This window comes from Cucurbita moschata, unplaced genomic scaffold (assembly GCF_002738365.1).
Source record: "Cucurbita moschata cultivar Rifu unplaced genomic scaffold, Cmos_1.0 Cmo_Scf00053, whole genome shotgun sequence".
NCBI lineage: Eukaryota > Viridiplantae > Streptophyta > Magnoliopsida > Cucurbitales > Cucurbitaceae > Cucurbita > Cucurbita moschata.
The window spans coordinates 985,488-1,097,780 of record NW_019268569.1 but is presented as its reverse complement, the minus strand read 5'-3'; the positions used below and the strand labels follow the sequence as shown (position 1 = coordinate 1,097,780).

Below are 112,293 nucleotides of genomic sequence, written 5' to 3'. Positions count from 1 at the left end.
TTTGAACTAAAAAAAAAAAAAAAAAAAAAAACTAGAGTAAGTTACATTTGATAAAGGTACTTATATATTAAATAATCATCGATCAGATTGATAAAATACTAGCAATATTCTTTGACTTTTGCATTCATCGGACCACTTGAGTTAGAATGCTTGTCCAAAACGCTCTTTAGTCTTGCAGCCTTATTTAATAAAAGCCCCATGATTATCTTGCATAAAAAACGAGATCTATAGACATGTAAAGTAATTAACTCCAACGTTTAGAGAATTACCTTTTACTAGTCTCTTCATTGTATTCAATTTGACATTAATCAAATGAACTACCAAAGACCAAAGACAAGCATCATATTTTTGGAGAAAACAATTTGTCTTTTTATTCTTAATTCTCTAATCATGAATATCTCAATGTTTCGTAGTATAGTAACTGTTAGCATTTTAACACATACTAATTGTACTTAATGAGCGGAACTTATTTTCAAACCATTTTAAAAATATAAACTTCAATATTTTAAAAGTAATTCATACTCTACGAACTGAACTATGAGAAATTGAATTTCTCTCAGGTTATTAAAACACCATATTTAGCATTTAATAACAATTTTTACTTAAAGACATCTCAATGTCTCCCACTACACTAACTGAAATTGATTTTCTAGTGCCAACATGTATAATATTCTAGTCACGCAATATCTATCCCTCAACAGTGTGAGTAGATCTAAAAATATTATTACTCAACGAAACAATAGAACGTTAGAATGAGAAAATAGAATTGGGATGGAAAGTTCAATCCTCATTAATATTCACAACCTTTGAATAGGATACAAGATACTCAATAATACCTACAAACAGAAAAATATAAACTAACTAAATCTCGAGAATAAAATATACTACTATTCAAATTTAACTGATTACTAATATTTAATATATATTCCTTAACTAATATATTCTTCAAATATTAAATGATTACGAATATCATATATTCCATAACTAATTCAAACTAGAAATAAGTTGCATTAAATTCTGACATCTACGTCAAGTATTTTCCAAGAATTACATATAAAGTGTAATGAAAAACAAATCTGATAGTAGATCTTATATCAACCATCGGTGTCACATAGTCTCCACCAAAAATCAAGTAAATAGATTTTTTTTCTATAGAGTAATTTGGAAACTTTCTCTCACTATAACGGGCTAGGAACTATTTCCTATCAATAGCTTTGGTCATAAAATTTTTTTCGAATTTTATAATACTTAATTTAGAGATCATTTAAATAATTATCTAAATTTAGCTTCTATGGACTTAAACATCTCATATGTTTTTGTCATTTTCTTTATCTTTTAGTCATGACATCCAACATGTCAACTAGAAGATATGAATAAAGCTTTCTCATCACCTTTGATTCACCAATCATGTACTCTTGGAATAATTCGATTCACATTGACAATAGATCTTGAGAACATTTCAAAATAGAGACAAAATCGTACACTACCATCATAGTGCTAATATTATGTTTCCAAGTATTAAAATTTTCTCAATATGACTTACCTGTAGTAATAATTAAACAATTGAGAGATCTTGAACATTATATTTGAAATATATAAAATATTATTTAATTAAAAACAATCAACTCCCCATTCAATTATATTTGAAATAAATAAAATATTATTTAATTAAAAACATTCAACTACCCATTCAATTTTAGCATGAGAACAAACCATTTTCAAATATAATAAAATATTATTTAATTAAAAACATTCAACTACCCATTCAATTTTAGCATGAGAACAAACAATTTTATAAAATAAACCCTATAAACCATTTTTAATGCTATGGTACTTCAGTGATTTAGAACAAGTGGGGCCGTAGGGTAGGTAAAATGTTCCTAAACTGAGACAATCTCAACCAAACATTATATCAGAATAACTCTTATTCCTATAATATTTAGTTACCATTAGTTCCGTCAAGAACATCATTAACAACGTTAATGATCTATTCGTAAATGTAACCCATTATTTTAGATCTTATAATTTTATTCCAACAAGTGCCGCCGTAGGGTAGGTCAAGTACTGGAAATATAATTACTATCTTATCCTTCTCAAGAGTACATCCTGATATTGACCCATGCAAACACCTTCCGTAGGGGGACGGTCCAAAAGCCGCCACGAGGCCCCACATGAATCTCACGTTATGAATCAATGATGGAGACCATAGGATATGTTGACACATTTCCTTCTCCCATTTACTATAAATGCTTTCTCAAGATTCACCTTGATATTCACTCATGCAAACACCTTCCGTAGGGGACAGTCCAAAAGCCGCCATGAGACCACACATGAATCTCACAGTATGAATCAATAATAGAGAACGTAGGATATCCTGACATGTGTCCTTAATATCTTTATATTGACAGATGTTCTCTCCCTAAGTATATTGAAATAGGGTTTTCTATTACTCAATAAATTAGGCTAATCTCATTTATCTAAGTTTCCAATCTACCTTTTTGTGAATGTTTGCTAATCCACCACACCTAAATGGTGTGAAAGTTATCTTATTTATAATCAAATAAATTACAAGGATATGGAAATAGTAATAAATGGAAATAACAATAAATGGAAAGATACCTATAGTAATAAGGCAAATGTTAGATATTTGCCTTATAATAAAATATCAAATATAATATATATGGTAAACTATAATTTATTACTAAATATCCTTAACACTTTTCATAACCCCTACGTTGGTTGGATTGCTTTTAATGTGAATTGACAAGTTTTTAAACTATTAAAAAAAAAATTACATTATGAGCTTGTTTAATGAAATTAAATAAAATTTGACTAATTCAACTTCCAGGTCCTTCCCAGGTAAAGATGTTCCATTTATGTCAGCTTAAATACCTCAGCTAGCCAGAACCTTCCTTGGACAGAGTTCCCTTATAGTTTAATTTTTATGTAATTAACTATTAATTACTAGATTAATGAATGAATTAAATGGTCTTTAATCCTATTAAAAACTAATTCACTTCTTGAATAATCTTAAAATTCTAGCATTTTAAACCCTTTAAAATCAAATTTGATAGATTACTCAAAATTCTAATCATATTAGAACAAACCATAATCGTCTTAGTTAAATGTCATGCATTCAATTTAAAAAATAAATATCCTAATTTAATTTTCCAAGCATAACAATTACACTCAAATGCATATGAAAAATACCTCCTAATTAGGAAATCATCTCATTTCTACGAGGAAACAACTTAATTAAAATTTTCTAAATATAATATTTATATTCAAAAAAACAATTAAAATACATGATTATGCTAAACTTAGGATGGGATTTTAAACTAAATGACATACAATATGCCTTCAATCAATTTAAAACATACATCATATGCATAATTAAATTCAAAACAAATCAAAATTGACCGGCATATCTAATGTATCCAAAAATTGAAAATGAATTAAATTACAATAATTTAAATTGGAGACATATCTTGATTTTCAATATCTTTTCTGTTTGAAACAATTCCAAATTTAATAAAACTGAGATCTTTCCTTTTAGAACCAATTCCAAATCTAATAAAATTAGGGTTTGAGATTTTTCCAGTTCCATATGTAATAAAATTAGGGTTAATAAAATTAGGATTATTTCCCCGTTGGAACCATTCCAAATCAAGAACTTTTCTATTGGAACAATTCCAAATGGAGAACTTTTTCGGTTGGAACAATTCCAAATGCAGTAAAATTAGACTTTCAAAACTCTAAATTGTACTATGAATGGATGAAAACTCTAAATTGTACTATGAATGGATGAACGTCGTCATCGCCGCCGCGGTTTCTTTTCAATTTATAATGAACCTAACCGTATATATTTGTCTAACAAATAAGTAAATCTAATGCCACACCGATATGCTAAAAACAATCAATTTTACAAAATAATATTACATATATCACATATATGAGAAATCAAATACCCACCATACTACTTTTAATTCAAAATAAAAATCAATAGACTCTATACCAATTGAAGGGAATGAACTCTTCAATGTATCCCCAATCTTGTTCCCTCGTTACATGAACTAGGCATATGTAAATATACATTTTGATTCTTTCTCCGAGTTTATCACATTGCTTGTAAAGTTTTAAACTCGTGCAAATTTTTTGTAACTAGTTTTTCTGATACTTGCTCTTTCATTTTCATGCATTGCATAGTATATTTGAGTCACTCCGGATCTTTCGATGCCTCAAAATTTGGGGTGTAACAAAATAGGTCTCTTAAATATGTATTTCATGATACAATTTTACGTACAATGTATATCCTGGTCGTTTTTCTTTTTTCCTTTCATAAAGTTAACATGGAATCAAAAACTTAAGATATAGTGTTCGAGTATTTGTTTGGTTGTTGTTTTCGACTTTGATACGTCTTTTTTTCGAGTGGCTCTTGTAGCTCAGTTAATTAGAGCACTTGTTTCATAAGCGAGAGGTCTTGAGTTTAACTCTCAACAAGAGCATAGATTCATTTATTTAAAAAGTTTGAATGGATAAGGTAAATCCTAAGTGTCGGTTCGTCTGGTGATTTTGTGATTGATATGTTATTATGTTATCACAACCCTAAGACATCGGTTGTTTTGGGTGTTTGTTCGTTTGGTGATTTTGTGATTGATATGTTTTTTTTTTATTTTAAAGTAGCTCTTGTTGCTTAGTTGGTTAGAGCACCCGTTTAGTAAGTGGGAGGTTCTTGAGTTCAACTATCAATAAAGAGCACTGTTTTCTTTCTAAAGCGAGGTGCGAAGCAGTTTAAGGCAAAGGAGATGAATGAAAGATTCTGGCTTTCGTGCTTGACTCAAGTCTCAAGTTTTGTTGAGCATGTAAAGGAGCAGCCTTCCTTGACGTTGTTCTCGACATTGTTTTATTTCAATTAAAAAAATAAAATTTCTTGGCCTTATGTGAGGACCGGTTGAGAAAGCAACAAATTCAGTGTGGAATGACTAAAAAATTCTGCTAGATTTCTTATTAACTTGATTTCTCTTGACTTGATATCTTATTGCTTTTGGGGTTCTTGGATAATTAAGATTTAAATATCTTGTTTTTCAACAATGTTGTTAGATTGAATTCTAAAAGTTTCTTAACATTTGGTATCAGACCTTTAAGTTCTAGGTAGGATACATATTTCAAATGATGATATTATTACTAAAGCCGTGGAAACCAGCAAACGCAGTAACAAAGTACATGTTGATCCATGGCCATTAGAGACAAAAAAGTGTAGAAAATGAAAAAGAAAAAGAAATATTTGACGCCGGTACAGAGACTAAAAAGAAATATGGTTCTAATACTAGAGTTTTTGAGGAGAACAATGTTTTGTATACAAAAGGTACAAATACAAAAACTTAGAAGTAAAAGAACTTTCCTTCTAAGGGGAGCACTCAAACTAAGTGTATCTACCTTTTCAGTTGAATTCTTCTAGAAAATTAAAATGCTTATTGAAAAGCAAGTTTCAATAATTAATTTCAACATGTGCCAATACCTAAATCATGGAAAAAAATAAGACCAATGGGCTGCACAAGAAGCGGCACTCCCATTTCACTTTTACATCCATGCATGACCTAAAGATAAAAGTGAAGACCTCGACGACAAGATTAAAACCACGACATGAAAATAACTTTAAGTTTGAATTATAATGAAATCAATTGGATTCGAGGACGAATCCTCTTGAAGAAGGGGAGAATGAACGAAATAAGGTGTCTTAATTATGCCACAGAAACTTTTGGGTGGATAATAAGATTCTAGGGTACATGTTTGAATTTAGAGATGTTTTATAGTATTTTTTTAATTTTAGAATATTATATTAAAATTTTAAGTGAAAATTAATTAAGGGTGGTTATGGTATTGATGGGCAAGACCGTTACAACCTTTTAATTACTGTATGTTATTTAAAAGGTTTATTTTTCATGATTATAAATAGTCATTCATGTTATTAGTCGGACACAAAAAGTTTAGATATTATAATAGTATGCTTCTTAAGCCATGAACTTGTTTTTTTTGCAAGTCTTGTGTTTAGATTTGCATGCTAGAGTTATGCAAGTAGCCTTGACTAAGTTATTCTATGAAGTGATTTGAATCATGAGTGTATAAACGAGTTTTTTTTTTTTTTTTTTACTCTTTATCTTAATCATTGAGGTAATCTATTCCAAAACTTTTCCTTGGGTTAATTCCTTATTGTTTTTTAGTTTCTTGGATAATTTAGATCTAAATATCTTGTTGTTCAATATAAATATTATATAGATTTTTAAGTGTTTCATAACATATCTATTTCATAATAAATTTTATTTGATTTGGGGCTTATTTTTCTCATTTCTGTACATATGTCTCTTTAGTTTGTATTTTCTATGTACAGTGTAATGGAGTACTCTTTTCCATTCTCTTCTCCAGTTGCTTGGGTGTTTATTTGTTTCACAATTCAAAAATTAGTATGTTTATAGTTTCAAGTAGCTCTTGTAGCTTAGTTGGTTAGAGCACTCGTTTAGTAAGCGGGAGGTCTTGAGCATTATTGCCCTCTAGCATGTACGAGTGATTGGTGATTGGATATATAGTGATTGGTGGCTACATGTGTAAATCTGTCTTTGGACGATTTATTGGTTCCTACATGGAAGGACTTGGAGATTAAAGTAGATCGAAAAGTAGATCTGATAATGGGAATTCAAAGAGTTCAATGGTGGAGTGGTTGGAATTCAAAGAAAACGTATTCTTTTTTATCATCCTTTTCTTGACTTTCTAGTATGGTGGAGTGGTTGGAATTCAAAGAAAACGTATTCTTTTTTATCATCCTTTTCTTGACTTTCTAGTCGTACCTACTTTAATAAGACTCTACGTTCAGTTCGGTAGAAGGCGCCCCCGATGTCGTAGATTCAAATCCTACCGTGATTCCCTGTTAGGTCTAATTACAATGCGAACTTCACTAACTTGAAGAGCAACCTGAATTTGCCCTCCCTTATCCCGCGGTAAGGAACTCTGGATACCATGAATCTCACAGAAAGATTAATTTGGATTAACTAAGAATGAATCAAAATGCATCTTTTTTGCTTAGACCTTGGAATTCAAAGAGTTCAATGGTGGAGTTGTTGGAATTCAAAGAAAACGTATTCTTTTTTATCATCCTTTTCTTGACTTTCTAGTCGTACCTACTTTAATAAGACTCTACGTTCAGTTCGGTAGAAGGCGCCCCCGATGTCGTAGATTCAAATCCTACCGTGATTCCCTGTTAGGTCTAATTACAATGCGAACTTCACTAACTTGAAGAGCAACCTGAATTTGCCCTCCCTTATCCCGCGGTAAGGAACTCTGGATACCATGAATCTCACAGAAAGATTAATTTGGATTAACTAAGAATGAATCAAAATGCATCTTTTTTGCTTAGACCTTGGAATTCAAAGAGTTCAATGGTGGAGTTGTTGGAATTCAAAGAAAACGTATTCTTTTTTATCATCCTTTTCTTGACTTTCTAGTCGTACCTACTTTAATAAGACTCTACGTTCAGTTCGGTAGAAGGCGCCCCCGATGTCGTAGGTTCAAATCCTACCGTGATTCCCTGTTAGGTCTAATTACAATGCGAACTTCACTAACTTGAAGAGCAACCTGAATTTGCCCTCCCTTATCCCGCGGTAAGGAACTCTGGAATACCATGAATCTCACATAAAGATTAATTTGGATTAACTAAGAATGAATCAAAATGCATCTTTCTTGCTTAGACCTTGGAATTCAAAGAGTTCAATGGTTGAGTTGTTGGAATTCAAAGAAAACGTATTCTTTTTTATCATCCTTTTCTTGACTTTCTAGTCGTACCTACTTTAATAAGATTATACGTTCAGTTCGGTAGAAGGCGCCCCCGATGTCGTAGGTTCAAATCCTACCGTGATTCCCTGTTAGGTCTAATTACAATGCGAACTTCACTAACTTGAAGAGCAACCTGAATTTTCCCTCCCTTATCCCGCGGTAAGGAACTCTGGAATACCATGAATCTCGCATAAAGATTAATTTGGATTAACTAAGAATGAATCAAAATGCATCTTTCTTGCTTAGACCAATCAAAAGAGCTGGGGAATAAAGAGTTTGAAGTCTCCAATAGAAAACTGAAATAACTAGTTGGAGTACAGTAGGCATGAAGGAACTAAATGAGAGAGGTTAATCTTATATATTCAAACTAAGTAAGACGTTTAATAGTTTTGACTAAATTGTGCCCTAAGACAAAATACCAAATAATGAGAAAGGGCACTAACAAAGATAGAGTGAGAGAGAGAAAAAGGAAATAACTAGTTGGAGTATAGTAGGCATGAAGGAACTAAATGAGAGAGGTTAATCTTATATATTCAAACTAAGTAAGACGTTTAATAGTTTTGACTAAATTGTGCCCTAAGACAAAATACCAAATAATGAGAAAGGGCACTAACAAAGATAGAGTGAGAGAGAGAAAAAGGAAATAACTAGTTGGAGTATAGTAGGCATGAAGGAACTAAATGAGAGAGGTTAATCTTATATATTCAAACTAAGTAAGACGTTTAATAGTTTTGACTAAATTGTGCCCTAAGACAAAATACCAAATAATGAGAAAGGGCACTAACAAAGATAGAGTGAGAGAGAGAAAAAGAAACTCGATTAATGCTCAATCAGTTACATCTACTATCCCGTGATTCCGAATCAAGAGACCCCGTAGATATGACAACTCTTTTTTAAAGAAATAGTCAAATCGAATACTTTTTCTATTTTGGAACAAACCAACTAAGACTTTGCCTTGACGAAAGAAATTCTTTAGTGAGTGCTTCATTTCGATATTGATTGTGAAATTGCCTTGCTGCGTCAGAAGAAGGATAGCTAACTGATGCGGTATACTCTACCCTTGGTACAATATTGACGATCAACCCCAAAGAGTCAATTTCAGTTAATTTCTCCATTTCCTAATCTCATCTTTTAACGGAATCGATCCGTCCCATCCCCTTTTGACTGTAAATATGTGGAGCTCGGCAGGAAGCACAGGAGAACGTTCTTTTCTTTTGTTGATATTATCACCAGTATTCGATACTGGGTCATTCATAGCATTACTATACCTTCTCTATTCATTGCGGGTTGGTTTAGCTAATGATGTTTTTGTCAACCCTCGTCCAAATGAGTATTTTACAGAGAGCCGACAAGGAATTCCTTCCATTAATAACTGGCCGTCGTTTTGATTCTTTGTAAGAACTCTATGAATTTAGTAGATCTTTTTAAGAAATGACTATCGATCAAACTTATCCTATTTTGACAGTGGGATGGCTGGCTGTTCACGGACTAGCTGTACCTACCCTTTCTTTTTTAGGGGCAATATCAGCGATGCAGGTCACGAGAAAGCTAATCCGAATTATGGAGCTATGACACAATCAAATCCGAACGAACACAATGTTGAATGGAATCGTACCTGTCTTTACTGGGTGGGGGTTATTCCTAATTTTTGTACTTGCTCTTTGATTTTCCAATTCTTTCTTCAATAAAAGCAAAGACTAAATAATAGTACGAATTATCTTATCCCATTCGTAAGGATATCATCTCATAATATGACTCTTTCTGTCTGTCTGCTGCACGACCACTTGATGAAATGGGGAGGGAAGTGGGACAAATAGCCGATCCTACTCTAAGGATTCATTCCTCTTTGTATAATAGGTACTGTCAAAGGTATTCCTGTGATTGTTTAGTCGGTATTTTCTTTTATGGTTCATATTCTGGATTAGGTTCATCTCTGTAATAATCGTATGAACTGAGTTGTAGATATGAAAGCGTATGAACTCATGAGGATCCCCCTCGATTCATAAAAAGGGGGTAGGTCCCGTTGAGCTCTTACTAATTAGTTATAAGAATTGATTAATATAAATGAGAATGGATCTTTCCGATGTTTCACAAAAGGTCTTTCTTTTCTTTCTGATTCTGAATTGCTTCAATTGATTCAGACCATCTCGCGAGAGTCTCGGTCGAGACTTTCAAAGCTCAAAGAAAAGAAAGAGAGAATCACTCGATGCCCTCTTTCTGGATAACAGAATCCCACGCCCAATAGAACAATAATAGATTTTTATCGATCAGATATCACAAACCCTTTAATATAGTCAAATATACTAATTGAATTTTCTCTAGTTATTTGAATAGAAAATCTATCATTTCTCCATTCATTGAATTTGTTCACGACTTATGTAATAAATCAAAAAAGGGTTCTGATAAATCGGTCAAAATGGAAACCAAGAATAGGGTGACGAACGGGATCAAGAATTAGTAATTATTTTCTTATTTCGACACAAGAACAAGAAAAGGAATTTAGCTGGTATCAAAGACTAGGAAGATGAATCAATCATCCCTTCTAGAATCCTTTGTTCCCTTTTCTTTATTCTCCTTCATTCTATTAGAATCAAAATGGATAGATTCAATGACATTTCAATCTGTCACCAGTGACATAATAATACCGCCCTCCTATTTGCATTGTAAAAAACAAAGAAATAAAGAAGAAGAGTTAGGTCAAATAGTCTTCCTCACAATATCCATACTACGACTAGTAATGCGGTACAAGTCATTCCTGAAATACGGTATAAAGGGTAGAGAATAGAAAGAAAAACAAGGAAAAAGTCTTTGTGATCATACATACCTGGAAATTAGAGAATTGCCAACACTAGACTAATTGGGGTTTTTTTACGAACTTGATGTTGATAAATACGCGGATTTAGACATTTCGGACAATTGAACCTTATAATAGATAAAAGAACAAAAGGCCTTGGACACGTAATGGATCTTGAAGGACTATTTCCACATCGCCCTGACCAAATCCTCCCAGATTAGTTTAGTAGGATTACTCGTTAATGGTTGATTTTGCTGGATGATTCGCCCTCTGAAACAAGAAGTTCTGGTCCTGCAGGGATAATATCAACCACTTCCGGCTCATTCGATGCATACACTATGGTTATTTCATATCTTCCCTTTTCTTTTCTTTTCGTATTATTTTGCTTACTATACCTGTGTAGCATTATAAAGATTATTATGACTACTCTGACTCCCGGGTAAATCTGACCCCTTCCACTGTTCCCGCCTACGTATATGGGATAGTTTCAGAAGTGAACATCTTTCTTAGTCGCAAGGTCCGGGGAAAGAATAGGAAAGGTTATTTCACTATATTTCTGACCAGGAACGGGCCCTATCACAAGAATCTTTTATTTAGTGGGACGATAGCTCGAAAAAGCCGGATTGCTTTTTCTTTAATCTCGGGCGGGAGAAATACGATCGGGGGGACTACTTCAAACCCTTCGGGTAAAATAAGAAGAGCCGACACATTCAAACCTTTTTCCCATTCGGAAGAACTTGTTTCAGTTGCATATCATAAGGAATAAGAACACCTGCTTCAAATACAGTATCAGGAAGTACCCCTTGTGGAACCTGGACACGGGCTTATTAGCTAAATGGCAGTTGGCGCAGACAATACGGGCGGTTGGTTGCTTCTCGTGTATTTTCATAACCCTGCTACTAAATCAAGAAAATGGGATATGCATTTGAAAGAGGTGCCCAAGTTATTATATATATCATGCATGAGTGATAGATATGGAAATAGATCGAGTAATCTCTTCCTTTATCGAAGAAAAGGTATTTCGAGTTTGCATGGTCCAATCATTAATCAAATTAGGTAGGTCCCTAGTATAGTTCCCTATGATTCTGCTATTTACACTGAAATCTGAATCTGACTCGAATATAGGAGGCATCCTTCTGTATGGGTAGAAGGAATAAGTAGAATTTTGAATGTTTTACTTATGGCCAAAGTAACAAAGATTAGATTTTGCAGTCATGAATTGAATGAAGAATAACTACAAGTGAGCCGGAGATAGCCGATTTAAATAACAGAAGATCCAATATTTGCTGTGTCCAGAATGACCGGAAAAGTGGAAAGAAGACGGGATAGAATTTGATCGTTCTTATGAGAAAATCACAAATCTTTGTAGACAGAACCAATCATTAGTTACCAACCATAGGGCGAATGGAATCCTATACCACCTATACATAAATCAGTTAATAAAAGAATAGAATAGAAAAAGCTTTGATTGTCTTCTGTCTCACTTAAATTATATAGGAACTCGTGAACCCAAGAATGAAGAATAACAAGTTGTTCTGAATTACCAAGAATAGATAATAACCACTTAGAATAATGAAAGAGATTCCATTTGTCGAGAAGTGCAAAATCGTATGGATACGCTCCTCATTCATTGTGCATCTTCTTGGATGGATCCTTTCTTTGTAGATTCCCCGATACGAAGCTTTTGTAGATAGATGTCTTTCTGGGTATTCCTTTAACATTTCGTCCAAGGGAAAGAGTTCCTCTAATTCTCTCACTTTTGTTATAATACTCTTTTCTTTCATATCATTCAAGAACATTTCGGATTGACCAGTATTCCACCAACGGAGTAACCCAAGATTCTAGGCTTTTATTAAATAGAGAGAGATACACCGCAAAAAGACTATAGATGCAAGATATAGAAGGGGAATGAATGCTTTCTTGTTTGCCATTCGTCTTTGATTTGTTAATGAACTCACTTCATTCGTTACCTCTCTACATCTACATCTACACTACTAATATTTATATCAAACATAAGTTCTATGTAAAGTTATATGGATACTATTATTCATCCATTCCCTGTTCATTAATTAATCCTTGAATTTCGAAATAATACAGAAAGCAAATATCAAAGAATCCACTTTTCTTACTGTGGAGTTACATACGCATCATCATTTTCGACAAAGAAAGACTGTTTTCCCTCTCTTCCCTATACGGCTGCTTTGGCTCAAATGAATGAGCATTCTTCAGAAATTCCCGTTAAGTTAGACTAGGTAAAAAAGACTATTCTTTCTTTTCCGTTTTATCCCTCTTGCTACGAACTAAGAAAGCAATCATTCTGAACTTCCTCAAGGAAACCTCAATTGGTACACGCAAGAAATAGGCCAGCCAATTCGGCAGCCTTTTGCTCAATTTCGTCTTTCTCTCTCGTGTGGTGGTGGGTCAGATTCTGATCGGTACGAGTCAACCCTTGGCCTCTGATTTCCATATAAAGGACACGACTGTGCATAAATACCCTCTTTCACTTCTATTCTGATGGACTGAATGTCTTTCATAAGGAATCGGAGTCAGATTCTAGGATTTTGTCCAGGAAACCCCCCAAAATAGACACTATTCCTTCTTTTCTATCCAATCCATCATAACCGCTACCTACGTTACCCAAAATGGTGCACCACAAATAGGAAGGAGCTAATAAAGAGACCTGCAATCCCATAGAAAGACATTACGATCCCCTGTGGAAAACAAACAAACTAATTCTTTGCTGAGACACGGAAATCAAGATATCAAATCCCTACCAAGCAAGATAACTGGAAGTTCCAACCAACAAAACCCCTAATGAATGAACCTCAAAAAAGGATAGATAAAGGCCCAGCGTAAATTGCTTTTGAGATCCTCTTTTTTCTTATAAATTCTATCCATATATGTTCTGATCGCTAACTCATACTAGATTTCGTTGCATTTTATTGGAATTGATAGAATAACGGATATTTGCCTTTTTTTGTTTCCAAAGTAGTCACTCTAATCAACTAGCACTATTTTGATGTGAACCTTGACTGACGGAGTAACTCATCGAATTACTTAGATCTCAAATAATAGCATCACCTTTATATGATTCCCTATGGATACCTACATCCATATAGATATATTGATTTGACATCTCAACCATTCGTCACCCGATCAGTTATATATTGGAGATTAGAGCAAATACTTGAGAATGAATTTCCTCAGATATCATGTTTACGCATGTATAATCGCTTATGTTTGGAGTCAGCCACATCTTCGACTGCCGTCTACTAAATAGATAGCTGTGTTATCGTGTCAAAGTCTAAGTTTTGAAAAAAACAAATAGACGTGTAGCATAAATAATCTTCTTTTTTTTAACATGAAGAGATAAAGAAGTCATTCCAATTGCCGGAAATACTAGGCTTACTAAAGGCACAAAAGTAGAGAAAGGGTAAGTTTGTCATAGAATATGGATACCTCGACTTAATATTTCTACCTCTTATTTATTGTTATATTAATTTACCTCTTATTTATTTCTTGTTAAAAAAGGTATCTGATAATTATACTCATTCATATAGAATTACACTAAGTAATATCCACTTCTTACCCAAAAGTTCGTTATAATCCGATCCAACAACAAACAGGGATTCGTAGTCAAACTAGAGAAACTCAACAGATGTAGAAAGATGCAAGACTCTATGCCGCTATTTGCTATAGTTGGATTATATATCCACATGTAATGTAAGAAGGAAGGAAGGGAGCATGAAATTCATTTTCTTCCCCGCCTACCTAATTTAGCAGAAGAAAGAATTAGCTCTTTTATTTAATAGGGGCTTCCTAATTAGAATATTGGTCAAACCCATTTCTACGCATGATTCTTTCTACAATTTCATCTTATGTTACCAAAGAAAAATACATTCTTCGAATTTGGACTTTGATTCCTATAAACTAAATAACTACTTCTTTCTTACAAATACTTACAAGGAATTAATTTTGGAAGAGTTTTAAGTAAGGTTTGACTTGATTGAATTTTGATTCGAGGGAACGCCTGGAGCTGAAATAACTCACTCAAACACCTTTTAAAGGATTACGTGGTTTAGATCGAATAAGCCCTTATCCAACGTCAGCCACTTGGGAACCCTCCGGACTGACTCTCGTATTCAATCTTTCTTCTTCAATCAATTACTCTTTTACCCGCAAATGTGATGTAGGCATTGGGTTCGGCAATAATGATATCCCCCAAGATACCAAAACTAGCTGTCACCCCACCAGTAGTAGGAGATGGAAGGATTGCTACATAGAAGAATCTTTTATTTGATTGATAATCATATAAAGCAGAAGAAGATGTTTTTGCCATTTGCATCAAGCTCACACTTCCTTCCTTCTTCCATGCCTCCTCCTACAGAAGTACACACTCAAATTAGAGGTCAAGTAGCCAGCCGATCAAAGGGGTGATTCTCTCGCCTACTACAGATACCAACCCCATAAACGGAAAATCTATAATCCCAATTGCTATATGGGAATACCGATTCATTTACCTGTGCCTCTTTGAATAGCCTCATCAGCTGTTAATCCTGTCTTTATTTGATAAGACTCAATATGATCTTTATAATGTTCCTCCTCCGAATGAAATTCAATGGGATCCAAAGAAAGAGACCATGTCTTCATCCATAGGGTCCCAAGTACCTGGCTCGATCAATCAAAAGTTCGATTCTATCTGTGAACTACTCATTTGAAAATGGTATCCACATTGTGAACAACTATTCATTTGAGATTTCTAATCCTTCTTATAATTGAATACATAACCAATTTGCGCATTGAACCCACAAATGCCTGTTTCAGTTCCATCTAGATCATTAGAACTTAAGGTAGAACTTGAGGTATCACTTGAGGGGTATCACTTGAGATAGAACTTTCCGTAGAACTTGAGGTATCACTTGAGATATCACTCTCCGTTCTAGTTAAATCACTTCCATCCGTGCTAGTTCTTATACTGGAACTCTCACTTTCACTACTATTTGCACCTGAACCCCAAATCTCACTATAAACGTCACTCTCACTCTAATTGTGTGTGACTACCACTGAAACAGTCAGTATCCATACGGATTTGAGCCCTAAGATAACTGTCAATGCATTAATGTGATTATTCCAACTATATTTAGTATCATCTATGTAACGATCATAGTCTCTCTCATCACTCTTAGATAGATTCTTTTTATAAGTAGAGCTCGGTTCCAAAAACTATAACTTTCTAGTTCACTTACAAAAGAAGGATCATTGTCAATCTCAAGCAGTATTAGATTTGCACTATCCAAATATATGGAATAACTGCCGCAGCTATTACTATCCCTAACTAAAAAAGTGTCATCAGATACGACCGAATGCCGGCCGACTAAATCATCAACGGTACTCTAACTCGAATTCTCACTATGACTAGGAATCTTTTGATGAATATTATTATTGATCCTTCACTTTCAATAGGACCAAGACTATTGATTGATTTAGTTAGCTTATACCTGTATTCTAACTCCCCGTTAGCCAACCTCGAATTTCACCATCTTTTTTCCATAGAGCTTTCTTGCCCCTATTTCCATCAAAATACAATGAATAGTCATTCGATCAAAAAATCAATCATTTGATGAATATCTCATTTCCTATCAGGAATAGGATCTAAATCCAATCACTCGGATTATTACTAACGAGTCGGTCTTAAAAAAGAAGGGTTGGTTGTTCCCCTATTCATATGAAGAACTTTTTTTCGTAAAATCAATCTCCTTTACTACCAAATGGGTATTCCAAGACAGAACAAAAAGAAAGGACAATATACAGGATGGGTAGAAGAAGTTGTGATACTTGGCTCGATCCATGATCTGAAACGACGGACGGGGGATATAAGATATTAAACGCTACACCAATTCTAAGGATCCATAGGCTTACTTAATTGCGGATGATCCGAGACAACAAGAAAAATGTTTACGTTCTCTTAGATTTGGATTTCTTGCATTTTGTATATCTAGTAAAAAGCTATCCAATAGTATCTTTGTATTGTATTTGGCTCAATCCTTTTAGTAAAAGATTGGTTGGGTGGGGGCCGAGTTTTCTTTAATTGAAAGTCAATGAAAAGAACGAAGAGTCATTCATTCCTGCCTTACAAAGTCTCTACTCAAATTAGAATTTGATCGCCTTCCATACTTCACAAGCAGCAGCTAGTTCAAGACTCCAGTTACTAGCCTCACCGATAATTCACCCTCACGAGCAAGATCACGTCCCTCATTACGAGCTTGTACACATCCTTCTAGAGCTACTCGGTTAGCTACGGCACATGGTCCATTCCCCCTAGCCCCAAAGTTCCTCCGCCGAATTGGAGTACAGAATCATCTCCATCTCGGTTAGAGCAGGCATATCCCAAACGTGAATACCACCGGAAGCCACTGATAGAAGACCTGGTAAAGAAAGAGACCCAATCTTCAGTGAAATAAATATCGTTCGATCTTTTTCAAGAGAATCATCACGTAGTATAAATCAACAAAGCCTAAAGAAAGTGATGTCTCTTTCCCCTTGAAGTTTATCTACTACGGTGCCAGCGGGAATATGGTCTCCACCAGACAAACGTCACCCTTTAGCTAGTACACGGAAGGGAAGCGCATACCATGATTCTTCTGTCTATGAATAACGGCATCCATTGCACGGTGAATGTGAAGAAGTAGACCATTATCTCGGCAATAATGAGCCAAGCTAGTATTTGCAGTGAATCCACCTCTTAACAAGAATAACCAACCAGAAGGGAATAAAGGTGAACGTGAAGTAGCTAATGAATTGAAAGAATAAATAAATAGGGTCAGAGAAAGAGTTTACAAGCAAGAGAGGAAATTCAATCCTCAGCAACACTGCTTTACCTAGTGTAAGAATATAAATAGGTTACGGTTCAGTAGTTAGTTAAAGAGTTTCCCTTACTGTTACAGAATAAATAATAATAGGTGAAGGAGCCAAGCAAGCAGTCAGACAAGGCAAGGAACCAACCGGCCCGGGACATGAGAGTTTCTTCTCATCCTACCTATATTTCCCTTGTTAAAGAGTCAAATCAAGCAATATCGGTTCAATCAAGTAATATCGGTTAAGATTGGTCTATAGTGGGAAATCAAGTAATATCGGTTAAATCAAGTAATATCGGTGAAAGAGTGAAATATAGAATATCGGTTCAGGCAATGGAATTGTAGAGGGGCAGGATAATGAAGAGTGAAAGAAGTCAAAGGGTGTCGGGAGAGGAGCACAGCTACTCGACGAGAAGAGGAGAGGAGGAAAACTCTTGTTTGTTTACGAGGTTCAGGCAATGGAATTGGGAAACCGACAGAGGAGGTGAAGGAGAAGATCAAGAAGAAATAGTCTGTCTTGTCTTGTCTTTACTTACCTTGTTACCTTGCCTTGTTACCTCCTTGTTCCATCCAGACTTACCTTGTTACCTTGTTCCATCCCATCCCGTTCATGAGTCAGTGGCTCTCCTGTCAAGTCTGTCTTTACCTTTACTTACCTTGTTTAATCAGGTGAATGACTGGCAAGTGAGTAAGGGGTTCTCCTGGCAAGTCTGTCTTTACTTAACTTGTTGTTCAATCAGGTGAGGTGGGTGAGTGAGTAAGTGGTTCTCCTGTCAAGTCTAATTAATCTGTCTTCCTTCTTTCTCTCCAGTACTCTCTTTCTCTCCCGTACTCTCTTTCTTTCTCTCCCGTATAAAGATAAGAATTAGTAGAATAGATAAGTGTAGGTAGGAAGGTGTAGGTAGGAGGGAAGCTGTGAGACAAAATAAGGGCAAATGAGCGAAGCCTCTCGACGGATAGGGAGAGGGGAGAGGAGCGAAGCTGTGAGACCAAGCTGTAGAGTCGAATGAGTTCAGTAGCTAACTAAGCTAAGGAGAATGCATCGGAGCTAAACTGTTAGACCAATAGTAATGGGTTGGGTTGGCGAATGAAGCCACTTTCCAGTTCACAAGAATGAATTGTTGAATATGCTTTACCTAGTCTTTGAATCAATTAGTAGGGGAAGTAGTTAAGGAGACAGAATCTTTGTTTGGTTAAGTAGTTAAGGAGACAGAATCTTTGTTTCTTCTTTCCTTCCTGCCTGTTCCGTTCCGTCTCATTCATCCAGAGTTGAGTGTTTACGATTCGTTCAAGAATCATCCTCCCTCCTCTTTACCTCGTGTTTAAGGTCAGGGACGAGAGGTTGGTTCAGTCGCTTGACCTGATTCTCATACAGCCTGTTCTTGATGACGAATGTTTAGTTGAGTCTTTCCTGACTGTGAAGGATCATTAAAGGTTCAAGGAGAGTCCATTCAATACGAAGCTGCTTTACCTTAAGGGAAAGGAGTATATAAAGTAAATCAGTTGTAAAGCTCAGGGAAGGTCATATCGTAGAGTACAAGGGTTTGGTTTCGTCTTCTTTTCTTACTTACTGTTCAGTCGCTTTACCCTCATTTTCTTCGTTTACTTGAATAGGTTCAGCCCCAATGGAATTGTTCAACCCATAGGAAAAGATCAGAGACTAATAAAAGGAAGAAGACGGACAGACGCTTTACCTTGTTTACAGTTCAAGAAGAATAACCCTACCTAGTTCAGTTCAAGAAGAATCGTAGAGGCCGGAAGATGCAGCCAATAAATAGCCTGATTCTTTTTTTCTTACTATTTCCTGTAACAGCTATATAAAGCGCGGATTTGACTGTGTTTGAAGGTGAAGGATCAAGAACCAATGAGACTCGAACGAAGATCAGAGGATTTCATTCATTTACTAGACTGGAAAGCAGCTAATTCATGGATTCTTTCACAGTAAAGTCTCATTCAATCAAATAGTAGCTTTACCTCGTTCAATCAGGAAAAGGGGGTGTCGGTTCAGTCTTGACTTCCTTCCCGCCCGCTCAGTCTCTCTCATTAATGGTGACGAGGTTCAGTTAGGAGCTTCTCTTTCTTTCAAACTTGAATTAATCTTTATTATGATTTGATTGAAGATTCTTCTTCTTCTAGAATTTACTCTCCACCAGTTCAGTCTCATTCTCTGTCTTGCTTTCAGCTTTCTCTTTAACTCCTCTCCTTGTAAAATCAGGTTCTTGTTTCGCCTTAGTTTACTGTGCAAAGAAGAAGATAGGTGAAAGAAGGGAATGAGGGAATCTCAGCTGCTTTGCCTTGGGTTTGAAGAAAAGAGAAATGCAAGAAGATGGATGAGAAGGAAGCGAACAATTCTGTGGTAGTTCAGTCATAGGGGGTTAGTTACTCAAATCTGATTCATTTCTTTGCCTTTATTTAGTTAGGGGAGCCCGAGTTTCAGGAGAGAATCACATTAATAGTAAGGAGCCAAGCCGAGTTAGTTGGGAGAGAAGGGCTCACATTTAGTTTTACACGCTGGAATGGAAGGAGTGAGACCGATAGCTGCTTTTAGCTCTTTCATATGCTCAACTGTAAAGGAGAAAGAAAGAATATGCTTTACCTCGCTCAAGAATAAATAGGTGAATGAGCAGAAGGAATAGGATCATGAATCTCAGCTGCTTTACCGAGTGAAAGAAAAGGGTTGAGGTTCAGGATTGACTTGAAACACTTTCTTGGAGCAGTTAAGTTTGATTCTAAACACTAGTCATTCATTTTATAGACGGTAATGTAAAGGATTTTTTGAAAGAAAAGAAAAGACATTAACCCTATTCAGTAAGAAGAAAGGTCAGGGAATAGAAAGGGGTCAGGTAATATCGTCTAAGGTTACGGAGTTCACTCAATGAATAAGGAGTCTTAGTTTACAGTGAAAGAAGAAATAGCGGCCGGAGCTTGACCAGATTCTTTCCTTCCGGCATTCATTGAAAGAATAGGTGTAGGTTCAGTAGTGATTGAATTGACTCTCCCTTGTTCCGGTGAAGGTGAAGTAGTGATTGAGAAGGAATTATGATCCGCTTGGCTCTGATTTACTCGACCTGGAAAGGACTGATTCTTCTTCTTCTTTCATTTTCTTCTTTTTCTCGGTAAAGAGGTAGCTAATGAATTGACTCTTTCTTGAACTGTAAAGAAAGGCTAATTTAATTCATCGAGAGTCTCCCTTCTTTGTTCCGGTTCAGTAGTGCAAGGCAATAGAGGGGAAGGGGAATTAATCTTTCTTTCATTTGGTTTCGTCTTTCAAGTAGAATCAAAGGAAAGAAAAGAGACCGTAAAGGGTAGGTTCAGGTTCAGGAGAAAGAATCAATCAATAGGAAGAAAAGTAGTTCACTCTCATTCTTGTTGAGTAGTCTTGACTGACTGTGAAGGAGAGGAGTAAGTTGACTGTCAAGCAGCTATTGATTCTTTCACTAGAAAGGTTCCGGTTCAGGGTTGTTTCAAAGCAGCTAATTCATTGATTCTTGAACAGTAAAAGGATAGGTGTAGGATTTCATTCATTGACTCGACTAGAAAGGAATATCTTCTGCCGTCAGGTTCTTCAACTTGACCTCGTGAAGGAATAGGTTCAGGTGATTGAGCTTCTTCTCTTTCTTTCTCTTCGTTTACAGTTAATAGGTTCCGCAATAGAGTCAAAGGGGAAGGGTCCGTCCGTGCCGTGCTATCATCCAGCTGCTTTACCTCCTGAAAGAAGAATAGTTAGTCCAGGTTCAAGAAAGAGTCTTTCTTTGTTTACAGTTCAATCTATCTGGGAAGGTCAGGTCATATTGGGCTCATTCATCTTTCTTGCTTTCGTTTCGTCTCGTTCATCTTTCGTGTTTACAGTCGAGTAAATTCATAGGTTCAGTAGTTCAGGGAATAGGGGGTCAGGAGTGAAAGCCAGCCCAGCCTGTTCGTTCCGTAAACTCTCTCTCTCTCTCTCATTCATCGATAGTGTTTACAGTTTCATTCTTCTTTCTTCTCCCTTCTTTCATTCTCTATCGGTTCCAGAGCTCAGCAATGAGACGACCATAAAGAATAGGTTCATGAGCAGTTATCCATCCATGTAATTGAAGAAGCTGTAGAAGAGCACCACCACGGTTCAGGTCCCGACACATGGGGGATTAATTCAGCAGCAAGGATCGTGAATCAAGGGAAGGGAAGAATGTTACCAGAATTTGGAAGTCACCCACGACCGAGACCTAGATGGCAACCTCACCTAGTACCTCATAATTGAGAAAGGGAACACCCCCCTAGGAAAAAAGCTAAATAAGAAAACACAGGCAGAATGTATTAAGAGGCACACTCTTTGCATTCAGCTGAAAATGGTCATAGCCTAGAGTTCTGACTCGGGCTCGGGCTGTTACCATCAGCACCAAAGAAAGAAGCCTTATCCTACAGGGAGACTGCGAAGAGCTCCAGGTGGAAGGGAGTTTTCTTAGCTCCCGATACTAAGAATGCCGAATCCCTAACAGGTGACGATGACCATTTCGGTAGACACGGAAGTCCAGTACAAGATGAATAAGGAATCTTAAGAGCCGAGGGGACATACCTTTCAACCAAATCTAGACATACCTGTATGAGATCGTTAAATAGATCTTCAGGGACAGAGGACGGCCTCTGAACGAGAGAATCGTACCTTTCTTTCTAAGACTAAGAAGAATCCACATTCTCAACGAAAACAAAGAGAGTGAACCAGTTGATCCTTTCGCCCCTCCTACTTATTTATTAGGATGAAAAGAAGGAATACACCTAGGAATGCCAGAGTGGTTAAGTGAGGCCGGAAAAGGTAAAGGGAGGTTCATTGTCCTTTCACTAAGAATACCTCTGAAGGACTACACTGCAAGACTGAATATACAAAGCGGTGCCGAGGTTCAGTCGCACCATCTCTGGTTCTTGGTATGCCATCTGTCCTTTTGCGCCTCATACGCAGGCTCCAAGAAATTCTTTGATAAAGACTCTATGCTGGTAATGCTGGGGCACGCCTTAAAGTAAAGTGCTCCTCCCCAGCCAGGTCCACTCAACTATCGATGACTTGCCTTCAGTGTTCTTACAGCGCTTCATAGTCTTTATATAGTCTTTCTCGTACACCTGTAGAGCTGCTCATCAAAAAAGGTTTCCCAAGTCGTGTTGCAACGACTCCATCTCTCTCTTGTATTGTGTCCTTCATCCTCAGAATCGGTGTCTGATGGTCTGAATCTCCACTGGAATCTGAACTTGGCGTCTTGGCTTCCTCCTTCGATCCGTCTTGCAAGTGCAGGGTAACCCTGTCCCCGGATCTACTTTCTCGACTGTGTGCTTGCCGCCTACCTAATCCTTCCCAACTCTGGCCGCCTGTAGCTAATCTTTTCCGAGTAGCGTCTCGTAAGCATCTTCGTGCTGAGCCGTCAAAGCCAAAAAGTAGATGCTAAACTAAAGGTGCATCATCAATGGATACCTTCTGCCTCAAACACTTCTCCAGCGGCTTTACTGCAGGTCTGCCATTCTCAGTGTCTAGAACTAGAAACATCGGCTTACCAATCGCCTACCATGTCTCCTCTGTTTTTGGATTTCACTTTCCCTTACTTCGACACCGTGTTTTGGCTTGACTTCTTTAAAAGGAAAAGTTTCTTTCTTTTTCAATCTTTTTTGAATCCACCAATCGGACAGATATTGATTTTGATGAAGAGAGAGAAGGAGGGGAGGATATATAGATTTGCGTGTAGAAGAACTCTGCCTGAGAAGTTAGCCCGAGAAGCTTGAGCTTGAAAGGGGTATCGTACACATTTTCTATAAATAAGCACTTGGGGTGGCCATGAGATCGTTCACTCAATCCCGTGGAAAGAACTCCCTGAGCCTTATAGTTGGAAGCTAAACCAAAGCTAAGTAGGCTCGTAGAGAAAGCCATTTTGCAGGTATACCCCCGGATCTATGTTCCTGAACAGTAAAGGAGAAGGCCACCAGCACCCGACTTACCAGAATGTCCCGTGGCAGCACCATGAAAGTCTTGGTTCCTCTTGTAAGCACCTGAAGTATTGAATTTTAACCGTAAGTCAATTCCCAAGCAAGAAACTTGCTTACCTTCATACTTGGCTTTTTAGCCGAGACAACAATTTAAACATCGTTAGCAATCCTACGATTAGAATCATGAGGGGGAATAAAGTCTCCATCAAAAACAGCTCGACACCTTCACTCTAAACCAAAATTCTTCCATGCTATCGCACAGAAGGTCGTACGCCACTGGCAATTAAAACCAAACTGCAGATCCTTACAAGAAGCATTGCAACATAACCCATCCGTGAATGCCAAGGAGTAAAAGGTACTTGCAGCTAAGGCCAAAAGCGCACTTTATATATACTAACGCTTTAGAGTGTGAGGGAGGGGGAAGTAGAGGAAAAACCAACCCTTGCGAGTCTTTAGGTTTCACATTCATGCCCAGAATAGAATCCGCTGCTTGAGTGCTGCTGGGTGAATATCCCTTGCTATTGAATCTGCTCCAGTTATCTCATCTATAGAAGGGTATAGAATAGTAATAGGCTTTTTTTGATCTTCCTTTAGCCTTTCTTTTCGTGATAGCTTAAGTTGATTATAGAACGTTAGGAAGCCGGCACATCTCCAATCTTGCTCGTGGCTGCTCCTTGGCTTTATCACACTTGATAGCAGGGTTACGATCACTTTTAGAACTAGTAAGAAAACTAAACAGAACAGGGGTTTCTTTTCCCATAGCTTTCTATCTATCAATTACGAGGGTAGGTACGTCCAGTCAAGTAATCAAAGACTTGGACAATACCCCGCCAAGACTGAACAAGAAACAACTTTCCTTCCGGGGGGTCTACCCGTCTCACTTGCTTAGTTGACTAAGGTAAGGTAGCATAACCTTGAAGAAGGGGCATTTCCCTCTCGTCCTATTGTGGTAAGGTTGTAGTCAAGTCTTGGAAGCAAGCAAGTCTCTTAGTGAGTATGGTAATTTGGTCTGTATAGGCAGTCTGGTTGTCTGATTGAGTAGCCCCGCAGTCTGTCCAGCCTAGTTTCCTAAGAGTGGTCGATGTCGGCAAAGTTCATTTTCTTTTGTTTCGGGCCAGCTTTCTCTTGTAAGCATAACTCCCCCTCCTTTCTTTCCCCTATACTGAATCCTACCCAGAAGTAGAGGAAGTAGTCTTTCTTTGACTGAGTCCCCTAGTCTTTCATTCGATTCGGTCCTAAGAGCGGTCAAAGTCGTATCAGGTCCAGTTGCTTCTTTTGCTTGAGTTCTTGTCTATTCTTGAAGGAAGTAATTGATTTTGTTGTTGCTCCCCCCAGTGAGCGATTTCTCTTTCCAAGCCAATTCTTCGATTGGTCTATTCCTCTAGTCGGCTTTAGATTAAGGTTCATATTTCCTTGAGAATGAAAAAGTCCTCATCCTCACCCAAAAGGAAGGACTGAGTTTTCTTTCTTTTTGTTCCCTAAGCTTGAAACTGTATAAACAGCAGCCTTGGACAAATTCCTTATTGTGCAAATCTACGAAAGGTACTTGTGTGTGTGATCGAGTCAATGTGCTTTCCTGGTGGATAACCATCTCTGATGCTTTCTTCTGTGTGTGATAGGTATGATTTTTTGTGTATTATAGAACTTCTCTGTCTTTTTTGTGTAATGGAGAAAAGGAGCTTGACGCCCAACCGATCTTGGAAAACTCAAGAAGGAGTTCCTGCTTGGAGATTAGCAGCTATTCTTTAGTCCTATCAACTTTAGCTTTTGCTGGATCAAAAGAGGTCTATACGCTTGGTTGACCGATGATTCTATTTTGCATTCTGTTTTTGCATCTTGATCCGTGATCAGGGCTTTAGTTCTTCTTTGTTAGTTTTTCAAATCTCTGGAAAGATTCTTTCTCTGAGGTCGTCGTGCACCAGCCCGAACTGATCCGGTGAGGGTAAGAAGACTAAATCCATCTGTCTCTGAGATCCAAGAATAACCTATGCCATATATATCTAGAAATGTTAATCGATTTACGGATTCCCCGGGGTTTCCAATGATTTAATCTTCTGGAAAGAGACTCCCCTGGCTATGTTTACGAGTTGACTAGCGGTTTCCGAGTCAAATAGCTGGACTGCCATAAAAGAACCTTGATTGATTCCCATTGTACTCGCCTACTATACTGAAACTCATGGATCCGAAAACGGAGCCAATCATTCTAACGAATCTATAAGAATATGCTCAAGGGTCCCTCTTTTTGTGAAGGTTGTATTCCTTTCGCTTGGTAAGCAAGTTGGGTCTATATATATTCTTTCTTAGCCGAGCATCCCACACAGAGCCAGAACACAGGGGCCGACCTCCAAGCTTTTCATGAGCACCGGCACAAGTGAATAAGAAGAGAGGATCACGTCTCCGAAGGTGGCAGTATCACCGTCTACAGGTCGAGTCACGAAAGAGAAAGTGCAAATACTCGAGTCGTGAATCAAGAAATTTGGGTGATAAAAGGCGTTGGTCCATGCCTTAGGGGCAATCATCCGCGCCAGTGTATAAAAAGACATTTGAAATTCTTACACGAGGAGAGCTTATGGACAAAAAATGAGGATTCCGGCGGCTTTTGCCATGATGATCAGTCTTCACCAAGAGCAAGACGGTTCAATGTCTTACAATGTTCAAGCAGCCAGCATTCTTGTCGGAAGGAGTTTTTAGCCTGGACACCTACCGAACCTGAAGGATGGAACAAGATGATGAAGAAGCCACAAAGAAAGAAGAGTCAAGGTATAGAGTCAAATCTGGGAAGAGAACAAGGAGATCTCTGAAAAGGGAAGGCAAGTAAGTAGTAGTCGAAATGTTGAAGAGGAGACAACCCTTCAGACTATGCGCGTCGCGTGCTCGATCAAGCAATCTTGGACAATTGTTTTGATTCACTCTCACTAAACTTAAAAAGAAAGAAGAGAAAGAACTTGGAGTTGGGGCCTACATAACAGGTTGCTTGCTTACCAAGCCATCCTGGCTTTGCTCCTCCCCTCGTCAACTCGGTAAAGCAATTCCATTGCCTCCAGTTCTATTATTATTCTTGACTTGACTGATTTTTATATATAAAAACGACTCACTATCAAAATGAAAGACGATCGATTATCTACCCAAGAAGATAGAGAGTCCCACATACGAGAAAAGGTCACAAATAGAGTTAAACCAAGTAAGATTGCAAAGGCATAATGATAGTAGGGTCGGGATATCCCCGCCCTCCGAACCGGACGTGAAGGTCTCCCCTCATCCGGCTCTCTGCAGGGGAATCTCTACTCACTGCTTCCCCTAATATCCTCCCTTTATCACATCATGGGGGTTTACAGGAGATCCCAGAGGCTCGCTCGGAAAGGCTGCTATACCATACCTTTTGACTCAACTCGACTCTAGTAGTCACTAGACTCACTATAGTAGCCCGTCCAGCTGCTCTTGCTGAAATCATTACTCTTCATTCTCCCGTGCTCTAGCAATTGCGCTCCCTAGACCACAACCATGTAGTTAGGTAATCCGTAGTGACGGGAATGACGGAATGAATGGGGATCCCTATCAATATCAAAATGAAGAATATTGAGAGTTTTCTCCCTGTCTCTCACTCAATAGATGTATCTGGTTTGATACGGCTTAGTAAAGCAATACGAGAGGAATGCAATGGGATGGATGGTAGAGGGCTGCCTGCGTCTAAAAGCGATGATTCACTTGTCCCCTTGTCCATAGGGACCTCGTGCATACAACCGAAACGACTCCCACTAGATAGCCGCCCCTTTCTCTCTTTTTACAACAGCCTCGTGGACGGACGAAAGAAGGGAAGTTACAGAAAAGGGGGCTGTGAAGGCTCGCGAAGTAGACAGCAAACAAGAGCGTGCCCTAACCTTGTATTGTATATTATTCTAGCGCTAGGCTAGCACGCCCCTTTCTCTAATAATCAGGTCAGCTTTGAGCAGCTCTGCAATACTCTACTAGTTGTAGGACGGCGGGAGCTTTAAGAATTGAATATGAAGTAAAGGGGCGTAAGCACTGAACTTGATAGGGGATGGGATTCATTCACTTGCATTACTGCTAGCACTACAAAAAGCTCCGGTCTTAACGCCCTGACTACTTACTGCTGTGTAGCCTTTCCTCGGTTTCGTAGAGTTAGGTTTCCAGTTTACCCACAACGGAGGAGCCGCCCCCACCAGGCAGGCGGCCACGGGTCATAACGCACTCTTCGCACAACAAATCCACTTTGAAGTTGACTGATTCGCTCGGCCAATCGTCGGAATGTGTACGAGATACCATAGGGGCCCAATATCTCAATAGCACCTTTGTCTAAAGCTTCGAATGAGACTGAATATCCGAAACGCAGGAACGATCTGACTAGAAAGTCATTCAAAACATGATCGAAGAACCAGCGTTTATTGAAGAAGCTATAGAGTCTATTACAAAAAGTACTAGTTTGAAAGGCTCGTTGGAATTGATTCGCTACGAGATTGACATTATACGCAACAGAAGCACCTGAAGTACTAAACAGAATAGGTATTAGTTTGGTAATGGTTGGAGCAGCAAACTCGGATTCGGCAAGAATCTCATTTTTTGGTAGTACGAAGGGGGAATTGGCCCAAAAATTGGAAAGGGGTCAAGACACAGTCGAGCGCGGCTGACTCAAGTGCCCTCCAAACCGCGTGAAATGGTCGCCTATTACACGGCTCACTAACTCTGCCTGGGGTGGGGGTACCTATTATTCGTCGGCGGTCCAGCGCACCCCTACTTAAAGGATGCTGCTTAATTACGAAGGAAATTCTTTCTTCTGAGAGTTACCTTTCGTTAACTGCATCAAGCCAGGAGTGGACATCATCATCATCTGCAGACAAATCCAGATCCTCCCTCTTTCATCATTAGCTTAGCTAAAGTGGAATAAATAGTATGACAGGCTTTCCGCAAAATGAAACGAAACCCGCATCTTCTTGATTGATATGAAAAAGATGCGCTAAAAAAGACCTCCCCGCCAAGTGATCGAGTTTAGTCAGAATTTCCTCTATCAGTTGCTCCCGCTCCGGACTGACTTCCTGGAAAGATAGGATTGGGCAATTCCGCCGGTTCTGGAGCTGACCTGATTATTAGAGAAAGGGGAAAGAAAGGGCTTTTTATAGAGGTTGAGTAAGGGGGGCGGAGCTTGAGGCTTCTCAGCCGCAGGAACAGGGAACGAATCCTACAAAAATGGAATAAGTGAGCAATGACTACCACAATAAGCCCCCTCATCACTGACTGCTATTTTTTCTTGGTGGGAGTGAACAATGGTTTTTCTGGCGTTCCTTTCTATTGATGAAGAGGTGACCTCATGCTCTTCAAGAAATTCAGGCAAAGGCCCCCCCCGAGTTTACCGGGGATCTTAGAGGGGTCCCAATCAAGGCCGCCACCCTCGCCCTTTAGAGATAGGAGCAAAGCAACTCGACTGGAAAGGAGAGGAGCGAAGCAGCGAGATCGAGTTTACAGTGAAAGAGGATTGAATGAATTTCCTAGGTTCAAGAAGGATTTCATATGCGAGTTAAGGAGAGAATGACAAAACACTTTCTCAACCAGAATGCATCAACAAAACAGCCCTTACATATGGATCGTCGTGGCATGAACTTTGTCAAGAAATTACGGGACTTCCTATTGATCTTGATTAGTTCCAGCTTGTTGAGAGTTCTCTTTTCTTTCTAGACCGGACCCTTTTTTAGACCGTCTCCTGAAACACCTTATCCCGCATGTGCTTTCGAAGCCCCACACTCATTCAATGACTTGCTTGTGATTGCAGCCATTCCCCGAAAAGGGAGAGAGGAGGGAATCGCCTGCTCCCGTTTATGTGACGAACCGAACAACCTTAGGTCCCGAATTCATTCTCCATTACGTGGTAGATATATCTATTGATCCGAAGAACTGACTTTCAGTTGTAAGTCATCTATTCTGCTCCTATCTAAAGTGATGCTAGGTTGCTTCACCTTCACCCTGAACAAACAAAGACAGGTGTAGGTGCGCTTCGCTCGGCCACATGATGAACATGTTTTGAGCTAATTGCATGTCGAGCGGCAGAGCTTGTGGTCACTCCTCACTTGTTCCAATCCTAGTAAAGAGCCTCAGATCCGATTCTACACAAAATATGATATTCGATTCCGGCCCTTACTAGCTCTTTGCTTTGTTGTACAAAGAGCATGCCCGAGGGGGCTACTACGCTCACCGCGCACTTGCATCACCACCAGAGCTTGGCTACCGCTTCGCCCAGCTCCTACTCCTACCACGAACGTCGAATCATCACGTGGCTGCTAAAGCAAGCTAAGCTTCACACGGCGGACAAAAGAAAGACTCACGGCCCAAGGATCCGCAACAAGAGAGCTTTTAGACCCTAACTAAAACGCACATTCTCAACGAGTTACGAAGTTATACTCATTCTCACCGCTTCTTAAGCTGAAAGAAAGCTGGGCAAGAATCTCGGTAGTACGAAGGGTAAGCAGAATCGTATCTGGCAGTGGTTCTTCGGATCGATCACAGATTCTCGGCCCCGTCATTTGGCTTCCACTACAGTTTCACTCTCTTGTTCTCCTACCCTTTACACAACCGGGGGGAGGACTCATGTAAACTTCTTCCTCTAGGTCCCCGTTCAGGAAGGCATTTGGAACATCTAATTGGAACAGAGGCCAATCTCGATTCGCTGCAATAGAGAGCAGGAGACGAACAGACTGAATCTTGGCTACCGGGGTCGGGTAAATAAATAAGGGCTTCCTCGTAATCGAGACCATATGTTTGAGTCAAGCCTTTAGCTACTAGCTGTACCGACCTTTTCCTCCTTTCTCCCATAAAGCTTCCCCCAGCCAGTCCCATATCCAATTAGTATAGAGAGAGATGGGGAGACTCAAAAGTCAGACAAATGCGCATTTCCTCTCTGAATCGAGAGGTATCAGATCGAAGTAACATCAGTCATGTATTCTAATTTCAGTGATTTACGGGAGAAGAAAGTGGATTGTTGAGCCAATTCTAGCATGAGAGGACCCATGAGAGAGAGAGAACACTCTTGGATGCATTCCTTCAATAGCAGGGCTTCCCCCCATCTCAATTGATCAGTCTTCGAGCAGTAATCTCGTACTCTCGACCGGCTCGAACCACTACATTATCCATGTTCCGGTGAACGAGTGAAAGAAAGGAGAAAGAGAAGTTAAAGAAAGAATAAATAAATAGGGGAAAGAAGGAATCAGAGAAGGAATAAGTAGTCTTGACTTGAAAGACTTGAAGGTTCAGGAGAAGAGAAAGAGAAAGAAGGAATCGAGAGTTGAGGATTGACTGACAGTTAACTCTCATTCATTCAGAGTCTCCCTTCTCTTTCCCTTCTTTCTATCACTGTAAAGGTAAAGAAAGGATAGGTTGGTTGGGTCTCATTCATAAGAAGTGGTTACAGAAGAGTCTCAGAGTGTTTGAATCATCCTCCATCCAGTTTCCCTTGTTTACTTACTGTTCGTAAACTCTCTTTCGTTGAGTTTTGAGTTTAGTCTTGACTTTCAGGTTCAGGAGAAAGAACCAAACACCTATAAACTCTATTCTATTCTATTTAACGAGGGAAAGAAGGCAGAGTCCATTCATTAGCTGCTTTACTGTACCGTAGAGGAAAAGAGTTCAGGGACAAGTGAAGGAGAGAAGCCACTTTACCGTGAAAGAAGGTTCAGGATCAGAGAAAGAATGAATAGGGGAAGAAGACTGAAGCCAGCCAGCCTATAGAGGGGAAGGGAAGGGGTATTGATCTTTGTTTACAGTTCAAGAAGAAATAGGGGAAGGAGAAAGTAGCGAGAGGTTCATGAGTTTACAGTTCCATCTGCTGAAGTAGGGAAGGAGCTGATCCTCCAGTTTCCCTTGGTTACAGGAGAGTGTAAATGAACAAGAACTGAAAGGTCAGGTAATAAAGTCAAAGGAAGAAGACGAAGACAGAGTTTACAGTGATAGAATAAAGAAGTAGCTCAGCCGGCCGAGGTTCAGGTTTGAGGTTGAAGTGAGAGTTGAGGAGAAGAGAAAGATCAAGAAGGAATCTTTTGTCTTTCCTTACAGTTAAGTCGAATTGATTCTTCGATAGTCTTTCCTTCCAGTTCACTCTCATTCATAAGTCGTGTTTACTCTTTCATTCATCGAGAGGAGAAGAGAAAGAATGTTGAGGATTGACTGAGAGTTCTGTCTCATTCATCGATCGTCTTTCCTTTTGATGAATGACCGAAAGAAGTAAGTACTATCTTTAAGATTCAGAAATGCTTGGTTGATCTCATTACTTATTGATTAGGTATCTATGGTCGTATTATAGTTCTTGTCCCAGTATTGGTTGTACTGTTTGGTACGGGTATGCGCCGTATGGTATTCTCTCGGTGAAATCATTTTTGTATTTCTATTCTGAATTTCTTAATATGGATTATTATGCACCTGGCTTTCATAGGGTTGGATTTATTGAAGAAAGACTCCCATAATCATTCTCAGATTTTTGTTGGTTTAAGTTTGATGGTAGCATTCTTTATATCGGTTGGGTTATATCTATCTATCCCAACTCAGATAGTATGGATTTATTATCGAATGAATAGAATAGCAGATTATAACATCATGATAGGTTTAAAGAAAGAAAAACGAAATAATAGAAGTAGAACTACGTTAGCGGTGAGAGAAAGGCTAAGAGCAGAGTCCGCGGCAAACTAGAAGATGAAGATGGCACTGCAACTAGCCTATAACTTTGACTTTCTTTCAAGTCAGAATACTGCTCGAAGAATGTGTTCCTACCACAATAGTCTTTGAAGAAAGGACTGCTTTGCCAGCAGTTACAGTATTTGCTTGACCCCTATCTAGAATAAATAGTCAGACTAGAGACTGGCTAGAAGCTTCCGGAGAAGAGTCACTCTACACTCTAAGAGTCAGCCGATAGTCGGATAATTAAGAATAGTTCGTTCGTTCGTTCTCCTCGCTTGATATTTGCGGTAAGGCTAGTTATAGGATGGTGTGAGATATCTCAATAAATAGTTAACGGAAAGGAATAGGCGAGAGATATATAGAAGGTAATGCAATTCATAGTGAACTTGCTCAAAGGAGCTGGGCTTTCTAATCTCGAATCGAGTTATCGGCCACGAAAGAGAGAATCTCAGGAGAGGGAGCGAAGAAGAAGAAGCAGGGCTACTCTTTATCTTTAGTCTGTATATTATAGGTCAATTCAATATGAAGGATTTAGCTATCATTGAGGCAAGCCAATCTACCTTTCATCAGTTTTTAATAACAAGCAAGCCATAGTCATTCCAGGTGGTTTACCCCCCAGTCAAACCACACCCTCTTTGTTAGCAGGTTTAGTCAAAGACCTTTCTCACGAGTGTTACCCAGGTAGTTTACCAACGTAGCGAAGGTAATTCAATTCTCACTTTCAATAGGTACTCAAGATAGAAGCAAGAATCAAATCAGTCAAAGCGGGGCCTGGCAATCTTCAACAAACAAGAAGAATTTTCAATCAAATAAATAAGTGAAAAACAATAACCAAATTGAATTAATAAGTTGAAGCTAAATCGACCAACAGAAGCGAAAGCTCAGATTCTGCCCAAGGCTGACGATTGTTGGTTTATAGATAGCACCAGTCAAGAATCGAATTATAGGCACTGAACGAAGTCAAAGCTCTTTCTAGTTTCTAGTCAAGCTCCAGAGAAGTGAGTCACTTGTTCAATTTCTCGCAGGTGAACGAAGCTCAGTCTGGAGTCAAAGGGAAGTCGTGAGGCTCACCCAGTAGGGAAGGAATATGGAAGATTTACGAGGAAGTGTGAAATGAAAGCTCCATCTATCAATTGAGGAATGAAGTTCAAAGACAGGTAGCTCCGGGAAGACAGAGGAATTCGAGAAGAAAGTACGACCCGAGATTGTGTCCGTGAAGACCAAGCCCAACTCCTGGTTCTCACCCTTAAAGCCATCTACAAAGTTTAGACTTTCGAAGAAGGAACTACTAGAAAGTCCTATTCCTTTCCGGTCTACATTCATCAAAGGCACTGCACTGCGTCGGTATGTTTTCCCCCGCTTTGGTGACATTTTCTTCTTGGGATTCTACTGAACGGGGTAGATCCACTTAACTATAAGCCAAATCACGGGCGCATAAACAAACAAAAGGGCGCCTTCAGATACATAGGGGTTACTCTAGTCAATCAAAGTCCTAACTAAGTAAGGAATCTCCAAACAGAAGTAGAAGTACATACTGCACGGCCGAGAAAGCGATTGAGAAAGCCAAACAAAGATTCTATCTGGATCTTTATTCATCTTCCCCTGGGCCTTTTGAAAGAGAGCTTATGAGCAAGCAGGTTCAATTCAAGATCGACCTTCTTCTCTTTCCTTCATATTCACTCTATTCTGACAACCTAAGGCCTATAGGACCTTAATGAATGACTGCATGGGATTCACGAGAGAACCTACCTTGGGCCGGCCGCACCTTCATTCCTCACTTCCTTGAGCTCGATGCTAGGAGTTCGGAAGCTACCTGTTGATGCCTTTGGCTACCTCGATCAATGGACGGGCCCGATTTCCCGTATGAATGGCTACTCATGGACAGATAGACCCCTTTCGTGCGTTTTTCTTTTTATTGGCTCTGAGCTTTCCTCCTTTTTTTCTTGTCTTTCAGGGGACTAATCCTTGAACTAAAGACCGACACGCTATTCCATTCCGAACAAAGGGGAAGGATAAGGATATTCTTCTTCTTCTTCTTCTTTCTCTCCTCGTAGCTCAATAGCTAAGCTAAGAGTTCTTTCTATAGCTGTTGATGAGCCCAGGAGATAGAAGGTAGTTGGCTTTTGAGTTCAACATACCAGATGACTTGCCTTCGAAGTTCTTAGTTTTTTCCTAGTGGACTGACTATAAAGAGTTAGGAATTCTCTTATCTATCCATTATAGATATGAGTTAGCCTCTGTAGCTAGCCAATAAGGCAACTGAGGGAAAGGACACGCAAGCTCGCTCTCTGGTCGTGCATAGTCTGGCCTATCGTTCAGTGTAGGAGGCAAATAGAAGGAAAGTGGTCTTAAGAATGGATCCGTGAGCACTTCGGAAATCTCTCGAGAAGTTGATAGCCTTAGTCTCGTGAGGTTTGCATCTTCGACGCCCTTGTTTGTTTGTCAGGGTGGATGTCTACCCTGGAAGAGATATACATGGCAGCTAGCTGATACCCCGAATGATTCTCCTGCACCTGTAGATTCTTCTTGTTCAACCTAGAGAGATTCGAATATGAATGGGGGAGGAACCAGCTAATAGTCCCGGATGCTTTGCCTATCCTACGTAAGATTAATCAATCTCCCAGTGGGGTGGAAAAGTTCCATTTTTCATGGTCTAGCGGAGTGATAAGTCTCAAAAAAGGCGAGCTGGGCGAAGGCAATGCAATTGTGAGACCTAAGAAGGCAATGCAATTGTGAGACCGTCGAAGGAGCAGCAAAAGCTGTGAGACCGTCGAAGGGAATGGAATTCTGAGACCAAGGAGCCGCTCAAGGGAAGAAGGCTCTCGAGATTAAACCTCTTGTGATGAATTAGTCCTACTACTCAAAGTCGTCATCAACCACTTCCGGCTTGGATCTGAGTCAACGGCATTAGCATTTTTTTATCACTACGCTGTCTGTGAAGAAAGAAGCGTTCCACCACTCTACCACCCAGCCAATTCTGTTTCACTTAATCCCTCTTTCATAGCCACATATCTTTACGGCTAAGGAATGAGAAATCTAACATGAAGCAAATTTGCATTTCATTCCGGCCATCTTTTTCTTAACAATGTCTTTGTCATTTGATTCAATAGCGTTCCGTTAGATAGGAACTTAGATAGGAAGAGAGTTATAAATACATACTGAGAACTCAAGAGTATTACCAGAAAGATCCATTAGATAATGAACTATTGGTTCTAAGCCATTTCTGACGATTAATCAACAATTCACATTTCTTGTCTATGATACCTTTATATATAGATTATAGATGTAGGAGGATCCGTTTGGGAAGTAAGAAGCCCCTTTGACATCTCTTCATCTTCAAAGAATGATCAATGTGAAAACAAAGCAAAGAAAGAGCCAGGGGGCTGATCTTTGAATAGGAAAAAGAGCAGATCCGCAATGTGAAAACAAAGCAAAGAAAGAGCCAGGGGGCTGATCTTTGAATAGGAAAAAGAGCAGATCCGCAGGGGCCAACAATGAATTGCTTCGAAAAAAGCCTTGTTCTTTGGATTGGAAGATCTATCTCGTGTCTGGTACTGCATGGTTCCACGCTTCGAAAAAAGCCTTGTTCTTTGGATTGGAAGATCTATCTCGTGTCTGGTACTGCATGGTTCCACTTTGGAAGAACGAACTCCGAATCATTCTCTTGAAGCTCATCCTCTGAATCATAAATGATCTGCTTGCCCCGAACTGCCCTAATAGGGAAATCCCAATGAATTGGGCCTTTCTATTTGTATTTGATTGTGCTTGCCCCGAACTGCCCTAATAGGGAAATCCCAATGAATTGGGCCTTTCTATTTGTATTTGATTGTATCGAAAGACGAAAGAAAGATGAAAGAAACGAAACGAAAGAAGAATGAGATATAAACCAACCAACCTATTGATGAATTAGACTGAACTACTTATGAGACGAAACTACCTCAGTCCGGCCCTNCTTTCTCCTTCCCTTTCCGATTCATTCTCCTGTAAACACTCCTTATTCATGAGAGAGAACAGGACAATTACTTCTTTCACTCTTTCACATAGGCTGGATGATCCTCAGGTCAAGCTCCTTTTCTTTGACTTTATTACCTGAAGTTATGGTTTGTTATTCAAAGACTCGGTAAATAGAAGGGAGTCGAGTCAATGAATGAATTTCTTTCATCATCTAATTCGATCAAAAAAAGGGGAGAAGGGTAGAAAGGCTTGGTCTGTCTTTTGCCAAGTGAAATTGAAAGCTAAGCCGGGAATTCCGCATCGACAACTCAATTTGCCCGGTAAGACCAAGTCTTTCCTTGAGTAAAGAGTCTCGTCGCAAGTAGGTTTTTTTCACAAAGAAGGAATCCATCCACAACGGAAGCCAAAGATACTCTGCACGGTTAAGCAGGTAAGCGAAGGCTCTCTCTCTCTCTCTCGCCCTATTTCATTCATTTTATTGGGAACTCTATAGCTTGAAGCTGAGAAAACTTCGATTCGTCAAGAAATGCTGTTTTTTGAATTTCAATCAAATAAGGAAGGAGTCCTGAGACCTTAGCCGCCAACGCCTGGTCGACCCTCTTCCTCTTTTTCAATCCTAAATCATTTGTTGAGAGATTTTGAAGGAGTGTGGATCTTCTTAGATTTGGAGATTGGAATTCGTCTTTTCTTTGTTCTGGCGGGCGAGGTAAAGGTAGTCTGATGTAGAAAGAATTCTGGTTCTTTTCTTTCGAGATTGTTCCGTGGTCGCCTAGGTAAAGGTAGTCTGATGTAGAAAGAATTCTGGTTCTTTTCTTTCGAGATTGTTCCGTGGTCGCCTATTGAAACAGCGGTTTACAAGCGACCCGCCCCCGTCAATTCCTTTTACAAGAGTTTCTCCTAAAAAAAAGACGAGGTTCCGTTCAAGAATCTCCATTTTTCAATTTCTTCACGGATAAGTAGAAGTGCGATGTGTTTGTCTCTTTTCTTTCCTTCCTTCTTTCAGTCTCCAGCAATTGAACCTTTCGGATGTAAATAGGTCTTTCTTATCTTTCTCCTTAATTGGACTGATTTCTGTAGGTCTGTTTGCTCATGAACCTTGGTCTCGCAAGCACTAAGTTTAAGTCAGTTCTTTGACAGCGAGTGCAGGTGTGGCCCAAAGGATGATTTGTCAATCCAGCGTAAGGAAAAGCTTTCGCATGTAGTCAGGCAAATTCTTTCTTCTAGGACTGGGGTATAGTTTCAACCAAGGTGCTGCAAAGATTCTCTGGCAAGGCTTGAAATCAAATTCCGTTCAAACGCGGGGACGAAGTGGCTTAGTGAGAAGAAGGTACGGTACGCTGAAATGGTGAGTTGCGCTTACGCCTGAATTACCTACTTTTTCCAATCCTAGCTTACCATACGAGGTGCTTGGGAGACTTTACCCTAAATGGCCAAGACCACCAGTTCCCGAGGCAGCATGAACCCTCTTTACTTTATGAGGGAGACAAGGAGGAGTCCACTGTATTTAACCTTAACCATCAGCTAATGGGCCTTGGCAAATTGGCAACTTTCTATCTAACAGTTATCCATCAACTAGCTGAGATTTCCGAGATGCTAGCACAATTGACCTTGAGGGCAGACATCGAAAAGCTCTTTCTTTAAAGTACTTATCTTACCGAACCCATAAAGACCCCAAGTGCTTGGGTAAGCAAGTAGTACATCTTTCCACCAAGAAGATAGGGAGAAAAGGAAAAGGGCGCAGTCCCCTCTTTTCGCCTTCCTCGTTCCCCTGGACCTTCCCCGCAGAGTGCTTCCTCAGGGCTCGAACCTGCTGCACCAACTCCTCATTGTTGGACCGAATGAGACCTCTATAGAAAGAAGCCATTTTGTGGACTAATATGAACTACTCCTCACTTCGCAGACTTTCACGCTTACAAGGATTGAAATCCTAAACATTGGGTAGACCGACGTTCTGTTCTAGCTAACAACTGAACTCAGAGCCCTTACCTGATTATTACACACGATTGTAAAGACCCGATAAAGTAAGCCACCCTGGATGGGAGGAAGGATAAGATAGCCAGCACGTCAGATAAGATGATGAGGAATCCTTAGACGGACGGGCTGGAATGTGCCGCTTCGCTTAGTCGACTGAAAAAGAATCAAAGCATCCTACTTCACTGTAAATGCCGCTACGAATTCCTTCCAACGAGCTAAAGGTCATACTGAGTTCCTTCTCTTTTCCCGCCTGAGACAGGTACTCCTGCCTTTGCCCCCAGTAACTTCCTCTCTTGTCTTGCATCCGTTGACAAATCAAAATCAAGATAGTCAGTAGCTCCTCCAGCCTTGTCGGCATATCCTGAGAGAGGTCTCTTGAGAGTGTATAAGCAAGAACTCAATCTAGTAATCCCGAGCATCATCAGAAGATTTAGAAAGTCTTTTCCCACCCACGGGGAATACCTGGAGGCTTCTGGGGAATACAACCCCTAGCACAGCAAGCACTCCAAGAGGCTCGGCGGAGAGAGGGCCTGAAAATGAGGAAAGATTGATTCAAGCTAAATCACTGAATCAAATCTGATAATCCTTCTTTCTACACCTGATACTTCTACATTAACGCTGGAAACAGGATAGAAAGATAGCACAAAAGAACCAAGAACAAGAAGGGTTGGTGGGGTAGGGTAGGATATACCTTCTGATCCAGATACCTTAGATATAGCTATGCTTGCTTGCTGACCTGTACTACCTATTCTCTTCTTGACACATTAGGGTAGGAATAATAGTAAGCTGAGCTCTCACTGTGAGCGCTACCTTAGCACTATTTTTTTGGCACTCAGAGAAGAGTGGAAATAGTCCTAGATAGGAGAGGGCTTCTCACTAAGACTTTCGACTCACTGCCAAAAGCTCCTTCAGGCGGAGAAGCTAGAAGCCTTCCCGGTGTATGAGGGGGCTCGAGTTCCAAGCCAACAATCCCTACCTTGATTGTTTGACTTCTTATCTTTCAGGCATATTTTGGTATTCTTTCATGGCCAGGAAGGACAATGAAATTCAATATTTCCTTCGGTGTAGATGTATTCTAAAGTAGCACGAACTAGGAAGAGTCTTGACGTATAGAAGGAAGGTTCTTTTTAGAGAATAGCAGCGCTTTTTCTTCCTTTACAAGACTTTCAACGTGTCATTTCAGAGTCAACCATTGATTGGTCTTTCCGGGTAGCAGCTTCACACGGCACCTAGGAAGCTTAGCTGTTGTCAGAAAGATTAGTTAATGGGTCCACCTGGTAATCGCTAGGATTTCGGATTCTACTTAGAAAGCTATGTCTCGAGAACGCCTTCCTTCTAACTAAGGCAATTGGTCTCTCACGTTGGATATAGATAGGCTGGCCGACGTTGCCAATGCAAGTTAAGCGCGTAAACGACCTTCTTCTTGGTGTTGGCATTAGGAGAAGCAAGCTGATAGTCTAACTAGTGGCATTCCTTTTCGAATAAGAAAGTGACCTCGCCGGCCATTTTCCCCTCATCTTTCTGACTCAAGATTTGTAGCGTCATCGAAGTGTAACGAGACAATGAGTTCTCTTCCTCCAACGTTCTCATCCGAGTTCTCCATCAGACCATAGCACTAAACATCCGTGTCTTCTCATTCCCTTGCTAACCTTCCCATGCGGTCATGCCAAAGCTTTATCAAGCCTTTGTAATCGGTTCAACTAACTCCCCCTTGTCTTGTGCAAAAAAGACCGAGGTTGGATGCAACGGTGATGACGAATCAAAGTTTTCTTCAAGCTGTCGCATAACCGCTTTATGCTAATTGCTAACACTAAACCAATCCTGCCTGCCAGTTCGAATCCTCTAACCATGCCGGTACCCACTTTCTCTCTTGACTTTCCTTCGGGTAGACTAAGTCACCTTCTCTTAGTACGGGATGCTATCCTGTTCAAAGTCTGATCCCGCTAGAGTAAAGAGCATTTCTCAGACAATGAGATCTCTCGCTTTCCCGGAACAGTAAGCTGTCTGGTAAAGAAAACTCCCTTGAAATCAAGGATCTTATGCTTTTCCGGTGAACAAGGCTGCGTAGCCTATATGCTTTGCAAGCCTATCACGATCGACTGTTTTATTTTAAAGCAGATAGTTTATTCATGAGAAGGAGTTCTCACACCCCAGAGAAGTATATATATCCTTTTGATTAGGACAGAATGAATACAACTAACTGGTAGACAGCCTTGACTTGAAAGAAGAGTGAGTCCTGCTGGTAAACACCTTACACTTATTACGCTCGATCCTGTAAAGTACTTTCTGACTTAGAAAGAAAAGTAGCAGCTGGCAAGGCTTGAAAAGAAAGGAACTACTACTACACTGGCAACTACACTTGGAGTGCGTTAAGGTAGGAACTAGATCACAAACGTGTTATTCCTTGGCTTCTTTGCTTGGAAGGACGGACTGTAATGGACTGACTCTGATTCAACCTTCCCTAACTTGAGCCGAATAGCGGAGCAAGATCAACGCCTCTCTAAAAGCACATTCTAGACGAACTTCCTAATGTTAAGCCACACCAGAAGGATTGACTTTTTCTTTTTAGGGATCTACTTCCTCCATACCCATACTTATAACACTTGACTTTACCAATCTCTCACTTTTGATATCACATCAACTACTTGATACCTTGCTATTCCGAGCCGTGCCGTAACAAACCATACCGTGTAGGGTGGAGTCCTCTCTCATTGAAGAAGGAGATGATGGGCTCTTACTCAACTCCTAAAGATGTTCAAACATCAGCTATTAGTGATACAGCTTCTACTCTAATAAGCAGCATGTGATCAGTAAACCGGTAAGAGGTAGTAGAATCGGCTCTATCAAGGAAGAGAGAGTTCTTATCTTTTGTTCGATTGACCTTTCTTTTTGGGGTGGACCAGGACGATGTCGACAAAGGCCAAACTTACTCGGTGCGAGATCAGTAAAGCAAGGCTCATTTATCCATCAAGGCTGATGTCACTGATAGCTCTGGGTTCATTCTGATTGGCTACCAGAAGGATAAGAACTATGCTTTGACAGGAAGGCACCTCCTTCTTCTCCTATTCTCAGACCGCTGAAAGGGAAATCGAGAAGAAAGATATAAAGGTCTCAACTCCACTACAAGAAGATTGTTTGCTCTCTACTTCCTCATTCTCATCCTCTGATCCTTCCTATACTACCATTACTTTCGGTATTGAGGTTGAACTCTTCCAGTGAAAATGAATCGAACTTGAAGATTGATCACAGCTGAGTCTGAGCCCAGCACTTCTTCAATTTACTAAGATATCCAGTCGCAAATTACAAGGTGTAGACCAGGAAATGCTCTCTCAATCAAAAAAGCAGTTTGGGACCAATGCAGTGAATGGTGGTGGGTCTGGTTGTTCCGGGGACAGCTTTCTGGTATGGATATTGGCCTTGACGCTAAGTCACAGTCTTATCCCTTATTCTCTTTCTTCAAAACCAGGCCTGGAGGAAGGAATGAATCAAAAGATCACCGAGAAATAGGTAGCACTTGAGGTCCCTAAAGAAAGAAGGAAAGACAGAATCTTACTAGATAGAAGGAAGAAGCACAAGAAGGAAGCAAGTCGTCCGTCGACAATTCGCTCTTCAAGGCTTACTGAGAGGTTTGCTTCCAGTTGCTGTATCCGATGCTGCTGACAGAGCAGAAAGTATCACGTTGGGTGATGATGGGACTAAGACTGCTTTATCATCTCAACGAANGCCCCCCATCCCTACTTGACTAAGCTAAGGAACTACTGAAAATGGCACGAAATCACAGACGGAAGTAAGAAAGAATCAGGCTACTCATACGGGAATCTGAAAGCTACGCAGCCTGCTTAGGCCTGTTGCTGACGGATGGAAGTCCCGGGGTTTGGATCAAAAGAATATACTACTGAACCTAGTGACTGACTACTTTATGCAACTACTCGCTAGTTAGCCTTAAAGCTAGCTCTCACTAANCTTTATCATCTCAACGAAAGAAGGCTAGAGGGCTAGTCCTTATAAGACATCACCTTCCCCATAGAAAGCTATTCGCGCTCTCCTATATCTTCTATAGCTCCATTTCCATCATCTGCATCTCCTGGTATGGATAAGGCTTAAAGGAATACTGCTAGAAGGAAGACGGCAGAAGGCTCTTCACTCTCCCCCGCCGTAAGTGGAATCGATCTACACAGCAAGACTACTAGTTTTCATATCCAGAGGAAGAGACCCATATTTTTGTCCAATAAGAGAGATTGCGTCACCCAGCGGATGTATGTGACGGAATTCCTTGTGCGGTATCACTTTGTAAGAAGCCGGAGCTCTCTCTGGCACTGATGTAGATGGTGACTTAAACGTAGCTGTATTTTTGAATGAGATGGTTGCTGGCACTGAAACTAGAACTAATGGAGACGGAGCTGGTCTAGTAGCCGAGGCAGGAGGATTTTTGAGCTTTGACGGACGTTAGGTGTGTAGTAAGTCAGACGAGATCCTTCGGTTCACTTTTCTTTGTACCTTTCACATCCTACTTCACTCCACAAGGGGAGGTAGATATTACGTCCAGCCTTACTAGAAAGATAGACCCTGTAACTTCCAAGGCCAAGAAGGAAAACCTGGCCGCTCAAACTCGTTTCAGTATTTGCCCTTTAAAGGCCTGAGTGAGTATCCAAAGTAAGTAGAAGGAGATGCCACCTCTTTTGTTGAGGAGTTTGCCCCTCCATCTGTGGAAACTGGGGATGAGTCCAATCCTAGGGCATTAACCTTTCTGGGAAGCCGGTCCCTTTACCCGCCGTCATAGGCTTTTCGAAGTAGCTGCAATTTCATCGGCTGGTCTAGAATCAGCTACGTCAGAATAGGCCGCTAGGGGTACAGATTTGCTAACAGTGAAATTAACCAGTGTGATGTTTGCAATTGAATGCGTATCTGTGCTGTGATTGAATCAGTAAGCGCAGCAATATCCATCTCGGAATAAGCACTGCTAGTATAGTCTTTTTACGCTGGAACTTTTTCTAACTAGAAATTGTGAATAAGAGAAGAAAGTTATCCTATTGGTATGATCTTGACCATCACCAATCACAGCTTTTTTATTAACTACTCCTACATAAAGAGTTCGTACTCCCTTTCCATTTTTCGGTACTTACCCAAAGAGAACCCTGCTACCAATGTTGNACTCTCCAATAGTGCCCTGCGGGGCCGGACTGTCGAGTAACCTCAGATCGTCTAAGATATCAGAATGGAACTGTCTTTGATTGAGACAGCAGATATCAAGTGTTCCGCTCATTTCATTAAGGAAGGAAAGCTTTTTGATGGTAAGATATCTATACTTAGCAGTGTGCAGTTCTTGTGAGTTATTCTTTCACGAACTGTAAACTAAGACTATCGATGAATGAGACAGATTTCACTACTCTCCCTATCGGTCGGTCTCTTCTCTCTTTTTTCCTTTTCCTTCTTTCGTTCTTTCATTAAGGAAGGAAAGCTTTTTGATGGTGAGATATCTATACTCTGCAGTGTTCAGTTCTTTCATTAAGGAAGTCAAGACGAAAACCTTCCCCTTCTTTCCCTCCGTCACCTATTGATTGATTCTTTCTCCTTCCCTTTCCGATTCATTCTCCTGTAAACACTCCTTATTCATGAGAGAGAACAGGACTATTACTTCTTTCACTCTTTCACATAGGCTGGATGATCCTCAGGTCAAGCTCCTTTTCTTTGACTTTATTACCTGAAGTTATGGTTCGTTATTCAAAGACTCGGTAAATAGAAGGGAGTCGAGTCAATGAATGAATTTCTTTCATCATCTAATTCGATCAAAAAAAGGGGAGAAGGGTAGAAAGGCTTGGTCTGTCTTTTGCCAAGTGAAATTGAAAGCTAAGCCGGGAATTCCGCATCGACAACTCAATTTGCCCGGTAAGACCAAGTCTTTCCTTGAGTAAAGAGTCTCGTCGCAAGTAGGTTTTTTTCACAAAGAAGGAATCCATCCACAACGGAAGCCAAAGATACTCTTACGGTTAAGCAGGTAAGCGAAGGCTCTCTCTCTCTCTCTCGCCCTATTTCATTCATTTTATTGGGAACTCTACAGCTTGAAGTTGAGAAAACTTCGATTCGTCAAGAAATGCTGTTTTTTGAATTTCAATCAAATAAGGAAGGAGTCCTGAGACCTTAGCCGCCAACGCCTGGTCGACCCTATTCCTCTTTTTCAATCCTAAATCATTTGTTGAGAGATTTTGAAGGAGTGTGGATCTTCTTAGATTTGGAGATTGGAATTCGTCTTTTCTTTGTTCTGGCGGGCGAGGGTAAAGGTAGTCTGATGTAGAAAGAATTCTGGTTCTTTTCTTTCGAGATTGTTCCGTGGTCGCCTATTGAAACAGCGGTTTACAAGCGACCCGCCCCCGTCAATTCCTTTTACAAGAGTTTCTCCTCAAAAAAAGACGAGTTTCCGTTCAAGAATCTCCATTTTTCAATTTCTTCACGGATAAGTAGAAGTGCGATGTGTCTGTCTCTTTTCTTTCCTTCCTTCTTTCAGTCTCCAGCAATTGAACCTTTCGGATGTAAATAGGTCTTTCTTATCAATCTCCTTAATTGGACTGATTTCTGTAGGTCTGTTTGCTCATGAACCTCGGTCTCGCAAGCACTAAGTTTAAGTCAGTTCTTTGACAGCGAGTGCGGGTGTGGCCCAAAGGCTGATTTGTCAATCCAGCGTAAGGAAAAGCTTTCGCATGTAGTCAGGCAAATTCTTTCTTCTAGGACTGGGGTATAGTTTCAACCAAGGTGCTGCAAAGATTCTCGGGCAAGGCTTGAAATCAAATTCCGTTCAAACGCGGGGACGAAGTGGCTTAGTGAGAAGAAGGTACGGTACGCTGAAATGGTGAGTTGCGCTTACGCCTGAATTACCTACTTTTTCCAATCCTAGCTTACCATACGAGGTGCTTGGGAGACTTTACCCTACAATGGCCAAGACCGCCAGTTCCCGAGGCAGCATGAACCCTCTTTACTTTATGAGGGAGACAAGGAGGAGTCCACTGTATTTAACCTTAACCATCAGCTAATGGGCCTTGGCAAATTGGCAACTTTCTATCTAACAGTTATCCATCAACTAGCTGAGATTTCCGAGATGCTAGCACAATTGACCTTGAGGGCAGACATCGAAAAGCCCTTTCTTTAAAGTACTTATCTTACCGAACCCATAAAGACCCCAAGTGCTTGGGTAAGCAAGTAGTACGTCTTTCCACCAAGAAGATAGGGAGAAAAGGAAAAGGGCGCAGTCCCCTCTTTCCGCCTTCCTCGTTCCCCTGGACCTTCCCCGCAGAGTGCTTCCTCAGGGCTCGAACCTGCTGCACTCACTCCTTTTCTTCCCTTCCTATTCTATTTATTCACTGTAACCAGACTGACCTCCTTATGAATGAGACCTCTATAGAAAGAAGCCATTTTGTGGACTAATATGAACTACTCCTCACTTCGCAGACTTTCACGCTCACAAGGATTGGAACCCTAGACATTGGGTAGACCGACGTTCTGTTCTAGCTAACAACTGAACTCAGAGCCCTTACCTGATTATTACACACGACTGTAAAGACCCGATAAAGTAAGCCACCCTGGATGGGAGGAAGGATAAGATAGCCAGCACGTCAGATAAGATGATGAGGAATCCTTAGACGGACGGGCTGGAATGTGCCGCTTCGCTTAGTCGACTGAAAGAGAATCGAAGCATCCTACTTCACTGTAAATGCCGCTACGAATTCCTTCCAACGAGCGTCAGGTCATACTGAGTTCCTTCTCTTTTCCCGCCTGAGACGGGTACTCCTGCCTCTGCCCCCAGTAGCTTCCTCTCTTGTCTTGCATCCGTTGACGAATCAAAATCAGGATAGTCAGTAGCTCCTCCAGCCTTGTCGGCATATCCTGAGAGAGGTCTCTCGAGAGTGTATAAGCAAGAACTCAATCTAGTAATTGAGAGCATCATCAGAAGATTTATAAAGTCTTTTCCCACCCACGGGGAATACCTGGAGGCTTCTGGGGAATACAACCCCTAGCACAGCAAGCACTCCAAGAGGCTCGGCGGAGAGAGGGCCTGAAAATGAGGAAAGATTGATTCAAGCTAAATCACTGAATCAAATCTGATAATCCTTCTTTCTACACCTGAGACTTCTACATTAACGCTGGAAACAGGATAGAAAGATAGCACAAAAGAACCAAGAACAAGAAGGGTTGGTGGGGTAGGGTAGGATATACCTTCTGATCCGGATACCTTAGATATAGCTATGCTTGCTTGCTGACCTGTACTACCTATTCTCTTCTTGACACATTAGGGTAGGAATAATAGTAAGCTGAGCTCTCGCTGTGAGCGCTACCTTAGCACTGTTTTTTTGGCACTCAGAGAAGAGTGGAAATAGTCCTAGATAGGAGAGGGCTTCTCACTAAGACTTTCGACTCACTGCCAAAAGCTCCTTCAGGCGGAGAAGCTAGAAGCCTTCCCGGTGTATGAGGGGGCTCGAGTTCCAAGCCAACAATCCCTACCTTGATTGTTTGACTTCTTATCTTTCAGGCATATTTTGGTATTCTTTCATGGCCAGGAAGGACAATGAAATTCAATATTTCCTTCGGTGTAGATGTATTCTAAAGTAGCACGAACTAGGAAGAGTCTTGACGTATAGAAGGAAGGTTCTTTTTAGAGAATAGCAGCGCTTTTTCTTCCTTTACAAGACTTTCAACGTGTCATTTCAGAGTCAACCATTGATTGGTCTTTCCGGGTAGCAGCTTCACACGGCACCTAGGAAGCTTAGCTGTTGTCAGAAAGATTAGTTAATGGGTCCACCTGGTAATCGCTGGGATTTCGGATTCTACTTAGAAAGCTATGTCTCGAGAACGCCTTCCTTCTAACTAAGGCAATTGGTCTCTCACGTTGGATATAGATAGGCCGGCCGACGTTGCCAATGCAAGTTAAGCGCGTAAACGACCTTCTTCTTGGTGTTGGCATTAGGAGAAGCAAGCTGATAGTCTAACTAGTGGCATTCCTTTTCGGATAAGAAAGTGACCTCGCCGGCCATTTTCCCCTCATCTTTCTGACTCAAGATCTGTAGCGTCATCGAAGCGTAACGAGACAATGAGTTCTCTTCCTCCAACGTTCTCATCCGAGTTCTCCATCAGACCATAGCACTAAACATCCGTGTCTTCTCCTTCCCTTGCTAACCTTCCCACGCGGTCATGCCAAAGCTTTATCAAGCCTTTGAAATCGGTTCAACTAACTCCCCCTTGTCTTGTGCAAAAAAGACCGAGGTTGGATGCAACGGTGATGACGAATCGAAGTTTTCTTCAAGCTGTCGCATAACCGCTTTATGCTAATTGCTAACACTAAACCAATCCTGCCTGCCAGTTCGAATCCTCTAACCATGCCGGTACCCACTTTCTCTCTTGACTTTCCTTCGGGTAGACTAAGTCACCTTCTCTTAGTACGGGATGCTATCTTGTTCAAAGTCTGATCCCGCTAGAGTAAAGAGCATTTCTCGGACAATGAGATCTCTCGCTTTCCCGGAACAGTAAGCTGTCTGGTAAAGAAAACTCCCTTGAAATCAAGGATCTTATGCTTTTCCGGTGAACAAGGCTGCGTAGCCTATATGCTTTGCAAGCCTATCACGATCGACTGTTTTATTTTAAAGCAGATAGTTTATTCATGAGAAGGAGTTCTCACACCCCAGAGAAGTATATATATCCTTTTGATTAGGACAGAATGAATACAACTAACTGGTAGACAGCCTTGACTTGAAAGAAGAGTGAGTCCTGCTGGTAAACACCTTACACTTATTACGCTCGATCCTGTAAAGTACTTTCTGACTTAGAAAGAAAAGTAGCAGCTGGCAAGGCTTGAAAAGAAAGGAACTACTGCTACACTGGCAACTAGACTTGGAGTGCGTTAAGGTAGGAACTAGATCACAAACGTGCTATTCCTTGGCTTCTTTGCTTGGAAGGACGGACTGGAATGGACTGACTCTGATTCAACCTTCCCTGACTTAAGCCGAATAGCGGAGCAAGATCAACGCCTCTCTAAAAGCACATTCTAGACGAACTTCCTAATGTTAAGCCACACCAGAAGGATTGACTTTTTCTTTTTAGGGATCTGCTTCGGCTGCTTCCTCCATACCCATACTTATAACACTTGACTTTACCAATCTCTCACTTTTGATATCACATCAACTACTTGATACCTTGCTATTCCGAGCCGTGCCGTAACAAACCATACCGTGTAGGGTGGAGTCCTCTCTCATTGAAGAAGGAGATGATGGGCTCTTACTCAACTCCTAAAGATGTTCAAACATCCGCTATTAGTGATACAGCTTCTACTCTGATAAGCAGCATGTGATCAGTAAACCGGTAAGAGGTAGTAGAATCGGCTCTATCAAGGAAGAGAGAGTTCTTATCTTTTGTTCGATTGACCTTTCTTTTTGGGGTGGACCAGGACGATGTCGACAAAGGCCAAACTTACTCGGTGCGAGGTCAGTAAAGCAAGGCTCATTTATCCATCAAGGCTGATGTCACTGATAGCTCTGGGTTCATTCTGATTGGCTACCAGAAGGATAAGAACTATGCTTTGACAGGAAGGCACCTCCTTCTTCTCCTATTCTCAGACCGCTGAAAGAGAAATCGAGAAGAAAGATATAAAGGTCTCAACTCCACTACAAGAAGATTGGTTGCTCTCTACTTCCTCATTCTCATCCTCTGATTCTTCCTATACTACCATTACTTTCGGTATTGAGGTTGAACTCTTCCCGTGAAAATGAATCGAACTTGAAGATTGATCACAGCTGAGTCTGAGCCCAGCACTTCTTCAATTTACTAAGATATCCAGTCGCAAATTACAAGGTGTGGACCAGGAAATGCTCCCTCAATCAAAAAAGCAGTTTGGGACCAATGCAGTGAATGGTGGTGGGTCTGGTTGTTCCGGGGACAGCTTTCTGGTACGGATATTGGCCTTGACGCTAAGTCACAGTCTTATCCCTTATTCTCTTTCTTCAAAACCAGGCCTGAAGGAAGGAATGAATCAAAAGATCACCGAGAAATAGGTAGCACTTGAGGTCCCTAAAGAAAGAAGGAAAGACAGAATCTTACTAGATAGAAGGAAGAAGCACAAGAAGGAAGCAAGTCGTCCGTCGACAATTCGCTCTTCAAGGCTTACTGAGAGGTTCGCTTCCAGTTGCTGTATCCGATGCTGCTGACAGAGCAGAAAGTATCACGTTGGGTGATGATGGGACTAAGACTGCTTTATCATCTCAACGAAAGAAGGCTAGAGGGCTAGTCCTTATAAGACATCACCTTCCCCATAGAAAGCTATTCGCGCTCTCCTATATCTTCTATAGCTCCATTTCCATCATCTGCATCTCCTGGTATAGATAAGGCTTAAAGGAATACTGCTAGAAGGAAGACGGCAGAAGGCTCTTCACTCTCCCCAGCCGTAAGTGGAACCGATCTACACAGCAAGACTACTAGTTTTCATATCCAGAGGAAGAGACCCATATTTTTGTCCAATAAGAGAGATTGCGTCACCCAGCGGATGTATGTGACGGAATTCCTTGTGCGGTATCACTTTGTAAGAAGCCGGAGCTCTCTCTGGCACTGATGTAGATGGTGACTTAAACGTAGCTGTATTTTTGAATGAGATGGTTGCTGGCACTGAAACTAGAACTAATGGAGACGGAGCTGGTCTAGTAGCCGGGGCAGGAGGATTTTTGAGCTTTGACGGACGTTAGGTGTGTAGTAAGTCAGACGAGATCCTACGGTTCACTTTTCTTTGTACCTTTCACATCCCACTTCACTCCACAAGGGGAAGTAGATATTACGTCCAGCCTTACTAGAAAGATAGACCCTGTAACTTCCAAGGCCAAGAAGGAAGACCTGGCCGCTCAAACTCGTTTCAGTATTTGCCCTTTAAAGGCCTGAGTGAGTATCCAAAGTAAGTAGAAGGAGATGCCACCTCTTTTGTTGAGGAGTTCGCCCCTCCATCTGTGGAAACTGGGGATGAGTCCAATCCTAGGGCATTAACCTTTCTGGGAAGCCGGTCCCTTTACCCGCCGTCATAGGCTTTTCGAAGTAGCTGCAATTTCATCGGCTGGTCTAGAATCAGCTACGTCAGAATAGGCCGCTAGGGGTACAGATTTGCTAACAGTGAAATTAACCAGTGTGATGTTTGCAATTGAATGCGTATCTGTGCTGTGATTGAATCAGTAAGCGCAGCAATATCCATCTTGGAATAAGCGCTGCTAGTATAGTCTTTTTACGCTGGAACTTTTTCTAACTAGAAATTGTGAATAAGAGAAGAAAGTTATCCTATTGGTATGATCTTGACCATCACCAATCACAGCTTTTTTATTAACTACTCCTACATAAAGAGTTCGTACTCCCTTTCCATTTTTCGGTACTTACCCAAAGAGAACCCTGCTACCAATGTTGATGACAAGTCTAACTTCTCCTTAGGCCGAGCAGCAGAGTCAGGCTGCGAGTAGAGAACACTTAATTAAAAGACTAGATAATCAGATTGACCTCACCTGATGGCTTGGAAAAGACTGAGATTCTATTCTGACTTACGCCCTGGATTCATTCATATAATGCTTGTTTACGGCTTATCAGCCCCCCATCCCTACTTGACTAAGCTAAGGAACTACTGAAAATGGCACGAAATCACAGACGGAAGTAAGAAAGAATCAGGCTACTCATACGGGAATCTGAAAGCTACGCAGCCTGCTTAGGCCTGTTGCTGGCGGATGGAAGTCCCGGGGTTTGGATCAAAAGAATATACTGCTGAACCTAGTGACTGACTACTTTATGCAACTACTCCCTAGTTAGCCTTAAAGCTAGCTCTCACTAACAAAGCCAGTTCAATCTCCATAAGCTTTGTGTTGAAGGGTATACCCCCGCCTTTTCTAAGTAAGGTGCCCGCCGGTTGTCTTAAACTTGTCTTATTGCTGCTTTGTCTTAGTGCTTTACTTGCCTTCAACATTCTCTCTTAAAAAGGAAAGAACTGCTAGTACCAGGAATTCTTCAATCTTTCTATCAGTTCTTCGAATGCAAGTATCCCCTCTTTCAATGGTAGAATGTCAGTTAAATGCCATAAGGGTAAATACCAGTCTTAGCTGTTTGAAATAACAGAAGCTAGTTGCTCGAGTGCCTTTTATCGAGAGTGATTCTAGGAGCTTTAGCTCGAATATCAACATCAGCTCTCTTGCAGACCTGAAAATAGAGAGAAAAGAGATTACTTAGAGCTAGCAGAGGCTAGAGCTACATATGATCCATCAGTGGCAGAGACAGATGCAGTAGTTCCTATGGTTTACCCTGAACAAGTAGTTTCAGCAACAGTAGACCCAGCATTTAGAGAGCGATACCACCCGGCAAAGGAAGGGGGAAAGCTATAGGCCGGAAAGGCAAGCAAAGGCGTAGGTAGCAGATCTACCAGCATCACTATCGGTCAACTTCAAGTGCTTAATTAACTGCTCCATCAACAGAAAGGANCTCCATCTGTGGAAACTGGGGATGAGTCCAATCCTAGGGCATTAACCTTTCTGGGAAGCCGGTCCCTTTACCCGCCGTCATAGGCTTTTCGAAGTAGCTGCAATTTCATCGGCTGGTCTAGAATCAGCTACGTCAGAATAGGCCGCTAGGGGTACAGATTTGCTAACAATGTTCTGTTTGCAATTAAATGCGTATCTGTGCTGTGATTGAATCAGTAAGCGCAGCAATATCCATCTCGGAATAAGCACTGCTAGTATAGTCTTTTTACGCTGGAACTTTTTCTAACTAGAAATTGTGAATAAGAGAAGAAAGTTNTAACTGCTCCATCAACAGAAAGGACTGAAGCGGCTGCAGGAAGGTATGCAGCTTACTTAGATGCTACTGGTGGATCATAATATATATGTTCCCACCTATGTCTCTAGTGATGCTTCAACCTTCGTTTCCGCCTGCTGGGTATAGAACTGAGAAGGGTATTGATCCTGGATCTACTACTGGCCCTGCTCGCTTTGTTTATGCTCCTGTGGGGACTGGCTTTCGAACTGACTCGACATCCAAGAAATTCCTCCCCGGGTAAATTTGGATACCAACCAACCAAGTATATCCCTGACTAATGGGAAGACCCCCTCTATGATCCGGAGAACCGGNAGTCTAACTTCTCCTTAGGCCGAGCAGCAGAGTCAGGCTGCGAGTAGAGAACACTTAATTAAAAGACTAGATAATCAGATTGACCTCACCTGATGGCTTGGAAAAGACTGAGATTCTATTCTGACTTATGCCCTGGATTCATTCATATAATGCTTGTTTACGGCTTATCAGCCCCCCCATCCCTACTTGACTAAGCTAAGGAACTACTGAAAATGGCACGAAATCACAGACGGAAGTAANTATGATCCGGAGAACCGGCACACTGACTGACCCTATATCAATCACCGCACGCCTTATCAATGGAATGATTAGCTAACCTTGGTCTGTGAAGGCTTTACCCCTGGCTCTTCAATCCTAGTATACGAAAGATCATGTCCATTCATTCCCGAGGTAATCCTCCACCAAGCAAGAGGAATCTCTTTCTCTTAGCCTATCACTGCCGCCTTAAATCAGGGAAGGTAAGGGACCGCTTTCCTTTTATCCTTCCCCACGTGGAAAATGAATCAAACCTGTTTTACCGAGGCGCCTGCAGGTATTCTAAAAAAATGGTTAGTGTTTATGCTCCTATAGCAAAAAAATGATTTATTGGGAGGGCCATGAGAAATACACTTTGTACCTTCGTTTCGGCATCAAAGCCTCTTCTCCCGTCCAAACTCTCTTAATCAGTCAAGCAAGCAATTTGAATAGGGATTATGAACATACAGGCTTAGCCTTACCCCTTCGATTGATTGTTCGTCAGTCAAGTCGAAGTCGTTTCTCGTTAAGTCAAATTGAAAGGTCGATTTTGTTAGTGAAAGAATGGAAAGGGGGATCGGACCAACTCTGGAACTTTGAGGCAAATTAAAAGCCAAAACAAAAGCAGCAAAATATCGGCCGTCAACAAACAAAGGAAATTCAAACACTCCCTTGTTTTGTTATTTAAGCGAAAAGAAAACCAGATCGAACTAGTCAGTCAAGCCGAAAGCAAGACAAGAAAGAGTTGTAAGTGTGTGTTTGAAGGGAGTAAACACGAAAGATGAATGAGACAGAACTGGAAGGAAAGACGAAACGATGAATGAGAGGGAACTGGAAGGAAAGACTATCGATGAATGAGACTTTACAGTGAAAGAATAAAGGGAGACGAAACGAAAGATGAAAGGTCAAGCTCAATCACTACTGAACGAACTGAACTCATGAACCGGAACCTATCCCTTACGGTCTCCTTCGCTCCTTCACTTATTCTTTCACCAAGGTAAAGAAGTCAAGATGAAAGATTGATTCTTCTTGATCTGATCCTCTTTATTCAAAGACTGTAAAGTGGCTTCGCTACTCTTTATTCTTGCTTGATTGAACCCGGTAACTAGGTAGGTGTTTGATTCTTTCTCTTCTCTTGATCCTTCCCCTATTCTATCACAGTAAACAAGGGAAACTGGGGATTACCAGATTGAACTGATCTTTCTCCTTTCCCTATTGGTCTCTTTCGTTGCTTCGCTCCTGCACGTATTCTTTCTTTCTGGCCATTGAAGTCTTGATCTTGAACTTGGGAAAGCAAGCCGCTAATTCATTTACTTGACTGTAAACACTCCTTATTCATTCATTCTCGTTCACTGGAAGGAAAGAAGAATCAATGAGAGTGAACTCTCAGTCAATCCTCAACTCTCGAAGCATTATCTGGAAGAGTCAGTCAAGCGGCTGGATGAGAATCAGGTCTTTCTCCTTTTCTCCTTCTTTCCTGGTAAACTAAGAAAGACTAAACTCTCGATTAAAGTTCACTCCTTTCCTTCGTCGGTCTCACTGCTTGCTGGCTGGGTTGGAACGGAACTGGCTTCTCTGATCTTGATCCTCTCCCTCCCTATTTAGTCCTTCAAAGACAAACAAGGGAAAGCAGCTTTTGGACTGATTGAACAAGGGTTGAACTATTTTAGTGTCTCTTTTCTTTGCTCTCGCTTCTTGAACTCGGTAAAGCAATTCCATGGCCTTCCCCTCTTCTCGTCTCGTGGCTTCGTCCCTCTACCTTGCTTGCTTGAACTCACTGTAAACAAGACAGACAAGGCATGAAGGATGAAATGGAAGAGAATGCGGCTTCTTCCTTCACCTATGTATTCTTTCTTTTCCTCGCCCTTCACTGTCAAAGATCAATACTCTACCTTAAACCTTTGCTTTGCCTGATGTAACTAGGTAAACTGATGGCTCCCTATTAAATAAAGAGGTCATTGAGGAGGTAATTGACTAGGCAGGATGAGAAGAAGGTCAAGCTCCGGAGCCTCTACAACTCGGTTTCACGCATTGCCTGCCCCTATCGGTCGGTTGAACAATTCCATTGCCTTAATCTATTTATTCCTTCTTTCTTTGACTGTAACCAAGGGACTACTTGTCTTTCTCTCTTCTTTCTCTGATTTAATTTATACTCGGAGGTCAAGCAGCTAATGAGTTGTTTACTCTCCTGTAAGTAAGAAAGATGAATGAGAGTGGCTTCGCTCCTGCCCCTGACCCAATATTCCCTGTAAACAAAGCCGAAAGAGGAAAGAGAGTTTACAGTCTTTGAATAAATGAAGGTAGAAGAAAGACAAAGACGAAACTCCTTATTCCGGAACCAGTAAAGACCATTAATTAATTAATTCTATCCAGTATAGGAGTAAAACAGTAAAAGCGGTTTTCCCTTAATAGCGGGAGCTTCAATAAATTATTTTCTATCTTTCCCGTATTTTAGGGGTATTTCTCTTTTTCCCTTAATAGCTTCGGCTTCAAGAAAAGAAATTCTATCTTTCCCGTATTTTAGGGTATAAAAGTGTATCTTTACCCCTATTTCCCTCGGTAACTCAACTGTAAACACTCAAAAAACAAGAAAAAAGTCTATCTTTCTTGTATTTTTAGGTATAAAAGTCTATCTTTACCCTATTTTTCGGGATAAAATCCCGGTATTTAGGGCAGAGGTAATGTTGAAGTAGAAGTCAAGACTATCGAAGAATCAATGATCGTTCACTCTCAGTCAATCCTCAAGATTCCTTCTATCTCTCCCTTATTTTTAGGGATAAAAGAGAGGTCAAATGGGCCGAGGTAATTAAGAAGTCAATCCTCAACTCAACAAGAATTCTCGTTCACTGTCAGACTGATTAGACTGATCCTACTGATTGAACTCATGAGACTTCCCTTCGCTACTGAACCTGATGGAACTCTTTTACTCTCTCCTGCCTGTATAACAAACAAAGATTCTTTCTCCTTAACTACTGAACTTGTCCCTATTTATTCCTTCAAATACAGGGTAATTTATCCTGAACTCGCATATGAAATTCATTATCCTTCACTCAATCACCTAGTTATTCCGGAACTGTAAAGTGGCTTCGCTCCTCTCTGTCTTAGCCTTTCTTGAACTTACTCTCCTGCTGTAAGAAAGTCTCAACTTCTTATTCCTTCTCCTTCACCTGTCCCTTCTTTCTTTAGAAGACTGTAACCGAGGTAAACTCCTAAACCTTTGCCTGATTGAATGAGGTAAACTGGCTGTATGGAGGATGATTCTTTCACAAGGGTTGAACTATTTGACGGTCTCTTTTCTGTTCTTTTCTAAACCGTCACCTATTTCTTCTTTCACAGTAAACAAAGACTCAACTCAATCCTCAACTCAACAAGATATGAGTTATCAATAACCTTCTTTCACTCGGTAAAGCAAGCACTAAGTCAGTGTTCTTTCACTCGGTCTCGCTGCTGATCTCATTCACCTCGGTAAAGCAGCTTCCTTCTTTCCTCTCCCAGGTCATCCCCCCCATTTTTCCGAAGCACTATCTGTCCCTTTCTGCGTCTATATTAGTTTAGGTCTAACGAAATCAACAAAATTCTTAACGAACAAGTTTCATAACATGTGTTATCTAGTCCTATTTTCTTTTTCAAATCCAACCTTATTCTACTGTCTGTATCTCCCTCAAAAACCCCTCGATGTCCAAGCCCCTGGTAAATAGGTGTTTGTTGGGCAAGTTTGGATGCCCCTACTGCCAACAAGTTTCTGGTCGGGATCGTGGAACTCTCGCTCGAGAAGTAAGTAAGCTGGTCCTTGTTTGGTCATAAGGATAATGGTTCTTATTAGGTCAGGGGCAGCAGCCGGCCCTGGGGTTCCCCGCGATTGGTAATGGCATAACCTCAAGAGGGGTAGGGTAAAGAAGGTTACGCGCTGGTTAGCGCAGCGCATCTGTTTCGGGTACAGAGGTGAGGAGGGGTGCTAACCCGGCCACCCAACCGAGCAGGTCAGGGGCGAAGACCTGAGACCCTACGGGCGAAGAGGCGCGGCCATAGGTTCGAATCCTGCCACCTTTCTTGTGGATCATCTTGTGGTTACCGGATGATGGGAATAAGAAAGCAGAAATGAGCACGAAATGTCAATATATGAATTGTTTCATTATTCGTTATTTCCCGGTCTTTTCGTTGGATTCACTTACAACAAGAAAGAACCACCAGCGTTTGGTGCAGCACCTGCATTTTGGTGTATTCTTCTTTCTTTCTTTGGTCTTTCATTCCGTCAAATTCCTAATAACTTATCCAATTCCAACGTATTAACCGCGAATGCACCTTTCTTTTATCAAATCTCAGGGACATGGTCTAATCATGAGGGTAGTATTTTATCATGGTGTCGGATCCCAAGTGTTTATGGATTCCTTCTTTGTTACCGGGGTTGCCCCCAAAGCCATAATGTCTCAAAACGAGGAGGCCATAGAGAAACTCTTTTTTATTCCTTTCTTTCGAACTTCGTGAAGAACCCCATTCGAGATCTCCCTCGTTACGACCAAAAAAGTGGGTCTGCGCCCCTGTTGTGCACTCCCTTCGTTCTCCGAACCCTTGTTGATTCTGAACTTCGTTGGCGGAGGAACCAGACTTTTGACGGGCCAGCCCTTTTTTATGCGCCGCTTTACCCTGAAAGTCAAATGAGCTTTGCTCCTTTGGGCTCCTGGCGCTCCCGTGGTTCGCGAGAAGTAAAAAGGACTCATCCTTTGTTGCATCTGGCATGAGATGATAAAGAGAGAGCTTCGTCTATCGATGAACAGCGGATTGACAGAACTCTTGGCATTGCTTTGTTTTTCTCTCCTTTCCTATCAGCGAGTTCCGATCCTTTTGTTTGAAATTTCTTCGTTCGTACCGAACCGCTTGCAGAATCAAATCCTGTTTCACAAGATCCTATATCAGCTATACATCCTCCTTGTATTTATGCCGGAGACGTCGCCAGTGCTATGGGTTTTGGCTTATGTAGATCCAAAATGATGAATGGGATTGTGGCACCTCACTCCCCGCCAATGCGTAAGGATGCCCCCGAAAAGAATGGAACGCTGCTTCGCTCTGCTGGATGCGTCGGATCCCGTATAAGAAGCAAGCTTTTTACCCTCAAATTCAAAGATGTAGGCGCAAAATGCTATCCTGCTCTATTGGTGCATAGCAATATCAGCCTGCTCATGCTGCTTCGGCGGCGCTTTTTCGCCTTCTCTTCCCTCTGGTCGGGAGGGCTAGTGGACACGGGGAGGGAGCTGGCGAAGCGTCTCGTTTGTAATGCAAAGAAAGAGACCACTACTTCGCTTCTTTCTTGGACTGCCGGCGCGAACACAGTGGTCTCTGACCAGGACAAGGAACCCATTCGAATTTGGATCTTGATATGTCGGTGCTTTTTAACCGTAGGCATCTTGCCAGGAAGTTGGTGGGCTCATCATGAATTAGGTCGGGGTGGCTGGTGGTTTCGGGATCCCGTTGAAAATGCTTCTTTTATGCCTCGGGTATTAGCCACAGCTCGTATTCATTCAGTCATTTTACCCATTCTTCATTCTTGGACCTCGTTTCTGAATATTGTGACTTTTCCATGTTGTGTCTCAGGAACCTTTTCAATACGGTCCAGATTGCTAGCTCCCGTTCATAGTTTTGCTACAGATGATACACGAGGAAGATTTTTATGGTGGTTCTTCCTTCTAATGACCGGCATATCAATGATTCTTTTCTACCAGATGAAGCAGCAGGCATTGGTACGTAGAACCTATCAAAAAGAGATAGTTGTGGCCCGAAGTACTCTTGTGCACCTACGGCACTCGGCTCGCGCGCAACCCCGCCCCCTTATGTTATGGAAGAATTGAACGGATTGCAAGACAGGTTATTCAGAGCCAGCAATTGGCTGCCGGATTTCATCCCGCAACTAGAAGAAGATCGCTTCGGGGGTCAGAGTGGCGTGGCTGAATGTAGAGCAGTCCGTCTGCCTTTGATCAGTCTATTCTTTTTTTCTTCGGAAGATGGTCAAGGTAGCTAAGCCACTGCACTAGATGCGCATGTAGTCGTAGTAGTCGGCTCAGAATGCCTCTGTACTAAAAGACTACTTCGGAGGGGTCTTTGCTCTGCCAGACGAGTATACCATTGATTCTTTTGTTTTCTCGGTTTCGAATAGTATATGAGCAGAGCGAGAGCGACTAGAGTTTACTTCAGGAATAGAGGTTTTTGATGTAGTAGTTGCGCACGTTTTTGCTTTTTTCATCGAGATTGGGTCGGTATTCAGCCTCAGTACAAGATCGAAAAGAATGAATAGCATTACAAGTGAGATGTCCAAGATAAAAGGAAGGGAAGAATTGACGAGCTTTTTAAGCCCCAACAGAATCCATGGAATGAATCTATCTAAATCCATGAAAAGATCTATTCTATCTCTATAGATAGGGGACAGAGAGCTTGACTTTAAGATAGCTCGGCAACTCCTCTTTCTTTATTAATGATCTTTCCCTACTTGACTTATTCACCTTTGACTGATGTAACTCGGTCTCGTGGCTTCACCCCTTTCCCTATCGGTCTCGTGGTTGAACCTCTTGGTCTCAGGGTTTCCCCCCTCTCCTTTCCTTTCCAGTCGAGCTTCTTCGCCTCTTCGCCCTACGGGTCTCAGGTCTTCGCCCATTTCCCTTACTTATTCAGGCCTTTAGGTGAGCTTGCAAATAAGTAAGTAAACACAACTCAACTCTTCTCCGGGTGACGGGATCGCCCAAGCGGGGTTGCTCTGACTCGGCCCTGAGAAGCGCAACACTCCAGTAACTGAGACTTTTGTAGGTTCATGGGCAAAGAAAGCGTACCTTGTTTGATAAGCTCCCTTGGGGTTTCACTTCTGATGTTCTGCCTTGATGAGTGGGAGAGGTAGCCGAATTAGGATCTAATGGCACGGACACAGCGCAGGAAATTTACGAAAGAAAGAAGGAGGAAAACAAACCCTTTCAGTTGCTCTCTACACGGTGACTGGCCTTTTGGGTCTTACCTTATCATATATATTTGCCGTAGAGGTTCATTTTCCTCACTCAGAGTAAACGAGAAAGAGAGGAGGGCATAGAATTTCTGATTACAAGCCAAGCGAGAAAGAACATCGTCATCTAATCTAATTGCTCCTGAACTCGTCCTTGAGCCTGAGGCCCCCCTTGTGATAGATGGGAAAAAAGAAAGAAGGTTTACGTTTCATTCAACCAACTATCTTTTTGAAATAATGAACAGTGCTCATTCTATAGATACTGGAAAAGCCAAAGAGAATGAAATTGAATCTTAGTCAATTGAAATTGAAGAACCACATCCCGACCCAACCACAAATCTCGAACTTTTTGGCTTCGACCTGCCCACATCGTATTCCGCAGAAACTTTACGCTTAAAGGCTGATATCATTCTGGAGTCGTATTTGGATTCCCTTACTCGTGAGCAATACACCTGGTTAGACGTAACACAAAGTCTTGCTCGGTCAGCTCCGGGGATATAGAGTAACTCGAGATGAAAGCAGTATGCTGCTCGACCAGTTGCCATAATCCGGGCAGTGAAAACGGTATTCAAGCCTTGGAGCTCTTAATGTCATCAGTGGCAGGATAGGAGAGGGGTGAATTGCTTCGAGAAAGAGAAAGATAGGAAAGATGCCAAGTCAAGCCATGTACTACTATCGGCCATACAATGATGGCATTGTGGATCTCATTTGTATTCCAGTTTTTTGGACTTAGATGTGTTTCATTCCTTAGGGAGTGAGAGGGCTAAGGCGAAAGGGTTGGTTGCCCCTTACGCGCTTTTGTTAGGAGGAGTTTAGTGTAGTCGAATGGAAGGGAAGCGCATATCGGAAAGGAATCGGGCATCTATGGAAAGAATCAACCTTCTGCCTTGTCTAGTAAGCTGCCATTATATTGAACGAAGAAGAAAATCGACAAATAGGGAATCAATCACTTGGGGTATGAATAAGATCAGCAGGAAAAACAATGCATAGGGCTTCGGCAGTCTTGCATAAAAAAGAGCTTTTGTCTTCTTCAGTTAGTACAAATTAGGTCGATATCGACAATCCAGTTTCCCAGGAAGGAGGCCTAGAAAAGGTCAGCGGAGAAATCACAAAATACCTGCTTTTGACGCTACGGCCGACCCGGGATGCTACTCACGAGCTGGTCAGGGACAGGTTCTTGTCACTCTTTCGATGCCATGCCATTGTGGTGGCACGGGAACCACTGAATGGGGGCAGTTTGAATCTCATCGCTGGCGTGTGGAATACAAGTGTATCCAAGCACAGCGCAGCCAAGAGGGTCCAAGATTGCTTCGTCGAATGGGCTGGCCTTTTATTAGCAGTAGAATGTTGGGTTAGCTCTGCCTTGTTGTGATAGAGGGATGAGAGGAATTGATGAAGAAATGTCTTAGTTGGGGGATCCGGTCAGTCAAAAAAGAGGATAACAAAAAAAGGTGTATCTGGTCTGGTGTAGCTAATGTGACTTTCTTGATCTATAGTTACTCTTCTTTCTCTCTCTTGAGTAATGCTCCGGCTTCCCTCACTCAAAAGATCCGCCATTATGACACAGGTGTATCGAGGAGGTAGGCTGTAGATTGAATATAGAAGGAAGGGCTTGTATTTGACAGATTTCGAGCAACCCCCAACCTTTGAGAAGGCCACTCCTCTCTCTAACGGCTTGTTGTGACCTGACCACTTAAATGCTTCGAATGAGAAGTAGAAGTTGCGCTTTCGATCTTGTTCTCAGCTCCGAGTTTGGTTAGGCGAGGCTCTTGACTTTACAGGGTGGTTCCCGGTTCAGGAATTCGTGGTTGGCTGACTTTTCTTTCTTTGGTTACAGTTCATGCCCACTCGTAATGAACCCCCGCCCGCCCCGACGTGGAGTCGCAACTCCTCCTGTAGAAACCTCCTTCAACTGATTCAAGTGATTCAGTCAGTAGGAAAGATGCCTCTCCTGCAGGCCGAAACATTGATTTTGTCTCGATGCGGTTCTCCCCAAAAGAGTGAGCGCTCACCCTTATTATGGGCCCCCCTTTGTTCTTATTAGTCAGATAGGTCAATCTCACCTTTTGGAAATCTCTCATAAGGGGAAGTGGTAGTATAGGTTTTTTTTAAGATCTCTCCCTTCTCCATTATTCTAATCATTGAATTAGGTAAGACCTGTGAATTTCCCCCCGGTTGTTGATGTAGTTGGATCTTCTATTTTGCCGGAATTCGTTGATGAGTAGCCTGATTCTTTCTTACTTCCGTCTGTGATTTCGTGGAGAGAAGGAAAAAGAGCAATGGATGGGATTGGATTCAATCTACCTGGCCATTTCTGCCCATTCAATTCTAGGCAAAGATGTCTCAAATAAATAAGGGCGAAACCTGTCAGCCCGCTCAGAGTTTGCAGGCAGAACCGTTGTTGCCTGATGAAGCTAGTTGGTTTTTAGTGTTCGGTGGCGTTCGGCACAGGGGAGAACATCCGAGCTGTGGAATGAAGACGAAAGGGAACGAGGACTAAAGTGCTCTCTGAACATGAAAGTGGTTTTCCTGCTGGGAAAGTCTTCCTCTGGAGCAGCCACGACACGAAGTTCCCTTACCCTTCCACTTTACCTTTCTTCCCCTCTTTCTGCAAGCGGACACTTTTCTGCTGTCCTTAATAGAACCGATCTGATTCTCTGAACAATTGAAGCGACAAAGGAGAGGCCCAGAATCGAATCTGAAACTTCCAGCAGAGGGAGAAATTGTCACCGGTCGAGAGAGAAGTCTCGTCAGCCGGTCTGGGCTCTCACTCAGCAAGTAAGCAGCAAGATTCTCTCTTGGCAAAAGAAAGCGAAAGACCTCCTCACTCAGTTCATATCTTTAAGCAAAGAAGAAAGATTGGGGGAAAAAGATTCACAGAATTAGGGTAGGGTTCCTAATCCAAAATTGCATCAAAGTGAAAAAGTCTTTGCCGCATCAATGAGAGAGAGACAAATTCCCCAATAACCGCGTTTGCCGTTAAAAGTCAAGAACCGGTGTGAAGAAAAAGATTACCAGAGCTTGTAGTTGGTTGCTCTTAGCTGGTCGGGTTGCCGGCCCCACCAAGAGGATCCGCCCAGACGTAGAGTCCCCGCTCCTGATCACAAAGGGAATTTGGATAGGAATTTGAGAGAAGAAAGAGCTCTTGCCTCGGAATATTCGTAAAGAGGCCAGGCGGGGCACCGAAATGGGGGCGTAGAGTCGATTCCCCCGTGAAAGTGGAACATCCGGAATTGCCAAATCTCTCTTGCTTGATCGACCCCTTTCCTTTCAAGAGGATTCATCCAAGACTAAGGATCTCGTCGAACCGGCTTCTATTTCGCCAAATAATGAAAAATGACTTTTCAAATGACTGAGTTTTTGACAAGGGAATGGCTGTCCCCTTGGTCCTTCCCGAACTGTCCTAGCTATTTTTCTTCTTAGGGCTCCTTCGATCAAAAGTCTCTCTTCTTTTTCATTCCCATTTACATTAAGAATTCATACTATGATTCGTATTTCGAACAGGCATGAATATAGCGTCTATAGCGTCTATAGGATAACTTGCGTCTTGCAAATTCTTTGGCGTTTGTATACGCGCGATTCCTCTCGATCTTTCATTCAATACACAAATGAATTGGCTGCGTTAGGTTAGCTATATGCTGTGTATGTATTATCAACCGATTTCCACAGAAAGAAGGTGGTAAGATGATGTCTGGAGCAGTTACGCATCCATCCAGCCAGAGCCAGGACCCTTGACACAAATAGACGCATCACGAGTTTCATACGGATAGATTGATTACTTCTCAATCAATACAATTTCTTGTAAATTCATTCGTATTTCATGTACGGATTCTTGAATACCAACTATGGTAGAGTCTGAATGTGGGATTTTTTCTGATTTGGATACCCTACCCTCTATTTCTCCAAGCAAAGCTTTTCGCATCGCAATGCCCATAGTATTCGCTTGCCCCTTCCTTAATAAGTGGAGACAGAATAAAGCCTCCATAATCAAGACGCTTACTGTCTGCTCTTGATTCAACACACTTCCACTTTAGTGTCCGAGTCGATACTCCTCTGATTTTCTCTCGAACCATAGTAATCCTTTTTTATCAAATCATTGAATTCTTTCTTTTTCTTTCAACTTCTCTTCAATGAGGGAGGGGTTACGTTACATCGCGTATGAAACTCAATAGTATACCGCTTTTCTACGAATAGCTCTTAACGCTGCATCTCTTCCGAGACCAGGGCCTTTTATCATGACTTTTGCTCGTTGCATACCTTGATCTGCTCCTGCCCGACTAGCATTTCCAGCTGTGGTTTGAGTAGCAATTGGCGTCCCTCTTCTTGTCTTGGCCCTTTGAATCCACAAGTACCAGCGTAGGACCAAGGAATTCCCCGCCCCCGTACATCTGTAACAGTCACAATTGTATTGTTTAAACTTGCTTGAAGATGAATAAGGCCCTTTCCCTTTGGTATTTTACGCGTACTTTGTCCGTGAGCTAATACGTCCATTTCTCCGTGAACCGATTCTTGCTATGGGTTTTGCCTTTCTCATCTCATAAATTGATTGAAGTGAGAGATATATGGATATACCCATTTCATGTCAAACTGGATCCTTTCATTTCTTTTTATGTGTATATCGTGGGTGGGCTTTACTTTAGGGGTCCTTTTTGATAAAGATTCTCCTTGTCTTTGGTTATGTCTCGGATTGAAACAAATTAGCCGAATGGAGGCCCTTACTTGTCATTCCTTATTCCGAATCCCCTTAAGAAAATACTTGCTTGAGTATCCCCGCAAAAAAGAATATTGCAAGTCAAATACTTACTTCACCTAATCATTCGAATCTTTGTAGTCTATAAATTATACGCCCTCTGGTTCTGGTTGAATCCTAACACCCTACTGACTTACTCCAACTTTGACTCTATATGACCTTGTATATGTATCAAACTATGTCGAATCCTTCCTGAAACGTAACCTAGAATGGGTTCCTCACTCATTATCTAAACAAACCCCAAAGATACCATTGGTAAGTTATTCAGTAATGAAATCGGCAGAAATCCTTTTTTGTTCTTTCATTCCAGATGAAACCCGGTTCAAAGTCTCAATTAATGATAAGGGGAGTGCTATTACAAATACACCTCTTTTTGTTAGTGAATTATAATATAATGGAACACAAAATGTCTCTGCCGATTCCCTGTAGTCGAGCTTCTCGGTCTGTCTGTCATTATACCCCGAGAAGTGGAAAGAATTACAATGCCCATTCCGCCGAAAAGTCTAGGAATTTGTTGATAGTTAGAATAGATTCGGAGACTAGGTCTACTGATCCGTTTTCAATTTCTAATCGTTTTCTATGGTCCTTCTCTTCTATGTCGTAGGGTTCAAACCCCAAAATCCTTGTTGCTTTCCCTATGTTTCCTTATATTTTCAATAAAACCTTCTCATAAAAGTCTTTTCACAGTGTTTTTGGTGAGTAGATGGTATTCGAACCATTTCTTTTCTATTCATGTCAGCATTGCAAAGGGAGAGGTGACGGAATTGTGAGACCAAGAGGTGAAAGAGTCTTTGAAGGAATCTTTCGTCTTTCCTTACAGTTAAGTCGAATTGATTCTTCGAGAGGATTGACTGTTTCATTACCTTGACTCTCTTTTATCCCAAAAAATAAGGGAGAGATAGAAGGAATCTTTCGTCTTTCCTGACAGTTAAGTCAAATTGATTCTTCTTGAGGATTGACTTATGAATTACCTTTACTAAATTTGATCCCTAAAAATAGACAGAGGATAGGATCATTCTTGTTTTTTTGAGTGTTTATACAGGAGAGTGAAAGAGCTCGATCGGTAGGGAGAGGGGTTATTCTGTTAGCAATAGTGTCCTTACCCATGAGAAAGGCTAATTCTTGGTTACTTTTCATTGTGGTCTAATCAACATGCTTGGCTTGGCATGATTCATAAATAGTTATTCATTTGAAAAGGTATATACGTTATACACACTAATTCATTTCATTCAACTACTCTAACTAACCCACGGTCTCATCTCATCTTATAAGACTGAAGGTGCTAATGAAATTCTTTTAGTGAAATTTCACTGTCTCTATTCTCGGGCAATCGCACCACAAATTCGAGTTCCTTTTGCATTTCCTTCTTGATCAATAACAAAGCATTGTCATCATATCGTATTATCATACTGTTTCTCGTTTGAGTTCAGTACGTACAATTACAGCTCTGATCACTTCTTCCTCTTTCGTTAGGTTTGGGCCGGGCCGGGCCATCTTTCTTGACTACAGCAACAATAACGTCACCCCAATATGAGCATATCGTGGATTACTAGCCCCTATGATTCGAATACACATCAATTCTCGGGCTCCACTGTCTGTCTGTTATCTGCTACATTAAAAAGGGTTTGAGGTTGAATCATCTGATTTTGGAATCTTTTCTTTCAATGCAAAGGGCGAAGAAAATCAATCCTCCATTGTTTCTGTTTTCATCTCAAACAAAGACCGCTTTCCTTTGATTCTACATTTCTATCCCGAAGTAATGCATTAGGTTCGTATAGGCTTGATGTCGTCCGCTATTGAAATAGCTTTTCTGGCTATACGGCTACTCCACTCATTTCATAAAGCATTCTACCTGGTTTCACAACAGCTACCCAATATTCGGGGTATCCATCCTTTCCCTGAACCCATCCGTCTTTCTGTGGGTCTTAGTGTAACGGGTTTGTCTGGAAATATACGTCCCGTCCCTACCTATAGTTTTCCGCTGCATTTCGTGTCATTGCCCTTCGTCCCGCTTCGATTTGTCTAGATGTGATCCAAGGGTAAGGGGGTTCGTTCGTTCAAGTGCTTGAATAACGTATCTACGGAAGCTAATAGGATTGGCTAAGATATTCCTTTCATTCTGCCTCTATGGTGTTTACTCTGGTTCTTTTCTAGTTCTCGTTTATGTCTGGTTATTATATTTCTCAATTCTCTCTCTACTCCGGAACCGGACATGAGAGTTTCTTCTCATCCAGCTCCTGGCGAATGAAAGGATTCACAACAATGTCCATGTATTTACTCGAAATAATAGATTGAATCATGGGATTCTTTGAGGGGGAATGAATATTTCCTCTTTTTATATATGTTTCGGTTCTCGCTCGGGTTAGTTAGCCCAGCCCATGACCCGACTTCTCATAATAAATGGATTGGTCTGTCTTGGGTTCCTTACGCCATCCTACCCAATTCATTATTAGGATTTGGTTTTTCAATAGAATATTATGTATTCGCAGGTTCCCTCGTTCCCATCGCCTCTGGATTAATGGTTAGGTCTTTATTCTATAATGGAGTCCTTAATCAAACGCTAATTTCTTCTTCAATCAATCTTCTCATCAATCAGTCTTTATGGATTTCTCTAATTATGGATCCACCAGTCTTAATGCTTTATTCCACTACTTTTTATGAGATGACCCATCGACCTTACATATTGGATGGAATCATATATCATTCATATTCTTTTTCTCTCTTTCTTTCACCCTTCTATTTAGGGGCATACTTTTATTGCTTCACAACTCCGGATTGATTTTGATGCAAAAAGGATTGAAGTTGCTAGAATGATATGACCAATATAACATATCTTGACTAGTTGGTTAGATCCAGATAATGCGAAGGGATGAGTTGGTTATTAGTCTAATTATTCGTTTAGATTCTATATGGGCTGATCCTGATTTTTGGTTTGAATCCTAACCTTAAAACCCCCCACGAGTCGCACACTAAGCATAGCAATTTTCGTCTTTGTCATTTCTTGGTCGATCATTGGCTAAAAGGTAAACACAAGTTGAGTAAGGGCTTCTTATTGCTCGTCTACAAATATCCTAATTTTGCTGCCTAATACCCCATAGATAGTTCGAACTGGATAGCAACAATAATCAATCAATTTGAGCTCGAATGTTTTGTAGAGTAACCCTTCCTTCTCTCTCTGATCCATTCGACACGTGGCATTTCTTTTCCGTCTATAGGTCTGGCAATTTGTACTTGAATTCCTGCCTGTTCAGTTAATTCATTCAATAGCTTTTCTCATTGCTTTGCGAAATGAAACTGTATTCTGTATCCGGCTATCAATTCTGCGAGAATATTAGGGTGTCCATAAGGGTTTGCTATTCTTGTAAAAGCAATGTTGAGTTTTCTCGGTTCACAGAATTTCATTCTTTTTGTACATTCATCCATCTGTAATTCTTCTATTTCTTTTTCGAGACACACCTTCTATTAATTACTTTGGGAATCCCATAAAGATTATCACTTGAATATAAGATCAATTCTTTTTTGCATTTAGATACGTGGCAATTCCCAAGACTCTTGTCATGTTTTTTTGTACTCAATTCCGGATACAATCTCGTATTTTTTGATCTTCTTGTAAACCTTCGGAATCTTGTGGGGTGTGCAAACCAAAGAGAATAATGCCCTTGGGTTACACCAAGTCTAAAATCGAGTGGATTTCCTTTTTGTCCCATAATCCCCCACCCATTCTTATACATGTCATAAGACGTCATATCTGGCTGGATACTTTTCTTTCGTTATCCATCTATCAGGTTTGTTTCAGTCTAATATGTGTTGTATTGGTATCTTTTCAACTTGGCTGAAGAAAAGACAAAAGTCTATCTTTCAATACAATAGTTATAGAACAAGTGGGTCGTGGGATAACTTCGCCCTCTAGCTCGAGGTTTTCATTTTTTCACAGTAGTGTTAACTTACGCTTTACTGCTGCTGCCGAATAAACCAAATCCAAAATAGGAAGATAACATGCTCGATAAGGCATGAGTTTGAGTATTACCAGTCTTTCCCAGTAGGAACGGCCACGATTCAGATAAATTACTCTTCGCCCTGAGGGGACATACATATATGTTGACCTAAAGCGTATACTGATGTAGATGGATGCTTTTTGATCTTCTTTATCATAGGGGTTACCTCTTAGTAATGAAAGGTATCTATATTCACTTAATAATAATAATATGAATTATGAACGAGGAGATCTATTATCATTTTGCACATGCCCCCGGAAATGTCGAGTGGGTGCAAATTCTCCCAATTTATGACCTACCAGGCGATCCATTATATAAATAGGCAAATGGGCCCTTCCATTATGAATAGAAAGAGTATGCCCAATCATTGGGGGTATAATGCTAGGTAGATGCTCTGGACCAAGTTACTATTCTTTCTTTTTATCCGGGTTATATATAAGCTTATTTCTTTTTTTTAATGAGCGGGCTTCCCTCCTATTTGTTTTTGTTTGTAAAGAAAGTCAAGACGAAGAATCTAATTCTATTTTCTCTCTTATTTAGGCGACGAAGAAGAAAATTCTCACTATTCCTCTTTTTCTACTTCTTCTTCCAAGTGCGGGCCCAAGGGGTTGCGGGTTTTTTTCTACCAATTGGGGCTGGTCTACAGGGTTCATAACTACTCTTCTTACTACAACTTACCTAGCCAACATTTAGATCCGGCTCTACCCACACTTTTATGGTTTACCCCAGCATTCCCCACTTGTCCGACTCTTGCTCAGCTATTTTGGGATATCAAACGGACCTACCCAGAAGAGAAGGTAATTAGAATGTGGCTGATTTCCCCTCTTTTGCAATCAGTTTCCCTACAGCACCTGCTGCTGACGCTAATTGTCCCCCCTTCCCAAGTGTGATTTCTCCGTTATGTATGGCTGTGCCTCACCTCAGGGCATATCGGTTGAAGTAGATTCTTCTTATCAATCAAAACCCCTTCCCAAACAAACTGTACAAGCTTCTTCCAAAGCATACGGCTTTCTAGATGTAAATGATGATTGATATCTATACATATGGATCTTATATATATCGTCCAATGAAGTACCACATGAGTGGATATATATAGGAAGGAAGGAATCCAAATCCGCCGAATCACTGATCTTATGATCTTCTACATCCTAGGTCTTCCCGTTCCTTCATCTGGCTTATCTTCTTCATCTAGCATTCAAACCGAATGACTCTATGAAATTACGTCGATACTGCCACATATTACGGGTAACGTAGGAGACATCTCTATTTTGCCCCTCGGGAATCCTTAGATAGAATTACCACTGCTTAGCTTTCGCCTATGACGATCAAATAAAATGTGAATAACCCGTCGTCCTCTCTTTGAAACAAGGGACCGGTTCTGTCGGTGCTTGAAACAATTTAGTTTGATCCTCCATATTACTATATCTCTAGAGTCATTTGATATGAGGAACTACTGAACTCAATCACTTGCTCCCGTTACTCTTTTGTTTTCTGTTGAGGTCTATCCTGTGGAGGTACTCAAATTGGATCAGTGATCGATTTCTAGGTTTCGTCGTAAACCTAATGGGTTACTTCCAATTACGTAAATCAATAGTTCAAACCGCACCCAAAGAAAGGTAGGGCATTTCCCATTTTTATAGGAACGAAAAGAAGAGATGGGTTTGTTTCCAAAATAAAATCAATTCTATCCCCATATAACTGTAAAACCTCGTAATCGGTTTTTCCCTAACAGCAGCATAGGAAAGCTAAGAAATTCTATCCAATATAACTGTCAAAGTTTGTAAGATCTTTTTCACTAATAGCTGGAGCTTCAAGAAAAGATTTTCTATCCAATATAACTGTAAAAGTTCGTAAGACCTTTTCCCCTTAATAGCTGAAGATGAAAGAAAAGAAATTCTATCTTTCCCCTATTTTAGGGTATAAAATTTCGGTATTTAGGGCCGAGGTAATTAAGAAGTAGAAGGAAAGACTATCGAAGAAGAAATGAGAGTTCACTCTCAGTCAATCCTCAAGATTCCTTCTTGATCTTGATCTTTCCTTTCTGCTGCTTATTCATCAAGTCAATCCGAAAGATTCCTTCTTTCTCTTCTCCTCTCGATTCCTTCTATCTTTCCCCTATTTTTGGGGCAAGTTTCCTTGATTTCACTCTTTCACTCGGTAAAGCTCCTTCGGCTCTAAACCTAAACAGCTTTGTTCTTGCCTCTCTCTTCCTTTCATTCTTATTAACTGCTTTTCTTTTCTTGACTGACGATATTCCCTTCCTTTCTTTTTGAACTGTAACTAGGAATCTAATCTTAGCTCTTCTCTTTCTCCTTATTCTCTGAATGGAGTTTTTCTTCCATTTGATTCTCATTCACTAGACTATCTCTTTTCTTTTCTTTCCTCCTTATTAAGACAAGGTAAAAGACAAAGATCACTACTCCTTCCTTATTAATTATCCTTCACTGTATTGGTCTCACGGCTTGGCTCCTTCACTTTACAGTCTCACTCCTCTTCTCCTGAAAAGTCGAGTCCATTCATTAGCTGCTTTAAAAGACGAAACCGACACTCCTGACCCTATTCATTCTTGATCTAAGACTGTAACATAAAGAAATTCATTCTATCTCTCCCTTATTTTTTTGATTAAAATCGAGGAAAGGTAATTGAGTATTAAGGATGATCATCAGGTCAAGCATTCGCCTATTCTTTCTGGTCTCATTCCTCCACTCCGTCACCTGTCGGTTTCATAGCTTCCTTCGCCCCCTTTCCTTCTGGAACTCGTAAATAGGTCTTTTATTCTTGATCTTCTCTTTCTTGATCTTCTCTTCACTATTCATTCCCCTGAACTATGTATGTCCAGCCAATTAACTCCTCGCTTTAGTCCGTTCTTTTTCTTCTTTGCTTTGGGCTCGCCTGGCGGTCATAAAGGTTCCCCGTAATTAGTTAAGGGGATTACTACCCCCCAAAAGGCAAATCCGAGTCTTGGCAGTGAGAAAGTGAAAGTTGATTATACTAGCCGATCGATTGTGATTCCCAATACAGTACAGTAGTCAAAATAGGGTAGGGACACCATCAGACTAATTTTCATAATTCCAATCTGGAAAAAGAATGGATATCTTGGACTTGGTGATGTCTCAATTATCCTTTTCACGATCAACTTCTCCCATAATGATATCTATGCTACTTGGTTAGTATTCTCATAATATCAGCCAATTTCATTCTTTTCACTAATTGAGGATGAGTAAGAATTAACAAATGGATCAACCCCAGCTAATTTTCTATCCCCAAGGAAACCCCCCTGATCCCCTATCAAAAAATACCTAATTCCTCTTTTGGGGCTTCGACTCTAAGATAAAGTTCTTGTTTCGCCAATTCCAAAGTTGGCAAAGGGTTTTGACTACTAATGAATCGATAGTGAAAGTCATTCCATTCCATTCCGGAGACTGTCCTCGATCGATCGTATTTCTTTTCATAAGGTCCCCCTGTAATTCCTTCCAAAGCTTGTTGAATCATTTTGTTGATGGATTCATCTCACCAAGTCTGACTAAATAACGAGCTAATGAATTGCCTCTCCCTGACCTGTAACTTCCCAATCAAATGAGTCATAAGACTCAAGATGATCAACTCGACAAGGATCTGATGGTATTCCGCTCGTAGCATTGGTTCTGAGAACCGGAATTACCTCTTCCGCAGAAAGAATGGCTACTCCCCCTCAACTCATTCTCAAAAACTAGGTAGGATTTGGTGTGTAATTCCAAATGGGAAGTCAGTCTTCCTATCTTATCTTATTGGTGAAACTGACTACTTGCCAAGGGATCCTCTTTTTTTCTTCTTTCTTGCGAGATACCGGAGCGGAATGCATTTTTTACCATAAACTGAAATACGCTTAGCCTCCTTTTTTTATTGTTTTCTACTACTACTAAATGATTAATCTTACTAATTAACATTTGATGGATTCATTTCGAATAGAGCCGCCATTGAATCTAATTCAAATCATCTATTAGAATCTAAGACAGTGCCATATGTGTATTTCTTTGTCAGAATCTCCCATATAAGGTAGGGGCAGGCAGCCAATATAGGAAAAATGTAGCATTACCGATTATCCATTGTGGATAGATATGGATAGCATACTAACTAAAACGACTGCTATGGTAACCAACCGGATTCATACAAGCTCAATCTTCGAATCGATAATGGGGCCAGAGTAAAGAACTTGAATTTCTTTTTCCTTTCTTTTATCTAAAAGAGGATCATGAGTTTTTCCCTGATTTGCATTGTCAAATCCTCTAGGGATATCATTTCTATTCCCAGCCAGAAAGAATGGAAAGAAATGAGAACGATGAACTCTCTACGACCGACCTCTAGCTCTAGGGGATAAGAGATTTGATGGAACAAGCAAATCATAATGATTGTTGGGCCGGTGTTCTATTTTCATTCCTTTTTTGATGTATTGCAATGGGACTCTTCTCTAGGATAGCCTTTTTCTTGTAAGGAGGATGGATAGCCTTTTTCTTTCTATCTTTGATTCATTCCTTTGGTACGGATTCTTATGAACTAATGAAATACCTATGGGTTGAGACATAAGAAATTGTCTATCATTTTCTACAGCCAGACGAATAAGAGGTTCGAGAATCCATATTCCACCTTGTTCATCATTCTTTATGAAACAGGAACTGCTTGGGAACTATCAGCCAGCCAGCATCTCCGGATTTCAATCTCCTTCCTCTCTCTTTCCATAGAGGATATAGTTATTTGGGAATCATTTTGACCATCTAATTGGATATAAATAATAGTGAGAATGCCCCCGTAACCCGGATGGATTGAGTCATTTTCTTTCTTTTTGATTAGGCAACCTAAATATATATGTCGCACGCTTTCACACGAACAAGGAAATCTGATCTTTATTTGAATACCTACCCACCCTTAACCAATTTAGTGGAAATTCCGCTGTGATAATTGACCACACCCACCATTATAGGATAGGTGCATTTTCTATGCATTTCCTTCTTGCAATTTAGCCAATCCTTGTACTAGTCAGTACCTTCAAATAATAGTATACAGATAGCTATTATCAATGAGGGTATCACAATCTATTTTCTAATCAATAAGTGAGTTACTAACAAAGAACCTCTTATTACTTGACTAAGTAGTGCCTTATCCCGGGTTTCTACTCTTTCTATACACATCTTTCTTTCTCTTCCTTCCTCCTTGGTTGGTTGGTTCTTCTTAACCGCTTTTCTTTCATTTCACTCTTTTACTGTGTATTTATTATTCAAAATAGACAATTCGGTGATTTTCCATATCCGAAGACAAAAGATATTTGGCTTGTCTGTCAAAAAAAAGATAAGAAGGTACGTACATTTGCTTAAGTTTGGTAAATACCTCTTTTATGTCTTTGACAACGCATAGAGCCTTTCATTACGTCTCGACGAAAATCGGGAATACCTACCAAAACTATTTCGTTTGATTCGTGGTCTTCATCATCAGTATTTGTGATATCCTTGATCTTCAGAGTTTAGATTGGCGGTCATACGACACCTTTGGCTTTTCTTTAATGAATTTGCCTGATCCTTCACCTATTCATTCTTCTTCTTCTTCTTTACTCCCGGCCGGCGTTCGTTCTAACTATTCTATTTGTATGACCATCGAGTCGAGGAACTTCTTTATGGACTGACTTAGTCCAATTGTGAGGACTTGCTTTCTCGTTAGGACTGGTTCTTCCTTCTTTATGCCCCCTTACCTTCTTATTCTATCTTTTAGCAAACGCCCAGTTTGTAGCTGCCGCGCAACTCCCTTCTCCTTATTTACGTGGGAGCTATAAATCTTTGAATCATCATATTTGCTGTGATGTTAATGAAGGATTCAGACTATTCCCCAGATTTGAATCTTTGGCCCGTTGGGAATGGAGTGACTTTTCTGGTTTGTGCAAGTCTTTTTCTTTCACTAATGACTACTATTGTGGATACATAATGGTATGGGATTATTTGGACTAGAAGATTAAACCTGATTCGTCAGCCAGATTGAAATAGTCAACAAATTGGTATTTATAAACATCTTTTGTTCTTCCTTCCAGTTTCACTAATTTCGATCATTCTTTTAGTTGCTAGCTGCTTTGATCGGCCAGCGCAATTGCCGTGGCTCGCCAGTAATCAATCTTTAGTTAGAAATAGCATAGTTCTATGTTATCGCACACATTCCCTCCCCTTCAATTATATTTGAGGATTCTTTCTGTCTGTCTAAAAGCTAAATTCTTTGATTCGATCGATTACCAATATATTCCCTTGTTCATTCTCTACTTTGCCAATTGAATGGAAGGAATCTATTACATTTTTGTTCATCTTCATATGGAAATGAATCGGAATTGATAAGGAGTTGGTCAATCATGCTCGAACATGTACTTATTCTAAGTGTCTATCTATTTCCATCGCTATCTAAGGATTGATCACGAGCCTAAATATGCTTAGGCCCCTTATGTGTCTTGAGCTTATACTTCATGCAATTAATACGCCCATTTCGTAACATTCTCTGATTTGCTCTAGTCGCCGGAATCTTTTCTCAATTTTGGTTATAGCTATTGCACTGAAGCAGCTATTGGCCCAGCTATTGTTTCGTCAATTTCTCTTCTCGTAACAGAAAAGAAAGTTGTATCAATTTATCTGTTCTCACAGAGTGAGTAAAGATTTATGATAAGATGTATAGGGAGGGTGTACTCAATGTGTCCGAGCTTGCCCCACGGATGTATTAGAAATGAGACCTTGGGGCGGATGTAAAGCTAACTAAGCAAATAGCTTCGTCTCCAAGAAGAGAAGACTGTCTTGGTTGGAAGAGATGTGAATCCGCCTGTCCGATTTCTTGAGTCAGTCTTCGCCTTTACTTATGGCATGAAAGAACTTGAAGCAGGGGGCTAGCCTAGCTTATTGATATGTTCTCGAAAAGCCCCCTTGAATCCATCCTCTTTTTTACCGACAAAAACTCTTGACAATATACATATCTATCCGTTTCGAACATGGGGTTTTTTAGTCCAAGTCTATCTTGTTTTTACTACTCTTTCCTTGGTTAACAAGAGTTGTAGTTTTGCCAATAGTTGCGGGGTTATTCCTTTTCGGTTTCCCTCCCTCATAGAGGAAAGAAAGTAATGCTGCTTTAGTATACGATATCTATCTGTGTACTCGAGCTCCTTCTAAGATAAGAACCTATTTCTTATCATTTAGAATTAGCCGATCCATTAATCCAACTGACAGAGGATTATCAATGGATCCCTTTTTTGTATTTTGACTGGAGATTGGGAATGGACTTTCCTTTCCATAGGACACATTTCACTGACAGGGGTTATCACACCACTGTAACGACTTTAGCGGCTTGGCCAGTTACTCGAGATTCCCGCCCGATTATTCCATTTTCTAATCTTAGCAATGTCTAACGGTCAACATAGGATCATTTTCTGCTCGAGACCTTTGACTCTTCTCATGTGGGAGTTAGAATAGAATGAATTCCCGTTTATCTACTTCTAGAGATGGGGGGAAGAAAGAAAGGGGTGTGTTGTATTCAGCTACAAAGTTGCTTTTGTACACTGCAGGAAGGAGGGAGGTTACTTTTGTTAATGGGAGTTCTGGGTATCGGGTTCTATGGTTCTAATGACCAACCAACTTTCAATTTGGAAACATCGGCGAATCAATCCTATCCTATAGCACTGTAAATCATATTCTATCTATATCGGATTTCTTATTGCTTTTGCTGTCAAATCCCCGCCCCGATTATACCCTACCTATACCCACGGAGACATTACAGTACTTGTATGCTTCTAGCCGGAATCTTATTCAAAATGGATGGGAGCATATGGATTGGGTCGGATCAATATGGATTCCCCCACGCACATTCTCCTTTTTCCCCTTGGTTGATCATAATAGGCATAAGTCAAATAATCTATCTAGCTTCAACATCTTAAAGAATGCTTATTCCTTCCCTCCGTCTCTCACTCATATGGTTGAATGAGATTAATTTGTTCTATAAGCGGGACTCAATGGAGCTATTTTACAAGGAATCTCTCATGGATTTATTGGCGCTGCGCTTTTCTTTTTTTCTTGGCTGGCTGGCGGGAACAAGTTATCTATGATCGAATACGTCTTGGTTATCTCGATGAAATGGGCAGAATGGCTATTCCAAAAAGATGAACGACTTTGAGTTAGTATCTTATCGATGGCTTCCCTTGCATTGCCGGGTATCAACGGTTTTCTTGCAGAATTCATAGTCTGTCTCCTAGAGTAGAGTTGTTTGTTGCGATCTCTATCCTTATACCTACCTACCTGTCATAGGTATTGGTATTTAGCCGGATTTGGTTTTCTCACTATCAGTAAGTCAGTTGACAAGATCGAAGCTCTTTTATCTAGGGGTTCCCGATGTCTTACACACAGTTTTCTTATCTGCACTCTCCCTTCTCTTCGTCAAGCCCTTTCTTTCATTCAATTAGATTAGATCTTAATGTAAATGAACCATAACTATCTAGCTCTATCCCGGATTACCCCCCCAATAGCATAGCATATCCAAATGGAAACCCCATAGAGGCCACAATTGCGGAATTTACACCTTCCCTTTGATCGCGTATGTAAATAAATGGCGAATATGGTCCAAGTAATAAATGCCCAAGGTTCTTTTGGATCCCAATTCCAATACGATCCCCATCCATGTCTCATTAGCCCATTCGGCCCGGGAAAGAATGCCTATGCTTAAATAAAAAGGGAGAGAACCCCGCAACTAATGAATGGATGGATAACCCCAATGATCTAATTGTTGAATCAGCTGAGACTTATCATAATTATTAGAAAGAAGTATCAAAAAAAAGGAAGTGGTTTTTAAATGTTCTCTTCCTTCATGTATTGGATCTCATCAAAGGAAAATAAGGCATTGAATAAATGATTGTTTTTACCCCACCCAATTCTTATAGAGTTTGGAAATCTAATCACTATAAGAGCTCCTTCCTTCAAATAATGATCCACATAAAATGCATAACCCAATACCATCATACTGACTTGTATCATTAACCAATGAGATTGGGGAGCGGGAACTCATAGTGGGCCCTGAAGCTGAAGTAGCAGTAGCAAACCCTTGCGTCAAACTAGTACTTGGTGCAGGTATTGCGCTTACACTTAAATGGTTTTTCTCTTCATAAATACCCGAAATAGCTGAATAATGGAGAAACCCCATGAAAGAAATAGTAATGATTCTAATAAATCACTTAATGGTAAATGCCTCAAATAAATCCAACCCAACCAACGAGTAACTAATAATCCTCTTAGACAGAAAAAAGTAGCTATCATGCCGCCCCCTTTTCTAACGAAGCATAGAGTCCTACGCTTTCATCGACTAATAAGGTTATCAAATGAATTGGTTCATGATTCGGACGTAATCATAACCAATTGAATACAAATCAGTCTGATTTGACTCGATCCCCTTGGAGACTGGCTTTTATGATTCATAACAAAATGAAATAGTTGAGGTTGAGTCTAATTATTCAATAATACTCTTTTTAGGGAATATACGTAAATCATATTCATAGATCATACCTTGAATCTCACTTCCAATTACTATCTTAATAGGGAGGGATGGGACTTCTATTCTACTTTTGACGACCGCAACCCAAAAACCTCGCTCGGCGTATGTGCTCTTTTACGAGTATTTTATTGTCTAGTATAGTTAGGATTTTAGCTCTTTCTCTATCTAGCTAGTGATCAAATAAATAGTAGTTATATACATCAATATGCATGGTCTTCGACTATCATGCTTTTTCTTTAGAGTTGGGCGGGCGGGCTGGCTACTTGATCGATCCACTTACTTCGATTATCTCAATATGAATCACGACTGTTGCTTGGGATTATGCTTCTTATTTATAGTGACAATTCTATGTCTCACGATCAAGGATATTTGAGATTGCTCGCGTATATGAGTTTGGTCAATACGTAAAGGGATTAGTTACTAGTTCGAATTTGATCCGTCTTTCTCTCTTTTCAGGGAAGGGAAGGGGAAGAGGTTTGGAATGTGTTCTTATCTATTAATAGGGGGGTGGTTCACTCGACCTACCGCGGCAAATGCTTCCTTGGCCAAAGGCATTTGTAACTAATCGCGTGGAGGATTTTGGTTGATTATTAGGGATTGATTTGAGGTTTTTATTGGACAACAAAGAGAGGGAGTTTAGAATTTTGGGTCGGGATTGATTTATAATAGTCAATAACTTGCTTTATAATAAGGAGGGGAATTTCTTCTTTCTGACTTTGTGTCCCATTATTTGCTTGCGGGTGCAGTTGCTAAATCTCCTCAATTTCCTCTTCATGTAGGGTTACCTGATGCTATGGAGTGAGGGGCCTACCCCGATTTCTTATACATGCTGCTACGATGGGATGGTAGCTGCGGGAATTTATCTTGNAAGAGAAAGAATGAATAGTGAAACCCGAGTAAGAGAGATTTACCTAGTGAAACCCTAGTTCAAGAATAAATAGGTGAAGGGAGAGGATTGACTTAATACGCCATTACCTTTAGCCCTCAAAATAGACAGAGGATAACATTTTTGAATTAAGTTAAGGGTCTTTACTGTCTAATTCAGAAATAGAGTAGTTGTAGAGGTTCAGTAGTTAAATCAGGTTACGGAGAAAGAAGAAATAGCAATAAGGAGCGAAGACTCAGACAGAGTAGGCGAAATCAGGGTCAGAAGTAATAGTCTGGTTCTCTCTCATTCATAAGGGGAGAAAGAAAGAATATGCTTTACCTCCTCCTCTAATAGTTCCACCTGAGTTCAAGAAGGGTACGGGGAAGGCAATGGAATTGTGAGACAAAATAAGGCGAAGGAGTCAGTTGCGATAGGAGAAAGATCCGTTTAAGAAGAATATAGGTTCATTCATCTTTCGTTCAGTCAGTCTTTACAGGTAAAAGAGTTCGTTCATCTAGTTCAGTAGCTTTACCTGATTCTCATACAGCCTATTTCCCTTACTACCTTGTGATTGAGTTCTGGCTCATGTCTTTCAACACTTCCCTGAACTGTAAAGGAGAATGTGCATCTTTAGTCTTGCCTATACCTGAGAGAACAGTAAACGCTATTAGGTTCAGTCTCTCTAATTAATCTTTATTACAGGGGAGAAAAGAAAGAATGAATAGTTCAACCCTCAGTCAATGAAAGGAATAAATAAATAGGGAATATCCTCAAAGGTTAAGGAGTTTACTGTGTTTGAAGGAATACGAGAATGAATATCTTTCTTACAGGCAGGCTGGAGAGGAATGATGAAAACCAGATGAAGAGAAAAAGCAAAATGCAGAGGCAGAGTAAGGGTGCTCAGCAACTCGACAAAGGAGAGGAGCAGTGAGACCGACCTCGTTTACAATAAGCTCAGGGACTAAATAGAGTATAAGGGGGTGTTAAATAAAAGCTCTGCCTTATTTAGTTAGGTTTGTAAAAACATATGAGTTCACGCGAATGGAGGAGCGTGATTCTAGGGGCTATTGTTTTGGCAAGGTGGGCGAAGTCTTCGTCCACTTATTCTATTTTTGTATATTTGGTTTTTCTATTTTTGTAATTAGATTTGTTATTTAAACCATTCAGCTCATGTAAAATAAAACATCGAGTCTTCAGCATTATCAGCGAATCTCTCTCTCTCTCTCTCCTTTTACTTCCGCTAATTTTTCTTCGAAGAAACCTTCGGCCAATTTTTTCGTCGACATCCGATTTGCCAGAGTCAACAAGTGGTATCAGAGCCTCGTTGAAGCGATCGGTAGTATACCATCACAGAAGAGCCAACCTATCAACAATAAAGTTGAATAGCTCAAGTGGTTAGAGTGTCGACCTAACAACACACAGGTCTCAGGTTCGAGTAGAAGAAAATGCAAAGGGCGAAAATAAGCACATCGTGGGGTCCATCTCGAGCAAGCTCGCTCACTCCTCCACGCCGCCGTCACCACCACGAAGAGGGCCGACGCCGTGATGACGGGCGTCGAGTTGTCGTTGAGCGAGTGATCAGGGAGACAACGACCGCCGTCGTTCAGTACCCGATGTTGACAAGGTCCAACTACAACGAGTGGGCCTTGTTGTGATGCGCGTCAACCTACAGGCGCAAGGGTTATGGCACGCTCTCGAGCCAGAGGAAGGAGAAACAATCGAGTACCGAGAGGATCGGCTGGCGTTCTTCGCCGCCATATTACGATCTGTGCGCCCCTAGAGATGCTGGCTTCTCTTTCCACCAAGCGCACCGCACAATCAGCCTGGGAGGGAATCAAATCCCGTCGGGTCGGTGTACAGCGAGTGCAGGAATCCAACATCGAGCGTGGTGGCATCAGCGAGACAGAAATCGTGAAGAAGATGTTGTATTAAGAGGATATTTTGCCGTGATAATTAGTTAGAATATATCTTAGATATCCCGTCGGGTCGGTGTACAGCGAGTGCAGGAATCCAACATCGAGCGTGGTGGCATCAGCGAGACAGAAATCGTGAAGAAGATGTTGTATTAAGAGGATATTTTGCCGTGATAATTAGTTAGAATATATCTTAGATATCCCGTCGGGTCGGTGTACAGCGAGTGCAGGAATCCAACATCGAGCGTGGTGGCATCAGCGAGACAGAAATCGTGAAGAAGATGTTGTATTAAGAGGATATTTTGCCGTGATAATTAGTTAGAATATATCTTAGATATCCCGTCGGGTCGGTGTACAGCGAGTGCAGGAATCCAACATCGAGCGTGGTGGCATCAGCGAGACAGAAATCGTGAAGAAGATGTTGTATTAAGAGGATATTTTGCCGTGATAATTAGTTAGAATATATCTTAGATATTTAGGAAGCTGTTAGTATAGATTTGATTAACCGTATATTTTATTTATTTACCAGATTTAATTAGATATATATTTTTCTATTTTTAGGTATTAGTTGATAGTTTGTATCCTATTTAAACCTGTAAACCTGAAGATCATACTTTCGATCCCAATTCTATTTCTATTTCTCATTCTTAACAGGTCGTTCCCGATCACCTCGAGCAAGTCGCGATTTCAATCGAGACATTGCTTGACGTGAACGACCTAACAGTGGAAGAGGTGACCGGAAGACTACGTAACGTCGAGCAGCGGAAGAAGAATATCACTTCAGCTGTTGACAAGGAGGGCCGTCTACTCCTCACGGAGGAGGAATGGCTTGCACGCCTAAAGCTCCGCGACAACACCGGCGAGAGCAACGGGTCCTCCTTCAGCCGCAAAGGCGGTACGAAGCCATGGATGTCCCACGGGCGCACGCGCGGGAAAGATGGGGCATCAAAAGAAGGAGTCGACCAATTGGCAGGCCGATCCAATGCTCGAACTGTGGGAAGAGAGGACACCTGAGCAGAAATTGCTGGAGTAAGCTGAGGAATAAGGAGAAGGCCGAAAAGGCCCATGTGGCTCAATCCGAGGAGGACGAGCCAGCTCTCTTCATGGTAACTGCATGCGTCCCCAATTTCGATTCAAAATCCGACGACGATGTTGAACCCAAGAAAGGATCCAATGCTCGAACTGTGGGAAGAGAGGACACCTGAGCAGAAATTGCTGGAGCAAGCTGAGGAATAAGGAGAAGGCCGATCCTCAATCCGAGGAGGACGAGCCAGCTCTCTTCATGGTAACTGCATGCGTCCCCAATTTCGATTCAAAATCCGACGACGATGTTGAACCCAAGAAAGAGCTCCAGTTGGGCGTAGCAAAGATGGCACCAGCTGGGGAGCCAATTCAACTGGAGGAGGAGCGAGTGTTCGCTCAGATCGGCGAAGGGGACGAGCAACATGAGCACCAGCAATGGATCCTTGACACAGGGGCAACAAACCATATGACCGGGGCTAGATCTGCGTTCTCCGAGCTCGACTCGGGGATCCGTGGGACGGTGAAATTCGGCGACGGCTCCGTCGTCGAGATCGAAGGGCGCGGCACCATCCTGTTCGTCAGTAAGGGAGGCGAGCATCGCAAGCTGACCGACGTCTACTTCATCCTGAGCCTCAAGGCTAACCTTGTGAGCCTGGGTCAACTCGATGAGACAGGTTGCTTCATTTCCATCGAGCGCGGACTACTGAAAATCTGCGATAATCAACGACGGCTGCTCACGCAGGCAAGGCGCACCACAAACCGTCTTTACATCCTGGAGTTAGAGATAGACCAACCCGTTAGCCTCTCGGCCAAGACCGAAGAGGTATCTTGGAGGTGGCACGCAAGGTACGGACACTTAAACTTTCCTGCCCTAGAAAAGCTACAGAAGAAGGAGTTGGTGCACGGCTTGCCAGAAATCAAAGGCGTGAACAAGCTGTGCGACGGGTGCCTCATCGGCAAACAGAGGCGCACACCCTTTCCGTCTCGAACAGCCTACCGAGCCGATGAGCCATTGGAGCTTGTACACGGCGATATTTGCGGGCCCATCAAGCCGGCGACCCCAGTCGGTAAGAGTCTCTTCCTCCTGTTAGTCGATGACAAAAGCCGCTTCATGTGGCTGACTCGGCTGCAAGCGAAAAGTGAGGCGGCAGAGGCGGTTAAGCGCATTAAAGCGCTAGCGGAGGCCGAATGTGAGAAGAAGATGCGAGTGCTGCGCACAGACCGAGGCGGAGAATTCACCTCGGCAAGTTTCAGTAAGTACTGCGACGAGATCGGCATACAACGGCACCTAACGGCGCCCTACTCCCCCCAACAGAACGGAGTGGTAGAGCGCCAAAATCAGACCATTGTCGGGACAGCGAGGTCATTGTTGGTGACGGCCGGGATGCCTGGGAGATTCTGGGGAGAGGCAGTAATGACGGCTGTCTATCTCCTCAATCGGTCACCAACCCGAAGCCTCGACGGGAAGACGCCATATGAGGCCTGGTACAACAAAAAACCAACAGTACATCATAACACGTCCCCATCTCGCCAAGCTCGATCCCAGGGGGTTGAAGGTTGTCTTCATTGGCTACGAACCCGGGAGCAAGGCATACAGACTCTATGATCCTGTAAGGGGGCGAGCTCACGTGTCTCGCGACGTCGTCTTCGACGAAAGCACCTTCTGGCAGTGGAATGACGTGATCGAGGCAGACCTTAATCCAAATCAATTCACGGTGGAGTACCTCGTCACCGAGCCTGAAGAAGGAGGAGCCCAGCATCAGGAGACGTCACCGCCGCCAGCAGGTGCACCACCTGTACCAGTGGAATTCGCAACACCACGGACTGCGGATTCGACGCTGGATGGCGATCACGATACTGATCTGGAGGCTAGGTACCGGAGGATGGATGACCTAGTGGGAGGAGGTGAACCACCTGGACTAGCAGCGCGCGAGCTCGAGGAAGTGGCCGAACTACATGCCGTCAGTGCAGATGAACCAAACACCTTCGCCGAAGCAGAAAAGAACCCGTGCTAGTGGAAGGCAATGCAGGAGGAGATGACATCCATCACTGAGAACCAGACGTGGAGTCTGGAGGATATGCCACCGGGACACCGAGCCATAGGGCTCAAATGGGTCTTCAAACTGAAGTGCAACGAAAAAGGAGAAGTCGTGAAGCACAAGGCTCGTCTGGTGGCGAAGGGCTACGTCCAGAAGCAAGGAGTGGACTTCGAAGAGGTATTTGCGCCAGTAGCAAGGTTAGAGTCCGTTCGTTTCTTGCTGGCAATTGCAGCACATCACTCTTGGGAGGTTCACCATATGGACGTAAAGTCTGCTTTCCTTAACGGAGAGTTGAAGGAGACCGTCTATGTTCGACAACCACCTGGCTTCCTGGATAACGACAACCCTAATAAGATACTGCGCCTGCACAAAGCACTCTACGGGCTTCGACAAGCCCCACGAGCCTGGAACGCGAAGCTCGACAGTACCCTACTGTCACTGAATTTCAAACGTTGTGCCTCTGAGCATGGCATGTACACGTACGGCCACGGCAAAAAGCAACTGATCATGGGAGTGTACGTCGACGAACTCATAATCACTGGAGGCGACGTGGGAGTCCTCGGAAGGTTCAAGAAGGAGATGTCGGAAAACTTCGAGATGAGCGATCTCGGTGTGCTCAGCTACTACCTCGGCATCGAAGTGCAACAGAACTCTTCCGGCATCTCCATCTGCCAAAGTGCATACGCGAGGAAGTTGCTGGACACAACTGGGCTTGTGGACAGTAATCCTACCAGGACGCCAATGGAGGCCCGACTTCAACTAAGGAAGGCCGGCACTACGACGACAGTCGACTCCACCAATTACCGCAGCATTGTCGGGAGTCTGCGCTATCTGGTAAACTCTCGTCCTGATCTTGCTTATTCTGTTGGATATGTGAGCAGGTTTATGGAAGCACCTAGGGAGGAGCATCTAGTGGCTGTCAAGCGCATCCTGCGCTATGTAGCCGGAACCAGAGGCTGGGGCGTAAGATACTGCGCTGGGAGCGGAAAGGAGAAACTCAAACTGGTCGGCTACAGCGATAGTGACATGGCCGGTGACGTTGATGATCGTAAGAGCACCAGCGAAATGATCTACTTTCTCTCAGGCGGCGCGATCTGCTGGCAATCAACAAAACAGAAGGTAGTTGCTTTATCTTCCTGCGAAGCAGAATACATCGCCGCTTCGATGACAGCAACTCAAGGGATCTGGCTTGCACGACTAATGAAAGAACTCATCGGGAGAGAAAGCGATCCACCAATGCTATACGTAGACAACAAAGCTACGATCTCCCTGATCAAAAATCCAGTTTTGCACGACCGGAGCAAGCACATAGAAATCAGATTCCACTACATTCGAGAATGTGCAGATCGAGGGCTCATCAAGATTGATTTCATCCGAACAGAGGAACAACTTGGAGACATTTTCACCAAGTCCCTGGCGCGGGTGAAATTTGAAGAACTACGCTCAAAGATCGGAGTTCAAATAATAAGGTACAGATTTTAGGAGGAGATTGTTACATAAAAGCTCTGCCTTATTTAGTTAGGTTTTTAAAAACATATGAGTTCACGCGAATAGAGGAGCGTGATTCTAGGGGCCATTGTTTTGGCAAAGTGGGCGAAGTCTTCATCCACTTATTCTATTTTTGTATATTTGGTTTTTCTATTTTTGTAATTAGATTTGTTATTTAAACCATTCAACTGATGTAAAATAAAACATCGAGTCTTCAGCATTATCAGCGAATCTCTCTCTCTCTCTCCTTTTACTTCCGCTAATTTTTCCTTCGAAGAAACCTTCGACCAATTTTTTCGTCGACATCCGATTTGCCAGAGTCAACAGGGGGAAGGAGAATTCAATCAAATAGCTTTCCCGAGTAAAAGAGTTCCGGTTCAGGTGATTGAGCGGCAAGGAAAGGAATTGACTCTCTCTTCTTTCATTCTCTATCGGTTAAGGTTCAAGAGTAAAGGTTCGGGATTGAATATGAATAGATTCTAGAACTGTAAACGAGAATGAATAAGTAGTTTTTACAGTTCCTTCAATCAAAGAGCTACTTCATTCATCTTTCTTTCGGCTTTACCTTGAGGCAGTCGAGTCAAAGAGTGAAATCAGGTGAAGGACAGGAGCGAAGCAAGCTGTGTGAGACCCATAGGTAATCTCAGCCTATTCTATTTAGTTACTTTGGTGTGAAAGAAATGAGAAGATCAAGGGTTCCGGAGTTAAGGAAAATGAATCTTTCATTGGATTCCGAAAGAAAAGAGATAGTGAAACTCGAGTTGTAGAGGTAAAGGAGTGAAATCAGGTTCCGGATCAAGAAGAAATAGCAATAAAGAGGTCTTCAATGAAACCGACAGGTGAAGCAGTTTACAGTTAAAGAATAAATAGGTGATTGAGCGAAGCAATGAAACCGTACGGTGATTGAGCCGGAGTTCCGTTCGTTCACTCTCATTCTTCTTTCGTTTCTTCTTGTCTTGTCTCTTCTCTTTTCTTTCCTCTGCCTGTAAAGAAAGGATAGGTTGGTTCGTGAAGTAGCTCTTTTTCGGTTTCTTCCTCTTTTACAGTTCAATTCGTCTCATTCAGAAATAGGTTCATATGAGTTCAATCAGTCTAATTAATGAATAAATAGTTTGTCTTTACTTACCTTGTTCAATCAGTCCAGGAGAGACGCCACTTTACAGTTCAAGTAGGATAATTCATCTTTCGTTTCGTCTTTCCTTGTTCATTCGTTTCTCTTTCTTCATCTTGTCTTGCTTCAGTCTTTGTTTCCAGTGAAAGAAGTAAAGGAAAGAAGAGAGAACGAGTTCAATCAGTAGTTAAGGAGACTGAACGAATGAGACCTTGTTGTAGAGGTGAGGGTGCGAAGCGAACATCCTTTCTCTTTTACCTTGTGTTTGAGAAGGAGTGAAGGAGAAGATCAAGAAGAAATAGTCTTTACAGTCTAATGAATAAAGAGTCTGACAGTTAACGATCATGAATAAATAGGTTCAGTAGTTCAGGTCATATCGTCAAAGGGAAAGGTTCTTCAAATAGCTTGACCTTCGAGTCAGTCAAAGAGTGAAAGCAAGCCAGTTCTGTCTCATTCATAAGGAGTCTTGATCTTTGTTTACAGTTCGTTCAAGAACAACTCCCAATTCTCGAGTAAAGCCCTTTTCATCATTTCTTCGCATGTACTCGCACAATAGTAGGATGAAAGTAATGTCCCTTGATTTCATTTCACTTCAGCCTATGATTGATAAATGGCTTCCGCACAAAATAGGAAAGGGTCTCTAGAACGCATAAATGGTTGGTTGGGAATGAACCTTTTCATCATCTTTGGTAAAATCAAGTCCACCGCGTAGACATTCATAAACGACTCTACCATACTCATTAGCTTATAATCCCTATTTAGGTTTACATAGTACATTCCAATAGAGGGCGACCATACTGATTCACTGCAATTTCTCTCTTTCAACCTGGACTGGATACCAGGAGGCGGGCCTTGGAAAGTTTGAATATAAGCAGTAGGTAGGGAAGGGATTCGCAAACAGACGTGGAGCGCGCGGAGCCTTGAATACAAATACATTAACCACAATGGAAGTCAACATCTTAGTAAGAGAACCTTCTTCAAAAGGGTGACGGGGATAAGCTAGATAAGCAATATATTGATTTTCTTCTCCAGGAACAGACAGGCTCGATTCTATAATTCCATAGCATCGTCCTTTGTAAGGATCAAGACTAGTTGGTAAGCCCATCGGTCAGTTGTCCATGTACCAATAGAAGATTCAACAGCTACAACGGCCCCAGCTTCCTTGGAATTCCCGGTGGAGGAGTTACTCGGAATGCTCCCAGCCAAGATCTCAGTATCTTTGGTTTCATATGAAGGAGTATCATAAGTGACTGTAGAATCTTGACTTTAACACCAGCTTTGAATCCAACACTTGCTGCTTTAGTCTCTCTTTGTGGTGACATAAGGCCCTTCCCTCCCTAAAAATCATTCATTCATCATTCTCGCAACAACAAGGTCTACTCGACATGAATTAGGGGTTAATTCAACCTTTTATAGGTATAGGATAGGAATCCTTTCACAAAATTCTCAACTAATATTAGAAAGAAGAATGGTTCGTTATTAGACACTAGGGTATTTGATTCACCAAAGCATTATTGTTTACACTTGTATGACGCAACTCAATCCTTTTTCAAGTTTGTAATCTTTTACCTCAAAATATTGAAAGAAAAAAGAAAGAAAAGAAGAATCGAATCCACCGAAAAAGAGCTGCTGAACCAGAACCAATATTACCTGACCGGATTGAACTGTCAACTCCTTCCCCTATTGGTCTCGTGGCTGAGATTACCTGATTTTATGGGTCTCACAATTGAATTGCCTTAACCTATTTATTCGAGAACTGTAAACTAAGACGAAAGATTAATCTTTACCTTTATAACTCATAAGGATCAAGACGAAAGATGAAAGAAAAGGTGAGACTGCACTGTTAGAAGGCAGAGTCCATTCCTTGCAGCGACTGAACCTATACTTTTGTTACAATTATAGAAATAGAAAGAAGAAGAATCAGAGAATGAAAGAGAAGCGACCGATATGACCTGAGCTACTTCCTGAACCAATATTACCTGACCTACACCTTTGACTCTATTATCTGATTGAACTGTAAACAAAGAAAGAAGAAACCGAAAACCTTTAACTATCCGAGTTTACTATAAAAAGGAGCAGCAAATGAAAGATGAATGAGAGAGAGAGAGTTTACGGAACGACCAGGCTGGGCTGGCTTCTCTCCTTCACCTATTTATTTGTAATAAAGGGTTGAACTACTTCCCCTGCCCCTCTCCTTTCCAGTCGAGCTTCTTCTCCCCTCTCCTTTTCAGTCGAGCTTCTTCTCCCTTCTCCTCTATTCTTTGACAGTAACTAAGGGAACGAAAGCATAGAATTGACTCTCCCTCCATTCACCTGTCGGTTTCCTAATTGCATTGCCTGCCCTTATTTCTTCTTGAACAAGGGAAACTGCTGAACTCCTTTATCTTTCTAATTAAGTGTTGAACTACTTCTCTTTCTCTTTGCTTTCCTTTGATTATGCTTGAAAGACTCAACAAAGAAATTCAATAAAGATCAGCTCATTAACTTTCTTGCTTGAACTGTTGAGCCATTACCTATTTACCTTCCGATGAATGAGACAGAACTACTGAACCTCTCTTACTCGGGTTGAACTATTCTCTGTAAAAGAAGAATGAGACAGATTGAACTCTTTCACTGATCTTTCTCCTTTCTTTCCCAGGGTAAAAGATAAAGAGAAAGCCGAAACAACAGACCCTCTCCCTTTCTTTGGTCGAGCATCTTCGACCCTCTCCATTTCTTTGGTCGAGCGTCTTCGATCCTTATTCCTTCTTTCACTCAGTAAACTCAATCACTACTAAACACCTCTCCCTTTCACGAACTGTAAACAAAGACTCCAAGAAAGATGAATGAACCTGAACCTTCAAAGACGAAGAGTAAACTCATTAACCTCTTCTCCTTACTTACTCCTGAACCGTAACCTGATTGAACCTATTTATTCATTGCTGAACTTCTTCACCTCTATTCTATTAGTAAAAGTTATTATTATTCTTCCTTATTCGTTGGAATCGGGCTCAAATTCTAGGCCCTCCTCTCTTTCTCGTTTACTGAGTGAGGCAAATGAACCTCTCTCCGGCAAATATAGGAAGGTAAGACCCAAAGAAAAGGTCAGTCACCATATAGAGAGCAACTAAAAGGGCTGGCTGTGTTTTCCTCCTCCTTCTTTCTTTTTCCTTTCCCATGTTTGAGGATCGAACTTTCCCGCGCTGTGTCCGTGCCATTAGATCCGAACCAACCTAATTCGGCTACCCCTCTCTCTATCTCTATCTCATCAAGGCAGAACATCAGAAGTGAAATGCCAAGGGAGCTTATCAAGGTACGCTTTCTTTGCCCCTGCCCCTACAAAACAAAAGGGGATCAGTTACGGGAGGGTTTTCTCAAGGCCAAGTCAGAGCAACCCCGCAGAGGCAATCCAGTCACCCAGAGAAGAGTTGAGTGGTGGAGGTAAATGGGTGAATGAAGTAGCTAATGTGACTCTCCTGTTCCGGATTTCACCACTCTTTTCCTCTGTAAAGCATATTAAGTTTCAGCAGCTCTTTTCTTTCACCAGTGAGAACGAGTTGTAGAGGTTCCGGAGAGAAAGAAGGACTCGTCGGAGAATATGTTACATAAGTGAAGGAGGTAATCAATCCCCCCGCAGTGAGACAACGGGAGAGTCTATTCATTAGCTGCTTTACCCCGAGTAAAAGAGTGAAAGATCGGAGAAAGCTTAGTCTTTGAATCAATAGGTTCAGGAGAAAGAAGAAGATAGGTTCAAGAATCAATAGGGTCAAGAAGAATCGGCCAGGAGAAGAGAAAGAAAAACTCACTATCCAAGGGATCAAGATCAGAACTCAGATTCGATTCCGAGGTTAAGCGAAGGACATATCGGTTCCGGAGTTGTACTTACCTTGCTTGTTCAATTGGGATAAAGACAGAATCTTGTCTTGCTTTTCCTATTGATTCTAGAACTGTAAAAAAGGAGTGAAACTGTGAGACCGGAGAGGAGTGAAACCACTCGATCGGTAGGGAGAGGAGTGAAACCACGAGACCGGAGAGGAGTTCAGTCTCTTTCCTCTCTCTTCTTCACTGTAAACTCTCATTAATAAGGATTTCTTATTCTTTTACCGACTGTAAAGGAATAAAGGATTCTTCTTCCTTCTTGACTTCCTGTTCCAGAGAATGAATCCTTGATTTTCTTCTTCAATCAATTATCTTCTCTTGTATGTAAAGCTGCTAATTCATAAGGAGTTGAGTCTCATTAAGCTTGTCTTTCTTTCATCTCTTTCCTGACTGTTCCGGATTTCACTCTAAAGCTGCTAATGACTAGACTCTACCTTCAAACACTTCCAACTCGTCTTCTTCTTTCGTCTTGTCTTTACTTACAGTTCCGGATCAAGAATATAAATAGGGGAATATCGGTTCGTTCAGTATCAGTAGTTCAGTTCGTAAACTCGATAGTCTTAGTTTATAGTTCTATCTGGTTCAGGATAATGAAGAGGAAAGGTGCTCAGCCGAGGTTCAGTAGCTAAGGATCTAGTTCAGTCTCCTTTTGACAACCTACTCTCTTCTTCTCATCCTGCCCATTTACCCCGAGTTCAAGAGTGTTAGTTCGTTCAGTAGTTCAGGCAATGAATGGGTTCAACCGACAGACAGGTGAATGAGTTTACCTCGTGAAAGAAAGAAGGGAAAGGAATGAATATAGTCAAGAAAATTTCCCCGTTCCCGCGGAGCAGTCAGTTAAGCAAGGAATCGTAAAGAACCAAGCCGTTTAGTTAGAGCCGAAGGAGCGAAGACGAATGGTGATTGAGTTATTGAGTTTACCGATTGAATAAAGACGAAGTGCAATGAGACAGACCTATAGGTGAAGGAAGTAATCATAGGAAGCCCATGAAGTAGCTCAGCAGGGGATAGGGCCGAAGGAGCAAAGAGAACAGACCAATAGTTGGAGAGGAGGGAAGCAGACAGATAGGTTACACGAGGTTCAGGAGGTAAGAGAAGGAAGCCTATGAAGGAAGTAGCTCAGGTAATATAATATATAGAGCCGAAGGAGCTAAGCTGGCTGTGAGACAGACCAATAGTTGGAGAGGTGCGAAGGAGGTAAGATCAGGAAGCCTATTCAGTAGCTCAGGGCATAGAAGTTCTGGTTCCGGAGTTTAGTTCGTTCACTCTTATGAATAAGGAAAGGAGTATTTATCTTTTACAGTTCAAGGGAGAGTACATTAGCGGCTTTACCTCCTTCTCGAATAGTTCAACCCGACCCAAGTTCAGTTCAATCAGGAAAAGGGAGTATCATCAAAGGTTACGGATCATGAATCTTGCTTTCGGCTTTCCTTCCTGTCTGACGAATCTTTCATTGAATATTTACAGTCTTTCTTTCTTCTTATTCTTTGTCTTTCCTGTAAAGGTTGTGTTTAAGGTTGGTTCAGTCTTTGCTGCTAATTCCATTGATTAGAGAACTGTAAACTAGGATAGGTTCAAGAGTTCCGTTCGTTCCGTCTCATTCATCTAGCTTCAGTCTTGATCCTTATGATTTAAACAAAGGAGAAGATCAAGAGTGAAATCAAACACCTACCCATTATTACCGCCTTCCATCAGTCAAAGGTTCACGAGTTTACAAGAGAGTACATTCAATCCTCAGTTTATCTCGTTCAATGAAAGAAGGGACAGGTTACGGAGTTCTGTCTTTGAGTCTTTCAAGCAAAAGTCAAGAAGAAGAGGTGAAGAAGAGTATTTCTCTTTTTCTTTTACCGAGCCGAGTTCAAGCAAGAAGGCGTTTAGTAGTTAAGTTGTACAACTCGATAGTCTTAGTTTACAGTTCAAGGATGAATGAGAGTTGTAAGTCAGAAGGGAAAGGAGCCAAGCGCAACGAGACCGTAAGCTTTACTACCTTGTTCAAGAGTTCCATTAGGGAGAGTCAACTCATTAGCAGCTTTACCCCTTGTTCAATCAGGTCAGGGAATAGCGTGAAGAAGAATGAATCGATAGTGTTTACAGTCAAGTAAAAGAGAGAGAAAGAAGGAATCGGAGAATGAATCTTCTTGAGTTGAGTCTTTAGTTGAGTCTTTCAAAGCAGCTAACTCCTGAAATAAGGCAATGGAAGCCACTTTACCGACAGGTTCAAGAGCCGGAAGTAGCTCAGGGCTAGAAAGGCAAGGTCAGGGAATAGTAGCTCGACTCAAAAGGATTGAATCTGAATTTCCTCTGCGCTAAAGAAAGCTATTTTGTAGCTAACTCCTGAATTTCTTCCTTACGGTTCCTGTTCATTCTCTTCTTCTTATTCTTCTTTCATTGTAAAGTCTCATTCATCTTGTCTTGCTTTTGTATTTGACAAGGGAGAGGAAAAGAGTGAGTTCAATCAGTCTCATTCTTGTTGAGTCTTTCCTTCCCCTTAATGAAAGAAGAGATCAGTTAAAGAATAAGTTCAGGAGAGAGATAGTTTACGAGGTTCATGAGCAGGAGCGAAGTTGCGAGACCAAAGGCAAAGGAACGAATAGAATATGTATGCTTTACCCAGTGTTTGAAGGTTTCGGCAATAGAATTGAAGCTGCTTTACCTTGTTTACTCTTCTTCAAGTGATTTCGTTCAATCAGTTTCTTGTTTCATTTTCTTCTTCAATCAATTCATTCTCTCTCTTTGTCTTTTACCTCGTGAAAGAACTGACTTAAACTTAGTGCTTGCTTTACCTCCTTCAATCAGGGAAGGGAAGTAGTTCAGCAGTGAAGGATCAGATCAAGAAGAAATAGGGGCAGGTGAAGAAAAGAAGTAATATTCCTGTTCCGTCTCATTCATCTCTTTTCTTTTACCGACTGACTGTAAAGGTTCATTCCGGAGCTTCTCATCCATCCAGCTGCTTTCCCTTGTTCAAGAATAGAATAGTTCAGGCAAGGCCTCGAAGCCGAGTTTACTCTTTGTTCCAGAAGAAATAGGTGGTTCAGTAGCTCAGGAGGGGTGGTTCCGGTTCCGTTATAGAAGCTGCATAGTTTAGGAGGTTCAGTCTCATGAATAAGAAGGAGGAGTATTGATCCTTTTCTTTTACCTTGTTGAATTTGGTGAAGGAGGGAAGCCACTTTCCAGTTCAAGAAGGGAGACGAAAGAAGCCGAGGTTCAGCAGAATGAATCGGGAAGGTGCGAAGCAGTGAGCCCGAGTTTCGCTCCTTCAATAAGGGAGGGGAGTGGATGGAGTCCGTAAAAGGAGACTCAACCTACTCCCTTTGTCTAGGGCTTCCCCTGTCTAGGGGCACAGGCGCAGCTGTCTAGGGAAGCGGCTTTCGCTGTTGAAAGAATAACTCCGCGAAGGAACCTTTCCTTTGTTCCGACCTAAAAAAGCAGAATCAAAGAGAAGCAAAGAGAAGCAAAGAGAAGAGCTGGTAAAGGAGTGCCCTCCTTGTTTACACCGGTCAGAGAATATCATCAAAGAAAAGGAGAAAGAATCCAGAGGTTCCCCCCGGAGAATAAATAAGGCTTGAGTTGAGTCTTGAGTCTTAGTTTTCAGTGAAAGAAGAAGAAGAAGATAGTCCGTCCTTTACAGGTTCAGGTTCAGGTTCTTCAAACACCTAGTTATTTATCCAGTTCAAAGAGATAGTTCAACCAACCCTCGTTGAATCAGGTCAGGTAATAGAGTCAAAGGGTCAGGATCATTCTTTCTTGTTGAGTCCCTTTTGCTTACTCAACCTACTCCGGAAGACGCTTTACCCAGTGTTTGTTTGAATAGTCTATCCCTCGTTCGAGAATAAATAGGTGAAGGAGAATGGATCGGAAAGGTGCGAAGCCACAAGACCGAGTTTACCTCCTTCCGGGAAAGGATGGTCATAGAGGAAAAGAAGAATAGTCAGTCTTGTTTACCCTCCCTCTTCAATCAGGGACAGGTTCAATAGTGATTGAGAATGAATCTTTCATTAGATTCTTCAAGAAATTCATGAATAGACTCTCCCTTGTTCCCGTTCAGTAGTTCAGTCTCTTTCCTATCCCTTCTTTCTTTCACAGTAAAGTCTAATTAGAATCTCTTGCTTGAGGATTGAATGAATAAGTAAGCTAAATAGGTTCTGGTTCTGGTTCCGGAGAAGAGAATGAATAAGTCAGGAGTAGAGATCTTTTTCTTTTACCGACTGTAAGAAGGAGAGAGCTCGAACTTTCTCTTTGTTTACTTGAATAAATAGGTGAAGGAGTGAACGAGAATGAATCTTTCGGGCAGTCTTGACTTGATGAATAAGGCAATGGAATTCTAAGACCAATAGAATAGGTTCAATAAGAAACAGGAAAAGGAGTGAGGACAGAGCGTTAGAAGTAGCAGTAGCAGGGTCAAGGTAGCATTCATTCCCTATAGCAGCACTCTAGTATTTAGTCAATTCTTTAACTAAGGCCTAGAATCACTCTCGAGAAAAGGCCGGATTTACATATCTTTGTATGCAAGCAAGACCGCTCCTGTAGTTCAAGGCAGGTAAGGGCTGCTCATGAGGGGGGGCACCATCACTCTCTCTCTCTCGAAGGCAGGTTAAGTCAAGTGCCAAGTGTCAGGGTAGTGCATTAAGGAGCAGCAACTATCGCATCAGCTAGAGCTGCATTAGGCATTGGAAAGGTGCTTACTTAATTCTGAGAGTTTAGGCTTGAAGAGCGGGAGAGGATTTCATTGACCCAACTGGAAAGGAGAGAGGGAAGCATACGTAGGACAGTAGGCCCGAAAGAAAGCTGTTAGTTAGCAAGTAGGCGCTGCGCTGTATTGCTAAGAGGCTTTCCTTATTTTTCACTTGTTCAATACCGGTACGCTATGAGCAAAGGGAATATAGGAAGGCCCAGACTGTTCCGAGAGCGCCAACTACCATGGAACTTGTAGCAACTATGTTGTAGTGAGGGGTAGTTGACTTCGGCATCTATTCTTTCGGAGGTAGGTAGTTCTGAAGGAGCCCCATGCGATGCGTATATATCAAGAGGACTATGGCCTCCTCCACTAAAAGCTTTTCAACTCCTTCTTCTTTCGTTTCGGCTTGACTTGAAAGACTTGAAGGTTCAGTAGTTCACTCTCATTCATAAGTCATGTTTACAGGAGAATGAAGAGAGAGTTTCGGAGAAGAGAAAGATCAAGAAGGAATCTTTCGTCTTTCCTTACAGTTAAGTCGAATTGATTCTTCGATAGTCTTGACTTAGTAATTACCTTTACTCGATTTGATCCCCTAAAATACGGGGGGGATAGAATTTATGTGATTTCAGTTCCAGCTATTAGGGGAAAACCTCTTTTAATCTTTGACAGTTATATGGGGATAGAAAATATTGGATTGAAAAACATTTACCGAGGGAAAAACCTCTGACAAGGTTTGATAGTTATATGTGGATAAAATTTCTTTCTTTCTGGTCTTTACACAGGAGAAGGAGTCTTTGTCTTTGATTTACTCTTTCCTTTCGTCTTTATTTACTGTTATGAAAGTGATTGAGTTCAGGGACAAAGAGACCGAGTGAAAGAAGGGACAAGTTATTGAGCGAAGCGAAGCCACGAGACCGAGTTGGACAGGGGCAGACAGAGAGGGAGGAGGTAACCAACCCGCTTTTGAAAGAGTGAAAGAAGGTCATATAGGTTCAGGTTCCAGTTTAGGTTCTTCAAACAAACACCTACCCATGAATTTACTCTCCTCTGTCAAAAGGATCAGGAATCTTGTCTTGCTTCAGTCAGTTTCTTTTCTTTTCCCGATTGTAAAGGAATAGAGTATAATGAGCGAAGCCAGCAGTTCAAGAATAAATCCAATAGGTTACGAAGCCGCTCGACCCATAGTTGGAGAGGTTCCTTCCTTCTTTCTCATTCATTTACTCTTTCAAATACTGTAATCATTCATCTTGTCTTTCTTGCTTTACCTCCTTAAATCAGGGCAAATTCACTCAAATACCCCTCAAAATAGGGAGAAGATAGCTTTTTAGAATGAAGGGTCTTTACAGGATCAGGATAATGAATCTGACAGTGAACTCTCCCTTGTGTTCCGGTTTAGGAGAAAGAAGAAATAGGGTACGGAGTGAGCTCTCATTCATAAGCTTGACTTACCTTGTGAAAGAATACTATAGTTCAGACGCGAAGCCGAGGGGTGAAAGAGCGAGACCGGTAGAAAGAGAAGATCAAGAATAAGGATAGGTGAAGTAGTTCTGTCTCATTAATAAGGAGGACTATTCATCCTTTTCTTTTACCTTCTTCAATCAGGGAGAGTACATTAGCGGCCCGAGTCTTTGAATAAATAGGATCGTTAATCTTTCTTACAGTTTTCAATCTGGAAAAGGAGTGATTGATCATTAATAGGTAGGAGGAAGTAGGGAGAGGAGAAAGATCAGAGACCGTAAGTCAAGTCTAGGACAGGACGGAAGATTAACCTATTTACCTCGTTTACTATGAAAGAAGGGAGAGGTGACGGGGCGAAGCAAGCAGTCAAACCAATAGAATAGGTGACGGATCATGAATAAGGAAGAGTATTCATCCTTTTCTTTTACCTTCTTGTCTTTGTTTACCTCCTGAAATAAGGTTAGGTTAATTAATCTCTTTTCTTTTACCGACAAGGGAATATCGTCAAAGGTTTAAGGTTTCGGCAAGCTGCGAACTCCTGAATTTCTTCTTTAACAATAAAGGAGAAAGAATCTTGTCGTGCTTCAGTCTTTCAATTGGGATTTCATTCATTTACTCGGTGATTGAGCTTCTCTTTCTTTCCCTATTTATTCACTGTAAACTCTGTCTCAGTCTTCTGACTTCTTTCTTTGATTTACTCACTCTCCCGACTATAAAGGTGAAGGAGCTGATCAGCCAGCCTATTTACCTAAATAATAGTGAAAGACGAGTTTACGAGGGGCGAAGACACGAGACCGATAGGCAGAGGGGAAGGAAGAAGACCTGAGACCGGCGAAGAGGCGAAGAAGCTCGACTGGAAAGGAGAGGGGCGGGAGCCCGAGCAAGCAAGCAAGAAAGTCAGTTCCTTCCAACCCAGTCAGCAAGAAAGAGGAGCCCGAGGTTCAGTCAAGGGTAGGTTCAGAAGTCATAGGCCAGCCAGGAGAGGAGGTTAGAGTGAAAGAAGGATTGAGTGAAGGAAAGAAAAGAAACCGGAAAGGACAAGTGATTGAGTTAAAGAAGGGACAAGTGATTGATCATTAATCAAAGGTGTAGGAGCTAAAGATAATTAATTAATAAAGAGTGGTTACAGTTCTTGAAAGAAGGAGCAAACAGACTGAGTTCAAGAAAAGAGCTAGAGCTACTTCATATGCTTTCTTTACTTACCAAGGTTACACAGTTCAATCACTACGGTCAAGGGAATAGAGAGAGGGGAGGAGAATAGAGAAAGAAGGGGTAGAAGTCATAAATAGGCAGGCCAGCCAGGCAATGGAATTGTGAGACATAGAATAGAGGAGTGAAATTAGTCTCATTCATAAGGAGGCCTTACAGTTCCAGAATAAATAGGTGAATGAGCTAATCTTTCTTTTTCAGTTCAATCAGGTGAATGAAATGAAATGGTGAAACCGAGTTGTAGAGGTGAAGGGTTGAGGTTCAGTCTGATTTTCTTACTGTTCCTGGTGAAGGAGCGACAAAGCCACTCGACAAGAAGAGAGAGGAGAGGGAGGAGTGAAAGAAGGGAATAAAAGAAAGCTAGAATGAACTAAGACAGAGCTAGAACGAACTAAGACAGAGAGAGAGGCAATGGAAGGATCAGATCAAGAGAAATAGAGGTGAAGCAGGGCAGAAGTGCAAGAAGGAGGAAGAGTCAGTTCTATTAGAATAGGTGAATCAGGCAATGGAATTGCTTTACCGAGGTTAGTCAATCTGTCTGTCTCATGGGGTTACAAGAGAGTAAACAACTCATTAGCTGCTTGACGAGTATAAATGAAAGAAGGGAAAGAAGAGAGAAAGACAAGTAGTCCCTTGGTTACAGTGAAAGAAGGGTCCGGTTCAGTAGCTCAGGTTCTGGGGAAGGAGTGAAACCGCTCGACCAAAGGGAGAGGAGTGAAACCGCTCGACCGGAGAGGAGTGAAACCGCTCGACCGGAGAGGAGTGAAAGCAAGAAGGAATATGCGAGTGAAGGAAGGATCGTTAATCTTTCTTACAGGGGAGAGAGTAAAAGAAAGAGTTCCATCTGTCTCACCAGCTTACCTAGTTTAGTTCATCAACCCTCGCTCGGGAAATGAAAGAAAGAATAGGCAGAGGAGCAAAGCAATGAGATGAGACGAGAAGAGAGAGGAGAGGAGTTCTTCAGGAGTTGCCCTTCTTTGACTGTGTTTGAATAACCAAACAATAACTGCACAAACAAACAAGGGAATAGCATATCGGTTCAGAAGCGACGAAGCCACTCTCCAACCAATAGGGAGAGGAGTGAAATCAGGGAGAGGTTCATGAGCTTGACCTTTCAGCCAGCCGCTTTCTTTACCCCCCTTATTCAAGACAGAGTGAAGAAAGAAGGGAAGTAGTAGTAGGAGAATGAATCTTCAGTCTTCTTTTATAGTTACATCAGGAAAAGGGGAAGAAAAGAAAGAGACCCTAAATAAGAAATAGGTCGAGGTTCATGAGTTTACTGTTCCAGAAAGGGGAAGGTTCACTCTTTCTTCGTTTACAGTTCAAGAAGAAATAGGGACAGACAGGTGACGGAGTTGCAAGGAATTGACTCTCCCTTCAAACAAACAGAGACAGACAGTATAAGGATAGATAGGTGTTCCGGAGTTCAGTTCGTTCACTCTCATGAATCAGGAGTTTTTCTCTTTCTTTACAGTTAAAAAGAATAAGAAGAAATAGGAAAGAAAAGGCAATGGAAGGTTACGGAGTGAGGGAGAAGGTTCATGAGCAAATCTAATCTTTCTTTCATTTGTTGAGTCTTCTGGAAACTCTCATTCTTCTTTCGGCCTTCCCGAGTTTACTGTTCCTGAATAAAGAACTAGAACGGAAGGGAATAAAACAAAGCTAAGCTAGAAAGGCTAAGACCAATAGGCGAAAGAGCTTTACCTTGTTCAATCAGGGAGTCAACTCTCATTAATTGAATATGCTTTACCTCCGAGTTAAAGAGTGAAAGAATAGTTCAAGAAAAGAGCTACTTCATATGCTTTACCGACTTCAATGACCTCATAAGGAATATGGTCAAAGGTTCAGTCGCTTTACCTTCTTCAAGAAGAATAGTCTGGGAATATCATCAAAGGGGCGAAGAAACGAGACTGGAAAGGAGAGGAGTTCCATCAGAGGAATAGGTTACGGTTCTGAAACATAGTGTTTTATCTCGAGTACAAAGAGTGAAATCTAATCTAATCAGGTAAGTGAAGGAGCTTTACCTTGGAGTAAAGGTCAGAGGTGTTCAGTAAAAGGTTGAAGGGAGAGGAGCTAATCATCCAGCCCCATTTACCAAGTCTTTGAAAGGAGACAGAGTTGGAAGTGAAAGAGTTAATTCATTTTAGTCTTTACAGGTAAAAGAATGAATAAATAGTTATGAATGAGTTTACTGTCTTTGAATCAATAGGGAAGGAAAAGAAAAGGTTTGCGGTTCGGTCTTTCAAGCAAGCTTTCGCCTCAGCTTTCTTCTTTTATTACAGAAGGAAGAGTAAAAGAGTGAAAAAAGGGTGTCAGTTTCTTAGGCTTGACTTACTCCCGAAGGATTGAAAGGGAATACTATCTATTTACAGAGGGAAAGAGTGAATGAAAGAAGGGTCCTTAAGTAGTCATTGAGTTCAGGGGAATGAATACTATCTATTTAGAGATTACAGAGTGTTGGAGAAGTAAGTCATTGAGTTAAGGGTAAGGGGAAGAAGAATCAGGGTTTCTTTCCTTTCTCTTGAGTCCTTCCTTCTAAATGAAATTACTGAGTTACATCAGATGACGTAGTTCAGGAACTGATCGTCCTCTTTGACTTTAGTCTTGACAGGAGAACGAACAGTAAATGAGTTAAAGAAAGAACAACTGACGCGACTAATACAGTCAATCAAACAAAGAAAGGGAAGGGGAACCGAAGGAATCGTAAGCCAGCAAGCTGTAGTTAGAGCTGAAGGGGAGACAAGCTGAGGTCCGGTGTTGATTGAGTGTTTACTCTTCATTCATAAATAGGTACACAAAGCAACTCGAGAGGAAAGGGTTGCACGTGAAGGATCATGAATCTTTAGTCAGTCTTTCTTTACAGGAGAAGAGTCCATTAGTTAGTTAAAGAAGAAAAGAAGAGTTAGTTCAACAAACACCTATTCTGTATTAAGAGTTAAAGAAAGAACTCAGAGTTAAGCCTCGGTTACTGCAGTTCTATCTATCAGGGAGAGAGAGGAAATGAATAGAATATCCTTGATTGATTACCTTACCTTGTTTACAGTCTTTGAATAACTCATAGTAACAGAAGGGAGTCATAGAGTCAAGAAAAGGTTGAAGAGGGAGAGGAACAAAGTGTGAGACCGGAAGGGAGAGGAAGGAATAGTCTCAAAGAAAGCTAAAGCTAGTTCGCCAAAGGAAGATCATATCTATGACGCCGGGAAGGAGTGAAGTTCGTAAACAAGAATGAATCTTGAGGATTTACTCTATCTTCAATCAAACAAAGAGAGTATAGGTTTGGTTGTTCATTTACTTACTCTACTTAAGCAACTAATTAATCTTTAGTTCTCACAATCTTTCCAATATAATAAGCTGAAAGAGAAGAGAAGGTGTTCAGGTTCAGTAGTGAGAGGAGCCAAGCAATGAGACAAGAATAGCGTAGGCGAACGAGAGCGAAGCAACTCGACGAGAAGAGGGTTTCCCGAGTTTACAGTGAAAGAAGGGAATGAGACCAATAAAATAGGTTAGGTGAATGAGCAGCTCAGACGCTCGAACATCCTTTCATTCATTTTCTTTGACCTTGTCTTTGAAGGAATAAATAGGAGCCCGAGGGTAAGGAGCAGAGCAATGAGACCGAGAGGGAGAGGAGCGGAGCAATGAGACCGAGTTGTAGAGCTCATTCATTTACTCGACTGGAAAGGGACAGACTGATAGGTTCCGTAGTTCTGTCTCATTCATCTTTCTTTTCTTTCTTTGGATCAAGCCTTACAACCCTTCGTCCCGTTCACCTTTCATTCAGTGACAGCTCCTTCCTTTCCTTTTCTTCTAAGCTCCGCTGAAACCCTTCCTCTTCTCCTCTCGTCCACGCTTGTTCGCCTATAAGATGATCCCTTCCCTGGTCACTCTTGAACCAGGACCAATTAGCGGGGTAAGGCAGGACAGAGAGAAGAAATAAGGATGAGCGAGTCGGCTCAGTCGGCAAAAGGCTATCTCATCAGCTCACGAACCATGAACTACTTGAAACCTAGACTGAGGTTGACGATCAAAATTCAATCCTTGATTGCTATCCTCCCTTACGGGAGCTGAGGGATAAGGAATGTTTCGGCATTCTCCCTATACTACTAAGCCTACCACCCGTCAGTCAGCCTCTTCTCCTCTCGTCCCCGCTGGTTCGTCTATCGGTTCACCTCCTCTCCTTCCTTCGTCGTCTTCGTCGCTATCGCGACCACGCTTGTGTGGCCTCTATCTCTTGGTTGGGAGAATAGATCACGGTGATTAAACAAGGTACATGGGTTCGGTGGCATCTGCCCGACCCCGGCTGGTTCATGAGAGAATGAGTCTGATATAGATGAAAAATGAGTCTCTTCCCTATGTTTTGCTTTCATTTCTTATTCAACTTGGATCTGCCCCTGGAAGAGTGAATCAAATTCCTCTAGTATATGATGCAATTTCTTCTTTCTTTCTTTCTTGATGTTGGTTTCTTTCGTCGCTATTGTATAAAGAGCTTTCCCTTGTCCACACACATAAGTCAGGGGACTTGAAAAAAAAAATTGATTTCCCCTGGCATTCTAGATGCGAATGGTTATCGTATCATTTTGGAAGGAGGGAATTTGAAAGTAGCTCGTGGAGCTTTTGTGGCAATTAAAGGGACTAGAAGAGGTAGCATATACTACCTCAACGGAACCACGATAATTGGGCATGTTGTTGTGGCAAGTTTGAAAGAATAAGACATATCGAAATTGGCACATGCGACTCGGGCATGCTGGTGAGAAGGCGCTCCAGACATTGGTGAACCAAGGAGTCCTTAAAGGTGCCACAACTAGTAAAATTGATTTTTGTGAACATTGTAGGTTTGGTAAACAAAAAAATGTGAAGTTTGATATGGCTATACACCAAACAAAGGGCATCTTGGATTATGTTTACAGTGATGTATGGGGTCCCACGAAGAATATCTCATTGGGAGAAAAACAGGTTGTTTGTCACCTTTATTGATGACTACTCAAGGAGAGTTTGGATGTATCCCATGAGGCACACGAATGAGGTTCTCCAAATTTTCCTGGAGTGGAAAAAAATGGTAGAGAATCGACAGACAGGAAAATCATAAAGCTGAGATCAGACAACGGTGGAGAATATACTTTTGATCCATTTCTTAAAGAATGCCGAGATGAAGGGATTGTTCGACACTTCACTGTCCCTGGTAAGCTACAACAAAATGGAGTTGCTAAGAGAATGAATCAGACATTGATAGAGATGATTCGATGCATATTGTCTCAAGCAAGATTGAGTAAGGCATTTTGGTTGAGACTCAGTTACGCAGTTCACTTGGTGAATCGTTTACTTGTTTCTAGAAATGGTGGAAAAACTTCGCTCGAGGTATGGTCAGGTACTCTTGTTAGAGATTATGATAATTTGCATGTCCTGCTTATTATCATGTGACATACTCAAAGCTAGATCCTAGAGAAGATAAGTTTATAGGCTTTAGCAAAGGCGTGAAGGGCTACAGGCTATAGCGTCTAAAAACAAGTAAGATTGTCAATAGTCAAGATGTGACATTCGATAAATCTAGAATGTCTTTCCAGAAGATTGAAAATAACGACGAGGCATCGAAACAAGTGGAGAATGTGGTTTTCTCTCCCAATATGATTGTTCCTATTGAAGAACCTATTGAGCAGGTAGACAATAACTCTGATGTCTTAGAGTAGGTGGAGCAAAGCCGTGTAAATGAAAGTGTGGAGGAACCTGAGTCCATTGTTAGGAATAGACCACGAAGAAAAATTCGAAAACCTATAAGGTTTGATGATACGATAGCATATGTTTTCCCTATGATTAATGGAGTTCCCAACAGTTAGAAAGATGTTATTTAGAGCCCGAATAGCTTACACTGGCAAGAAGCTACGAATCAGGAGATAGAATCATTGTAGATGGATTTCTACATCTTATGATAATTTGAACAACATTTTTTTCCTATCTTTCTTGAAGTTTATCTTACATAATTGATGACTTGGTTCATATCACTAGAGTTGCTAATTATTCTTGCTACCAGCCTATTCTACCTCTCAAAGTCCAATTCAACCTCATATCCATCATCTTGATAATATCAATTAAAAAAAATGATGGTAAACATCAGCCACCTTATAGTCCAATTATTGAAGATAAAGAAATATTTTGACATATCTATTCTATCTCTTTTTTCTTCCCAAATCAAATCTATATTTTGTATTTAAAATTCTTGAAATTAAAAAATTATGTTAAGTTGATTTTGATTATTTCATAAATTAATAGGTTCATATTTATAATTAGCCTAAATAATTCATTTAGACTTTAGCAATAGTTCCTAAATTTAGTTAAGTATTTAACAAATTTCTAATCTAATGTTCAAAATATAAACATGTTTTATGTCTATAAATATATCATATTTATTAGATACTATGATTTCATGATATATATGGAACCCATTTGTTATAATTAAAAGATAATACTAATTTTTTCAAATTTATCTTAGGATAGCCATTATTTTGTTAGTCCATTATATTTCGGGTTTTCCTGGAAGGTTTTTAAAACGTATCTACGGGGGAGAGGTTTCCACACCCTTACAAGGGTATTTCGCTCTCCTCTCCAACCAATGTGGGATCTCACAATCCACCCTCCAGGGCAAGCGTCCTCGCTGACACTTGTTCCTAACTAATCCCACAATCCGCCCCTTCGGGGCCAGAGTTCTCACTCGCACTCGTTTCTTGTTGACCTAGTATATGTTTTCGATATACTTTTTGAGTGAATTACATTTCTAATACCTAAGATTTGGAGTTGGTATTTATTTGGTGACATAAGTTTGGAGATTTGAGAGGAAATTTGGTTGGTTATGGATAGTATTTGTTATAAATGAAAGGCATACAATTTTTGTTATTAGGGAACCAAATATATGGGCGAAAATAAGGGTATTGATCTAAATTTAGGTTTGGTAGAAGCTTATAAAAGGGTTGCTAAGCTTTTGAAACATTCATCCACTCGCAAAAAGAAGCATTGGAAAGGCACAAGAAAAAGCATAAAATAAAATAAAATGGCTAAGAAGATGATTGCAGTGTTGTTGGTGTGCATTGTGGTGGTGGCTGCATTGCAGGTTTCGAGTGCCACTGAAAGCGCGAAGGAGGCCAAATATGAGGCTAAATTTGAAGCCAAGTATAGGTTATGCTACGAAAAATGCGAGAAGGAATGCCTTGAAAAGGGCAATGGCCAAAGCTTCTGCGAAGTTAAGTGCGATGAAGATTGTGGTGAGAAAGAAGCCGCTGGTATGTTCTCTTCCTTTTTAAATCATTTTTATTTTCTCTTAATAATTAATTAATTAATTCATTATTGTATTTGTATTTGTTTCACAGATAAGCTACACATCAAGGTGAAGAACTGAATAATGGAATGCAAAACAAACAGGGCTCTTAACAAGGATCTAAATAATAATTGTATTCAAGTTTAAGCTTGTAAGATGGAGTTTCATAAACCTTCTTTCTCCTCAATTTTTATGATGTGATTTGATATTTTCAATTAATAAATGCATCATTCATGATTTTTTTTTAAAATAATGTAATAATTAGAAAAAAAAAACAATATGATAGTTTAAAAAAAAAATAAGTAAATTGTGCATCTGTACGGTTTCGCTAAACTGTGTATTGTACTGCTATGGTACTAGTTGTTGCTTCATTGAGTTATTGAATTCGCTTCATTAATAGCTTCACGATTCGACTTTGATTGTTATGGATTGGTACCAAGATCTAGTCCTAGACAGAACAGTGGGTACGGTAACAACGAAAATGACTCCTTCATTAATAAGATTATATTAGCAAATACTTGAACCAAAATATGTTGACAATGAAAATGACTCCTTCATTGGTAAGATTATATTAGCAAATGCTTGAACCAAAATATGTTGCTATGTGAGCATGTACAATTACACCGATTCTTATAGTACTATTCGGGGAGTTTTTTTTTTTTTTTTTAATTGATGTGGTGCAACACCAAATGAGTACAAGATATTGTTTTTATCCATCAAATAAAATTACCTAAAGGTGTGTGTTCGTGATCCCACTATGCCAGAGACTTAAAGAACATAAATCTCCAAACAAGATGTCAAATCTTTTAACCATCCCATCAAATAAGGGAAGATAAAAGAAGTCTATAGAATTCTAGGGTACTTGTCCCTGTTTTGACTACTGTGTTAGGAATCAGAATCGGTGTACTAGTAATTGTATGGTTAGAAAGAGAAATATCCATTGGGATACAACGTATTGGACTTAAATATGCTCGTCCTTTGACCTGAATATCTGCTTCCATCCATAATAGTCATATGAATTTTACTACGTTAATTAATATTCAAGTAACCCATTCAATGATATTTAACAACTAGAAAATGGGCCAAATAAAAGGTGTCCCAAGCCAAAATAAAGATGTCCCAAACCAAAATTTACAAGAAATTATACAAAACCTAATATTCTATAGTTCTTTTGTTTCCATATTTCTTGCTTCTAATAATTTTGAATTTTTATAAATTATATTAGTACAACTTTGTTTATGAAATACTATCGAATTTATTATCATTTTATATTTGATATTTTAAAATATTATCAAATTTATTATCATTTTACATTTTATTTTTATGAAATTTTTTGGCACATTTTTGATAATTCCATACATCTATAGAAAAAGAAAAAGAATCAGATTCATTTATTAAATGAATTGGAAAATGTATTGAAAATGAAAATTCCAAAAAATAAAAACAAAAAGAATGAAAATAAGGTTTGCTCGTGACTTGTTGACAGCGAAATGATAATAATAAATTGTAAGAGCAAAGGCAAAAGAGTTGTAAGATTTTGTCCAAACTTGCAATTGGAAGTAAACTATAATATGTTGTAGCTTCACGTGCTCTCTATAATCAATTAATTTAATTTGCTTATTTTCAAGATGCAAACTCTTTGGTTGCAATTACTTTGGAGGGCTACATCAATAATATGTTTTATATTACTTTACAAATAATTATACTAACACCTTTTTCTTACTTCTCATCTATTGCTTTGTCAAGCCTCTTCTCTCTTTTGGGTTTCACATGATTTAAATGAAATCTCAATTCCTACAATAGTTTATAAGATATCTTACAATTAGAATTTCTTTTTCTTCGATCCAATCCGAAACACCTAAGGGAAAATTTATCTGCTAGGGAAAACCTCTCCCTAGCGGACGTGTTTTAAAAACTTTGAGTTGAAAGCCCAAAGAGAACAATATCTGCTAACGATGCCTAGACCGTTACATGAAATGTATTTGCATCATCACCATCTTTAAATAAGGTATTTTCTATAGTAGCAAAGAGGACAATATAGCGGTAGGCCTGGAATTGCTGAGTCTAGAGTCATTGCTTGGTCTAGCGCCAAGTTTTCCTAAGAATGGTTGGGTCTAGAGCCACAGCTTGATGACATTGTTTGATATGGCACCAAGTTTTCCTAGGAATTGTAAAGTCTAGAGACAGCTTTATTGTTGGGTCTAGAGCCATAGCGTGGTTTGGCGTCAAGTTTTCCTAGGAATTGTTGGGTCTAGGGCCATTGGCGCCAAGTTTTCCTAGGAATTGCTGGATCTGAAATTGCTGGATCTAGGGCCATTGCTTGGTCTGGCGCCAAGTATTCTAGGAATTGTTAGGTCTAATGCCTAAGATTCTCCCCAATAACTGCGCAAAAGAAAAACAAGCGCCAAGTTTCTCCCAAACAAAAGAAAGACATCAGCGCAAAAGAAAGACAAACGAACTTCTACTAGACTTTTTTTAGTCAAATCGATTCAGTTTCTTCCAATCTTTCATTATTTAATTGATTTTTCTCAACAACAAAACTTTGTGACTTCCTCGTTAAAATAGATTGTGATAGAAAAAACTTTCAACGCTGCCCAGCGCCCTCTACTTTTTCAAATATTTTTCCTTTTTTTGAAATAGAAGTGCACTTTTTTATAATTATAATGAACATTAAAAAATTAGAATGGATTGGAAAAATGAACATTAAAAAATTAGAATGGATTGGAATTGCTGGTTAGCGCCAAGTTTCCCCCAACAAAAGAAAGATAACAGGGCCAAAAGAAAGACAGCAGAGCCAAGTTTCTCCCTAACAAAAGAAAAGACAACATCCTAGAAAAAATCTTGGTATAACTAATTCAATACCAAGAATCCTTATTTCACCCTATCCACGTGGAGACTGGCTTTTATGTTTGATACCAAAATCAAAGTGTTTTTCATCTAATACTTTTTGCTCTGTAGCTGGAAATTTTTGTAATTACTAAATAATAATAATAAAGGAAATTCTCAGTTTTTATATTGTCAAACAAAATTTAGTAGATGATGTTATATGAACCATTCTAACTTCCTGGATCCAAATATTTTAAGTATTTGGCAAAAAAAAAAAAAATTAAGAATAATTAAGACTAAGAAAAAGAAAATTTGATTCAAGTTTTGGATATTAAATTTTTTTATTAACGGATCCTTTTAGAAAAAGATAAGAGATGTGAATCACAAAAATTAATTAGGAATTAAATATACTTTTTGTGGAATATACATATCAATATTCATGGATCATACCTTTCATCTCACTTCCAATTCCTATCTTAATAAGAGTGGGACTTCTACTTTTTCCGACCGCAACCAAAAATCTTTGACGTATGTGGTCTTTTCCGAATATTTTATATTCGTTAGCAACGTCAACAAAACAACCAAGTACACGTAAAAATGTTGCATATTCCTATGTAATGTTAGAACACATTAGAAGAAAAGCCTCGGATGGAAAAAAATGTTTGATGTTAAGTTTGATTATACCCAAAAGCTTATGGTATTCTTAACAAACTTCATGTGTACTCACAAAACTAATTTGATTCACAAAGGCTAGCAAATGAATGGATCATTACCTTTAAAAATTTAACAACAAACATGTAAATGCCCTATTACAAGCTGCGATGTTGTTCGGCCATAGAAGCTTCAAAATCAATGTAGAACAAGTAGTCAAAGTACCTAAAAACGTTAAAAGTTGAAGGAATTCAACTAAGGAGAAGCTATCGACAATAATGTCAACTCTCATCATTTCCCTATTAAAATGTCATCACTATCCCAATAGAGTTAAGCTCAAATGAGTAATTACATTTATGTTTTAGGGTTTTAGAAATAAATTTAGGAAAATGATTTATGGAGTTTAGGAATAAATTTAGGAAAGAGGTCGAGAAATTCTAGGAATAGATTAACTACCCAACCCTCTAGTATAAATACCCCCATCCTACTTAGTTCATCCTCACAAGAAATTCCAAGCAATAGAAAGCAGTAGTTTCTAGTTTTGTAAATCTCTTCTCGATTGGTTTTAATAAAGTGTGCGGAGTGTTTCCCATAAAGAGTTGTGTCTTAATAAAGTATGCGAGTGTTTCCCACAAAGAGTTGTGTTCAACAATCTGGTATCAGAGTGAGGTTAGTGTAAGTTGTCGATCTCTTGGAATTCTTAATATGCTGTATGGTGGCAGCTCTGTCTGATCTTCCACATCATAAACGATTTCTTGAGATTAGTAGTGAGTGAGTTTCCTTTGTGTTGTGAGTAGTCGGTGACTCTGCAAGTCTTGTGTCGAAAGAGCTTGTCTGGTATTACTGAGGTATAGCCAACCGATAGGTGATTTCCAAATCGTTGGAGGAATCAAGAAACTCAACAATAACAACTACAACATGTGGGCAACATGCATGATGTCCTATTTACAAGGACATGATCTTTGGGAGATCGTTGGCGGGTGCAAAACTACGCCGCTAGAGGATAATTCTAACGGCGCCTTGCGCAAATGGAGAATGAAAGCAGGCAAAACAATGTTTACCTTGAAGACCACAATCGGAGAAGAAATGTTAGAGCATATTTGGGATGACAAGACACCGAAAGAAGCATGGGACACGTTCGTGACGTTGTTCTCAAAGAAGAACGATACGAGGCTACAACTTCTGGAGAATGAGTTGTTGTCAATTTCACAACGTGACATGACGATTGCTCAATACTTTCACAAGGTCAAGTCGATCTATCAGGAGATTACTGAACTATATCCGAAGTCTGCCATTGTAGAATCTTGAATGAAGAGGATTATAATCGATGGATTGCGACCAGAATATAGAAGCTTTATTATTGCTGTACAAGGATGACCCACTCAACCATCACTTGTCGAGTTCGAAAATTTGTTAGCCAGCTAAGAAGCCATGGCTAAACAAATAGAAGGTATCACATTGAAGGGTGAAGAATAAGCACTCTATACAAGTGAAAGCCGGAGCAATAATAGGTCGTCTACCAAACGTGGATACAATGGTGACAAAAGAAGAAGTCACCAAGGATGACAAAAGAAGAAGTCGCCAAGGAACTGTACAACCAGGAAGAGCTCAGAAGAACGATTACAATAACTCTCAAGGGAAGAGATTTGAAGGCATTTGCTACAATTGCGGAAAGAAGGGCCACATGTCCAAAGATTGTTGGTCCAAGAAAAAAAATCTGTCGAAAGCAATGTGGCATCCTCCAACATGGAGATGGAGGAGGAATGGGATGTAGAGGTACTCTATGCCATAGAAGAAGAAGAGTTCGCACTCATGGCGATGATGGGAGACCATATCGATTATGAGAATGATTGGATCATTGATTCAGGATACTCAAACCACATGATTGACGATCAAAGTGGTGCAATGGAAGAGGGGTGGCCCTCAGAGAAGGAAGTATTACCAGATCTTGAGCAACTTGAAGAAATTCTTCTACAGAACACAGGGGAGCAAACCGAAGAAATTAAACTGACATATTTGCTTAAGTGCTGATGTGCCTGAAGATTTAAGTGACACTAGTGCTGGTGAGCAATAAGTGACTCAACCAAGCGAACCTAGTGAAAATGAAATGACACCTCAACAACTCAGACATTAAAAAATAATCCTAAAGCCAAATCTAGAGTATGCCAATGCAGTAGAAGACGAAGTTAATAAGTCGGAGATATATGAAGAAGCATCACAAAACTCAGCTTGGCAGAAAGCGATGGAAGAAGAAATTATAGCCCTAGAACAAAATCAAACTTGGGAATTAGTGCGAGATACCAAACTCATCTCTTGCAAGTGGGCTTACGAAATAATGTGTCTCTTAGATGAATCAATTGAAAGATACAATACTCAACCTGTAGCTCGAAGGTTCTCTCAAGAATATAGACTAGACTATAATGAATCGTTTAGTCCAGTGGCAAAGATCATTATCGTACAAGTTCATCCAGTACTTGCGGTAAATAAAGATTGAAAATTTTGGCAGATGGATATGAAGAATATTTTCTTGCATGGAGAGTTGGACTGGGAGATCTACATGAACCAACCAAATGGATTTGAGAATGAAGTTGGAGTCATTAGTCAGTACATGTGAAGTCTGAAGAAGCTTCCTTTAGATACAGCTCGATGGACCTTGAGATATGTCAAACAATATCACAATACTCGAAGGTCAAGTATCGGGCATGTGTTCAAGCTTAGTTCGAGAACAATCTTTTGGTGTAGGAAAAGACAACCAACAGTATCATTGTCTATTAGAGAAACAGAGTACAAAGCAGCGACTAGAGCAACTTAGGAAAGTACATTGCTGAAACTCTTGATGGAAGATTGGCACCAGAAAATTGACTATCCAATACCAATTCATTGCAACAATCAATCTGTGATTCGCCTAGCAGAAAATTCAGTGTTTCATGCTAGAACAAAGCATGTGGAAGTACACTACCATTTCATTAAAGAGAAAGTGTTGAAGGAAGAAATCGAGATGCAGCAGATCAAGGCAAATGCTCAATTGGCAGACTTGTATACAAAAGGGCTGAATACTAGCAAATATAAGAGTCTTCGCTGCTCAACATGGTGCAACAAATTAGGACTAGTACTGAGGGGGAGTGTTAAAATGTCATCACTACCCAATAGGGTTAAGCCGAACCATTGTATGAGTAATTATATTTATGATTTAGGATTTTAGAAATAAATTTAGGAAAATAATTTAGGGAGTTTAGGAATAAATTTAGGAAGATGATTTAGGTATTTTAAGAAAAAAGGTAGAGAAATTGTAGCAATAGATTGACTACACTCGAGTATAAATTTCCCTCCCTCCTACTTAGTTCATCCTCCCAAGAAATCCCAAACAATACAAAACAGTTGTTTCTACGGAGTGTTTTATAAATCTCTTCTCGATTGGTCTTAATAAAGTGTGCGAGTGTTTCCCACAGAGTTGTGTTCAACATTCCCGTCATAAGTTTTATTTATGTCTCTAAACTTATCTACCTAGCTATCATCTAATTTCAATTATGAGTGTATTTATAGTAATGATGAAAGAGATATTTTAGTTGGACCAATTTTCTTTGACTTCTAGTTGACGGGTTGGTTTAGTTGTGTGTGAAGACCTCTTCTTCAGTCTAATCTTTTTATTTGACTTAATTACTGACCACTACACTATCTTATGTGCCATAAATGAATCATCTTCGGTGTTTTTCTCCCGGGAGAACTTCTCTTATTTTTACCCTTTTTACTTCAAATTGAGAATGGACTACAATACCAAATAATTCGAACAATTTCACGTTTGATGCAATCTCAAATCCTATAATCCAACGGTCGAGTTAAAATCCCAGCAAGCAATACTTCCTTGTTTTTCAGTCAATTGAACATTAGGTTTTCAATGAACACAATTCTGTGTCAAAATCAAAACCATACCCTTGATCAAACGTTTTGAGTTTTATCGAAACTACGAAATGCTGATATTTTCTTCTCTTCCACTTTTCTCTTTGGATGATGGTGCAAGCGCAGTAGGAATTGGAGAAGTATCGACAATAGTGCTACTGTGAAAAGCGACTAGTAGCGAAAGCAAATATGGAGAGCAAAAGAATGGAGAATGAAGTTGTATAATAGATAGTGACAGGATCGACGGAAAAAGGAGTAATTGTAACTACTGCCTTGCAGGTGCAAAAATGCTTGTGTCATGGAAACCAATGAAACGCTGCGTTTCATGTGCGTTCTGAGAAGCCACATAAAACTTCC

The 112,293-nt window shown here is 40.8% G+C and overlaps 2 protein-coding genes and 3 pseudogenes across 2 annotated transcripts; 1 reads left to right on the top strand and 4 right to left on the bottom strand.

The window, feature by feature from the left end:
- Positions 1-14,713: 14,713 nt before the first annotated feature.
- LOC111436312 lies at positions 14,714-15,368 on the bottom strand (annotated as a pseudogene).
- Positions 15,369-15,656: 288 nt separating this feature from the next.
- On the bottom strand, positions 15,657-16,169 carry LOC111436311 (annotated as a pseudogene).
- A 599-nt stretch (positions 16,170-16,768) lies between these two features.
- Positions 16,769-87,564, bottom strand: LOC111436319 (annotated as a pseudogene).
- On the bottom strand, positions 56,089-57,298 carry LOC111436303 (the record flags this gene model as incomplete). Its single annotated transcript, XM_023074039.1, has 1 exon — positions 56,089-57,298. A coding segment is annotated over one exon (216 nt), but the record flags the coding sequence as incomplete, so codon positions are not given.
- Positions 87,565-104,298: 16,734 nt separating the features above from the next.
- Positions 104,299-104,798, top strand: LOC111436309 (major pollen allergen Ole e 6-like). The gene is made up of 2 exons (XM_023074043.1): positions 104,299-104,527; positions 104,615-104,798. Exons 1-2 carry the CDS (start codon positions 104,299-104,301, stop codon positions 104,641-104,643), a joined length of 258 nt encoding a protein of 85 aa, XP_022929811.1. The 3' UTR covers positions 104,644-104,798.
- Positions 104,799-112,293: the final 7,495 nt, after the last annotated feature.

What these genes read in the sequence shown, in the direction of transcription:
- LOC111436309 (XM_023074043.1), top strand. Translation starts at nt 104,299, where the DNA reads ATGGCTAAGAAGATGATTGCAGTGTTGTTGGTGTGCATTGTGGTGGTG. An exon ending in TGGTGAGAAAGAAGCCGCTG is followed by an intron (nt 104,528 to 104,614) that starts GTATGTTCTCTT and finishes TTTGTTTCACAG; the next exon opens with ATAAGCTACACATCAAGGTG.